This window comes from Impatiens glandulifera, chromosome 1 (genome assembly GCF_907164915.1).
Source record: "Impatiens glandulifera chromosome 1, dImpGla2.1, whole genome shotgun sequence".
NCBI classification, from domain to species: domain Eukaryota; kingdom Viridiplantae; phylum Streptophyta; class Magnoliopsida; order Ericales; family Balsaminaceae; genus Impatiens; species Impatiens glandulifera.
This window is the reverse complement of record NC_061862.1, coordinates 77,961,965-78,106,143: the sequence shown is the minus strand read 5'-3', so window position 1 is coordinate 78,106,143 and position 144,179 is coordinate 77,961,965. Positions and strand designations below refer to the sequence as shown.

The following is a 144,179-nucleotide window of genomic DNA, read 5'->3' as shown; positions in this document are numbered from 1 at the left end:
ATCATCTCCCCCATCAGAAGTTCGTCGACCCCGACGAAGAGAGTGTTGTCTTGTTTGCCTCCTTGTTGCTAGCATCTCTGAGCATTGAATACTTATAATTTCTGCATCTTCCCAAGTTTGGTCTTCTGTTTGGGCCCCATCCCAATTGATTAGCAGCTGTTTTTTCATTTTTCCTTGCACCATTATGTCTTGTTCACCAACAATTTTTCCGGTCCTGTTTGGTTGTGTGCTAAGTTGGGGAATATTTTCAACAGCAGCAGGGGTACCTTTGAATGATTTTAATTGCGAGACATGGAAGACATTGTGTATTCTGTTGTCGGCCCCGAGTTCCAGCTTGTAAGCAACTTCCCCAATCCTTTCCAACACTTCAAATGGCCCAAAATACTTTGGTGAGTGCTTGTGGAATAACTTCTGGACCGAACGTTGTCTATATGGCTGTAACTTCACCAATGCCCAGCTACCCACTTGCAACGTGACATCTTTTCTCTTCTTGTCCAGCTGCTTCATACGATCCTGGCCGTTAGCGATACATCCACCTCTTCCACTCTCGAGTCACCTGCTACATACGGTGTGTGGACTGGGGGGATATCCATATATGGCTTCAAAAGGAGTTGTTTGTATTGCTGTATGAAAATTAGTGTTATACCACCATTCAGCCAAAGGCAACCAGCGTACCCAATCTTTCGGTGTTTGGCCAGCCATGCAGCGTAGATAAGTGACCAAGCATTTGTTGACTATCTCGGTCTGGCCATCCGTCTGGGGGTGATAGGCTGAAGATAAAGCTTGTTTTACTCCGTGTATACTTAAAAATTCCTGCCAAAAGGTGCTTAAGAACACTTTGCCCCGATCACTAATAATGGTTGTTGGCATTCCGTGGAGCTTGGAAACGTTGTCCACAAATAACTCAGCTACTGTCCGGGCAGAAAAGGGGTGTTGCAGACTCATAAAGTGGGTCATCTTCGATAGTCTGTCAACTACCACAAATATAATACTTTTACCTTTTGACTTAGGCAAACTTTCAATGAAATCCATGGAGACCGATTCCCAGAATCGATTGGGAATTGCTAAGGGCTGAAGCACACCCCTATATGCTGAGTTATCAGATTTATTTTTTTGACAAACTTCACAGGTTCGGACAAATTCCCTAATGTCTTTAAGCATTTCTGGCCAATGGTAAACAAGTTGCATTTTCTTCTGGGTGACCAGAGTCCCCGAATGCCCCCCTTCTGCTTCCAAGTGCATGGCTGCAATTAAGGTATTTCTGAGGTCGTTATTCTTCCCCACCACCAGTCGGTCCCTTTTCCTCAATAACCCGTGGTCGTATGAGCATTCTGGGTGAGAATCAACATTAGCAAGAATTTCACAAATGACTTTGGTTAAGTTGGGATCTTCTTCATAGCTTTCCTGAATCTGTTTTTGGACAGTAGTGTGATAGACCGAAATTCCTGCACATTGAACACCTGATACCCGCCTAGACAAAGCATCGACCACCAAGTTTTCTTTTCCCCTTTTATATTGAACAATAAAGTCATATCCCACCAATTTATAGAGCCATTTCTCTTGAGCCGGGGTTTGAACTTTTTGTTCCAGCAAGTATTTAAGAGCTTCATGATCGGTCTTTACAATAAATTGCTTGTACCTAAGGTAAGATCGTCACTTCTCCACCGCAAAGGTTAAGGCCATGAGTTCTTTTTCATATGTGGATGATGGTAACTTTTCTGGTTCAATCCCCTTGCTTATGAATGAAATTGGTCGACCTTCTTGCATTAGAACTGCCCCTATACCAATTCTGCTTGCATCGGTCTCTACTACAAAGGGAATATCGAAATTTGGAAGCGCCAGGACCGGAGGGGAAAGCATACGCTGCTTCAATAATAGAAATGCATCTTCAACTTCTTTATTCCATTCAAACTGACCCTTTTTCAACAGGGCCGTGAGTGGTCGTGCTATGGAGCCGTAGCCTTTTATAAATCTTCTATAATATCCGGTCAGACCAAGAAACCCTTTCAATTGCTTAGGAGATTCTGGAACTGGCCATGTGCTCATTGCTTCTAACTTTGCTGGATCTGTGGCTACACCATTCTCGTCAAGGATATGGCCAAGATAGGAAATTTGCTTGCACCCAAAATTACATTTCCCCCTATTAAGGAATAACTCGTTATGTTGCAATATTGAAAGTACCTTATGTAGGTGCTGGATATATTCCTTCCAGCTCGGGCTGTATACTAGGATATCATCAAAAAATACTAGCACAAACTTCCTTAAAAATGGTTTCAGGGTCGCGTTCATTAAGCTTTGGAAGGAGGACGGTGCATTGGTTAGGCCGAAGGGCATCACCAAAAACTCATACAGGCTTTCGTGAGTACGGAATGTTGTTTTGTGGCAGTCACCTGGGTGCATCCTTATCTGGTGGAATCCTGAGCGCAAATCGAGTTTGGAAAAGAACCTGGACCCATGCAATTCTTCCATTAACTCTTCAATGACCGAGATAGGAAACTTATCCTTAATGGTTGCTGAGTTGAGCCGCCTATAATCAATACACATTCTCCATGATAAGTCTTTCTTTCGGACCAACACCACAGGGGCGGCAAAAGAGCTGTGGCTTCTTCTTATGACTCCCCTGTCCAGCATATCGTTGACCAAATGTTCAATTTCTGTCTTCTACAGGGCGGGATATCGGTAGGGACGCATGCATACAGCTTCCGTACCTTCCTTTAATGGGATGCGGTGATCTTGTTCCTTGGTGGGTGGTAAGTTCTCAGGTTGCTGGAATATTGGGCTGAAATCATTTAGCATTTGCTGAAGGTCTTCAGAAATATCATCTGGTGGCCTTGTAGAGAGCGAGAAAAATTGTGCTTCGTTTTCACTTCTTATTTGGATCATGGCAGCAACATTGCCTTTCTTTAATAACTTCTCTAGGTGGTCACCCTTCATTAAATGGATTTGTGTATGGGGTATGCCTTACAAGACCGTGGTTATCCCTTCCCTTTTAAAAGAGAGTGTTAATTTTTCAAAGTCCCATTTTGAAGGGCCTAGAGTAATCATCCATTCTATTCCCAGCACAATATCATACCATGTCATTGTCAATACCTTCATATTTGCTTGATAAAACTTGCCTTCCATAGACCATTTCAGATCTTGGCAGAAACTAGAGCATAGAATGTTAGAGTCGCCTGCCACTCGGACCGAGAGCAATTGGGTGGGAAGTATGTCATGGCTATTGTTCTTCATTATCCTGCTATTAATGAAATTATGAGTGCTGTCTGTATCAATTAAGATCACGACCGGTAGGTTCCCAACTTTACCAAGAATCTGGAGCGTTTGAAAGGTTTTAGAACCCGTCAATGCATGTAAGGATATGGTTAATTCTTCTACTGCGTCAGGCTGCAAAAGAGAATCATCAAGGTCTACCTCCGGAGCAGGTTCTTGGGGACTTGGGGTGACTTCTTGATCATTGGCCGAGACCATGAATAACTTTGATTTACACCTGTGATTTGGTTGCCATTTTTCGTCGCAAGTGTAGCATAAGTCCTTCCTTCTCTTTTCATCCATTGAGGCTGGGTCTAATTGCTTAACATGGCCCTGATTTGTACTCGAAGAAGACCCATATGATGAGCTCGGCTTGGTGTATGGGGTTCTGTTCGTGCTTTGCCAACTTGGTTTGACGATGCTTGGATTGGGCAGTAGTGGTGGCTCGACGCTGTACAAATTCCCATTGCTCATTAAGGACCGATACGTTGCTTCTTAGACTTTAGCCATGGCCATGGCTTCGTTTAGAGAATCCGGGAATCGCAACCTGATACAGTTTGCAATTTCCTCCCTTAGACCGGACAAGTAGCAATCTATGACATATTCCCTTGGCATGTTGTAGAGTTTTTGAGAGATCGACGTATATTGCAGATTATAATCTTGAACCGACCCAACCTGTTTCAGATTTATCAACTGTCTCATTGGAGTGTCGTGTATAGAGGGTCCGAATTGCGTCATAAGATCTCTCTTGAACACGTCCCAAGATAGGGCCTCCATATGGTCTCGATTCTATAGATAATATCCATACCATATTCTTGCTTCGCCAGAAAAGTGAATGGGTGCAATTTCTAGTTTCGTGGCATCCCTAGTTTTATTCACCCTGAAAAATTGCTCGGCAGATATTAGCCAGCCATTGACATCCGACCCATCAAACTGAGGAAAATCGACCTTGGTTAGCCGAGTAGAAGGAGCATAGTGTTGGTCGCGATTCTGGCCAGGGTGCTGGGGCCTAAAAGGGGAATGACCATGGCAAGAATTATCTTCATAGGGTCTGTGGCGGGGTTCTTGCACATTTCCAGATGCCCCGCTCTCAAAGGCTGTCATTCTTTCTTCAGCCGCATCAAATCTTCGGTCTATGGCAGCTTGCATTGCAGTTGTTTGTTGGGACAAGTTTTCAATGAGGGCCTTGAGCGCATCCATTTCCGATTGCTGGCGAGTTTCTACCATGTTGAGAATCGGCCAACTCTGATACCAAGAATGTTATGACTTGTTTCGTAAGGTGTGTTTTGGGTTCAAGAATCAAGTTCTTGATCTATAAGACCGGTGGAAATTCTACAATCAAAGGGCACCGGAAGGTTTTCGATAGAGAATTTGGGGGGGAGGGGATAGAAGAACCAAGGTGCGAAGAGAAATACCGTTGGTCTACACCAAACAGTCCATAGTAAATAATAATAGACGAATAGGGCTGAAGTTCATATCTTCATTATTCTATTCATGGGTCCTTGGGGAAGAAAGATCAGCATTATATAGGTGATGTCTTGCCCCATAATATTCGGTTACAACAAATACAAGAAAATAACATAATTCAGTTTGTAAAATAGAAAAGGAAAACAAAACAAAATATTAATACAACAAAATAGAAATTTGGCACATGTGCACACTAGGACCGAGACCGGGTGCCGAGAAAGGTTGCTGGAATTTATTCTAGGACCGACGCCTTGATTTTAGACCTTAACAGAATCATAGTGGCAGTTCAGACAAGTCACGGGGAACATCTAACTCGAGAAAAGAGATTACATGTTATCATTGTGGCAAACCAGGACACAAGAAGTATTAGTGTAGATCTTTGAAGCGGGAACAAAAGGAGAGAATAAGCAAGATAGAAGAAGTAAAGTTGCAGATGTGGGTGGTAACGACATCGATATTGTTTACGACAATGATAGTATGAACTTTGTTTCTCAAGATACACAATGAGTGGTAGACTCGGGTGCTTCTTATCATGTCACCACTTGTTGTGATATATTTTCTTTTTACACTAGTGGACAGTTTGGTTTAGTGACGTTGGGAAACCATGTTACGTATAAGATTGTTGAAAAGGAGATGTCTGTTTGGATACTAACACTTCGTGTAAGCTACTTTTGAAGAATGTTCGACATGTTCCCGATATTCTGATGAATTTGATCTTTACTGGTATTCTTGATCATGAGGGTTATCATAGTTACTTTGGTGATAGCTAAAGGAAAGAATGTCGGTTCTCTTTATGTGACAGAGACTAAGTCTTACGGGGAGAAGCAAATGCAGTAAATGATTATTCAGCACAACTTTGGCATAAGCGACTTGGTCACTTAAGTCAGAATGGCATGCGAGTTCTCTCCAAGACAATCGATCTTTAGGGCTTAAAGTCCACAGATTTGAAGACATGCACAGATTGCTTAGTTGGTAAGCAACATAGAGTTTCCTTCAAAAGTTTCTCTCCATCTAGGAAGCCCAATATCCTAGATATGGTTCACACAGACATATGTTCTATGGATTCCTTGACTTTAGGTGGTGCTCATTATTACATCACTTTTATTGATGGTTGCTTAAGGAAAGTGTGGGCCTATTGCTTGAAGACTAAAGATCAAGCATTGGATTACTTCAAGTTATTTCACGCTGAAGTGGAGAGAGAAACTGGGAAGAAATTGAAATGTGTTCGTTCAGATAATGGTGGCGAATATAGAGGACCATTTGTGGAATATTGTAAGAGTCATGGGGTCAAGCTTTTAAAGACTGTGTCAAAAACACCTCAACAGAATGGAGTCATAAAGAGGATGAACAGGTCTATCAATGAGAGAATTTTGTGTATGTTGTCTCATACTAAGTTGCCAAAATCCTTTTAGGGAGAGGCAATGAAGACAGCGGTTGATCTGATAAATCTTTCACCCTCAAGTCCTTTAGATGACGATGTTCCAGAAAGAGTTTGGAGATATAAAGACGTCACTTATAATCACTTGAGAATTTTTGGTTGTAAAGTGTTTGTTCATGTTCCTCGAGATGAGAGAGCTAAGCTTGATAGTAAGACGAGACAATGTATCTTTATTGGGTATGGCCACAGAGAATTTGGGTACCGATGTTAGGATCTGGTTAACAAGAAACTCATTAGAAGTAGAGATGTAGTATTCTTTGAAGATCAGACCATTGAAGACTTTGAGAAAATAGAAAAGTTGAAGTCTATAGAGAAAGAATTATCCGATAATGGTAGGATTCGTACATCACAATCACAGCCCAATGATGTGGAAAATGCCCAAGTTTAGGTTTATGAGACTCCTCTAGTTGATGTTGACCCAACAGAGGAAGTTGAACAAGATAATGATAGTTCTCTTGAGCCATCCGATGATCAACATATTAGAAGATCTAGTAGGCAACGTCAACCTTCTAGTAGGTATCCTTCCAATGAGTATGTGATATTGACTGACGGGGGAGAACCAGAAACCTATCAAGAAGTATTGTCTCATGAAAACAATAACAAGTGGTCGGTGGCAATGCAAGAAGAGATATATTCCTTGCAAGAGAACGAGACTTATGACTTGGTGAAACTTCCGAAAGAAAAGAAGACTTTGAAAAACAAGTGGGTATTCAAGCTGAAGCATCAAGAGAATAGCTCACAACCTTAATACAAAGCAAGACTGGTTGTGAAGGGCTTTGGACAGAAAAAGGGGATTGATTTTGAAGAGTTATTCTCACCGGTTGTGAAGAGGTCATCCATCAGAGTTGTGTTAGCATTGGCTGTTAGTCAAGATTTGGAAATTGAACAACTAGATGTGAAGGACTGCATTTCTCCATGGTGACTTGGAGGAAGAGATCTATATGGAACAACCCGAGGGTTTCAAAGTTAAAGGTAAAGAAGATCTTGTCTACAGGTTGAGGAAAAGCTTGTAAGGACTCAAGTAAGCGCCTAGACAATGGTACAGGAAATTTGACTCATTCATATAAGCAAATGGGTACAGTAAGACTACTTATGATTATTGTGTTTTCATCAAGAGATACAATGTTAATGATTATGTTATTCTTCTACTCTATGTTGATGATACTTAATTGCAAAAATTGAGAAGCTCAAAAGGGATTTGAACAAGTCTTTTGCAATGAAGGATTTGGATTCAGTGAAGTAGATCCTAGGCATGGAAATCACAAGTGACAGAAAGAACATAACACTTTGGTTATCACATGAGAAGTACATTGAGAAGGTATTTGAGAGGTTTGCAATGAAAAATGCAAAATTGGTTTCAGTTCCACTTGCAGGTCATTTCAAGTTGAGTTCTAAACAATGTCCTACAAGTGAGAAAGAGAAAGATGAAATGAAGAATGTACATTATGCCTCCACAGTTGATAGTCTTATGTATGTCATGGTATGTACAAGACCGGACATAGCACACGCAGTTAGTGTTGTTAGTCGGTATCTCTCCAACCCTGAAAAAGAACATTGGTTGGTTGTTAAGTGGATTCTCAGATATCTTTGAGGCTCTTCGAAAGCACGTGTATGCTTCAGAAGTGATACTCCTATTTTGGAAGGCCTTACAGATTCTAATATGGCGGATGATGTTGATTCAAGAAAATCCGTATCAGGTTTTTTGGTTACCTTTGCAGGCGGTGTTGTTTCGTGGCAGTCAAGGTTACAAAAGTGTGTTGCTTTGTCTACTATATAAGCTGAGTATATTGCAACTACTAAGGCATGTAAAGAGGTGTTATAGATGAAGAAGTTCCTACAAGAGTTGGGCCAAAAACAAGAGAAGTTTACTTTGTTTTGCAACAGTCAAAGTGTCATTCATCTCTCAAAGAATTCAGCTTTTCATTCGAGATCCAAACACATCAACGTGAGATATCATTGGATACGTGATGTGCTTGAGGCAAAAGAGCTGGACTTGGAGAAGATTCATACAAGTGAGAATGATGCCGATATGTTTACGAAGTCCTTGTCTAAGGACAAGTTTGAAGATTGTCGGGAGAGAGCGGGTTTATTGGAGCTTACGAAGTTGCGCTAACGGGGGATATTTGTTGGGTCAACTTATTTGGCAGTTGGGCCTGACAAATTAATAAAGCCCATTACGGCATATTTAATTAAAGAAAAAAAACACAGTAGTTGGGTTTTAGTTCTCTCTCCCTCTTCTTCCATTGAAGCAGCAATTACTCCATTGAAGCAACATGTTCTTCTTCTAATTTCCTTTATCCCTTCTCCATTTGGTTAGTCATCTTTAGTGATGATGATAATGATAATGTATGTGAATGACAAGTTAGGATGAGGTTAATTGATAACTTTTATTATATTACTTCTAGGCTTGTATTGAACAACACTGTATACCCATTTGATATAGTGGATGATTTAAGTGGCCGAAGTGTCCCGTAGTTTTGCCTAATTTGGGTTTTTCACGTAAAATTTTGGTGTTTTGCTCTCTATTTCTTTGATTGTTTGATGCTCAATTGAATTGACTTCCTATTTGATTATACAGGAGGGGGAAAATTGTTAGGCATTTGTTGTAGCTTGTCTATTTCTAGATTGCTAAACATGTGTTATTATTCTGGATTTCTCTATTACTATATTTTTATCTTTATTCCCGATTTATCGGGTACCCGATCCCCGACGGGTACCCATTATCCGATTAAAAAACTTACAAGATTATAAAGATTAAAGAAAAAAACATAACTTTAATCATTTTAAAATTAGTAATATAGAAATATTAAAAATACAAATAATATCATTACTTACCTATATACTTATTTTGTAGATCTTGAGAAAAATAATATAGAATAGATAAAAAATAGAATATAATTGAAAAAAATTATGAATGTGAAAAATGATAAGAGATAAGCAATAAATATATATATATATATATATATATATAAATATAAATATAAATATAATTATAAGTATAAATATAAATATATAAATAATGTTTAAAGTCAATAAGTGCATTATTCTCTTTTTTAATAATTATTTTTTCTCTCCTAATATATATATATAATAAATTCAATAATTTCAAGTGATTTAGCAATTAAAATGTTTACATTTTATGCTTAAAACTAGTGTTGGAATCTCAAAATATACAATTTTAAAGAATGAATTTTTGACTATAAATATATTTTATCTTATATTTTTTACTTTCCTAATTATTTTTTCTCTATTTTTTTATAAATATATATATAATATTTTCTTTATTAGTATAAATATTTTTTGATTAATAAAAAAATTAACTAATTATTAATAAATTTTAAATACTAAATATATACATACACAAAATAATAAAATTATTTCAACAGTCTCAAGTAGTCTAGCGGTTAAGGAGTTCACATTTCATGCTTAAGATCAGGGTTTAAATTTTCAAGAATGCATTATTGACTATAATATATGGTGATGCAACTTTTAAACAAATGATACAATGCATCTAAAAGAGTGAGGTCGAAATTATGGTTGGTTTGGCGAGTATTTGAAAATGTAAGGTCACGAGATTGAGGTCAGATGGTGGGTGATTTATTGAGTTTGAGGTAGGAATTTGTGGTTGGTTTAACAAGCATTTGAAAGTATGAGGTCATGAGATGAAAGTCGGGTGGTGGGTGGTTTGTCGAGTGTGAGGTCGGAATTAGTGGTTGGTTTAGCTAGCATTTGAAAGTGTGAGGTCGGGTGATGGGTGGTTTGTCGAGTGTGAGGTCAAAATTAGTGGTTGGTTTGGCGAACATTTGAAAATGTGAGGCAACAAAATGGAGGTCGAGTGGTAGGTGGTTTGTTGAGTGTGAGGTTGAAATTAATGGTTGGTTTGACGAGTATTTGAAAGTGTGAGGTCACGAGATGAATGTCGGGTGGTGGTTATTTGTTGGTTTGACATTAGATAAGAGGTTTGTGATCAAATTGTGATTGGTTGTTAATTTGTTGAAGTGGGAGTAAAAGAGAGATTGACTAAGATTGGTGAGTGTTTTGTCAAGGGATAGAGGCATATGAAAAAGTATGAGTCACAAGATTATGGTCAGTGGGTGGTTTGCCGAGAGAATAAAGAGACATATAAAAAAGTGTGAGTCACAAGATCAGGGGTCAATTGGAAGGTTAGTGGTTGAGTTTGACGAGATATAAGAGGCATATGAAAAAATGTGAGTTATAAAATGATGGTCAATTGAGAAATTAAGTGAGTGTCGATGTAATAAAATATATGTTAATATTAAGTTTAAGATTAAACTTTATTTTTACAAACTAAAATTAATTTTAAATTAATTAAATTTAAATAATATTAATTTTATTTAAAATATTTATAAATAAATATTATTTTATATATATTCTTGTATTCGTGGAAATGCATTGCTAGTTAAAATTATAAAATAATAACTGTAATAAAAAAAATGTATTCACCCATTCTCAAATAATTATTATTTAATAAAAATATTTTAATATAATATATAATAATTTTAATATTTAAGACAGTCAATTACAATTTAGTTAGAATTACTTAGATAATGCTAGTTCTATTTTATAATTGTTTTATTATAAACTTGAGGTTTTGTGTGAGAGTTAATTTAGTTTTTTTTTAACATTTATCATATCAATATAACGAATAAATCATCAATTGAAATAATAAAATATTTTTATTTTATTTTTTTATTATTTTATTTTTAAATACATAAACAAAATTACAAAACTCAATATCATACCATAACATTTTTTTTCTTTTGATTTCAATTTTTGAATCAAATTCTTTTTATTTTAATTTATCGTCAAATTCAGTATTCTATCAAAACATTAATTTTTTACTTATTACTAATAAAATAATATTTTATAATAAAAAAATTAACAATCACAATAATAGTGTAAGCCAATTAATATATATAGAAATTATTAAACATACAAAAAGAAGGAATAATTTGAGAATTAAAGAAAAAACTATTAATTATTCTATAGTAAAATACTCTTATTTAGTATTTTATGATATTTTAATAATATTAAAAATATTTTTATAATTTTATCCCAATAATATAAATAATGATCTAAGATAAAACAAATTCTAGTAGTTCTCGATAAGGTCATGAATGCATAACCATTCAAATCCTATCTTATACCCAAAATATTTTTTTAATATATTTTCTCTTTTTTTCCTAAGATATTATATACATTCCAATATTAATTATTGAAAATAAATATATATATATATATATATACTTCATTTTTAAAATATTAGGATTATCGGGTGATTAATTTGGATATATATGTGAAAGTAAATGGATATTTTGGTCGAATTTTCGGTGACCAACCCATAAACTTCAAACAGTTAAAAATAAAATTAAAAATATTATAGGTAAGTTTCTAACTTGCAACCTAACAAAAACAAATAACACTCTTTAAACAACTAGGCTAATAACACAATATATTTTAAATTCAACACCAAAGATGAACGTGGGACATTTTAACCATATAAGTTCAACTTTTTAAGTTAATTTGTTGAAGTGGGAGTAAAAAAGAGGTTACTAATATTTGTGTTTGTCAAGATATAAAGAGGCATATGAAAAAAAATATGAGTTACAAGATTAGAGTAAAGGGTGGTTAGTCAAGAGGATAAAGAGGTATATGAAAAAATGTGAATCACAAGATAAAAGTCAATTGGGGGTCAGTGGTTGAGTTTGACGAGGGATTAGAGGTGTGTCATTAAATGAGGTCGACTAAGATTGATTGGTGGTTTGCTAAGAGGATAAAAAAAACGTATGAAAAAATGTGAGTCACAAGATGAGTGTGAATTGAGGGATTAATTGGTGTCAAGAAAATAAAATATATGTTAACTTAAACTTAATTTTTATAAACTATTTATTTTAAATTAATAAAATTTACCTAATATTAATTTTATCTAAAATATTTATAAATAAAATAATATTCAAAACGGGATTAGCATATAAAATCTCAACTCAATTTCATTGTAATAAATAAAAATGAAATTATCATTCACCCTTCTATAATGGAAATTAGTTTTAAGAACCCCACAAGAAAAACATTGGATTTGAGAGAATATTCGAAAAATATTGTCTATATTATAAACTACAAAAAATATTTTAACTAAAATAATTTATAATATAAATAAATTAATAAATTAAATATTTATTTTAATTAATAATATGATTAGTTTGAAAACATAATTAGGATTTACCGTTGTGTTATTGAAAAATTAAGAAATAATATGAATAGTATTTGAAAATGTTTTTTATTTTTAAACTTTAGTTACTAATTTTTGTACAAAATAAAAATAAAAAAAAGTTCCTTACATTTTTATATATTATTTGTATGTGTTTTTTTATGTCTAATTTTTATCTATCTATTGATTAACTCATTTTCAAACTTAATCTTATATTTTTTTTTGTTAAAATTTAAAATAAAAAAAAATAATATTATTAATCTTCTAATTTATCTTAACTTCGTGATATTCTTAAGTCTCTAAATAAATGCACATCTCATTGTCTTTCAAGAACAAGTACCAATAGACTGTTCATCTAACAATTTTAGAGACTATTATATATATATATATATATATATATATATATATATATATATATATATATATATATATATATATATATATATATAATTTGTTTAATTTTTTTATTCTCTTATATTATATTATGTCCTCTAATCATTCATATATTATAAATGATCAACTAATTAAAAAATAAAAATCATGTATTTGTACATTTATATTTACTGCAAATGAGAAAGCTCCCCTTTTTTTTATAAATAACAAGTTATATGGAACAAAAGCTTGTAATGTTAAATGTTACTTCAAGTTTACATTTTTACTACATTTTAGTTTCTACTTCTACGAGTAATTGATTTACACAACCCCAAAAAAAAAAAGAAAGAAAAAAGGGGTAAAGAGAGGATGAAAGAAAGAATCGATTTTTACCGTTTAGTGTTTGTCGGAGTCATTTCTTGGCCAGTTTCTTTGCTATTCTCAATGGCGCCTCTTCTTTACCTCTCTTTCTTTTCCCACTTACAATTCTCTCCGGCGACTTCTTTCCTCCCTTTGACCCACTTTTCTTCTTCTCCTCCTCCACCTCTTTCTTCCGGCCCTTTGGTTTCTCCGGCGGACTCTTGCTTACTATCCTCTTCAGAAACTCAACAACCCCTTTCTTCTTATTACGATTATCGACGTCGCCGGATCTTTTCTTCTTTTCCAATATCGGTTTATCATTTTGGGTATTCATCCCTCTCTTCAAGCTCTTCACACTGCTAATGATATTAACTTGTTTGTTCTTCTCTTTTGTTATTATCGGAGCCGGAGTTGTAGATTTTCTTTTATCCTCCACGTTTTCTTTCTTGGCAAGAACCGAACTTCGTCTTCGACAAACGACCACAACCGGCGCAACAGAAGGTTCCTTCTTGGCTTCCGGTAAGGGAGGTTTAGGTACTGATGGGTTGTTGTTATCCTTGAGATGTTTTAAGACTAGATCGCGAAGTATGTAAGAAGCGGCGGATTCCGACGAGGTTTTCGGAAAAGATACGATTGCATTGGTGAAAAAGAGAAGAAGGTCGCGGTAGAATTTCTTCACGTTTGTTGAATAAGAACCGTCGTCAATCCTTGATCTAATACTCTCAAGATCCACGTGCTGCCGGACCACCTTGTCCCGACGACCACAAATATCAAAATTAAGAGATTATTTAAAATTGTTTTTTATAAGTTCAATAAAATAATTATAAGACTATAAAATTAATTAAAAAATAATAATAAATTATATTATTATAAAATTTATATTAACTAAATTAATTATATTTAAATAAATAATATTTTTTTAATTTATAAATATAAATTTGTTTTACTTAATTTGAAATGATATAAAATTGTAAAATTAAAAATATTTATAAACTCATAAATTATAAAATTTTATTATTATAAATTTAAAATCATAAAAAATTAACAATTTAATAATTTACTTAAAATCAAAACAGTTAAATTTCTTTAAAATCATAAAAATTAACTCTATATTTTAAAAAAAAAATACTAAATATCATACAAATAAAATAGTCCAAAAGCAGGTGAAAAGCCCGTTATATAGTAAAACTATTGGCCCAGTGGGCCATATAAAAATAAATAAGATGGGCCCTGAAATAAAGCCCGCCCATTTACAAACAAAAGATTGGATATAAAAATTTAGAATTAAAATAAATAAATATATTTATATAATAAAATATTTGTTTTTTCTTTAAATAAATAATGTCAAAGTAAACTTGTAACAGGCCATGAAAATAATCGAAATCAAACAAGGGTATAAAAGTAAAATGATTTTTTTGAAGTCAATCGGACGGTGGATATTAGTTGGACGCAAAGATCATGAAACGTACCTGACTCACCTGCCGGCGTTCTATCATACGAATCTGTTTATGCGACCTGATAACGTCTAATAACTCAACCAACGGCTGAGATCTAATCTCCATCTTCCCGTCGCTGGTCGCCGGAGATACTGTCGTCGTCGTCGTCGTCGTCACCGTTTTTCTTAACTCGAACTCAGTGGTTTGAATCGATAACTCAGCTGAGTTAACTCTCTTCTCATCTTCCTGATTCAATCTCCGTTTATTTCCATCATATTGTCCAATTGTCGCCGAACTATCATCGATAAAATCCGACGAATTCGAATGGCGGTTGTTAGCGGCGGCGACGGATACCTTTTGCGACGGCGACGGCGATTCTGTTTCAGTCAGATCTAGATTCTTCACGTCGTGATCTCCGCTTATATCGTTCTCATCTTCTTCCAATCTCTTCACCTCTAACTGCAATCTCCTAAGCAATTCACGGATCGGAATTTATCAGATCCAAACGTAATTTCATAACATCGTCAAAGTTTTACGTAGAGAATAATAGGTTGTAATATTAAAATTTGAATTCCATAAACAAATGATTACTGGATCGAAAGATCGGATTGATGAACTTGTTCCTTGAGCTCAAGAACTCTCAGTTTCCGAAGCTTCTCTAGCCAGGAAATGACAACAACGTCGTCTTCTTCTTCTTCTTCGTTAGAATCGTCCATAAACCGTCGATTGAGGTCATGGAATTTGGACTTACAGGCTTCAGATGATAGTAGATTGATAGGAAGAGAACTTCGAACCTGGATTTCCATGGCGACGGTTTTCCAATCTCTTCTTCCGTAGCGTTCTACCGCACATGCTAGTAGTAATTCCTCCCGCGTCGTCCAGTCAATTGATTTCTTTGCATCCTCCATCGATTTTGTATTTTCGTCAGTTAACTCCTTCCCTCCCTCGTCTGTCTGTAAGTTTTTCAAAATCTAGGGTTTCGATTTTTCAATTTCTCTCTCTATATCTATCTATATAATATATATACATACATATATATGTATCTGTATCTCTGGCCTAGTTGGTCTTCTTCTTGGGCTCGCTCGGGGAATCTTTACTCTTTATAGCTTTTTTTTTATTTTATTTTATAATTCTTCACTGAAAAAAATGTATTTTTGGGTTTAACTAATTTGAATCAAATAATATAAGGTCTATTTTACAATTTTACCCTTCTTTAACCCAGTTTTTACAATTTTACCCTTCTTTTTAACCCATTTATTTTCAGTTATTTATCTTTGCAGTTAATTTTAATTTTTTAGAACGTTGAGTTTCGTTTTTAATTCTGAACCAAAAACCTTTAAGAGATTAGGATATCTTTTTCTTGTTATCATTAGGCTAGAAGAATAATTAAAAAAAAATACGGGTTACTATTTTTTCCAAGCAAACTTAACTCCGGTCGAAGTTCTATAGGTTTCGGTATATTAGTATTGATATGATTACATCTTAATCACCCTCCTTAGTATTACAAATTTTTTTTTTCCACTTCAGTTGAGTAAAATTTTATAGGCATTTTTAGTAAGTTACTCCTAAATATTTATTTATATTAATCGTTTTTTAACTTATTATATATATGAGGTACTTATAAATAATTAATAATTAATATCAATTTGATTACCAAATTTAAAGAAACTATGGTTTGGTTTTGATTATCAATTTTTTAAAATTCGATAATTAAATAAGTGATATTGAATTTTTATTTATTTATTTATAAATGTCAATGTTTGAAACCGTTAATAAAAAAAATTAATTTAATCGATAAAAATTTTAAATTATAAGGTTCGAAAGAAAAAGTATTCAATTTTAGTTGGGCTCTCGAAAAATAAATTAATGATATTTCATACTTTTGATTTACTATTTAAATATAAACTATTGATGGTAGATTATTGAGATTAAAAACTATCTCTCCTGAGTTAATCATTTTCACATTGAATGCTGAAAGTATATTTATTTCAATGTTTACTTACAAAAACTTTTATTTACACTAAATATTGGCCCAAATTAGTTATTGTGGTGCCCTAAAATGTGAAATCGAATTTAAATATATATTTAAAAATGAACAAATCATATATTTGATTTTTATAAGAAGAAAATTAGTTAAGTTGAAATAAAGTGGTTTGATTATACATTTTCATGTTATTTTTTTTATTGAATAAACTCTAATTAAAAAATATTCATTATATATTGTGACGTATAAATTAAGTAAAAGTATTTTAATTTAAGTTTATCCTATATTAGAATTTTGATATTTATTGCAGCTCCCTATATGATATAGTGCTTAAAATATGGACATTTATTTCTTCACGCATCAATCAAAAGGGAAATTTTTATTTAACTCTTTCTAAATGAATCAAAACAATAATTTCTCATTTAATGAATCAAAAATATCATTCTTTCTTCGATCCAATATATGAATTAAGTTTTAATTTATTAAAAAATCTTTTAAAAAACTTTAAAACAATCAAATTAATCACAATTTAAAACTTTCATGGTGTTTATAAATATGGGGAAGAAAATGTTGGTTTAAGTTTAAATATTACAGGCCCAAATGAATTCTTTATTATTAGGCCCATGATCTGGTATTTTTATTTCCAAGATCCAATAACAATTGCTTGAGGGGCCCTACTTATGTATTTATAATTCAGATCCAATATAATTTAACTTCTGAAGCCCAATGAAAATAAATGAGTTCCAAAATACAACTAACACAAATAAATTACATTTTATCAAAAAAAAAAAAATATTAAATTCATCATATTAAAAAATTTATAAAAAAAATTCTTATGCATATCTATTTAGTTGTTGGGTTTAGTTACTTTGGTATATCATCATGATCATCTCTTAGGCTTTGTTTGAATTGTTCGAAGTTAAAAGGTCTTTTCAAATCGTGGTTGTTGTTAGTTGTGGTAGGGCTGGTTTGATATTTGGTTATTGGGATAAAACTCATTTTTATCTTAAAACTAAAACTTCATTTTAACAATCTAATCAATAATTTTATCCATTTAAATACCAAAATTATACACTAATTTATTTTTTCTCTAAACCACTATTTTTTCACCTAAACCATATCCTCTAAATTCAGAGAGTAAATTAATCTTCAAATTTCTTTTTAGTTTTTAACCAACAATAATTTTTAAGAAGAAAATTCAAGTAAAACTCAAAAACTTTTTTCCTCGAATAAGCCCCATTCCTCGAACAAGTCCCGTAGTTTGATGTTTTATTTAAATAACTTTATTTATATTGGGATTATGTAGTGAAAACATTTAGAATTATATAATTAAAAAAATAATTATTTTTGATAGTTTTATGTATTTGATTAATAAAAGAATAAGCGAAATAATATTTAGTTATTTAAATATTATCCAAATAACACCAACCAAGAATGACTTAACAAATAGTGGTCCAAACTTTTTTCCAAAGTCAAAAAGATTTCTTCTTATTTTTTCAAAATCTCACACCCTCTAAGACCTTGTTTGAAACAAATTTCAAACACAATTTTAATTGGATATGAATTCCGATTTTTATTTTATTTTTTCTGTTGAAGATCATTTAAACTTTCCTTAAAGTAACAATGCTAAAAGGAGATAAAGAGATCTAGAAAAAATGTAAAATGAAGATAAATAAATAAAATTCTAGACTAACTATCTATATTATACATTGTTTTTTAGTGTAAGAGGTTAGCATTACACACATAGGCATCACTTTCATTTCTCTTTATATTTTTCCGAGATAAATGCTTCGTTGAGATTGTGGGTTGAATTATGAAAAAATTAAACAACCATTTATACTAAACACAATAATTTGGATGTCTTGAAGACAAAAAAATCAATTCAATTAATTATATTTTATGTTCTACTAAATAAATATATTAAGTTTATATTAATTTTAATCAAAGTAGTATAATTTAGTTGGTTATAAATGTTTTGTAAACACATATAGTGACTCTTAGAGATCAACTCTTGTCGGTACTTTTATTTTTCTGATTTTGTGAGGAAACCTAGATGGCCGTCTAACTGGTTTTATCTTAGAGTCGGTCCTCACTATACATATTAGAAAATGATTAAAATTATCATTATAATACCTCTTAGAATACGTTTTATTTTGTTTATAATATGGAATAAATCATGTTTTTAATAAGGTGTTACAATTATTTTTGTAAATAAAATAGTGTGTATAAATTAAATCAAATATATATCACTGTTTATAAAATATATTGATAATATGAAACAAATAAGAAAGATAAACTATATATATAGAACATTAATAACATTATCAAATATTTTAGTATGTATTATTTTTTTTATGTCACCATGGTGGAAGCAGTCACACATTAATTTTAGATCTGTTCTACAGAGAAATGAATTTTTATTTTGTTAGATTTGTATCACAACTTAGCATCTAATCTTGTAAATATATAATAGACAAAGATGAAAAATAAATGGGATCATTTTATTACTCCACTAATATACTTTGATTTAAAATAAACTAGCCCCAATCTTGTAAATATATAATATACAAAGATGAAAAATAAATGGGAACGTTATATACTTTGATTTCAAACAATAAAATGAAAAATAATTAAAAAATATTATTTTAAAACAACCCATTAAAAATTTTGGTCTTTTCAACCTTCTAATTAGTAAAATTACTATTTACTATGTTTGTTGCATTCCCATTTAAATTAATTTCTCTCTCCCATTCCCGGAAAATCAATCTTGGATTCATTAATAATAATAATAATAATAATAATAAACTTTGACCATAAAATTAAATATAATGTCCCACTTTTGTTTTCCATAATTTGTGTGACTAATAAGATTGGATTCCTACCAACCGTTGTATGATTTTGAATGTATTATCTAATTAATTATAAACATTAATTAACACCTTTTGTGTAACTTTAACTTTAATTTAGTACAAGCTTTTTTTAGAAAATTATTTTCTATAACTTTACAAAAATAATTATAAAATATAATTGTTTCACTTAGAATAGTTCATGCGAAAGAATTTTGATTAATATTAAACAAATAAAAGAATAAAAAAATTAGATCTAGACCTTGTTCAGTTATGGATTTTTTTTTTAAATTAAGAGAGAGAGAAAAATTGATTGATGGGTGATAATTTTGAGAAGGTAATAATTATTTTTTGGTAAAAAGACTTAAAGGGTATTGATATATATAAATAAAATATAAAATAATAATTTAAATTAGAGAGTATTTTAGTATTTTAATTAATAAAATAAGTGACGTGATTGCTGAGAAAATGATTAATTGAAAAATTAATTTGGTTTGGATTTTTTAAATAACCCAAGAACAAGACCCTAGATTTAATTATTAGATCTTCAAAGTATTATATATATATATATATATATAATTTATAAAATAAAAACAAAAATATATTTTTTTGTTATGGACCAAGAAGACTGATATTTGATATTTAATGGTGAATAAAATAAATAATTCATCATTTGGTATAATTAGTCCGTTTTGGATACAAACTTTTTAAATTATGAATTGATTTAGAATGAATGTGTCCTCCGTCAAATCTAGCACTTTATATCTCATAATTATTGACATCTTTCTAGACCTATCAAATCTTTGACATTAAGTTATCAATTTGGTATATATATATATTATATAATAGTTTCATTTGAAAATATTTATCATTCTTTAATTTAAAGGATTCATTATCTAGAAGTAAATTTTTTTATTAATAAAAGCATGCCCAGAACCTATTAAAATAATTTAAATAAAATAGTTTTTGTCTAAGTAATTTTGTTTTCTACAAATTTAATCAAGTTAATGTAATGAATTATGATTGTGTAACTTGAATTTAAAAAAATTATAAACCTATTTGTCAATCAATCAAATATAGATTTGAAATAGATGAGTGCAAGTATAGTCATCATATTGATGCATAAATTAATTAGTCCACAAATGCAACCCAAATGTCTATCCAACATACTTGTTGATAAGATAATTAAAAAAAAGAAAAGATAGATAATGATGATGTAAACCATATTTAAATGTGTAGTCATTAATTGAACTACTTTTGGATGTTTATACAAAGATTGTTTAAGAAAAAATATATTTTATATTTAGAATGCTTAAGTTAATAGGAAAAATTATGACCACGTGTAAGGCATAAACAAAATTGAAAAAAAAGAATCAAATCTAACTGATCAATATAATTATAAATCGATACAAGTTGAATAGTTATTTTATTACATAAGTTATTAGATTTTTATTTAAAAGAACGCTTCTAAATTAGTTTTTTATCATTATATAGAGTAATGATAGAGAGTGAAAAAAAATTTGACAGAAATATATAAGGAATAAGGTGTCACTTTCTAAATGGATTGAAAATCTATATATCTATATATATATATAATGATACTTAAATTTTAAAGTGTCCGGATTGTCGGTAAAGAGCTGTGGTTAATTTGGATATATGTGAGAGTAAATGGATATTTAAGTCGTATTGTTGGTTAGGGTGTTCAATATTTGGTCTGAACCGAATATCTGACCGAATTTAAATTCACCGAATTCGAATAAACCGAATTCGAATTTCATTTTCGGTTTTCGAATCGAATTTCAAACCAATTCGAATTTAAATACGGTTTTCGAATTGGTTTTCGAGTTTGGGTTTCAACTCGAAAACCAAACTGAAAACCGAATTCATTTTTTATTATTTATTCTTCCAAACTTAACTTAAAAATAAGTTCAAAATAATCAAACTAGAATATTTTGAATTAAGATTTATAATAAAAGAAAAAAATGAAACAAAAACACTAGTGGTCTAGTGGTAGAATAGTACTCTATCATGGTATAGACCCCGGGTTCAATTCTTGGTTGGTACATTTTATTTTGAGTTTAAAATAAAAGAAAATTGAATTCGGTTTGAATTCGAATTATTCGAAGTTCAAACCGAATATAAAATTCGAATTTGGGTCGGTTTAATTAGAATTTATTCGAATTTGGTTCGGTTTTCGAATTGACAAAAAAAAAACAAAAAATCGAAGAAACCGAATTGAGGAACTCGAATAACCCAAAACCGAATCAATGAACACCCCTATTGTTGGTTGACCCGCCCAAAAACTTAAAACGGTTAAAAATAAAATTAAAAATGTTATAGGTATTATTCAAACTTGCAACCTAACAAAACAATTACAAACCTTTTAATCAACTAGACTAATAACACTTTATATTTTAAATTCAACCCAAAATTTGATAAACGCGTGACATTTTAACAATATAAGTTCAATGTTTTAACTGACTAATCTATATACATATATAATGATACTTAATTTTTAAAGTGTCTGGATTGGCGGATCGAGAGTTGTGGATAATTTAGATATATGTGAGAATAATGAATACTAGGGTCGGATTGTGGGTTGACCCGCCCATAAACTTAAAACGGTTAAAAATAAAATTAAAAATGTTATAGGTATGGTTCAAATTTGCAACCTAACAAAAATAAGTACAACCTTTTAACCAATTAGGCTAATAACACTTTATATTTTAAATTCAACTAAAAATTTGATAAACGCGTGACATTTTAACAATATAAGTTCAACTTTTTAACTAACTAATATATATATATATAATGATGCTTAATTTTTAAAGTGTCTGGATTGCTGGGTCGAGAGTTGTGGTTAATTTGGATATATGTGAGAGTAAATGTATACTTGGGTCGGATTGTGGGTTGACCCCGCCCATAAACTTAAAACGTTAAAAATGATATAGGTATGGTTTGCACTTGCAACCTAACAAATTAAGTACAACCTTTTAACCAACTAGACTAATAACACTTTATATTTTAAATTCAACCCAAATTTTGATAAACGCATGACATTTTAACAATATAAGTTCAACTTTTTAACTAACTAATCTATATATATATATATAATGATGCTTAATTTTTAAAGTGTCCGGATTACCGGGTGGAGAGCTGTGGTTAATTTAAATATATGTGATAGTAAATGGATACTTGGGTCGGATTGTGGGTTGACCCGCCCATAACTTTAAAACGGTTAAAAATAAAATTAAAATGCTATAGGTATGGTTACAATTTGCAACCTAACAAAACAAGTACAACCTTTTAACCAACTAGGCTAATAACACTTTATATTTTAAATTCAACCCAAAATTTGATAAACGCGTAACATTTTAACAATATAAGCTCAACTTTTTAACTAACTAATATATATATATATATAATGATGCTTAATTTTTAAAGTGTCCGGATTGCCGGGTCGAGAGCTGTGGTTAATTTGGATATATGTGAAAGTAAATGGATACTTGGGTCGGATTGTTGTTTGACCCTTCCATAAATTTAAAACGGTTAAAAATAAAATTAAAAATGTTATAGGTATGGTTTGAACTTGCAATCTAACAAAACAAGTACAACCTTTTTAACCAACTAAGCTAATAACACTTTATATTTTAAATTCAATCCAAAATTTGATAAACGCGTGACATTTTAACAATATAAATTCAACTTTTTAACTAATTAATCTATATATATATATAATGATGCCTAATTTTTAAAGTGTCCGGATTGTCGGGTCGAGAGCTGTGGTTAATTTGGATATATGTGAAAGTAATGGATACTTGAGTCGGATTGTGGGTTGACCCCGCCCATAAATTTAAAATGTTAAAAATAAAATTAAAAATGCTATAGGTATGGTTCGAACTTGCAACTTAACAAAACAAATACAACATTTTAACCAACTATGCTAACAACACTTTATATTTTAAATTTAACCCAAAATTTGATAAACGCGTGACATTTTAACAATATAAGTTCAACTTTTTAACTAACTAATCTATCTATATATATATAATGATGCTTAATTTTTAAAGTGTTCGGATTGCCGGGTCGAGAGCTGTGGTTAATTTGGATATATATGAGAGTAAATAGATACTTGGGTCGGATTGTGGGTTGACCCGCCCGTAGGTATGGTTCGAACTTGCAACATAACAAAGCAAATACAACATTTTAACCAACTAAGCTAATAACACTTTATATTTTAAATTTAACCCATAATTTGATAAACGCGTGACATTTTAACAATATAAGTTCAACTTTTTAACTAACTAATTTATATATATATATAATGATGTTTAATTTTTAAAGTGTCCGGATTGTCGGGTCGAGAGCTATGGTTAATTTGGATATATGTGAGAGTAAATTGATACTTGGGTCGGATTGTGGGTTGACCCGCCCATAAACTTAAAATGGTTAAAAATAAAATTAAAAATGCTATAAGTATGGTTCGAACTTGCAACCTAACAAAAACAAGTATAACTTTTTAACCAACTAGACTAATAACACTTTAGTTTTTAAATTCAACCCAAAATTTGATAAACGCGTGATATTTTAACAATATAAGTTCAACTTTTTAACTAACTAATCTATATATATAATGATGCTTAATTTTTAAAGTGTCCAGATTGTCGGGTCGAGATCTGTGGTTAATTTGGATATATGTGAGAGTAAATGGATAATTGGGTCGGATTGTGGGTTGACCCGCCCATAAAATTTTTACCGTAATATTTATTTCACGGTTTTTTATATTATTTCTCGTGCAAATGCACGGGATACATACTAGTTTAATAAAAGAGATAAATTTCAGATTTTCATTCCAATTAAAAAGTGACACCACATTCCCTGTACATTTTTGTCAAATTTTCTCCTTTATTATATTATATATATATATATATATATTATTTTTTCAATAATTAAACTGATAAACCGATAAAATTAAATCGACGTTTGACATCGACGGATGAATAATTTGAAAACAAACACCAACAGTTGGGATAATTTTTTTGTTGAAAAAATCGATATAACCAAACCGTTTACACTCTTTCAAGATCATGTTTCCTCATTTAAAAAATAATAATAATTTGTTGAGTTTAAATTTAATTTTTAAAAATATTGAAAAAGTATAACAAAATATATATGTAGTTAGTTAAAAGATTTATTTATTTATATTTTTTAAAAATCAAGAATTTAAACTTAGGGAAGATGATGAACTGTTTAATACAAACTGTTCTGAAATACAATTTAATCAATGAATACAAATATAATAACTAACTAATTAAAAATACATTATCATTTTATCCCCCAAATCAAATTATTAAATTAGGTGCATCCATTAATTGTATTAGATTACATAAACATTTGAATGCATCCATCCATTTTTTAGGCATCTTGATATTTATATTAATAAAGTTAATAGACTTCTAATAATACCAAAAATATATTATTTCCTATAAAAAAAAACCATTTTTACATTGTAATGATAGATCGCTTATCCTATGAAGAATATATTCGATCTAATTTATTAGTTAATCATTCATGTATATTCGATAATGTAGAGTTTATTTGTATCGCTATAATATAATTTTCTTTTAGTTTATTTAGCAAAATTGTTAGAGCTCTTTTTATAGTTATTTGTTACTATAATAATTTATGTCTAATAAGTTGAATATTTAACACAAAAATGTATTTTAATATTACAAAGTTAATATAATGATTATCAGGAAAAACAATTGACCACTCATCAATAAATTAATAAATTTACCTTAATAAACAAGAAACACAAGCCCACTACATGAAGTCAATCCGGTTCAACTAATATTAGAATAAGAAAATATATAAAAAAAAAAATTCAAATTAATAATATTGATTTCCTAAAACACCCTTTATTTTTATTTTATAATATTCATGGTCAAATAGAAGTCTTCAACGTGGGCCATCCATCAATGTACAAATATAAATGTCTAGTTTGATTAAATGTATTTAGTAAATTTGTTATTATTTAATTTATATAAATATATAGCTCATTTGAGTGTGTTTTATACATTGAATTGATCCAAATTATCATAAATACTTGTTCATTCATGTATTATAGTATGTTTAGTTTTGTTTATTTAAATAATTTATTTGTTTTACACTATTATAGCACCTTATTGCTTATTCAAAATTATAAGTGGAATTAAACTAATACAAGATCTATTTGAACATTATAGAGTTATAAGAATAAAATCATGGATTATTTTGATTAAGTTTAAACAAACTATTGTTACATAACTTTCTTTATAATTTTTTTTTAATTAAAGATAACTAGAATGACATTCCACAATCATTATCTCCCGTTTTCATTCAAAGTACTCTCAGTTCAAATCAAACTCGTGACAATTTGATATCTTAAGCCGACTATTATTACTGGTCTACTTTGGTGTGGTCTACCTTGGTGGAGAATATTTTCTAACTAAACCAATAATATGGATCATTAATTGAGACCATCAAGTAAATTAGAAATTATTGTTTATTCATCATAACCTCAATTCTATTACCCAAATATTTTCGATAAAATACAATAAAATTTCTCATATATTTTATAATTTCACAAATCAAAAGAAGATGTGATGTTTTGAATGTTCTTTGTTTGTTCGATCATAAGAAAGATCAAATTTCGAAGGGTTATATACAAGAGGCGTGTATTTCCCTCTTATCTCGTCTTTAAAATAGAATATTAAGTTAATTATAGAGTAAGATATAGAGATAGATTGTGATAATAAATAAATTAAAGGTGACATAAATCATTGGATGAAATAAAATAATGGTATAGTTGAAGGTGAACTTTCGAAATGGGTGATGTAATTAGTTTATGTTTGTTTTATTGTGATATTTTTAACTCTTAGAGGAGACATTTATTCTTATTTGGTGGGGACCTTGGTCGGTTTTATTTTCTATTGATCAAATTCCACATTTGTGTATCTTGCCTCTGCATATGCCTCATCTAAAATGGTAGAAATCATTACTTAAAACAAATTTGAAAGGAATGACCCCCACACATGCATTTGAATGACTAAGACAATTCATTGGAAATTTTGAAAATCTTTTTTTTTTTTTATTGAGGATTTGATTTTTACTAGAATATGTCAATAAAGTTATTTTCTAAAAAAAAACTAATATATATTTTTCTAAATTTGTATACTTTTAAAGTCTGGTTTGATATGATTTATTTTAACTTATTTGTAAGAAATTCACTATCAATATATCATCATTTTTTCATTAAAATCTTCTACTATAATATATAAACAAAAAAAAAAGCTTTATTATTTAAATATTTTCAAATATTATAAAATAAGAAAACTTTTATATTTATTCAATATAATTGATTTTTTTTTCTAAGTTTAGCATCATACGAGGCATAAATAATTAAATTAAAGTAGATACATCAAAAGTTGTGTAGCCATAAATAATACTTATAAATCAATTTAAGAACTTGTTTGATTTGATGTTATTTTAAATTAATTTGTTTAATAATTTAAATAAAATAAACATATCAAATTAACAAAGCCTCATTTCAATAAATATATATATATATATATTGGAATACACAACCCCATTTAATTGGATACCTTATTGCTTGTTTGATGTTTAGTTATTTGGGATTATCATTCATCTGATTAATACTTTTATCCATTTAAGTATTAAAACTATTATCAAATTTTATTATTTCTCTTTAAACTATTTTCTCTCACTTAAACCATATTGGCATATTCTTTAAATTCAAAAGATAAATTAATCTTTAAATTTTAAAAACTAGTTTTTTTTTTTACTTCCTCCTACAAGCTCCTCCTACAAGCCCTTGGCCCTTAGTGGATTAACCTATTTCATTTAACATGGTGAGTTGTTTTATTTTATAATCTGGAACTACCCATAAAAGTATCAAACATAATTAAATACTAGTAAATCAAACAAGCATTAAGATGTATTGAAACACACTCATAAGGGGCTCGTGACAAGTCACGTGCCACAGGGTGTGATACATATTCAATGATTTCATAATGAGGCTCTTTTGTACTTTAGAACCTCGTGTGCAGCTCATTATTGGTCCTGCCCCGAACGGTACCTATCTTTACCAGACACATATTCATCAAAATAATATTAATATTACTAATATTTTCATTTCATAAGCATGCCCCCCCAATTTAATTAAATTACAAAATAGTCAAACATATATTTCAAATAAAACCCAAAATTTAATTCATTTCCTATATTTTCATACCCTCGTCATAGAAACAAAACAATTAAAATCCCAAATTCATCTTAATATTTACAAAGACCATTCTCATCAAGATGCCAAAGAAGATGATTTCCCTTGTTGAGATGTGGACCGGGAACTAAATGGGAAGAACATTGGTCTTGTAACCGGTTTAATCACACCCCCACCTTTCTCGGTGCCGGCGCCGGCGCCGGAGGTGCTTGCCACGCGTTCACACGAAGGACACATGGTTAGGGTTGTGGCCGGAAGTTGCATTAGAAATGGGTTTGAATTTGAACTCTTTAATGCTCTTAGTTCTTGAAGCTCTTTATGAAGTCTTCTGTTTTCTTCTGTTAGGGTTTCACAACATCTCTTTAAATACTCACAATCTACTTCTGTTTGCTTCAGCTTTGTCCTGGCTCTTCTGTTCTGGAACCAGACCTCGACTTGACGAGGACGAAGTTGAAGCTGTTTAGCTAGGGCAAGTTTTTGTTTCTGCAATAAAAGTTGATTATTTTCAAATAAATCAAGATCCTATATCTTTTTCAAATAAAACATATATACATACTGGATTCAAGGTGTTATGTTCTTTGAAGCTTTCTTCTAGAAAAGCAGATTGTTCTTTAGACAGTCTAAGTTTCTTCCTCGCAAGTGCGTTTTCATTCTCTTCTTCTTCAGACGCTTCCCTAGCGCCGCCGGAGGGAAAACCACTTCTGAAAATACCGAAATCCATTTGAAAAGATGAAGCTGCACTGTTTGGAGAAGAAATTCCGACAAACCCATCTTCTGTTTCATCCTCTCTCCTGTTCATGTTAAGATTCATCCCACCACCTGATGAACAACCTCCATCAGAACTCCCTTGAAAAAATAGAGCACCGAGTAAGGTAAAATCTATTTTCTTTATTAAAATCAATGAAAGATGAAATAAAGTTACCATTTTCGGAGTGCCCATGAACAGGGGAGTGAGGAGGAAGGAGATTCAACTGGAGAGAGAGTAATTTATCCTTTTCAGAGTTGATTCCTAAGGCCATGCAGAGTCCAACTCCATGATTTCCGGTGGTGGGTAGGTTGGAATTTCGGTTTTCTGTGAATAAACAGGGAGGAATCGATGAATCTCCTAGGGTTAGACCAAGCTCCATTTTTGATAAAAAAAAATACCTGCAACTCTGGTAGAGAGAGAGAGAGAGTGGGGAAGAAGATGAAGAAGAAGGGGATTTGGAATTGGATCTGGTACATGTATAAAGAGACTTTATAGAGATTTATTTCTATGCACGTATAATAATTAAAGTTAAAAATAAATCATTCATTTTATAGCGCAGACTAATTTTACTTTACGCATGTCTTTAATTTAATAATCCTTTTTTAAACAAGTAGGCCTTGTTTGGTCTGTTTTTTTCTGATTTGAAATCTAGTTAGATATGATAAAATAATTTTTAGTGATTTGATTGAATTAATGATTAATGATATATATATTTAAAATTATATAGATTAAATTTAAGGTTTTATTATATTTGAGTTATTAAAATAATTTAAATATAAAAAAAATTGTTGATTGGGATGATTTTAACTAGGGTGTAATGTTTTATTTTTAGTAAATGACTTTATACATATTGATATATAAATAAAATAAAAAATAATAATTTAAAATAAATGATGTTTTAATATTTTGATAAATAAATTAATTAATTTAATCGATAAAAGAAAAAAAAAATATTTTTTTAATTTTTAAATAACCCAAAACCAAACCCTTAAAGTCTTATTCAATTTTAGGTTATTAAAATAACTAAAAAAATCAAATATTATTTAACTTTTTTTTTCATTCATTAAATCACAAAATTCATTAAATAAAATATTAAAATAGCGTTCTATTTAAAATTATTAATTTTATTTTATTTATATATATCAATATATTTTAAACTTTTTATCTTAAAATTATATTTACATTCTCAAAATAATGATTAATTTCTTTTTCCCACCAAACTTGTTATTATTTTAGTTTATTTTTTTTTAATAATTTTAACAAAATCAATTATTATTTTACTTATATATTACTAAATATATTATTTAAATTATTAATTTAAATATTAAATTATTCTCTACTTTTTTAAATATATATTTATAAAATTATATAATAATAACTTTTAAATTCTCTTAATAAAAAGTTACCAAATAAATTATTTAAATAATCATATGAATTATTCTAATAATATTTTAGTACACAAGCTCACTTAGGACTTGTTTGTATTGAAATCATTTAAATACTTTATTTGCTTTAAATTATAAAAAGTTGAATTATTTAATTGAAAAAATAAAGTTTATAACATTTAATTTTCATAGAAGGTATTTTAGTTTGATGTTAATTTTCTTATAATTTTTTATTCATTTTTGTTTGTATTGTGTTGTTTTTTCAATTATTTAATCATTAAATTTATCAATTAAATATTAAAATACTATTATTTTATTTTTATAAGATTTAAATTAAAAAATTACATTATAGGAATTCATTCAATTAAAAATTCAATTTTTTTTTTAATAATATTGTTTTTTTCAAATAAACACATTCAAAATCTCAAATAACCCAACATTTTATCTCTTTTTTTTTTTCAAATAAACCCAATCAAACCTAAAAAACCCAACGATAATCTTGTTTTTATTAAGAATTTTTAATTGAACTTTGTTGGAATAATAATTATATAATTATTTTTTTTTAAAAATTTATAAAGCAAACTAGCTAATTTTCTAGTAATATTCAGCGAAGAGATCCTAATTGTCATGGTTATGCGAGTTTAGAGAAATGAGAAAATTATCAGTATATATTTTATTTTCTGTACATTAAAAATATATATTGTAAAATACTAAATATATAGATTGTTTTAATATAACAGAAAAATAATATAAGGTATGTTATTGATCTTTAAATTATCTATAAATGTATGAGATTTACAAATTTTCATTATAGTATTTATGCAAATAATATTTATAAATTAATTTTTTAATAATATTTAGAAATTAATAAAAAAAATATTAAAAAAAATTATAAATAATTAAATTAAAGTTATTATTACAACTTTTCAACAACATTAAATTGATAACCAACTAATATTAATAAATTTATTTTCGCCTCTAAATAGAATTGAAGTAAACTTTTGTATATAAATTTTATTTTTCTAAAGATTTGTTTCTTCCAAACTAAAATTTAATGTTAATTTAATTATATAAATTAATTTTTTTAAATAAAATCAGAATTTAATTAAATCTTAATATTATTTTATATAATATAATTTCTAGGTATTTTATTTAAAAATATTTGAAACTAATTTAATTTCACTATAAAATGTGTTAAATTTTTTTTAGAATATATTAAATATAGTATAATTATGTTTTTATTGGTATGGGTATAATATCGATATCATATCGAAATCTCGGTATTCCGTCAATATTCAATATGATCGGTATGTTACTTGTATCCAAGGTCGGTCTTGGGGTAAGCCTGGCAAGCCCTCGGGTTAGGGCAGCCCACTCTCCAGGGCAGACCATTTGTTAAAAATATCAAACTATTTTATTAAATTTATTGTTTTTTTAAATATAAATAGTTGTGCCTTGGTGGTTTAATATAAATTACAATTCTTTAAACTAGACCTAGGGCAACAAAATATATATCGACTTTTTTCTAACATCCCAAACCTCGGGGCCGACTCTGCTTATATCATACCTAGATTTTAATGTACAATTTTTTTTTTTATACCGAAATATCGTTATAATATTGATATGATTTTTCTATGTCGAAATTTTAGACACAAAATATATACAAAATTATTTACCAACCCTAAAGGTACTTTATTATATTAAATTAATTTCTTTTGAGTTTGTTTTACAATAACTTTTGTATAGTAGTCTTGCTCATTAGTATATTTTACAAGTCTATCTAAATTTTTATCATCCTTTTAACAAATTTGTTTATAAAATGACATATTTTAAAATTAAAAACATATTCTACGTGGTTATTTGGAAATATTTTCAATTAATTTAACATATTATTCAAATCCCTAACTATTACTTTATTTTTATAATATTGTAAAACATAAATCTTATAGATTTGTTTTGATCATTTTATTCAAAAATAACTTTATAAAAAGTTTTTATTTTTATTTTAAATAACTCAAAGATTGGTGGTTCAAAAACCCAAAATCAATCAAGGCATTCATTTAATATATATATATATATATAAATATAAATGATTATAGGCAGAAACATTATAGGTTTTTAGCAATGTAATGTCATTTTCAAATCGTCTCAGAATATTTATATACGTTTTGACAAGTCTAGTTTTGTTTTTACTAATATACAAACATATCTTATTTATTTTAAAAGTTTTGACAAATAAAGGTTTGTTTGACTCGATTTAATTGCAAAACACTAGTATATGTATGATAATATTTACTTTATTCAAATTAACCATGGTATATTTTTTGATAAGCTTATTTATATTTAGTTTTATTTATATATAATTACTTATTCATTAAAACCACATTAATAACTTATTATATAATTGCAATTAAATCAAACTTTTCCATTTTATTTTGGCAATAAGTGTTTCTGAGTTTTTTTTTTTTTTTTTGTCTCTTTTCTATTTTTTTATATTAAAATCAAAATCTCTGTAGTAATTGAATTGTCACTTTCCATTATTAAATATAGGGACTGTTGGTCATGATTTCATTTTTTTTATTACAATTACAACGTATTGTTTGAATTGTTTTGAAAATTGTTTTAATTAAAATATATAGTTTATAATATAAATGTTTAATAAACTATAAGTTCATTATTTCAGTATATAAAATATAAAATATAATAGGAAATATATTAGTTTAAATATTTTCAAGAAAAAATGTGTTTATTTATATATATATATATATATATATATATATATATATATATATATATATATATGTGTGTGTTTTTTTTTTCAGGATATAATAAAAATTGAAATAGTATGATTGAATATAGAGTATATTTAAATAATTGAACAAATCTCATTTTTATACTAAATAAATTAATTAAAGTTATAAAATAGCAAAAATATTACTCATACTATATTGAATTTTTCATCTTTTGTATAATTAAACATTATTTGTTTTTATAGTTAATATAGTTTATTAATTATAAAAATAATTAAAAATAGTTTACCAATATTACAATATAAATGCTTGAATATATATATATATATATATATATATATATATATATATATATATATATATATATATATATATATATATATATAATAATGCACATCCCAAAATTTCTCAGCATTAATTATACAATCCTCTTATTTTTAGTCAAAATATATAAAAACCTTCCATTTTAATTAAGCTTTGGTTAAGTTATCATAGAAAAATAATGTACATCTAAAAAAATTTATACTATTCTATTTAATATTTCATTTTTTATAATTACAAATTAAATAATAAATATATTTTATGAGCCACTTGTTATTCACATTTTTATTGACATAATTTAGTACTATTCAAAATGATATTCCTTGAACGAAATCACACGTAGATTATCAATATCTTAATAAACTTTTATTTGAAATCGCGAATTTAAAAATCTTGTAAAATGTTAGGCTCAGTTTGATTCAAATTATGTATGAAATTAGCTTATTAATGTTAAACATTAACTATTTCATCCTTAAAAAAGATATCATTATATAAACTGCCTAAATACACTTGAATCCAATAAAGTAATATTACAAAAAATACAACTATTTAAAATAGAGAAATATGGGAGAATTCAGAATTGAGAGAAATAATGATTATGCAATTTTATTTACTGAAAAAAAAATATTTCTCTTTTCTTACTATTCACATATTTTTTTCCAGCTGATTTCTAATATTCTTTCAAAATTACATTTTGAGAATTTAAGAAATAATTGGGATAGAAAATTTGAAAGAGATAATTAAAGATAAATTGAAATAATAATAAAATTTATTTCTCTACTCTCTTTTTATTTTATTTTTTTTATTTTTCTACCTAATAACATGATGACACGTCATTCATTGTATCATTTCTTCTATAATTTCTCTCCCATATCACTCACTCATCGGTACATTTCTCTTATCATTCCTCATTAAAATATTTAACTTCATCAAATCTTAGGCTTTGTTTGGATTGAAGTTTTTTAAAAAATCTAGAGAAAAAAAAAATGGTTGTTGATGATTTTGAGAAAGTGATGATTATTTTTAACAAAAAGATTTAAATGGTGTTGATATATATAAATAAATTAAAAAATAATAATTTAAAATAAAAGTTATTTTAGAATTTTTGTTAATGAAATAAATAATATAATTACTGAAAAAATAATTTGATTAAAAAATTAATTTTGTTTGAATTTTTATAAAACCCAAAATAATACTAACTTAATTGAGTTTTGTTTCATATTTGGTTATTTGATAGTTTCTTATATCAAAACTTTTTCTTATCACATTTTATTTTTTTAATGAAATAAAATATATTTAATTTATTTTTATAAAATTTAAATTTATAATACAAAAATAATTTTTATATTTTAACTAATTAAAAAATTATATGACAATTTATTTTATCATCAAATATATATTTTTTCAAAATAATTAATTAAATCCTAAATAACCTTATATAAAAAAAGACTCCAATAGAAGCTTTTTTATATTTGATTTTAAAAAAATAGTTTTTTTGAAAAATGTTTGTTTGATAAAAATTGAGCTATTATATTTCTTAGTATAAATTATTAAAATAGTTTTTTATATTAAAATTAGAATTTAATAAAAATAAGCAATTTATAATTAAAATAATATGAATAACAATATTTAAAAAAAATGTTATACCAAACAAAATCCTCAGTTATCTCAAAATTAACACTTTAATGTTTTTTTATATAACCCAAAACTTATTTAAAAAAATGGAAGAGAGATGGAATATACAACTTATCATTTTTAATATGAATAATATATTGTCATAATATAATTAACAAAATAAAATAATATGTGTTTATAAATTCAAATCACTCATATTTTTTTTTTTGAATGGACAGTAAAAACAAAGGTTGACTAAAGCACTAGAAATTTGTTGCTTTTATTTATTTTCTTTTATTTTTTATTTTTATTTTTTCTCTTTAAACATTTTACAAGAATGGAAAATTCTTTTTAGTCAGCTATAAAGATTATACAAGCCGTAATTATAAAGTGGCCTATTAGGTCCGGTTTGATGTGAGTTATATGGATTACTTTTAAATAACTTTATACTATGTCAATTAATAACATAGTTAATAGTTTATGTTATTAATTAAATATAAGCATTTTTTTTTTATTATATATTCAGATCTATACAGAAACTAATTTAAAATAATATTTTAATAACGTTAATTAAAGTTAACAATAATTATGAATTATATATAATTAAGAATATATAAGTAATAATAATAAAAAAAATCAAATTAGGCACTCGTTTTAATCAATAGACGCTACTACTATTAATAGCTCATAACTAAATGCGCCTAACAACAATAATCTTCATGACTATCTAAATACCAAACTAAATATAATCAAAATATTAAGTTTCAATCCAATACTAAAAACATAATAATTAATTTTAAATTACTTTATTTGTATAATATACCAGCAATTAAAAGTGAGGTTATTTTATGAGATATACCCATAATTAAATATGTAACTTCATTTATACATAATTTCAAATATCATTAAACTAGCATTACACAGCTTATATATAATACTAAATAAATAGATAATTTCATTAAATTAATAGTTATTTGTAAATTAAATTATTATTATTATTTTTTTTTATAAATTTGGGATGATATTAAAAAAAAAATTGTTTCTATGCACATGTGAATCATTTAAATTAAATGATCAAAATATTCTTAATATTTAATATTAGTAATAGTTCAATTTGAGGCTTTAACTTAGATTATTTTCATTAAATGAAATTCAAATATCAAATTATATTATTTATCATAATTTTAATCTCTTAAAATTTTATCTCAAAATAACAAAATGATCTCCTTATTTATATATATATATATATATATATATATATATATATATATATATATATATATATATATATATATATATATATATATATATATATATATATAAAATTAATTTATCATGTTTGGTAAATGTAATTAAATTTACATATATTTTGGATGTATTTTATTTATTTATATGAACTTGTTTTTTAGAAGTCTACTCATTCAAGTTAGTTTTAATGGTTAAAAAATAAATAATTTATATTTAATATTTATTTTTCTTACCATTTTAGAATGACATAATTTTGTGTACTTATTTGTCCATTTATTTTTTAAATACAATATTTGTTCGAGATCTATACTATTTAAATTATCGAATGAGGTTTGTGACTTAAGAAATGTGTAACGTGTTAGTTAGTTTGAGATAAAACTTCAATTGAAATTGTGATATTTTGAGTAATAAAATTCAAAGTTCCGAACCCTATATTATAAAAACAAATCAAATTCAACTATAAAAATTAATTTGATTTGTTATCCGAGAAAGAAACAATTGGAAATTTAGAAAATAAATTTTGGTATCCTGTAGAGGCTATAATCCAAGTCAGTCCTATTAAAACACCTTATCTTGAGATTAATGTTCTTGAATCACCAGTTTTCATTCATCATGTGTCTGATGAGGATTCAGTGGATTCTGAATGATATTATGATGTCAATGAGAATATGTTAGGATCTAGGTCGTTGCTGGAGGACCGGGGTTGGGCCGGTTTAGCGGGTCTCACTCAAAGGGTGGTGATTAATCCGGTTAGAGATTAACACCGGGGTTTCAATACTACACAAACTGTCACAAACCCTTGAACTAAGTTCAAGCGCGGAAGAGGTTTGTTTCAGGTTGAAGCAGCACACTTGTATGATAGGCGGAACCGGTTTCGGATGATGAAGGTTTGAAGATTGATGGGTCGGTTTTTGTAACCTGGTGATCCGGTTTGGATAGAGTTAAGTAGGTTAGAGCGGTGTAGGTAAGTTAGTACAAGTCGGTTAGAAAATGGAACCGACAGAAAGTAGATAACAAGACAAATTTTATGGATGTTCGGAGATAAAACTCCTACGTCACCCCTTCCTCTCGAAACCGCGAGAAGGATATTCACTAAAGAATACAAATACAATTCGATCGAGACTTATTTCCTGCTCGATAATGCCCTTACAATTTACACCGAAATTGTAAAATACACACTTCAACTTCAGCACTTAGGCTTTCTCTTAGAGATAGAATACAATCTTATCACTTGTGAATTAAATGCTCGTTGTATCACTTATGTCTTGTTGTGTGTCCCTTGTTGTGCCGCATTTACTCTTCTTCAACTGCTCCTTTTATAGGTGAAATATGCCAACGGTCATATTTCACTTCCTTGAATCTGATTGGCTGAGCAGAGGTTCAGTGATTCAGTGATTCATACCCTACGGTCATCTTTTCAGATTTGACGGTCAATCTCACAGACTTGGCAGTCTGTTCTTCCGGTGTGTAAGACAAACCTGTTAGGTTTGTCTTTTACTCAATGTGGTGACTGTCTGTTAAACAGTTGTCTGTACTTGGAAGATCTCTATTCTGACTTATCCCGAAGTGGAAAGATCCTATAGGAGTGTCTTCTGCAGCCTGCAGACTTTCCTCAGACTTGTATGGATATGGAAGTGTTTAGTCTGTTCCTTTGGTATCATCTTCAACAGATACCCGAATTGTCTTCTTATATTGGTCGGTCATTTGACTTAACCGAATGGCTTCCAGTGTGATTGGTTTAACCGGACAGCTTTCGGTTATTCCTTTGCCTTGTGGCTGATCGGCTGTCTGGTGTTTCCGGTTTTTAGTTTTGGCCGATCCTTTCTTTGTGCGGTCATGTTCCGAATGTCCTGGTCGGTTTAATAGCTTGACCGGTTAGTCTTCTTATCCGGTTCATTTGTTTGACCGGTCCGGTTCCTTGTTCCTGCATGAAAGGTTTATGTTCAGTTTTGTGAACCGGTCTAATTTTATCTAACAGAATATATAAATAGAATTTTTAACACATAATATGATGATGGATGAAAACAAATCTCCCATGAAGAAGATTCTTGAATTAGAGATTAAAGTGTGGCCCAATGTGCGTGAGATTCCACCCCTCCCATATACTTTCCACCAAAGTTCTTCTTCATCGAAAAACTACCAACATTGTCAGTTGAAGAAGCTAAATAATCTACCATAGGGTTATATGCAAGTAGGAAAGTGTGTCTCGAAGCCAATAAATGGTTATCCCGACTAGATTTTATCAATGATTGAAAAATTATTGTTTGGAACGTTTATGGATTAAATGATGATGTGAAGAGATGTATCATTAAATCACTGATGGGAACCCTTGGTTGTGACATATACCGTTTTGGTGAGACAAAAATTCGGAAGATGGATCAGCAGATCGTTAGGGATTTATATAATTGAAGGTTGTGCGGTTGGAAGGCTCTTGATTCAATATGAGTGTCGAATAGAATTCTTGTTGCATGGAATGAAAATATGTATTAGAAAATGGATGTTAATTTTGGTAGATATTCGGTTAAAGCTCAATTAAGAAATCGGGAGTATAATTTCCGACGAGTAATTTCTATGGTCTATGGATTAGTTCTTACACAATTTAAAACTAAGTTCTTTAATGAGATGAAGAGCGTGGCTAGTCTATGGGACTTACCAATTATTTTTGCGGGCGACATGAATGAAGTGAGATTTCTTTCTAAAAGAAAAGGGGTCAATAGATATAATAGCATAATGCAGGAGTTTTTAAAGATAATTGAAGAACTTGAACTTATCGATTTGCCTTTAGAAGGTGGTCAATTCACTTTTAGGAGAAGTAATGAAAATGAGGGTCACGCTCATTATCATATTGACAGATTTTTAATTAGTGAATCAATCTTTCGATGATTTTTTAATATATATTTCAAAAGGTCATTCCATGGTATTGTTCAGATCACCGATCGATCTTGATAGAACGCCGAAAGATGGAGAGAGCATGTCGACCATTTAGATTCGAAAATAAATGGTTGATCAAAGAGAACTTTATACCGCGTGTGCATTCATGGTGGGTGAATTAATCATCGGTTTGTTCTCCATCGAGTAATCTCTTTGTAAATTTAAGGAATCTACGTAAGCTTATCAAAAGTTGGTTTGTGGGAGATCGTGCTTTATTTTTTATTAAAATAAATGACTTTTGTAATTAAATTAATGTCACTGAAGAGAATGAGGAGATTCATGAACTCTTTGCTGAGGATGTTAGTTCTTAGATTCACATTGTTAGCAATTTACTCGATATGTAGAAACTGAGGCACGCCAGCGAAGTAGAGCTACATTGTTAAGTGTCGGAGATAGAAACACCAAATTTTTCCATGAAATCTTTAACAAGCAAACAAAAATAATGTGATAAATTTATCTCGATCGAGGGGAAAGTTTATGATAGTGAACCTGAAATCTCTATGAGTATTATGAAATTCTATTAGGGTGTGTTTGGTAACCCTAGAATTGGCATTGGAATTGGAGGGTCCAATTCCAATTTTTATGTTTGTTAGACACTTTAATATTAATAATTATAATTGGAATTAGAATTCCAATGGAATTCAATATAGTAGTGTAATTTGATAGTTCTCAATTCCAATCTTTTTAGGTTGGAATTGTAATTCCAAATTAACAAGTTTTCACGTTTTTGACAGGTTTAACACGTTTTTCACACATTAAATATGTTTAACACATTTTAACACGTTTTAACATGTTTAACACGTTTTTTACACGTTTAACACATTTTCACACTTTCAATACGTTTTTCACGTCCTTGACACGTGTAACACATTTTTGACACGTTTAACACGATTTTCATGTTTTTAACACGTTTAACACATTTTTCACATTTTGGCACATTTTGTACGTTTTGGCACGTTTAAATTTTTTTTTCACATATTTAGCACGTTTAACACGTTTTTGACACATTTAACACGTTTTCACGTTTTTGACACATTTAACACGTTTATCATGTTTTTGGCACGTTTAACACGTTTTGACACGTTTAACACGCTTTTTTTTACTTTTTTGACACATTTACCACATTTTGACACGTTTAACATGTTTTTCACGTTTTGGCATGTTTTGACACGTTTAACAAATTTTTCACATATTTGGCACATTTAACACGTTTTTGACACGTTTAACACGTTTTCACGTTTTCGACACATCAAACATGTTTTTAACACATTAAACACGTTTATCATGTTATTGGCACGTTTACCATGTTTTTGACACGTTTACCACATTTTTGACACGTTTAACACATTTTTCATGTTTAACAAGTTTTTCACATCTTTGGCACATTTAACAAGTTTTTCACATCTTTGGCACATTTAACATGTTTTCATATTTTTAACCCGTTTAAAACGTTTTTAACACATTAAATACGTTTAACACGTTGTTGACACATTTCACATGTTTTTTTACGTTTTTGAAATGTTTGATACATTTTTCTTACATTTAACACGTTTTTGACATGTTCAACACGTTTAACACATTTTTACGTTTTGACACATTTAACAAGTTTTTCACTTATTTGACACGTTTAACACATTTTTGATACGTTTAACATGTTTTTACGTTTTTGACACGTTGAACACATTTTTAATACATTAAACATGTTTATCATGTTTTTGGCACGTTAAACATGTTTTTGGCATGTTTAACACATTTTTCACGTTTTGGCACGTTTAACACGTTTTGGTATGTTTAACACATTTTTGGCACGTTTAACACGTTTGATAAATGTTGGCATATTTACTACATTTTGACATTTTTAATAAGTTTTGACCCGTTTAACACACTTGTGACATGTTAAATATGCCAAAATGTGTTAAACATGTCAAAAACGTGAAAAATGTGTTAACATGCCAAAAATATGTTAAACTTGTTAAAATGTGTTAAACATACCAAATAATGTTAAACATGTTAAAAACATGTTAAACGTGTCAAAAATATGTAATACGTGCCAAAAACGTGTGAAAAATATGTTAGACGTGTTAAACATGTCAAAAACGTGTTAAACGTGCCAAAAATGTGAAAAACGTGTTAAATCTATCAAAATGTGTCAAAACATGTTAAAGATATTAAAAATATCAAAAACGTGTTAAATGTGCTAAAAATGTGAAAAACGTGTTAAACATGCCAAAACGTGTTAAACGTGTCCAAAAGTATAAAACGTGTGAAAAAATGTTAAACATGCCAAAAACGTGTTTAACTTATCAAAGCGTGTGAAAAACGTGCCAAAAACATGAAAAACATGTTAGATTTGTCAAAACGTGTGAAAAACATGTTAAACGTATTAAAAATGTCAAAACGCGTTAAATGTGCCAAAAACGTGTTAAATGTGCCAAAAACGTGAAAAACGTGTGAAAATGTGTTAAATGTGAAAAACGTGTTAAACATGTCAAAACGTGTTAAACATGATAAAAACGTGTTTAATGTGCCAAAAAAATGAAAAACATGTTAAACGTGTTAAACATTTCAAAAACGTGCCAAAAACGTGAAAAACGTGTTAAACTTGTCAAAACATGTGAAAAACATGTTAAACGTTTTAAAAATATCAAAAACGTGTTAAACATACCAAAAACGTGAAAAATATGTTAAACATGTGAAAATGTGTTTTTAGTGTGAAAATGTGTTAAACATATCAAAAACGTGTTTTAACGTGTCAAAAACGTGTTAAACGTGTTAAACATGTCAAAAACGTGTTAAATGTGTTAAACATGTCAAAAACGTGTTAAATGTGTTAAACATGTCAAAAACGTATTAAACGTGCCAAAAACGTGAAAATATATTTAAGATGTTAACATTTTGAACCGATATTTTATTTTACAAACATAAAAATTGGAATTGAATTACAATTCTATCATTTTCCCAAACATAGAAATTAAAATTGAATTAAAATTCTATAATTTTTCCAAACATATGAATTGAATTGTAATTAAATGTCAATTCTCATGGAATTGGAATTAGAATTTCAATGCCAATTTCAATGCCAATCCCCCCTCATCAAACATACCCTAAGGTTTGTTTAAGGAGCCATTTAAGGTCATGCATAAATTGAATGGTATAATTTTTGATTCAATTAGTGCAACGCAAAAAGATATGGTGGAGGCTCGTTTTACGTTGGAGGAGGTTGAGGAGGCCATTAAGGGGTGTGGAAGTGATAAAACACCAAGAATGGATTAGTTGGATTAGATTTTGTCTCCCGACGGTTAAGTTTTCTATCATTGTTAATGGAAGTTCTCAAGGATTTTGGAGAGCTCTAGAGGGATCAAACATAGTGATCCACTCTTTCATTTTTATTCGTCATTGTTATAGAAGCTCTCTAAAAAATGATGCTTTCGTAGAAAACTCGAGACTCATCCGAGGAGTGAGTTGTGGGTCAAGAAGATATCATTTCATTATATCACATTTACTTTTCGCTAATGACACGCTCTGCATGGTTCATGCTACTTATAGGAATTTTAAACACTTTCGAGATATTTTATGGTTATTCGGTGCATATTTTGGTTTTCAAGTTAATCTTAATAAATTATGCATCTTTTTTTTTCAAATATTGTTTCGAATAGAAAAAAGGATAAAGTTTGCAAATGTGTTGGGATTCAGAATTGGTGATCTTTCATCAACATATATTGGTATGCCATTAGGGCTAAATTGCGATCCAAGATCTCTTAGGACCCGATTATCACCAAAATGTAATGTAAATTGTCTAGATGAAAAAGTGAAATAATCTCGAAAGGGGGTCGGCTAATTCTCATTAAGAGTGTATTATTATCTATGCCCACATATATGATGTCGTTATTCATTCTCTATAAGAGTGGGGCGGTGAAAATGGAGATAATAATGTGTAAATTTTTATGCGTATCTTCTAACTCGTCTTTTTTTCATCTAGTTAGTTGGGATAAGGTTAAATGTTTTAAGAATTAAGGAGGTCTAAATATTTGAGATCTTATTTTTTAATAAAGCTTCTTCTATCAAAATAGTGTAGTAGATTTGCAATGGATCCGAATAGTCTTTGGGCATCGATAATTAGATGTAAGTATGATAATAATTGGTCTGGTTTGTTCACCAAAATGTCTAATTATCCAGCAGGGTGTAGCGTTTGGAGGGAAATTTATTCTATGTGGAAAAGTTTTCAGGAACAGTCTAGATTCATTGTGGGGGATGATTCTTTGATTAGATTTTTTGGGACGATATTTGATATAGTGTCAAAATGATAATAATTAAGAACATGTTTGATCCTTGGTCTAGTGGTTTCGCTATCCGAATTAGATATAAAAGGAGATTAAATATTATGAAGACTTCATCCCATAATAGAGTTTCACTTTTGGTAGGATGCAAACAAGTGTCACCGTCTGAACAAGACATTATGTGTTGGCAAGATATTGATAGTTTTCATGTAGGGCATTGTTACAAGTAGTTCGCTAAGATGATTCCATATAAGTTTTATTGGAAAAAACTTTGGGAGTCAAAGATTTCATCCAAGATCTCGTCATTTGAATCTAGCGTTATTCATGGTAGAATTCTAACTGATGATATGTGCATAAAAAAAAGTTTTATTATGGCTAGTGGTTGTCGTATGTGTCAAAAAGAGGTTGAACCGGTAAATCACTTAATTTTTTTTGTCGAGCGGTGAATAATATTTGAAGTCTTTTGTGAAATATTAATGATATTCACTAGGTGATACCCGAATCTTTAGGTAGTTGCTGAGAAGTTTAGATTGATGCGCCTGATATGACAACCTTCATATTTGGGTTTCCATCCAAATTATATTTTAGTGGACTATCTAGTTATAAAGAAATCGTCGAAATTTCAATAATCGTAGGCGTCCGATGCGTATAATTCATAATATTATTATTATAATTCTTTCTGAGATTCGTTTAGGAAAACTTGTAGAGTCTGTCGGAGAGGTAATCGTTCTCCTTCAGAATTTACAAGTTTAATAACTTTTTAAGTATTGTTTTTTTTTATTTTTTATTTGTTATCTTTTCGTCATACTTTGTCGTTACGTTTAAACGATTTTTTTCATTTTTAATATAAATGGACCTTTTTAAAAAATAATTATTTTAATTAGATCATAAATGAATTAATAAAATAACTAATAAATTTATTTTTACTAAAAAAGAATTAATTATTATTATTATTAAGTCAAATAAAAAGTTACATATAAAAAAAATCAATTTATAAAATAAAAAATTAAATTAAATTTTAAATAATATAAAGAGAGGTGATAGGAGAGAGAATTTAATGAGATAAAACGAGAATGAATGACTCTGTATCATTTCTTGTTAAAAAAAAAAAGAAAAAAGTGTGAAAAAACAAAAAAAATATTTAATTTTTTCAGTTAATCATTAAATCATTCACTTTTCCAATTATTTCCCTATTAATAAATTAACAATTATTAAAATTTTAATAAAGATTTTCAAACTCACTAACTTTTTTAATTTGATTTTTAAATATAATTTTTTTTTTTAAAATTTAGAAGAACTAACATTATACTCGAGTTATGCCCTCCTATATTCAAAACGCAATAATAATAATAATAATAATAATAATAATAATAATAATAATAATAAATAATGAAGTAAAGTAATTCAAACAAATATATTAAAAAAAAATTCTAACCCAGCAAAATAAAAGATCAAACAAGCTTTTATGGTATATTTGGCACTTATTATTTTGACGTGACATCACGTGTTAATTGACGTGTCTTTAAATTTGATATTATTATTATTATTGATTAAAAAAAAAAAGATAATAATTGTGATAACCACTGACTGGCTGCTGCGGATACTATAATGTAGGCAATATAAACTTTGGGCATTGTAATTTTACGTCGTTGGAAGTGGGTAAAGAAGAACCGGTCAGTTTCTGTCTGCCCACCATAAATGGTCACTTTGTCCATTCTCAAATTACGAATTTAACCCTAAGGTCTTGTTTGGTTAGACATCACCCAATTATTTGAACCAATAAAAACTTCATCATTATCAATTGCGCATGCAATCAATCATATTTCTTCTTCTTCTTTTTTTTTAATCTCTCAACATCATCATTTTACCAATTTCGCCTCTACTCACCAAATCCAACATTAGTAATTATTTTTTGTAGCCATGCCTATCTATTTATAGTTTAGCCTTTCTTTAGACCTTGTTTCATATTTGTAGTAGATAGGTTACTTCAAAATATTAATAATAATAATAATGTTTCTTATTTATGTCTAGTTTTATACACAACTATTATAAGTTGTAATAAAAACATTAAAGAATATAATAAGATCAATAAATAAAGGTACCTAGAAGCCTTATTAGTTTGGTGTATTCAAATAGTCGGATTATTTATAAAATAATAATTTGTGATAATTTTATGAATATAATAATTTTTGAGGGGTAAAAATGACCTATATTAATAATAAAATAAAAAATAATTTGATTTAAAATATATTTTAATATTTTTAATAATAAATCAAATGATGTGATATAAGAAGGAGAAATAATATGATATTTTTGAGTTATGATTATTTAATTAATCCTTACAATAAAAGCTTGGTCCAACAAATAAATTTGATTAAATATATTTTTAAATAATGACAATTTTTTAAACCTCAATTCAAACAACAAGACCTTAAAATTTTAGTTTTGATAACCTTAAATTAAACCAGATTAAATAATTCAATTTAACAAACAAAGTTTAAATAATAAATTTATTTAATAAAAAAACTTATTAATAAAAAAAATAGTTTATTTAGATTATGATTTTTTTTTTAATTTTTGTCTAAAAGACTTATTTAATAATAATAATAAATAAATAAATAAAAGTTATTAAAGTTTTTAATTGATTTAATTATTAAAATATTTTTTCACTTAAAGTGGAAATTTAATAAAAATAAAGTAATATTATTTTAATATATTAATAAATAGAATAATAATTTAATTATTATAAGAATAGTGATATCAAAGAAAGAAACTATATAAAATTAAAAAAACCCAGATTAAACAAACTCTAATGTAATATAAAATAACTTAAAATAGAATAATTTTAGGTTTGTTTGTTTGTTGTTGGTTATTTGGTGATTTTTATTGGGTTTAAAAAAAAAAGAATTATTATAAATAAATAATTAAATATATACAGGGGAGAGGTGATAGTAGCCGTAGCATTGATGAAAGAGCGTAAAATCTGCTGTTAGTTGGAACACGCGCCTCTCGTGTAGTCAATCATCACCTTTCTCTTCAACAATCATTAAATATGGAAAACATGAATTCAAGGCCTTGTTTGATCTTACCTTTTTTCTTTCTTTCTAAATTTAAGATATTAGGTTATTTCAGATTTTTTTTTTTTAATTCTATTTTAAAGTCTTGTTTGGTAAATGTTATTTAAATAATCCATTATTCTTTCATTTTTCTCTACGTTAACCAAATCAATTAATTTATCAACTAAAATATCTTATATTTATTCATTAAATTTTAATTCAACTTTTTATTACCTTATACTAAATCAAATTATTTATCAACTCAATACCTTATATTTATTTATTGTAAAAATTAATATAAATGAATGATTTAAGTATAATATGTTATAAAATATTTTGTTTTAATATTTTAATTAATTATTAGAGTTTAATGTAAAAAACTATCAATTTAATATGTAGTTCAAATGATAGTGATACGATCTTATGTTCCAAATATCTTTTACTGTCTCGAGGCAAAAGAGTCATTTTCCATCTCCATCTCGGAGGAACATGGAAATTTAGGAACATACAATCTTGGGTGATTTGTTCAATTTTTATTAAGAAGGTTCTTTTAATTATCACAAAAATAATTACTAATATTGATGAATTTTGTCATGTTATATTCATTTTTATCCGGATAATTTATAGCAAATTATATAGTAATAATATATTTTTGGATGAGTTTTCAATTTATATCAATTAAAGTTATAAATAAAATGACTTTTATGTTTTAAGAGAAAATTTCATGTTCAAAAGCCTGACAATTTCTCTAACGTTTTTTTTTTTTATTCATATGGATTAATTAAATGGAGTAGCATGTCGGCAGGTCATATTATAGTTGGGCTTTTCTTGGACATATATTACGGGCCAAAACCCATTTAAATTTAAAATCTTACTGTCCAATTTGATTTTGGACATTGTAAATGGCTAGTTCCTTACTTTCGGATATTAGTTATTTAAATATTTAGGTCTTTATTTGGTTTAAAATTATGAAAATTAAGTTATTAGAAATACATAAAAATATATTTTGATAAATTAATTAATTTGATTGATAAAAAGATATCTAAAAAAAATAGCTATGTCATTTAAAAATTATTCAAATAACTGAAAAATATTTAATAAATTCGTACTACTCAATTAATCGGTGAAGATGATTGCACTTCTTCTCTGGAAGTTCCATAATTGTTGAAAGTGACAATGACCATAAATAATTTGGTGGGATGAAGTTAGATTAATAGTGGATGTGGAGTTGGAAAAGACTAATAAAAAATTTAAAAATTGGAAAGCTAAGGTTAGTTTGATTCGGCTTATACTCCACCATCTTATTTGAAGGTAGGTTTGATTGAATTAAGCTTAATTAATAGTTAATTTAGGTAGGTTTGATTCAACTTATATACGTCTAGTTTATTTTTTTTTATTTTTTATATTTATAATATTATTTAATAATATATATATATATATATATTAATTTCATTTTAAATATTAATAAATTAATTAAATTTAAAAAATAATATATTTTAAAATAAATTATATGAATATATTAATTTTTATAAATTTTTATTAATATATAATTTTAAATATATTTAGTATCAATATGATATAAAATATACTTATAAATATATTAAATATTAGTATGTTCTTATTTAAAAATTATAAGGAACATTTGTCTGGTTTGATATTATTTCGTCTGTTTAAATTGTAAATCTAAAAAAAATAATGTATTTTAAAATATTAGCTTATATAAATTAATATATATTTGAATAAAATCTTAAAAAGAAAAAAATAATTTAATGAAGAAAGGTGGATATATATATATATTTAAATGTTTTATTATTATAATTTTATATAAATATGAATATATAAGATATTAGAAAGAAATAAAATAAATGAGAAATAATTATTTGAAATGAAGTTCTTGGACATTTAAGGGTTGATTTTGATTTTTTGGGATTTTATTAAAAAAAAAAACTGTTTTTATTTTGTTTAATAATAATAATAAAAAATAGGTTATTTGAGTTTTTAATTTATAAATTTATTAAGATATTTTATTTAAAATTTAAAAAAGTTAGAATAACATAATAAAATTAGTAATTTGACAGATATAATTTAAAACAACATTAAACAAACCATAGTGAAAAAATATTCATATATACAACTAAAAATAAAATAATCACAAACGAATAGGTAGGGGGTATTGAATCTTCCTCCTTTCTGCTTTGGTACCTTAAACTTAAATCTTTCTATTTCTATTGACGTGTAAAAGTGCCATATTATTATCTTAGACTTATAGTGTTTTTATTATATAAGTCTCAATTTTGATTTAAAATATATAGAGCTCAAATTGTTGACCTACTAAACGTCTGTCTATTTTGTTTCTTTTATTTCACGTGAAATTTGTATTTTTAAATTAGGCGACAAATATTTGAGACGAAGTTCTTGACATTTATTAGAACTTAAACTATATGTAAACAAAACTTAAATAGAATCATAGCAATTTCCTTAATGATGTCTAATTCCAGATTTATGCAGATAACAATGACAATGTTTTTATCCCATCTCTTCTATCTCATAACCATTCTTCAATAAAATCACAGAAGGATTGACTCAATATGGTTTTGTCGGCAAGGAGAGAAGATGAAAAATAACACACTTTTTTTGATAAAAATCAAAGCTCAAAAAATTCGAAAAACCTTCAAAATTTCGGACCCCAACTGGTAATTTAGCCATTAATTAAGAAAAATATAAACATATTACTTTATCTGGCCAAAAAAATGTAAAAGAGAAAACCTTAGAACTTGGATTTGTAGGGTTTTACCTTTTAAAGAAGATGCCATTTCAGAAATTCTTGACGGCTCAAGAAGACTCAAGCCGAAGAGGTTTTCGACCAGCAATTGACGCGCCTCAGTTAAAACCTCACTAGCTGCGTCATTGCCCCAAGCGCAAAGATGCCTTACTACTTCTCACTATCTCTCCTTTTATATTCGCTTCCACTTACCTCATTCTTCCAACTTTTCGATGTGGGATAAAGTAGATGATTTGATTTTACTAGTTAGTCGGGATTTAGGACTTAAAGTCAAAATCAAACTTATACGGTCTTCCTTTCTTTTTTATTTCAAAAATTCTATAGGGTCTTATTCGTCTAATTTTAAATATTCACATATTTTTGTGGCAAGTTATTTAATATATAACCTAGATTGAAATTACTGTATTTGATTAATTATGCTAAAATCATTGTGATCACTTTATAAAATGTGAAAATACAAATTTAATTCAACTCATAAAATTATCGTACGATGCACACAGATAAAAATATAAATAAATAAAATAATAATAATATGTATTCCATTTTCACGAATAATATATAAAAATAAAAATTAGAACACTCTCATTTTACATTTTATTCATTACGGTAAAACAATTTATTTTCTCATATCTCATCACGTATTTTTTTCGAATAAACTTCTTATCTCGTAACCTTACACTTTCACTTTGGTCAATCAAGTATTTGATTTATATTTTTTAACATTTAACATTGTGACTTTACACTTTGGTCAATCAAATATTTGATTCATATTTTTTAACCATTTTCAATAATAATAATATGTATTCCATGTTTTTGCGAATAATATATTAAAATAAAAAGTAGAACACTCTCATTCCACATTATATTCACTACGGTCAAAACAATTTATCTTGTCACATATCTCATCACATATTTTTCCGAATAAACTTCTTAACTCGTGACCGTACACTTTCATTTTGGTAAATCAAATATTTGATTTATATTTTTATATTATTTAGTATCTAACCTAACACTTTGGTCAATCAAATTTTTGATTCATATTTTTTAATCATTTTCAATTGATAATATCACACTTGGTTAAATGATTGTACTTATTTTGTTAGGTTGCAAGTTTGAATTATACATATATCATTTTTAATTTTATTTTTAACAATTTGAAGTTTATGAGCGGATCAACCCACAATCCGACCCAAATATTCATTTACTCTCTCATATATAGCTAATTAACTACAGCTTTCGACCCGGTAATCAGGACACTTTAAAAATTAAATATCATTATATATATAGATAAGTTAGTTAAAAAGTTAAACTTATATTGTTAAAATGTCCCACGTTCATCAAATTTGGTGTTGACTTTAAAATATAAAGTCTTATCGGCCTAGTTGGTTAAAGAGTTGTATTTGTTTTGTTAGTTTGCAATTTCGAAATATACATATATTATTTTTAATGTAATTTTTAGCCGTTTGAAAGTTATGAACGGGTCAACCCATAATCCGACCCAAATATCCATTTACTCTCACATATATATTCAAATTAACCACAACCTTTGACCCTACAATCAAGACATTTTAAAAATTAATCATCGTTATATATATTGTCAATTAGAGGCTTTTTACTAAACGTTCATCTATTTCGTTTATTTTATTTCACGTAACATTTGTTTTTTCAAATTAGGCGACAAATATTTGAAATGAAGTTCTTGTACATTTATAAGAACAAATCAGAGCAATTTGCTCAATATTGTCAAATTCCAGATCTATGCATATGACAATGTTTTCATCCCATCTCTTCTATCTCATAACCATTCTTTAATAAAATCACAGAATAAAGAAGAGGAGATAAAACCTTTAATACAAATCAAAGCTCAAAAATTCGAAAAAACGTCCAATAGTTCAAGCCTCAATTGGTTATTGAGCCATTAATTAAAAAAATATAAATATCTTATTTTGTCTCACAAAAAAAATGTAAAAGATAAAACCCTCAAGCAAAACTAAAGCCAAAGAGGGGATTTGGAAATAGTTTTCAACCAGCAATTGACGCGCCTCGGTTAGAACCTCACTAGCTGCGTCATTGCCCCAAGCGCAAAGATGCCTTACTACTTCCCACTATCTCTCCTTTTATACCCGCTTCCACTTTCCCCACTCTTTAACTTGCCAATGTGGGATAAAGTATATGATTTTATTTTACCAGTTGGTCGGGATTAATGACATCAAGTCAAAATAAAATTTATACCGTCTGATTATTCCAAAAATTATATTAGGTCTCATTCGTCTGATTTTTAGTATTCTCATATTACTGTGGCAAGTTATTTAACATGTAACCTATGTTGAAACCCATGTTGAAATTACTATATTTAATTATGCTACAATCATTGTGATCTCTTTATAAAATGTGAAAATACAAGTTAAATTCAACTAGGAACATTCTCGTGCGATGCACATAAATAAAAATATAAATAAATATAATAATAATAATATGTATTCCATATTTTTGCGAATAATATATTAAAATAAAAAGTAGAACACTCTCATTCCACATTATATTCACTACGGTCAAAACAATTTATCTTGTCACATATCTCATCACATATTTTTCCGAATAAACTTCTTAACTCGTGATCGTACACTTTCATTTTGGTAAATCAAATATTTGATTTATATTTTTATATTATTTAGTATTCTAACCTAACACTTTGGTCAATCAAATTTTTGATTCATATTTTTTAATCATTTTCAATTGATAATATCACACTTGGTTAAATGATTAAACTTATTTTGTTAGGTTGCAAGTTTGAATTATACATATATCATTTTTAATTTTATTTTTAACAATTTGAAGTTTATGAGCGGATCAACCCACAATCCGACCCAAATATTCATTTACTCTCTCATATATAGCTAATTAACTACAGCTTTCGACCCGGTAATCAGGACACTTTAAAAATTAAATATCATTATATATATAGATAAGTTAGTTAAAAAGTTAAACTTATATTGTTAAAATGTCCCACGTTCATCAAATTTAGTGTTGACTTTAAAATGTAAAGTCTTATTAGCATAGTTGGTTAAAAGATTATACTTATTTTGTTAGGTTGTAAGTTCGAAATATATATATAGCATTTTAAATTTTATTTTAAATCATTTGAAATTTTAAGGTCGGGTCAACCCACAATCCGACCAAATTATCCATTTACTCTCACATATATATTCAAATTGACTACAACTTTCGACTTGGTAATCCGTACACTTTGAAAATTAAGCATCATTATATATATGTAGAGCTCAAACTGTCAATCATAGACTTTTTACTAAACGTCCGTCTATTTAAATTATTATATTTCATGTGGATTTTTTTTTTAAATCAGGCGACAATTATTTGAAATGAAAGATCTTGGACAGTTATCAAAACTTAAATTATATGCAAACATAGCTTAAATAGAATCCGAACGATTTGCTCAATGATGCCAATTCCAGATATATGCAGACGACAATGTTTTTATCCCATCTCTTTAATCCCATAACCATTCTTTAATAAAATCATAGAAGAATTGACTCAATATGATTTCGTCGGCAAGAAGAGGATAAGAAACATAACCCACTTTGATACAAATCAAAGCACAAAAAAATCGAAAAAACATCCAAAAGTTCGAAGCCCAATTGGTAAATGAGACATTAATTAAGAAAAATATAAACATCTTATTTTATTTGACCTATAAAATGTAAAAGAGAAAACCTTAGATTTTGGATTTGTAGGGTTTTACTTCTTAAAGAAGATGCCCTTTCAGAAATTCTCAATGACTCAAGCAGAACTAAAGCCAAAAAAGGGGTTTGGAAATAGTTTTCAACCAGCAATTGACGCGCCTCGGTTAAAACCTCACTAGCTGCGTCATTGCCCCAAGCGCAAAGATGCCTTACTACTTCTCACTATCTGTTCTTTTATATTCGCTTCCACTTTCCTCACTCTTTAACTTTCCAATGTGGGATAAAGTAGATGATTTGATTATACTAGTTGGTCGGGATTGAGGACATCAAGTCAAAATCAAACTTATATGGTCTTCCTTTCCTTCTTATTCCAAAAATTATATTAGGTCTCATTCTCTGATTTTTAGTATTCACATATTACTGTGGCAAGTTATTTAACATGTAACCTATGTTCAAACCTATGTTGAAATTACTATATTTAATTATGCTACAATCATTTTGATCTCTTTATAAAATGTGAAAATACAAGTTTAATTCAACTAGGAACATTCTCGTGCGATGCACATAAATAAAAAATATAAATAAATAAAATAATAATAATATGTATTCCATGTTTTAACGAATAATATATTAAAATAAAAAAGTAGAACACTCTCATTCCACATTTTTTATTCACTACGGTAAAAAAATTTATCTTCTCACTTATCTCATTATATATTTTTCCGAATAAACTTCTTAACTCGTGACCGTACACTTTCATTTTGGTAAATCAAATATTTGATTTATATTTTTATATTATTTAGTATTCTAACCTAACACTTTGGTCAATCAAATTTTTGATTCATATTTTTTAATCATTTTCAATTGATAATATCACACTTGGTTAAATGATTGTACTTATTTTGTTAGGTTGCAAGTTTGAATTATACATATATCATTTTTAATTTTATTTTTAACAATTTGAAGTTTATGAGCGGATTAACCCACAATCCGACCCAAATATTCATTTACTCTCTCATATATAGCTAATTAACTACAGCTTTCGACCCGGTAATCAGGACATTTTAAAAATTAAATATCATTATATATATATATAGATAAGTTAGTTGAAAACTTAAACTTATATTGTTAAAATGTCCCACGTTCATCAAATTTAGTGTTGACTTTAAAATGTAAAGTCTTATTAGCATAGTTGGTTAAAAGATTATACTTATTTTGTTAGGTTGTAAGTTCGAAACATATATATAGCATTTTAAATTTTATTTTAAATCGTTTGAAATTTTAAGGTCGGGTAAACCCACAATCCGACCCAATTATCCATTTACTCTCACATATATATTCAAATTAACCACAACTTTCGACTCGGTAATCCGTACACTTTGAAAATTAAGCATCATTATATATATGTAGAGCTCAAACTGTTGATCATAGACTTTTTACTAAACGTCTGTCTATTTAAATTATTATATTTCACGTGGATTTTTTTTCAAATCAGGCGACACTTATTTGAAATGAAAGATCTTGGACATTTGTTAGAACTTAAACTATATGCAAACATAGCTTAAATAGAATCCGAACGATTTGCTCAATGATGTCAATTCTAGATATATATGCATACGACAATGTTTTTATCACATCTCTTCTATCCCATAACCATTCTTTAATAAAATCACAAAAGAATTGACTCAATATGATTTCGTCGGCAAGAAGAGGATAAGAAACATAACCCACTTTGATACAAATCAAAGCACAAAAAAATCGAAAAAACATCCAAAAGTTCGAAGCCCAATTGGTAAATGAGACATTAATTAAGAAAAATATAAACATCTTATTTTATTTGACCTATAAAATGTAAAAGAGAAAACCTTAGATTTTGGATTTGTAGGGTTTTACTTCTTAAAGAAGATGCCCTTTCAGAAATTCTCAATGGCTCAAGCAGAACTAAAGCCAAAGAGGGGGTTTGGAAATAGTTTTCAACCAGCAATTGACGCGCCTCGGTTAGAACCTCACTAGCTGCGTCATTGCCCCAAGCGCAAAGATGCCTTACTATTTCTTACTATCTCTCCTTTTATATTAGCTTCCACTTTCCCCACTCTTTAACTTTACAATGTGGGATAAAGTAGATGATTTGATTATACTAGTTGGTCGGGATTGAGGACGTCAAGTCAAAATCAAACTTATATGGTATTCCTTTCTTTCTTATTCTAAAAATTATATTGGGTCTCATTCGTCTGATTTTTAGTATTCACATATTATTGTGGCAAGTTATTTAATATGTAACCTATTTTGAAACATATTTTGAAATTACTATATTTAATTATGCTACAATCATTGTGATCTCTTTATAAAATGTGAAAATACAAGTTTAATTCAACTAGGGACATTCTCGTGCGATGCACATAAATAAAAATATAAATAAATAAAATAATAATAATATGTATTCTATATTTTCACGAATAATATATTAAAATAAAAAAGTAGAACACTCTCATTCCACATTTTATTTAACTACGATAAAATAATTTATCTTCTCACATATCTCATCATATATTTTTTCCGAATAAACTTCTCAACTCGTGACCGTACACTTTCATTTTGGTCAATCAAATATTTGATTTTTATTTTTATATTATTTAGTATTGTAACCTAACACTTTGGTCAATCAAAATTTTGATTCATATTTTTTAATCATTTTCAATTGATAATATCACACTTGGTTAAATGATTGTACTTATTTTGTTAGGTTGCAAGTTTGAAATATACATATAGCACTTTTAATTTTATTTTTAACAATTTGGAGTTTATGAGTGGATCAACCCACAATCCGACCCAAATATTCATTTAATCTCTCATATATAACTAATTAACTACAACTTTCGACCCGGTAATCAGGATACTTTAAAAATTAAACATCATTATATATATAGATAAGTTAGTTAAAAAGTTAAACTTATTTTGTTAAAATGTTCCACGTTCATCAAATTTAGTATTGACTTTAAAATGTAAAATCTTATTAGCATAGTTGGTTAAAATATTATACTTGTTTTGTTAGGTTGTATGTTCGAAACATACATATAGCATTTTGAATTTTATTTTAAACCGTTTGAAATTTTAAGGTCGGGTCAATCTACAATTCGACCCAATTATCCATTTACTCTCAAATATATATTCAAATTAACCACAAATTTCGACTCGGTAATCCGTACACTTTGAAAATTAAGCATCATTATATATATATGTAGAGCTCAAACTGTCGATCATAGACTTTTTACTAAACGTCTGTCTATTTAAATTATTATATTTCATGTGGATTTTTTTCAAATCAGGCGACACTTATTTGAAATGAAAGATCTTGGACATTTATTAGAACTTAAACTATATGCAAACATAGCTTAAATAGAATCCGCGTGATTTGCTCAATGATGCCAATTCCAGATATATACAGATGACAATGTTTTTATCCCATCTCTTCTATCCCATAACCATTCTTCAATAAAATCACAGAAGAATTGACTCAATATGGTTTCGTCGGTAAGAAGAGGATATAAACATAACCCACTTTGATACAAATCAAAGCTCAAAAAAATTGAAAAAACATCCAAAAGTTCGAAGCCCAATTGGTAAATGAGACATTAATTAAGAAAAATATAAACATCTTATTTTATTTGACCTATAAAATGTAAAAGAGAAAACCTTAGATTTTGGATTTGTAGGGTTTTACTTCTTAAAGAAGATGCCCTTTCAGAAATTCTCAATGGCTCAAGCAGAACTAAAGCCAAAGAGGGGGTTTGGAAATAGTTTTCAACCAGCAATTGACGCGCCTCGGTTAGAACCTCACTAGCTGCGTCATTGCCCCAAGCGCAAAGATGCCTTACTATTTCTTACTATCTCTCCTTTTATATTCGCTTCCACTTTCCCCACTCTTTAACTTTACAATGTGGGATAAAGTAGATGATTTGATTATACTAGTTGGTCGGGATTGAGGACGTCAAGTCAAAATCAAACTTATACGGTATTCCTTTCCTTCTTATTCTAAAAGTTATATTGGGTCTCATTCGTCTGATTTTTAGTATTCACATATTATTGTGGCAAGTTATTTAATATGTAACCTATTTTGAAACATATTTTGAAATTTCTATATTTAATTATGCTACAATCATTGTGATCTCTTTATAAAATGTGAAAATACAAGTTTAATTCAACTAGGGACATTCTCGTGCGATGCACATAAATAAAAATATAAATAAATAAAATAATAATAATATGTATTCTATATTTTCACGAATAATATATTAAAATAAAAAAGTAGAACACTCTCATTCCACATTTTATTTAACTACGATAAAATAATTTATCTTCTCACATATCTCATCATATTTTTTTCCGAATAAACTTCTCAACTCTTGACCGTACACTTTCATTTTGGTCAATCAAATATTTGATTTTTATTTTTATATTATTTACTATTGTAACCTAACACTTTGGTCAATCAAATTTTTGATTCATATTTTTTAATCATTTTCAATTGATAATATCACACTTGGTTAAATGATCGTACTTATTTTGTTAGGTTGCAAGTTTGAAATATACATATAGCACTTTTAATTTTATTTTTAACAATTTGGAGTTTATGAGTGGATCAACCCACAATCCGACCCAAATATTTATTTAATCTGTCATATATAACTAATTAACTACAACTTTCGACCCGATAATCAGGATACTTTAAAAATTAAACATCATTATATATATAGATAAGTTAGTTAAAAAGTTAAACTTATTTTGTTAAAATGTTCCACGTTCATCAAATTTAGTATTGACTTTAAAATGTAAAGTCTTATTAGCATAGTTGGTTAAAAGATTATACTTGTTTTGTTAGATTGTAAGTTCGAAACATACATATAGCATTTTGAATTTTATTTTAAATCGTTTGAAATTTTAAGGTCGGGTCAACCCACAATCCGACCCAATTATCCATTTACTTTCACATATATATTCAAATTAACCACAATTTTCAACTCGGTAATCCGTACACTTTGAAAATTAAGCATCATTATATATATGTAGAGCTCAAACTGTCGATCATAGACTTTTTACTAAACGTCCGTCTATTTAAATTATTATATTTCATGTGATTTTTTTTCCTTCAAATCAGGCGACAATTTTTTGAAATGAAAGATCTTGGACATTTATTAGAACTTAAACTATATGCAAACATAGCTTAAATAGAATCCGAGCGATTTGCTCAATGATGCCAATTCCAGATATATGTAGATGACAATGTTTTTATCCCATCTCTTCTATCCCATAACCATTCTTCAATAAATCACAGAAGAATTGACTCAATATGGTTTCGTCGATAAGAAGAGGATAGGAAACATAACCCACTTTGATACAAATCAAAGCTAAAAAAAATCGAAAAAATATCCAAAAGTTATCGGGTTTTACTTTTCAAAAATTCTCGACGGCTCAAGCAGAACTAAAGCCGAAGAGGGGGTTTGGAAATAGTTTTCAACCACCAATGGACTCGCCTCGGTTAGAACCTCACTAGATGCGTCATTTCCCCAAGCGCAAAGATGCCTTTCTACTTCCCACGATCTCTCATTTTTTATCCGCTTCCACTTTTCCCACTCTTTAACTTTCTAATGTGGAATAAAGTAGATGATTTGATTTTACTAGTTGGTTAGGATTGAGGACATCAAATCAAAATCAAACTTATACGATCTTCCTTTCCTTCTTATTCCAAAAATTCTATTGGTCTCATTCGTTTGATTTTTAATATTCACAAATTTTTGTGACAAGTTATTTAATATGTAACCTAGATTGAAATTACTATATTTAATTACGCTACAATCATTGTGATATCCTTATAAAATGTGAATATACAAGTTTATTTCAACTACAAAGATTCTCGTTCAATGTATATGAATAAAATTATAAATAAAATAATAATAATAATAATAATATGTTTTCCATGTTTTCACGAATAATATATTTAAATTAGAAAATAGAACACTCTCATTCTACATTTTATTCATTTCGGTAAAATAATTTAATTTCTCACATATCTCATTACATATTTTTTCCCCCAAATGTTTGTAAATAGTTTAGTTCAGATAAATGTCCAAGATCTTTCATTTCAAATAATTTCACTTAATTTTAAAAAAAATGTCACGTGAAATAAAATAAATAAATTAGACATATATTTAGTAAATATCTTATTTTATTTGAACCAAAAATGTAAAAGAGAAAACCTTAGATCTTAGATTTATAGGATTTTACCTCTTAAAGAATATGCCCTTTCAGAAATTCTCAACGGCTCAAGCAGAACTAAAGCCAAAGAGGGGTTTGGAAATAGTTTTCAACCAGAAATTGACGCGCCTTAGTTAGAACCTCACTAGCTGCGTCATTGCCCCAAGCGCAAAGATGCCTTACTACTTCCCACTATCTCTCCTTTTATATTCGCTTCCACTTTTCTTACTCTTCTAACTTTCCGATGTGGGAAAAAGTAGATATTTTTTACAAGTTTGTTGGGATTGAGGACATCAAGTCAAAATCAAACTTATACGGTCTTCTTTTCCTTCTTATTCCAAAAATTATATTGGGTCTCATTCGCCTAATTTTTAATATTCACATATTATTGTGGCAAGTTATTTAATATATATCCTAGATTGAAATTGATATATTTAATTATGCTACAATCATTGTGATTGCTTTATAAAATGTAAAAATACAAGTTTAATTCAACTAAGAAGATTCTCGTGCGATGCACACTGATAAAAATATAAATAAAATAATAATAATAATAATAATATGTATTCCATGTTTTCACAAATAATATATTAAAATAGAAATAGAATACTCTAATTCCACATTATTCATTTCGGTAAAATAATTTATCTTCTCACATATATCTCATCACATATTTTTTTCGAATGAACCTCTCATCTTGTGACTTTACTCTTTCAATTCGGTCAATCAAATATTTTATTTAAGCTTTTTAACATTTAATATTATGACCTTACACTTTGGTCAATCAAATATTTGATTCATATTTTTTAACCACTTTCAATTGATAATATCACACTTGGTTAAAGGGTTGTACTTGTTTTGTTAGGTTGAAAATTCAATAATACATATAACATTTTGAATTTTATTTTTAATAGTTTGATGTTTATGGGCGGGTCAAACCACAATCCTACTCAAGTATTCATTACTCTCACATATATATCAAAATTAACCACAATTCTTGACCCGACAATCCAGACACTTAGAAAATTAAGCATCATTATATATATATATATATATATATACATTAGTTAGTTAAAAAGTTAAACATATATTGTTAAAATGTCCACGTTCATAAAATTTGGTGTTGAATTTGATAGGATCGATTTTATCAATAAAGACGGGGGTCTGGCGATTGATGAAGGCTTATGAAAAATGGTTTGAAAGAAATCTTGTTAGGTATTTAATTCACTTTCTATTCTACGCAAACCATTGTAAACACTTGAAACAAAATCAAGTGCGGAAATGTTTACTTAGGTTTGAAGCTTAGGAACAAGAATGAGAAGATGACAAAAAGTAACAACATATTAGTTTCTTTATGGATGTTCGGAGCAAACTCTCCTACGTCACCCCTTCTTCCAACCACCGGAAGGATTTACTATAATATGTTTTAAATCAAATACAGTTTGCACAAATAGCTCACTGTTGAATAGAATAGACTCTGTTCAACTTACAATATGATGAATAATATCACTCAGCTAAAACGATGCTTTTGATTCTAACTCTCTCTTGATTAACACACAGTAAAACAAGAAAGCAGCTATCATTTTAAATATTCAAAGGCTAGATTTCTCAGTAATTCGGAGATTCTTCTTAGAATGAGAATGAGAAATCCAGAGATCGAGAGCCGAGAGATTGTCCGTTGTCCTTTAAATTCTTTAAGTAATGAACGGGTACCAACTGTCGAATCTTCATAATGACACGTGACGAGCTTCTATTGGAACGTCTCCATAGTACAAAACAGTCTCTGAATACAAGGATCGTGGCCGTACACAACAGGTAGTGCGCCGAATATTCTTCAGAAATGTACTTGCAAAACAAGTAATGTGAAGGATATTCGCTTACATGGCATTGGTTGATTGGTTGCAGCTGGCTGTCGTAATGATCTTCACTAGAAAGTGGAGCAAGAGTAGCGTACAACTACATCACGTGGGTAGGCGGGTGCTAGTTTCAAGCAACTGCTTAAGCATGACATTAGATGTATTTCAATTAGACGACCTCGTCTAATAAAATCAGACATCCCCGTCTAATAACAGAATCCATTAGACAACCTGGTCTAATGGGATTAGACTTCACGTCTAATTACAATCACTTCAGACTAATCTGAAGGAGTTAGAGTGCACGTCTAACTTTCACATTCCATTAGACTGCACGTCTAACTCCACGAGTTAGACTGCACGTCTAATTACGGTTCCACTTCAGACTAGCCTGAAAGAGTTAGACTACACGTCTAACTCTTTCCATTAAACTGTACGTCTAATTACGAATCCCTTCAGACTAATCTGAAGGAGTTAGACTACACGTCTAACCTTCACTAGTTAGACTACACGTCTAATTCTTTCCATTAGACTGCACGTCTAATTACGAATCCATTCAGACTAATCTGAAGGAGTTAGACTACACGTCTAACTTTCTCCTTTTATTAGACTGCACGTCTAACTCCACGAGTTAGACTGCACGTCTAATATACACTTTTCATTAGACTGCACGTCTAACTCCACGAGTTCGACTGCACGTCTAATTACACTAGTTAGACTGCACGTCTAACACCGCTTAATTAGACTACACATCTAACTCCGCTAGTTAGACTGCACGTCTAACTTTCTCTGATTAGACAGCATGTCTAACTCCGCTTAGTTAGACTGCACGTCTAACTCTCTCCAATTAGACTACACGTCTAACTCCGTGCATCTAAAGCCAAATTGGTTTAATGAACCTCATTAGAACCAAGTCTAATAAAGCCTGATTTTGATACCCCTACATCAAAATCAATTAGACTCATGGATAATCCATTCATCATCAAAATTACGATAGTCAAACTTATTTCAACACTTAGTCAAAATTATTTGACCCAACAATTTCCCCATTTTTGATGATGAGATTGAAATCCTGCATAGACAACAGATTAGCTTATCCATCATATAAATGTAAAGAAATCCCTGTTTACATATAAACTTTTTCAAACACACAGCATTTAGAATATAAAATTCATAAGCACATAAATAGGAGTGTTTTCAGGAGAAACACACAAAACATTCTTTCAAAAATAACCGAAATAGGTTCAAAACACAACAACATCAAAAGATCTTCCAAAAACTTCATATTAAATGAAAATCAAGTCTATTCTAATCTTCTTCTTCTTCTTAATCGTTTTCTGGAAAGGATAGTCTTCAACCTAAGAAGTCTCTAAGACTGCGGTTAGAGAGGGGTTGGAGACATCTCTTTTCCTTTTCTTAGACTTGAGCCTCTTCACCCTAAGAGCATATTCAACAACCTTCTGGTTGTTCAAAGTTTTAAAAGAGAGATGATACCCTTTACCATGTTCATCGATAAGAAAACAGAGGAGAGCGCCAAGTGGACCGTCAAAGCCAAAGATTCTCTTACGAGCGCAAATCATTCTGACCAGATTTTCGAAGAGAAAACTAGTCCAGTTGATAGGTACGTCCCTGGTGATAGCCACCATTATCTCAAAAACCTTCGTACAATACTTGTAGGAGGATTCTTTGGCGAGAATAGATTTAGAGATGATATCACTGAGAATAGAAAACTCATCTTTCAGGACGCTTTTCTTCCCATGAATATCCATAAGGGGTGAATCAGAGAAGACTTTCATCATTGTGAACATGATTTCATACGGGGAAGGTGAAAACTCATGAATACCTAAAGTGGGAAGTTGGAAGAACATACCGAACGAGCTTTCGGAGATACAGATCATCCTGGCCATAACGATCCCAGCAATGTACTTGTCCTGATAGAAATTAGTCGTTTCAAAGAACTCACGAATCAACTGTTCGTGATAGATAGGATGAGGGGTGAGGAATTTTCGCAGCCCGGAGGTTTTCAATGACTCAAAAATTTTCAACATTCCAGGAGATTTCAACGTGGATACAGATCTAAAATCCACTTGAAGAGATTTCAGAGAGAAGGATGACATTTCGACTAGGTGAACAAGAACTAGACGATTCAAATTCTAGAGAGAGACACGAATTTTGAAATACTTAACCATTTGAGTAATATCACTCATTAAATATTAAAAACCTATCGTGTAGTTAATATGCAATGATCATACCTACCGTCAAAAACTCAGAAATCTGTTCCCAATGGACGCAACATTTAATGTTAATCACGAAACGCACAGTTAATACTAAACGTACAAACTAAAATCATCAGAAATATTAGTCATTATTTATGTATTAAAAGACACGTGTCTTCAATCCTTTTGAGGAATGACTGATTTGATTTTTGGCGGGAATAAGTACATGAGCAGATACATAATCAAATGACAGCTGTCCAAATAGCCAGAAGATGAAAGGTCCAATTACATAAGTAGTTAGATGTTTATTCTACTTTTCACATTTTCAACTTCCACTTGAAAATCCATCTATTAGACGTATACGTCTAATTTTGCAAGAACAACACGTGCTACACGTGTGTCTGGTTAGACATTGAGCATCCACTTACTCTTAAACATAAAAACGTCTAACGTCTATTAGACGTATGCGTCTAACCACGCAGGTTAAATAACCAAGACAAATATTCCAAAAGAAGATTAAACTGCTAGAGTAGACATACGTCTAAGTAGTTGTGTTTCTCAAACCCCTAATCCTTAGGACGTATTAAGACCTCTGTCTTCATGTCTATTCAGTTACGTTTTGAACAATACGTTCTCCCTCAAATTATGCACGCAATCACATCAATCAAGATCAACAAGACCTAAAATATTTCTAAAATGAGAAAACTTAGCTTCGGGCAGATGCTTCATGAAGATATCTGTCGTTTGTTGATCTATAGGAACATATTCAAGACGAATCTGCTTCTGATTGACGTGTTCTTGGATAAAATGATGCCTGATTTCAATATGCTTTATCCGAGAATGCAGAACTGGATTGTAGGTGATTGCAATAACACTAGTGTTGTCGCAGAACATTGGAGATTCTTCAGCCTCAATCCCATAGTCCATGAGCTGTTGTTGAACCCACAAAAGCTGAGAGCAACAACTTCCAGCTGCGAGATACTCTACTTCTACTATAGACGTGGAAACTGACGTCTGCTTCTTGCTGAACCATGAGATTAGACGATCTCCAAGGAACTGTCAAGTTCCACTCGTGCTTTTTCTATCAATTTTGCACCCTACATAATCTACATCTAAGAAACTGATAAAATTGAAACTAGAATCCTTCGGATACCACAGTCTCACATTTTGAGTTCCTTTTAAGTATTTAAGAATACGTTTAGCATTAGTAAAGTGAGAAAGTTTAGGATTAGCCTGGAATCTTCCACAAACTCCAACGGCAAACTGAATGTCTGGCCTGCTAACAGTCACATATAACAAGGATCCGATAAGTTCTCTATATGCTGTTACATCAACAATTTGGCCGCCTTCATCTTTATCCAATTTACTAGAGGAGCTCATTGGTGTGACTGCGGCAAAGCAGTTCTCCATTCAAAACTTCTTTAGCAGTTCTTTGGTGTATTTGACCTAATTGATGAGGGTCCCTTTTTCTAACTAACGGACTTGAAGCCCAAGGAAGAACATTAATTCTCCCATCATGCTCATTTCAAATCTGTCATGCATCAACCTTACCCATGGTCTTGCCCTTCTTGTTGTCACCAAAGGTAATATTAGGTCCAGAGCAATCTGCTATATCAATAAGAAGCCGTCTGTTTCCTGTCACATGCCTGGAACAACCGCTATCAAGATACCATACAGATTCCTCCAGCCCATCGTTTATTTGTACCTACACAAAGGAGTATTTACAATCTTTTGGTATCCACTTTTAATTGGGTCATCGGTCAATTAGTCCCTTAGGAATCTATATTTGACATATTCTAATGGATTCCCCATTTTGTGTTGTGATTAATGCGTATGATTTTGACTTAGCAGACGACTTTCTGCTAGCCACTGATCCCTTAGCTTTTGAAGAAGACTTTCTTTTAAAACTCTTTGACTTTGTGTTAGGTTTTAGATTGCCTGTCTTGCTAGATGCTTCTAATTTATTCTTCAGCCAGCTAACAGTCGACGGAACATAAATGATTTCATTCTTAAAAACTACTTCTTCGTGAATAGGATCAGATTCACTATCAGTCACACTCCCTTTAACAAAACTTATTGGCTTAAGCTTGTCTTTTGCTGAGTTTGACTTTTTGTAGGACAGGTTAGGGTCATTGCCATCAAATCCTACACCGGATCTAGATCCAGCAGGTTTTAACATACTGATCTGATGTTTGACAGCATCTCCAGACCTTGTCCAAGCACTAACTACATAGTTTAGTCTTTTGTTTTCAGCCGAAAGTGTTTGAATATGTTCTTTGAGCATTTCATTTTCTAATAAAATCTCTACTTCTTTCTTTTTAAAAGCATTTGTTTCAGAAGCTTTATGAGATGAAGGGGTGTTTAACTCATATTTCACTTTCATCTCATAAAATGAATCTGATAACTTTTTGTACACAAGGGCCATTTCATTGAGTGCATTAGTTAACTCTTCGTTTGTAAATTCTGGTATAGAGACATCATTTACCTTGGATTGGTTGTCTGCCATCAATCATGTAACAACTTCAGTCTCTCTTTCAACAAGAGACTCCTCTGAGTCGCTATCAGCCCATTTAGATTTGTTTTCAACACACATGAAAACTTTCTGATCCTTCTTTACTTGAACGTTTCTACCATAGATCTGAGTAAGCTTATCCCATATCTCTTTAGTAGATGAACATGACTTGATTTTATAGAATACGTTCATGTTGATCGATTGATACAAAATGTTCCTAGCAACATTATCCAGGTTATTGGTCATCTTGTCTTCAGTAGTCCATTCACTTCTTGGCTTTGAAATCTTTATGGGACCATCAGTAATGATACTCCGCATATCCCAATCAAGAGCAACCAAGTGAGCTTGCATTCTTATCATCCAATATTCATAGTTGTCTCTTGATAGAATAGGGATCACGTTGATGATAGACATGATTCAGGTCCTTTAAGCTTGAGAATAGAAATAGAGCTCTAATACCAATTGATATGATCAGCTTTATCAATAGAGACGGGGTCTGGCGATTGATGAAGACTTATGAAAAACGGTTTGAAAGAAATCTTGTTAGGGATTTAATTCACTTTCTATTCTACGCAAACCCTTGTAAACACTTATAACAGAATCAAGTACGGAAATGTTTACTTAGGTTTGAATCTTAGGAACAAGAATGAGAAGATGACAAAAAGTAACAACACATCAGTTTGTTTATGGATGTTCGGAGTAAACTCTCCTACGTCACCCCCTTTTCCAACCACCGGAATGATTTACTATAATATGTTTTGAATCAAATACAGTTTGCACAAATAGCTCACTGTTGAACAGAACAGACTCTGTTCAACTTACAATATAATGAAGAATATCACTCAGCTAAAACGATGCTTTTGATTCTAATTCTCTCTTGATTAACACACAGTAAAGCAAGAAAGCAACTAACCGCTTGAATATTCAAAGACTTGATTTCTCAGTAATTCGGAGATTCTTCTTAGAATGAGAATAAGAAATTCAGAGACTGAGAGCCAAGAGATTGTCCGTTGTCCTTTAGATTCTTTAAGTAATAAACGGGTACCAACGGTCGAATCTTCATAATGACACGTGGCGAGCTTCTATTGGAACTCCTCCATAGTACACAACAGACTCTGAATACAAGGATTGTGGCCGTACACAACATGTAGTGCGCCGAATATTTTTCAGAAATGTACCTGCAAAACATGTAATGTGAAGGATATTCGCTTACGTGACATTGGTTATTGGTTACAGCTGGCTGTCGTACTGATCTTCACTAGAAAGTGGAACAGGAGTAGCGTACAGCTACAACACGTGGGTATGCGTGTGCTAGCTTCAAGCAACTACTTAAGCATGACATTAGATGTATTTCAATTAGATGACCTCGTCTAATGAAATCAGACATCCCCGTCTAATAACAGAATCCATTAGACCACCTGGTCTAATGGGATTAGACTTCACGTCTAATTACAATCACTTCAGACTAATCTGAAGGAGTTAGACTACACGTCTAACTTTTACATTCCATTAGACTGCACGTCTAACTCCATGAGTTAGACTGCACGTCTAACCTTCACCAGTTAGACTGCACGTCTAACTCTTTCCATTAGACTGCACGTCTAATTACGAATCCCTTCAGACTAATCTGAAGGAGTTAGACTGCACGTCTAACTCTTTCCATTAGACTGCACGGTCTAATTACGAATCCCTTCAGACTAATCTGAAAGAGTTAGACTGCACGTCTAATTACGAATCCCTTCAGACTAATCTGAAGGAGTTAGACTGCACGTCTAACTTTCTCCTTCTATCAGACTGCACGTTTAATTACACTAGTTAGACTACACGTCTAACACCGCTTAGTTAGACTACACGTCTAACTCCGCTAGTTAGACTGCACGTATAACTTTCTCCAGTTAGACTGCACGTTTAACTCCGCTTAGTTAGACCTAAACCCTAAACCTTCACTAGTTAGACTGCACGTCTAACTCTTTCCATTAGACTGCACGTCTAATTACGAATCCCTTCAGACTAATCTGAAAGAGTTAGACTGCACGTCTAATTACGAATACCTTCAGACTAATCTGAAGGAGTTAGACTGCACGTCTAACTTTCTCCTTTTATCAGACTGCACGTTTAATTACACTAGTTAGACTACACGTCTAACACCGCTTAGTTAGACTACACGTCTAACTCCGCTAGTTAGACTGCACGTATAACTTTCTCCAGTTAGACTGCACGTTTAACTCCGCTTAGTTAGACTGCACGTATAACTCTCTCCAATTAGACTGCACGTCTAACTCCGTGCATCTAAAGCCAAATCGGTCTAATAAACCTCATTAGAACAAAATCTAATAAAGCCTGATTTCGATACCCCTGCATCAAAATCAAATAGACGCATGGATAATCCATTCATCATCAAAATTACGATAGTCAAACTTATTTCAACACTTAGTCAAAATAATTTGACCCAATAGAATTTAATATATAAAGTTTTATTAGCCTAGTTGGTTAAAATGTTGTACTTATTTGGTAAGGTTCAAGTTCAAAACATACATATATAATTTTTAATTTTATATTTAACCGTTAGAAGTTTATAGTCGGGTCAACCCACAATTCGACCCAAGTATACATTTACTCTCACATATATATCCAAGTTAATCACAGTTCTCGACCCGACAATCCGGACACTTTGAAAATTAAGCATCATTATATATATATATAGTAAACATAATAATAATATTAACAATAATAGTAACAATTTCATGACGACCAAACAATAAAACTAGATATACATTAAATATTCACATTTAGGATATTAATCCTTTTATTCAATAATCATAGTACAACTTAATCGGTCGGGTCATTTCAACCGGTAACCTTAGTAAAATATTCTGAGCATGCAAATGCAACTATATCTTCAAAATATTTATCACGTACTAAGTATAACTTGATTTGTAACCGACAACAATATCTTTTTTTTGTATTTTACCTTACATTTTGTGTTGTGAAGGACCGTGCTTTAAAGGTTGAGCTTCAAAGATGATCACTTAGAGAAAATATATATTGTCATGACAATTTACCTAACAATGTAAGGCATGAAGAGATTTTTATTGCAACGCGATCTAATGTAGACACATGACATCATCGTTTGAGTCATTCCACTTTAGCAACATCTTTTATCATTTCTCGTTTTAAAATACCTATATTTTGTAAAAAACAATCTCTAATTTTGTGAATCGTGTAATATTGAAAACGCTCACAAACTTTCATTTTCAATTTCTTATCCAAAACTTCTTGATTTGGTACATTCAAATATTTCAGAACCCGCCCCAATTACTGTTTCAGATGATTATTTAAACTTTGTTTTGTTTCACTAAAAAAAATTGAAATTGCAACTTATTCTTACAACAAAAATAAAAATAATGAAAAAGTTTTAGCTATGCAACTTAATAAACAATATAAAACAAAATGTTATAAAATCTTACGACAAATTTATCAACAAATATTATGTAGTTCGTAAAATCAAGACATTTTAGACCAAATGTTGTTAATAAGGTTACAATAATCCAGAAATTAATTTTGTGAGGTTTCTGAATTTAAAATTTTTGTTGGAATAAAAATAACAACAAAACAGAAAATTAAAATATACTATTAATGCAAATAAAGTTTAATCACTGGGTGTTGAAAATAGTGCTAAACATAAGAAAAAGAAGGGTATTCGAATTGTCCCAATCACTTGCAAACAAATACAAAAATAAAGGTAAAATAAAAGTTGAACAGTAAGGAAAAATTGACATTGATACTAAGAAATAATATATTCACAAAAGAAAGAGGAAATTACATAAAAGAAAATGAATAACAACGTTTGAAGGTAATGAAGTTTAGTTAAAGATGAAATTTATCATTTGAATGAGACTATTAATGTTGTAGGTTTTACTCATTTAGTTTAATTAAAATTAGAATTTGTCTAGCTTTGATCTTGATTCATTTTGGATTCTATCCCATTTTTAAGTTTCTTTAATGAAATAACATTAAACCATTTTTTTTTTCAAAAATAAAAATCACAAAATAATTTTTAAGTAATAAATTGTCAAAATTTTTAACACTCTCTTAATTTTCGATTATTTTTTCTAACATAATCATTTTAAAAGTTACTAAATACAATGTAACTGTATAATAATTTCGATAATATTTTTTTAAAATATAAAAAACTCAGGATAAAATTGGTTGCAAATGTTAATTGAAAAATAAGTAGCATATCATTTTAAGTAACTATCTATGTCGTCAGAATATGCAACTTATTTTATATATAAAGTAATGGATTATGTATTTATATGATTTAAATTTAAAAATAATTTTATTTAAATTATTTATATGTAAAAAAATTAACTGAATATATTATATAAATTTGGACTTTCCTTAATCAAAAAAAAATATACTAAAATTAATTTATAAAAAACTTCACATAAATCAACCATAAAAGGAAACAAAACTCATAATATATAATATATAATTAAGTATGAGTATTTGTTACACAGGGATTTCACAAGTGGCTAAGCATTTTAGGGTTTTAAAGACAATAGGCGTGATTTGTGAGGTTGTAAGTTGTAGTTTACGCTCTCTCCTACCCTCGACTCAAAGTAGTCAAGTTTTTACACGAGCTTATTTTGCGACAATGGTTCATTTCTTTTCTTTTCTCTTCTCCACATCTATTTACTCTATCTGCATATTATACTTTTGATTTTCCTAAAGTAAGCATGATTATCGATTTTTAGTCGAGTTTTGGCACGACAGAGGTGAATTAGCTGAAGTTGTATTCTTACCGATGAAACTCCAACTCTTTTCGTGTTCGAATCGCTCTCAACTTGAAAGGTTTTTTTTCTACCATTGTTTGATTTTCTTTATGCCTAGAGTAACTTAAGGGTATGTTTGAATGCGTAGAAGTGGAATTGGCTAATTCTCATGGCTAAAGTAACTTGATATTAAATTATAATTCAATTTTTATGTTTGAAAAAACTATAAAATTGTAATTCAATCTTAATTCCTATGTTTGAATAAAAAAATATAATAAAAATAATATTAATATATATTATCTATTTTATTATAATATTGATTTGACATAAGACTAACTAAGATAAGTCAAGTGTTAAATTTTTTTTTTTAAGTTTTGATTTTTATTAAAATATTATCTGTTTAATATGTTAACTTCAAAGATTTAAAAAAAATATTGGTTCGAATCGGTTCGGATCGGTTCAACATTTTAATTTTCTTAAATTAAAAAATATATATATGCATTTCAAAATGTTAACATACTAAACTAAAAAAGAAAAAAAATCATCGATTTGATATTTTAATATTTTAAATTCAAAAAAATAAATTATCGATTGAAAACTTTAATCATATTTTAAATGACAAAATAATAAATTGTTTTGTTTGAAAAAACATAAAAAAATTAAATTTAAAATTATAATTCCGAAATAAAAAGAGTGAAATTGAGAACGGCAAAATTACACTAAATTGAATTCTATTAAAATTTTAATTTCAATTCTAATTCCAAACTTAAGAATTAGAATTAGACCCCCCAATTCCAATTTCAATGTCAATTCCAAAGTTACCAAACACACCTTTCTTCACACTAGTAAAATATGCACAATTATCGAGAATTATCGCCGAGAGCGAAAAAATGCTCTCGGTGATATTACTATCACATGCTACCGCTCTCGATAAAAATATTATATTTTTCCCTAAACTTGCTCTCTACCACCTAGCTCTTTCTTCCTTTTTTCTTTCTCTCTCTATTCTTCCTCTTCATTTAAGATCATAGTGCAAATCCACATATTAGATTATTATCAAACCAATGCAAGATATTGATAGACGAGGAGTCATTATCTTTCAAGTATTTTCTTAGAAGATTACATGTATAAGAGACAATTGAATTTTCCGGTGACTTACCCAGCTTTTTGCCAAAATACCTCCCAAAATCGGCGAAATCTGATGAACTCGACATGATGTCCAAACAAAATAGCTAGTGAGATCCTCGTTTTCATGGAGGATGAAAGAAATATGAAGAATCTAAGAAGAGGAAGAGAAGATCAGTGATGAGGTCTTAGCCACGAGTAGAAGATCAGATCTATTCATGTACCTCCGTCGGCATTATTACAGATCCCAATAGTTGCGAAGATCAGATTTAGAGGTTTCGTTAGAAGTAAAACTGTCGTTAGGATGTGGATCCGATGAACATATCGTTTGTTGATTAAGTTAGTATAGATCCAGAATCCTAGGAAAATAAAATAGTAAGTAAGTATAGATCCAGAATCGTTTATTGATTAAGAAAGTATTTTATATTTGAATATGTTTATGGAATATACATTTGGGATTTTCTATTTGGACGTATTTGCTGTAATTGTTCTTGATTTTATGTTTGTACATATTTGTTGGACGTATTTGTTGTAATTGTTCTTGATATTCTCAACTCGTTGCTGGATCTCAATTGTTCTTGATATTTGTTTGTAATTGTTCTTGATATCATCTATAGATAAATCGAATAGAAAATAGTAGCAAAACCATAGAGATTGGTGTTGGCATTGTAACTGATGTGCAGACACCTTTACCACTTCAGATAATAGGAAGAAAAATGATTAGGGATCTCGAGACGGTGAGAGAGGGATGGAGAAGAAGGTGAGGTCGAAGCTAAAGAATTAAGCAATTGCATTATTTAATATTATCATCAAGAGCATTGACTCTACTCTCGGTAAAAAAATTATAATTAACTCCAAGGGTGGTAAATGCTCTCAGTGATATTAATTTTTCCTTCACCGACAGTCAAATTATCGAGACCGTCCGAGAGAATTAGTTGCCTTCGGTGATAACTATCACCGAGATCAAATAGGTTTTCATCGAGAGTTTTTACCTTCGTTAAAAACTACTTTTTTTACTAGTGTCATCTTTGAAGTAGAAGATTATTTTTTATTGTTGATTTTGATAATCTAATTCTTATCTATAGAGTTCAAGAAAATTAAATATATTGGTTACGTGTCTGATCTGATTGATAGTGATATATACATTGCAGACAATTGTGCAACAATACTGGTGAATCTTTGTTATTTGAAAATAAAACACTCACTTTACATATCCATTTCATTTGTAAATTTTATTTCCATAATTTTGAAACTCACTTACAAATTCTAGTTACAGGAAGCTCAATTTTGTATATCATTATAATGTCACAACTGTTCTGAAGGTATTACATTAACATGAAGGAAAATATGCAAATAGAAATGAAGTTTGCTTGGTTTGTTTCTTCCATCACCCATTTAACTAATAACAAATTTTGACTTATAATTGTGCTTTTTACATTCTGAAATATGTTTTTCTAGCTCCTCATATATATTGTTAAAAATTTTGTCTTGAAATAAAATAAATATATCAAAATACAATGTTACAAATAAATAAAAATAAAACAAGATATACGAAGAAAAATATCACCGAATTTGATGGTTGATTCGAGGCATGTGTTAAACACATTTCCTTTAAAACGGTTCCATCGACTCCCATTTGTGCTAGAGTTTATCGTAGATGTCTGTCTTCCAAGGTAAAACGAATATAATAATGATTTTTGCACTGGAATCACTATGCATTGAACTTGATCAATGTACCTGAACTATCACAGGGTTTCAACGAAAATATCGAGCAAAGAATTCAAAGAACATTCACAAATTAAGAAGAGAGTTTTTGGAATTCTAGAGTGAGAAAATATAAGTGGATGAAGTGATTTGAGATTAGAGATGATGAATTTTATATTGTTGAAAAGATAAACTTTCACAAAATAAAATCAACCATTAATCTTTGATCCAACGACTAACCTTGACTGCCTCTTCATTGCCCTTTGCATTTTCTCTTCATTAAAAAATACATGTTACATGATTTTCTAAATTGCTAATAAATTGATAAAATAATATCATAAAGGTTACAATGACAATTAATAAATTAAATATATTTAATTTGATAATTGTTCTTTAAGCCATTAAATGTTAATTACATAATTAACAAATAAATTATAATAATTTAATTATTTGGATCAAATTTCATTTTAATTTACGTTTAAATTTCGTATGAATTTTGTTTGAATTTCATTTGAATTTATTTACCTAAATTCTCATTTCCTTTCATTAATGGAATTTATGAATTAGTTTAAAATTCCAACAATCCTCCACATTAATGGAAATTGAAAGATTAACTTGGTGGAAGGTTCAATAGTTGAATTCTACATAGGATAGGTAGGTATGTGTAACATTTTAAACATTTTATTATGAAAATATAACTTTACTAGCCGATTAGTAGACTCGATGTCTTTGAACTATTCTGCCATTTGTATAAACGATTACACATTTTCACATAAAATTATCCTTGATACATGTCAAGATCTCATGATTGTGTGTGTTTTGGCTATGAAACATGACATGCCTAGTTCTGTGAGAGGGTCTAGAATTTAGTCGTTCAATTCTTTCGAATCAACCCCACTTCTATCTCACATAGATGATCTCTTTGCTCACAAAGAATCATTAAAAGCGATATGTTTATCATCGTCAAAATATATATTGTTTCATTATATGATTAATCTTCAACAATAACTTTCCAAGTCAGTACAATTAGGTTATCCCATTGAACCTAGTTCTTGAGATCTCTAGTCTGCATAGGTTGAGTTTTCCCTCATACCATGTTATAGTAGGCTGATGTCTTAAAATAATTTCAAACTAACTCACTATTAAATAATTTGATTAGTGGATCCACAATGCTACCTTTGACTTATACAGTCAAATTTGATAACTCTATTAGAGAATATAGTCTAATGACATTATATCTAAGACGTTTATGTCTAGAATTGTCATTGACTCTAAGATTGTCCAATTTCAAATTACTATCTCAATAATTAGAAATATTCGTTGGTACATTCTTTAGATAAGCTTGGAACATCTTCTAATAAGAAGAATAATCATTCGTACATGCTTACTATTTATTATTTTTTTTATGAAAATATTGTTTACTTGGCTAACTAGTAGACAAAATATCTTTGAACTATTCTGACTTCGGGTAAACAATTACATATTTTCATAAAATGTTTTATTTTTTGACATAAGTCACAAATATAGATTATAAAGTTTAATCTATCAATCATAATATTTTAGAAGATTTCCATACATAGATTGCACTTCTAAGTGTAAACATATTCACTTTTAGACGTAAAGTATTTCATTTAATAATATTAATATATCATTTAATAAAAATATGATATTTTGTGTAGTACAATTCACATCCTTAATGAATTTAATCATTTTTATCGTAATTTTCAACGATAAAAATATCGTACAAAAGACACTTTTATTGTCTTCATGATATATATATAATTGTCACATTTACTTTTTAATCAAAGTATGATCAAATTTTCATATCATTATTATAAAATTTGTTATAAGTCATATCAAAACTTTATAAATTTCCTTTTTTATTTATTTCATAAAATCCTTTTGAAGAAATTGATTATTCAATTTTTTATGAAAGTAATGTCAAAATATGACACGTTTCTTGATTTCAAAATTCTCAAATTTAAATTATCGATTTGAGCCCTAACTCTGCAAATATAAACAAGACATTTTCTTGTTATTTTATTTCTTTTTGTAAAGTTGCGCAACTTTATATTTTGTAGAGAACATATTTCTCTAACAATAAATTATCTTCTTACATAATATACACAATTATTTTTGTGTTATTATCAATAAAAATATTTGTCCACACATTCATGTTGATACCCTTTTTAACTCACACACATTTATATGATTTAAATCAATAATTTTCTAATCAAGAAATTGTCATACAATTATTTTACAAGTTTCTTTTGTTATACTTATCATGAATAAGATAACTATATTATAAATATGTAATTGAATAAAACATAATTTCTATATAAATCATTCTTTACATAATCTCTACATAAGAAATTAAAATATTTATTTCAACACTTAATTTCTATAAAAGAAATTATGATATTTAATCAAATAAATATTCATCATATCACATGATTTTTACAAAAAAAAAAAAAATCATAATGTTTCAAACATCTTTAACCAAAGTCTCTTAAACATTTTTTTCAGTTGCACGTTTGTATTCCATAATCTCGACACGTTTTCCACATTATTTCTCAAATCAAACAAGACCTTTTCTTATAATTATTGATTTCAAAAATATCAAATTAAGTAAGTCTTTATTTAATATATTCATATATTATAACTATTTCATATATCATTAAACAATACTTTTATAAAATACATCGATAACTAATTATTATAATTAATTAGAATATTATTTTTAACAATTAATTAGACTATTGACAATTTATTTTTAATCAAATAAAAAACTAACTATTTATTATAAATAATTATTCATGTCATCAATTCGTTCGTTTCTTAATTAGATGACTTTTAACTTTTCATAAAAGTTTTTTTTTTTCCAAAAGACACATAATTTTATGATTTTTTTCTAGAATTTTCTATTAAAATGAAATAGATATACAATAGTCTTTATCCACGCATATATACAAATACTAGTTAATCATGCTTATTATGAATTAACACAAGTTATCATATTATATATATATATATATATATATATATATATATATATATATATATATATATATATATATATATATATATATATATATATATATATAAGCAATCACTTAGAAACATAATATATAACTACAAATGTACTTTCATGTTTTGATTGAAGTAATTATATTATCTTGCTTTGACCGATAATGCACGTGAAGCGACAATGTTCAAACTAAATCCGGGTGGATTGTTCTCACCGAGATAAATTTTACAAAGATAATTTGGACTCACATAGTTGTCTTTTTGAACGCATTAATATAATGAACTCTAACACAAATAACATTTATTTTATGTCATCAAATGATTAATCACACAAGTTCTATAAAAGAAATTAAAATGCTTCAAAATATAAATGACAAAGTCAATTTAGTAAATTAAATTTTTACATAAGAAATCGTTAAATACCCCAATTCATTTCATAATTTCTACACAAGAAATTATAATGATTCTAACATCCATTGTTAAAATTATTTTGACAAATCAACGAGTCTGATTTCTATAAAAAAATCATTACTACCCCATTCATCTCATAATTTCTACACAAGAAATTGGAATGGTTTCAACATCAATTACTAAAGTCATTTTAACTAGTTTGATTTCTACCAAAAAATCATTGACTATCCATTCATCTTATAATTTCTATCCAAGAAATTTGAATGATTTCAACATGAATGACTAAAGTCATTTTATCACACATCAAATTTCTACCAAAAATCATCGACTGAACTAAGATTCAAACAAGGAACCTTGTTTTCACCTCACACCCATGCATCTGAACTTTGAACCACTACGTCAATGCGCATTTTTGTTGTTGTATAGTTGTTTACGACCTTCTATCATTTTTTGGAGAAACTTATTATTCTCCTACTTTATCGTAACTCTGTCAACAAAAATATAACTTAGTATCATAATCAAAAGGTAAATATACGAGACAATCTATATATACATATATATATATATATATATATATTTATAAATAGACTATATTTCCTTAGTTAACATATTCTTATTAATTATCACGTTTAATTAATTTAAAAATGTATATATTTATAATTAATTATCTTACAACTGAAACTAAGTTTCAATTATAATTAATTGTAAATAACACCATTAATTAATTTTATTAATTTAAACTATTTATTTGTCCATTTTCTTATCTAATATATATAAAATAAAATAGACGATATTGTCCTTTTTAAGTTTAGCGTTATAAAACAATAACCATTGACAACTCTTTTTAAAGGATTTAGAATCGACTTCATCCTTCAAGCAATATTCATCATCTCTTTTGTAACATCACAACTCGTATTTTTGAAATATCAAAGACAACATATTTCGATAGAGCAAACTACTAAATAGTTTAGCACAATAAGATTGTTTTAAGAATGTTAGAAATTTTGTCTTGAAATAATATAAATATATAAAAATACAATGTTACAAATAAATAAAAATAAAATAAGATATGGGAAGAACAATATCACCGAATATGATGGTTGATTTGAGACATGTGTTAGACATATTTCCCTTAAAATAGTTCAATCGTCTCCCGTTTGTGCTAGAGCTTATCGCAGATGGCTGTCTCACAGAGTACAACAAATCTAGTAGTGATTATGCACTAGAATCACTACGTATCGAACTTGATCAATGTATCTGAACTATCATCGAAATTCAACGAAAAATATCGAGCAAAAAAATTTAAAGAACAATCACAAAACAAGAAGAGGGCTTTTGGAATTCTAGAGTGATAAAATATAAGAGGACGAAGTGGTTTGAGATTAGAGATGGGGTTTTATATTATTGAAAAGATAAAAATTCATAAAATAAAATCAATCATTAATCTTTGATCCAACGGCTGACCTTGATTGTCTCTTCATTTCCCTTTGTATTTTCTCTTCATTAGAAAATACACGTTACATAATTTTTCAAATTGCTAATAAATTAATAGCAATAATATCATGAAGGTTACAATAAAAATTAACAAAATTAAATATATTTAATTTGATAATTCTTCTTCAAGCCATTAAATGTTAATTATATAATTAACAAATTAATTATAATAATTTAATTGTTTGGATCAAATTTTACTTTAATTCACGTTTGAATTTCATGTGAATTTCGTTTGATTTTATCTACCTAAATTCTCATTTTCATTCATTAATGGAATTTATGAATTAGTTTAAAATTTCAACATATATAACCGGTGACAACAAATTACACGTGGTTATGATCTCAATCAAAATATACTTTGTAGAGTTTAGAATTTCATGATGTGTTTCATCCAGAGTACTAACAAACAGACCAAGTTCCCCTTTCTATCTAACTTAAACTCACATTAATATCTATAGGTGTATGAAGTCATTCAACACGACCTTGTGGTGCACGACCTGGTGGGTGGAAGGTTCCTTTTATCTATAGTTGTACGAAGTTATACATGCACAATTGTGAGAGAAATATTATGAAAATATATAAATTTACATCTTTTGGAAAGTGTTTTGAAGTAAAGTATTTTTGGTATATGTTACTTAATTGGATATTTGTGATTATAATGGGATGTGAATATTGGTGTAAGGACAATAGAATATTGTAAAATTTGTTAAAATTATTTTGGTTTGTATTATCTTTTTTTTGTTACATTAAAATATGTAAAATAGTTGTTAATTATGTTGGTAATATATATAGAAAAAAAAGTAGAAACACAAATTAAATGACATAGAAATTATAAATAAAGTTGCAAAATTTTACACTAATTAGAGTTTAACTTAGAAAAAAATATTTGTGTTGTTTTGTTACAACATAAATTGCTAATTTTAGTTGTAAACTTTAATGTAAAATATGTTACTATTTGAGTTGTAAATTTAACAGCTTCAAAATTGCATCTGATTTTTGCAAAGTTGCAAATTTCGGTACAAGAGACTATAGTGTTGCAAGAATGGTTAGAAATCAATTTTATTTTTAATGTAATTAAGTTGCAATTTTATTTTTTTTTAGCGTTTGTTAAGGATAATAATCGATTTACGTGATTATATTCACTTATATAAAAATCAGATGTCTCGAATGTTTTTACCAATTAATAAATTTAGTTAAAAAAACAATTTAACAAGAAAACTAAAATTCCACAAATAGACTGAGAGGAGAATATCACAATCTTACAACAGTTACAGATCTATATAGTATATGTTAGAAGAGAGAAAAAAAGTATAATATTATGCATATATATTTAAGATGATATAGATATTTATACCTGAGTTATATTAGTAAATATAATAAAAATATAATAAGTATCGAATCATATATAATATAATAATATACTCAGAGATAGTATCTCATGAATTAGAATCATTAGGAAGAAAAAGTAAAGCACGTTCTTTAGAAAGCTTACAAAAACACAATTAAAAGTTTCAGGCTTGTAGGGCCTAAAAAATCACTCAAAATTAAAGAACTCAAACGATTTGTAGAATGAACTAATTGAGAGTGCCAAATTTGAGAAGTGATAGCTCCAACAAAAAAAATGTGATGGAAGAGATAGAGAAGTGAGTTCAAACAATTGTTTAACCCTATGTCATGCTCCAATGATTTTGTTTGTTTGAGGATCTTACACAACACAACCATTACTCGAAAAAGTTAAGTTAAAATAGAGATCACATAGTTGTCCAACATAAATAAAATTTAACGAAAATTTTGGAACAAAAAGTGTTTCATGTAAGGACAATATAGAAATATGAGCGGTACCAATAGTTTGAACATTCAAAGTTGTATTATGAGCATTATGCGGAATAATAAGCCTTCTAGTGAATGTGAGAAATCAACATCCCGATTCAAAAGTCATATGATTACAACATCCTAAATATAAAAAAAAACACAAACTAGATTTCCGATCAGTTCAATGTTTATTTCTTGGTTATAGCTCTTCTCATAAAAGGATATAAATGTTTACATATTTCAACAAGTCAAATCTTCATATCTCGACATGTCACTTTCAATGAAACGATCTTCCCAATGTCACTCCCCACATCAACATCAACACATAATGTGATTAATACACCAATAATGATTCCAAACTCCGTTGAGTTACAAACGGATCCCCCTTTTACTAAAATCTCGAAACAATCACCATCTATTTCTTATACAAAAGTTAAATCCTACAACTATTCCTCATGTTGAGCCCATTGAGCATATAAATACTTAGCCCGAGTTTATAGAAGATGTTGTCAGAACCTCATCACCACAAGAAATGCCTCAATGTTCAACTCATCCTCATACTCGATCTTGATCTAATGTTCACACTACTAACCCTACTAATATTATTTTCTCTTTAAAACCAACATGTTATACTAATTCCCATAAAGATTTAAAATGGTGTTATGATGTGTCTTCTGAATTCAATGCACTTATCCATAATCAAACATGGTCACTTATTACTCGTTCGTCACAACAAAACAATCTCCTTTCATCGTCAAAGGAAGAGGAATAGGAAGAGAAATGGGAAGAAAGTCTCTCAATGAAAATGGATGGCATGCAAAAATTTCAGGTTGGGATAGTTAAGTTTGAATGTAGTCTTTTCTGTTTGTAATCTCTATTTTTTTAGAATGTATAATTGCTACTAATCAACTTTTTTAGGGTCTTTTTTATTGTCATCCTTAATCATAGTTAGGGTTTGTCTAAATTTTTAACCCTCTCACTTTTGAGATTTTAATGAAATAGTTGTAGACGTTTCCCCCCCAAAAAATATTGTCAATGTAAATGAGCTTTTAAAATCATACACAAAGCTAACGGTTCCATTGAACGACACAAAGCACTACTTGTTGCTAAAGGATTTCATCGACAACCTGATATTGATTATATAGAAATATTCAGTCCAGTGGTCAAACTAACAATGATTCACATCATTTTAACTCTTGTAGTCACTCGTGGGTGGCCGATTCATCAATTAGATGTGGGTAATGCATTTTTTACATAGTACACTTGATGAAGAGGTTTATGTGGCACAACCTCCAGACTTTATTAATCAAGAATTTCATGATCATGTATGCCGTCTTCATAAAGCTATTTATGGTCTCAAACAAGCCCATCAGGCTTGGTTTGCTACATTTCGATCTACATTACTTTCTCAAGTCTTCATTGAAACCAAGTTAGATATGTCTTTATTCCTATTTCACTCCGGTGATATTATTTCATATATTCTCGTATATGTCGATGATATTGTCTTCACATTTAAATCTACAACTCACATATCTAGGTGAAGCATTTCCAATAAAAGATTTTGGTCAGATAGAACACTTTTTAGGGATGAAAGCAACACACACTACCTCAAGATTATTTCTATCTTAGACAAAGTATATTAACGATATTCTTACACAAGATGATATGCTTAATGTCAAGCCCCTCCACACCCCTATGGCTTCAGGTTCATCTCTCTCTCAACATGATGATGATCCGCTTTCTAATCCTATAATTTACGGAAGTATTGTTAGAGATCTTCAATATTTGACACTAACTCGTCTTGATCTAGCATTTGTTGTTAATAGAGAGCATTTCAGTTTATGCAAACTCCCACCACATCTCATTAGATAACTGTCAAATGAATAATGTGAAACTTAAAACATACTCCCAATCATAGATTATTCATAGGATGCGCATCAAATTTGAACTTGACAGCTTATTATAATTCAGATTGGGATAGATGTCTAGATAATAGAAGATCGACAATTGATTATTGCATTTTTCTCGGCGATAATCTTATTTCTTGGAATTCAAAGAAACAACAAGTCGTGGCTCGATCTTGTACTGAATCTGAATATCATGTACTTGCCTAGGGATGGCAACGGGTACCCTACCCGACAGGTAGTGAAGTACCCATCCCCGAACCCAATTTTCATATCACTACCCGACCCCGACCCCGAACCCGACGGGTATCTCTACTTCTATACCCATCCCCGACGGGTACCCCATTACCCGATTAAATTACTTATAAGATTATAAAGTTTGAAAAAAAAGAAACACAACTTTAATAAATAATTTTAACATTAGTAATATCAAAATATTAAAAATAAAAATAAAACCATTACTTACCTATCTCATAATTTTTGTAAATCTTGAAGAAGATAAACTAGAGTGGAAAAAAAAAGTAGAATGTAAATTAAAAAAAAAAACTAGAGATTGAATATGAATAATTATAAGAGAGAGTAATATTTTGTTATTAAAATAAAAATTGAAGTTATATAGAGAAATATTGTTTTGGGAATATAAAATAATTAAAGTTGGAGTGGAGTGTATTTATGACTATGGTTGGAGTGAAGTGTGGATAAGATCAAATTAAATGATGCATATTTATGATACATTTGCAATGATGAAGCATTTTTGAAAAGTCACACATTAAACTTTAATAAAAAAATCAATAATATTAATATAACCGGGTATCGGGTATTGGGTTTGGGTTTAGCACACTCCCCATCCCCGACCCCGTACCCGACCGGGTACCTTCTCCCTCTCCCCATGCCTGACCCCGACCCCGAACCCGATTTAAAATACCCGAACCCGACTATCGGGTACCCACGGGTATCGGGCATACGGGTACCCATTGCCATCTCTACACTTGCCCATGCAACAACAAAATTATGTTTTGGCTTCAATCGTCATTTAGTGAATTGAGAGTTAATTTACCAACTCCTCTTACTCTATGATTTGACAATATCGATGTTATCTGCTAACCTAGTGTTTAATGCTTGCATAAACATATATAAATTGATTTTCATTTTGTTCGCGAACAAGTGATAAAAACATTGCTTCAAATAAAATATATTCCTACTAAAGATCAAATTACTGATACTCTCACAAAAGATCTCTCATCTCACGGTGTGGCGCTTTACGGTTTCGCTTGTGAGACTAAAATCATGTGTTCCTATTTTTACTTCTATTGATTTAAGACTTTTATTTTTTTTCTATTTTTATTTATTCCTTTTATTTTTGATATTTAATTTCTTTAATTTAGTTATAAATTATACATAATTCAATTATATTGTAATCTATTCAATTTATTAATAAAATTTATAATATTAATTAATAATATTAAAAAAATATAGAGACGCAGTTGCTTTATGTTTTTTTTTTTAATCTATTTTAATTCTTTTTCTTAAACCTGTATTATATATGATTTTTTTTTCATGGGGATTTAATATATGTATATCGGCAAGTCATATTCTAGTTGGGCTTTTCTTGGACACATATTACGGCCAAGTTTAAAATCTTATTGTCCAATTTCATTTTGGACATGTACATGTTTGGGCCCTTCTTCAATAATGAGTTATTTAAATATTAGCCTTTATGTGGTTTAAAATTATGAAAATTAAGTTTTTACGAAAAAAAGATTATATTAATATTTAATAAAATATAAAAAGTAGTTTTGATAAATAAATTAATTTAATTGATGAGCGGATATGTCAAAAATGGTGTTAATTAAAAATTATTCAAATAACCTTTAGCCAACAAATTTGCATGAAAAATATTTAATAAACCATACTGAACTTGAACTTTGAGAATTTCTTTCTCATTGTTTGGATTGATAAGATAAAACATCTTATACTTTTTATCCTTTATAAGTTTTTTTTTTTAATGATATTTCCAAAAGATTTTCTGTCAGTTCTATCCTTATACTTAATATATTTAATGAGACTTAATATATTTAATGAGTAAGGGTGAACATTAAACAGATTAATCAGAATTCGAATTATTTCGGATTAATTATCTCAGATTGAATTGAGTTCGAATTGGATCAAAATACAGATTATTATTCAAATATCTAAATAAAATATATTTTCCATATTATTTTACTTATTTCACCGCAATATAAATATTTATTTATTTTTGCAACGTTTAGGCAATCATTTTTTCATATATTATATTTTTACACATTTTTTTGTTTTAAGTAATATTTTTTTTGATTGAATAGATAAAATATTATTATAAATATAAAAAATATATTATTAAAAAAATTAACTATAATTTTGTTAATAAGAGAGTGATTTATATATAAAAATCAAATATATATATATATTATATATATATATATATATATTAAAAATTAATAAAAAAAAAATTAAACAATTAAAAAAAACAAAAAGGTTAAATCAAATTACTGTACCATACACAATCCAACCCAAATTCAATCTGTATTAGGTGATTGTGGATTTAATCATTTACTTGTTAGGTGATTTTCTTTTACTAAGCTATATCTTAAAAAATGTCCACTGATTATATTTTTTTCTTTTTCTTTTATCTTCAATACATGTAAGTGTGAAACCGTTTGTGAGATTTCAAATACAAACTTTACTGAGTTTGCTGGTTTTTGTTTGAGATCTAATTCATTAACGGTAATAATTTGGTTTAGATAGTCGCATATTCTACATTTAAAAGTTTTTTAATTAATATTTCGGCTACTTCAAATTAATAATCAATAGTTTTTCATTTTTTCTCTATCAATTGTTTTTTTTCAATCCATTTTTTTAATTGGCTATAACTCAGTAATTTAAATGATCTATGCTTAGTAGTGTTTGTTTTTAAGTGTAATAAGTATTTTACTTCCTAGATATTGAAGAATATTTGAAATATCTCATTTTACATCATATTTTATTTGAGGTAGGAACTTGTACATTTATTTTGTTTGATTTTGTTCTATATCCAATAAATTAGTATGATAGTTATAATTTGTCAATATCATATCATTTTCAACTACTTTTTTTAAAAAAAATTACATATAATTTCTTTTTCAATAAAAGAATAAACAAAAACTTTTAAATTTTTATTTAGTTTTGAACGAGAAGTTTTATACATGCACTTGACTGCGATTACAAATAATTCGCTGGACATGCAACTACAAATAATTCGCTGGACATGCAACTGGATGAATAAAGGAGGTGGAGCCGAAAAAGACTAAAAACCGATTGAACGATCAAAGTGGATAACTACCGATAGAGCGCACTGTCGGAAAAGTAAAAAATGTTGGTTAAAAGATATGTAAACGATAAATATAACCATAAATTAAATATAACACAATTTAATTAATGCAATATAGACTAGACAAATCCAATATTATTTACTAAGAAACTAATGATCCTCAAGATTAATAAATTGTCTATTTTAAAGTTGTTTACGTTTGTCCAATACAATTGAGCTGCATTCTCAATATTTTATACTTCATTATGTAATTTTATCAATTTTTAAGATTATTATTCTCCAACTTTTAATTTTATTCACTATTTCTTTTACTAGGAAATAAATGATTAATAATATTATTTTTAAGGAGATATTTTAAATGTTTTGCAGGAAGCAAAATTCTCATCATTACCCCCTTCTTTTTATACTAATCTTATCATTTAAAAAAGATTTGAATATTTAATATTTTGCATTGTTTGACATTCAAATATTTTTTTAATAAAGTATGCTTTCAAACATCCTCTAAGATATCATGATTTGAAAAAAAAACCATGATTTGAAAAAAAAAATCATGATCAGGTGAGGCATGTGGGAGAAGATCCTCTTCATGTTGTAATGTCAGAACAGTGATTTCAATGTTCTTTACCCAAATTAATATATTAATTATAAACATTTTAATATAAAATAACATATTAATGTTACTTTAATTCACTTTAGTATTAGTTTAATTCTACTCATAAACTTTAATAAATTATAATTACCTAAGTGAACTAAAATAATTTTAATGAATAAATTATCGTGTATAGATAAATTTAAAACATATATCAGCGTTATCAAGTTAGATTTAGAGTTAATATATGTGTTTGAGCTTGGTAAACTATATTTTATTATAGAAAGAAATTAAATATTTGCCCTTTTATCATATTGAGAATATATAGTTAACATTTTAAATCTTAACTAAGAAAGTCATTTAGTAGCTAAATACTCAATATTTTATTGTAATTTTTTTTAAATCAAACAATCCAAAGAAGTTATCTTTTTTTTCTTATTGAGATAATTATGCTTTTTATTTTTTTTTATTGAGGTAACTATATAATTTTCTAAATAAGATCAATACAAGAATTGATTTATAAATTTGACTATATTTTGATTTATGGTAAGAACGTTTTAAGTTGTTAAGTTACACAACTGACACGAATATAAGTCTAATATTTACTTTGAAATTTTGAATGAGATAATTTAATATCTTACAAGTTTTAAATACAACTAAAAAAAATTAAAAACTTTGTTTGACTGCCGGCTGCCGGTACAAAACGGCAAATTTGATCAATTTCACTTGCCTATTAAAATAAATAAATAAAATAACATCAACAATGTATTATTGTGAAATACTAATATAGACAAAGAACTATTTTTTTTTTAAATAATTGAGTATCATCATGTAAAAATTTGTCTATTTTAATAAAAACGGTTAACATATATATTTTTTATATACATAAAGTAATTTCTATAAATTAAATATTAAAAAAAATAAAAATGTAAAAGACGTTTTAGGAGCTTGGTTGATTTTGTTTTGTTTTTTTTGTACAAGTTATTTAGAATTTTAATTTACTTAATTACTAAAATATGTATGTTATCAAATAGAATTTTTAATTAATGTTTATCAATTCAAATTATTAAGTATCAATGATATCGTTCACACAATATTATTGTCTACAATGAACAAATTAGGTCAACAGAAAACCTACTGTGACAAGTATTTTGATATACAACGTAAATTGAAATTAATATATCTAATCATACTACAATTGATCAACATTTTATAAAATGGGAAAGTATAAGTTTAATTCAATTTTTAATAAAGCATTATGGGATATTTTCACTAATTGTGATACACGGTGTTCTCATAAACGGTGTTCGATGATGTAATAAAAAAGGACATAAAAGACATAATTCACGATGTTCTCAGCATCGTCATTAATATTTAGTGTCTAAAAATAACAAAAGGAGACAAAATTAGAACATAAAGATATAGATTGAGAAAAAAAAAATTAAAAAATTCAAAATGAAAATACTTCCCCAAAAAAGGATAGTTTATCCACTATGCACACAAAAAAAGTATAGACACACTTCATTATTTCCTTAACATAGTAGTTAATATTTAATGTCTAAAAATAATCAACCAAACATAATTAAAATATAAAGATATAAATTGATAAAAGAAAAATTCAAATACAACTCAAAATGTGGATTTTATACCTTTCCATGTTCACATAAATACATATATATTATTGAAACAAATTGTTAAAAAATCCAATGCAACCGAGTAAACATATAACAATAATAATAATAATAATAATTCCACTGCGGCCAAACAGTAAAACTAGATATAGATTAATTATTCTCACTTAGAATATTAATCATTTTATTCATTAATCATAATAAAACTTAACCCTTCGGGTCATTTCACCCGGTAACTTAACCGGGTCGGGTCATCCTCAGGGCTGCCAACTGGTTAGCTAAAAAGATTTGCAGCAAAATCTCCACCATCTATACCGCCGCCGCCGCCCACTAGATTTTGCAACAACTGCTGACCGGCTGTCTGAGAGGCCCCATCGACAATTCCATGAAATAAATTACTCACAATTCCATTACCCATCATTCTATTCTGTCTATTATTAGTAACCCCATATCCATAATTCTGCATAAGATTAGGATTAGGAGGAGGAGGAAGAGGAGCAGCCATTATCGGATTCATCGAATTATAAGGTCGAAACAGAGGAGTAGCAATCCCCATGGGTTGAATCTGAACCATCCGTGTCTGAGCCTGAACCATCGGAACAGTTCTCATCTGTTGAATAGAAACCTGAGCCGAACTATTCGAACAATCCAAATGACAATCGAATTCGCAAAACCCACATCTATAAAGCCAAGTTTTAGAACTGGGTTTCTTACAAACATCGCATGAAAACGCTGCGTTTTCGTAAGGCGGCGAGAATAAGAGGTTGAGTTTGTGATGATGAGAAGAATTAGTAAGAGATAAAGGCATGGAAGCACAAAGAACGTGAAGATCAACGTTACAGATTTGACAATGATAGGAGAAACCATCTCCATTTTTACCACAAGCATCACAATTGAAAGATCCTTCTGGGTAAATAGGAACTGGAAGGAGAGTTAAGATATGGTTTGGATGAAATTGGTGTTTGATTTGTTTGGGTTTTTGAGAGCATTTGAGATGAAGGAAGAATTTGCAGAAGTGACATGAGTAGATTTGACCAGAAACGATTGTGAGTTTGCAGCCGGAGCAGATTGATGATGGGTTGTTGTTGTTGTTGTAGTAGTTTGTTGTTAGATTTAAGGGATGAGGATGGCTGAAATGGTTGATTGTTTGGTCTGGTTGGTTTTGGGTATTCAATTTCCCCATTAATCTCTATCTTTCTTTTATGAGAATTGGGAAGATAATAATATAAAGAGGAAGAGGAGGAAGAAGACATGAAATAAGCATGTCATGTCAACTAAGAATTTGGAAGAATCAACTGAGCAAATCAATAGCAGGATTAGTTGACTTTTTGTCAATAATATATATTCATACTTTGTTTGTTTGAATTTGTGTTAATTAAATAAACTTGTTTTAAAAGTGTTACAGAATTATTTGGTAAAAGAAACTTAAATGTTTTTATTAGAAAGAATAAAAATAGTTTGGTTGATAATTTGATTAATTGGATAAGTGAAAACAATCAAACTTATGGATTTAGAGTTTATTTGGTGTTATTATTAAAAATCTTGTATAATAAAATAGTTGGTTATTTGGATTTTAAATTGGTTGAATTATTATATAATATTTTTTTATTTAAAATTTAAATTTTATAATGTAAAATAAGAATATTTGAAATTTTTAATTGATCTATTGAATGGTTTGATTGTTAATATTATAATAGAATGGATGGCTGAAGTAAAAAAAATTAACTATCTCTTAGGATTTGTTTGATGTTGGTTATTAGAATTTTTATTATTTTAAAAAATATATGATTTGGTAATAATCAGTTATTTGGGTTTAGGGTTGGTTGTAATGTTTGTTTTAAAATATAAATTATATAAAAGTAAAATAAGAGTATTTTAATATGATGAATTAAGGGATTGAATAATTAAAATTAAATAAAATATAATATATGAGTTTTGTGTAAATTTAAAAAAATAATAACAATAAAACTCTATTTTCTTAAAATCATTACAAATCTTTTTCCAACTTTTTAAATAACCAACTAAATATTTAATTCATCTAGAGCTGGTTTAATAATCAGTTATTTGAAATTTTTATTGGATTAAAAATAAAAATGTTAATTGATTGAATTATTATAATAATTCTTTTTTAAAATAATTTAATTGAATAGATGAAAAACATGACCTGATAAATGAATTTTTGGTAAAAAAAACCTAACATCTTTATTTTATTTTTATTAAATATAAATATAAATTTAAAATGTAAAAGATATTTTAATAATTTATCTAAAATTTTCTAAATAACACTTTATTTTTATCAAAAAAAAACATAAAAATTGAAGATCAAATTTAAGTCTTGTTTGGTGGGGTTTTTCATAAAATCGGGCTGGTTTGATTCTCATAAAATCAGTTATGATTAGTTTGCTTGATTGTTGGGTTTAATCATAAATTCTGGTTATGTTTTTTTTATCACTCATAAAATCGGATTATATTTTAAAATATTTGTTTAATAAAAAATTGTTATAAGGGAGCTAGCTAGAAAACCCAAACACTCAAACCCCAAAACAAACAAGCCTTGAGTCTGATACTCAAATCATGTAGTGTTTTGTTTTGGTGCGTTGACATGAGCTGGCATGGGCAGGGTCTTTCTATATAGGTATGAACTAAGGGTAGTATAAGGGTCTACATCCCTTCTTTCCTAAATCAATTCATAATGTCATTCATCATCATGATCTTTAGTGGTAGTTTGAAGCTAAAATCACTAATATTCTTAACATATTCTCCATGATTTTGTTTCAATTATTTTATTATTATTAATATGATTTATGGGTATACATACAGTCACATCAAACAAGTCTCAAATTATAGCACACACAAAGAAAAAACTAGAAGCAATTAATTCTAACTCACATAAATAAATAAATAAATAAACTTTCAATAGATGCACCAATTTTCATCTAAATATTAATCACATAGTTTAATCCCATTTCCATATATACACATAAAAAGTAAAAATAACATACAAGGCTAGGAATTTTACTTACTCCTTGTTGTTGTTTGATTTGTCTTTCTTATGCCCTCCCAGAATACGAGAAATCTGTAAACCTCTGCTAAACGCCTGGTTGAACAACATTCTTGTCTGAAATTCCGAAACAAACGGAAACCAAGCCAAGAATGCTACCGGAGTGAATAACAGCAATCCCATTACTACTTCGTAAGCTCGAGCTAGTGTTCTCACCGATCCCCATATCCCCATTCGTACAACAACGGGCTTCAATGCCTGTGCAATCTTTTTATTCCCCAAAAAAATAAAATAATAAATATTAATAATAGTCGGTGGTGTGTAAGTAAGTCGATCAGACATGAAAAAAGATTTATTGCGATTACTAACCAGAAGTAATCCCCATCCAGTTGGCATGAAGGCGAGAAAGCATACAATTATATCCCTGAATGTCATATGTAGAAGAGTTAATAGTAAAATCAGAGTTGCAACAGCTGTTAAGAAAATTAGCCCTTCGATCAAACGGAACACAAGCTGGAAGTTGGCACTAAATCTTCTTCTTCCAACAGATATAATCTGCAAAATTGGATTATGTTCTGATTATTAATTTTCCTTTATAAAATATGAAGAAGAAAGCTAAAAACACATCTTCAAAAGCATATCTATATGGGATCAATTAGGAAACATGTTTTAGAACTTATTGAAAGTTTCACTATAAATTCCCAATCCAGATTGAGAAACCCAACGGTTTCCAAATGGATTATATGACGAAATTCGCCTTGCCGCTTTATATATATCTTTTCTTAGACTCACTAGATGAAGCTAGCAAACTGGTAATTTTTAAAATAATCACTTGGTTATTCAAATAACCGCATTCAACCACCAAGAGAAAAACATCCAATTGGAATAGTGATATGCATGTCCTCCAACTGTGACTTTCTTCTACTTCTCAAACTTTAGGATAATTTTCATTTTTCTTCAAGGTGACAAGCAAGTGAACAAATTTTAATCAGAAAATAAATACAAAAGATTCCGGGTCTCAAGAAAAAACTATACCCCATTTGAAAACACTTATAATAATTTTTTCTGTATTAAAAAATGCGGGGAGAAAACAATCCATAATTTAATTATTTGTCTCAAACTAAGTTTAGTTAAAAACTTATCTCTATTTGGATCCAGATACAATAATAATAATAATAATAATAATAAAAATTGTTTCCAAATGGGGTATGTATACAATGAAGAAGTTATAATGATACTGACCTTCATCACAGATAGTACAACAGCAATCACAAGCCACGAAATTCCATAAACCTGAACAGAGAAAAGTAAAATCAGATTATTACCCAAAAATGTGAAGAACTTGATAAATCCGGAACTCATGACTAAGAATATTACCAAAATGCTTTGATTTGCTTTTGTAACCTTCAGGTGATAAACAAGTCCATATTGATACAAGAAGAATCGAACCGACAACAAAAGCTCAGCTAAAATACCAAGTTTCCCAGAATATCTCAAATGTTCCTGTTCCGTCTCCCACCAAGATTCCCAACTTCTCTTAGCCGAAACACCAATTCCTCCACGGTTATTAATCCACTTATTCCAATCATTCCAATCATCCACAATCTTTTGCCACTCAAAACCCGAAGGATTGAAAAGAAACGGAGCAAATAGCCACGTTCCCACCATAAACCACATCGAAACAGTTATCAATATATACGGAACTACCCCTCTATACGACTTACCAAATATCTCATACACTATAAGTAGCATCAATAATTCGATCCCCTTTACAAAGTGACTTCGTGAATACATCCTATAATTATCAGCAAACTTGGCATGAAACACGACAAAGCCACGACCTGTACCTCTGTATTGTGAACCCCCATGAAGCAATGTTCTTCCGTAATAGTGAGTTTTCGTTCCTAAAGAAAACGTGAAGAATACAGGTGCCAATTGAAGCTGCATTAGAATAAAATCAGTGAAAGCATTTCGGAAACCCTTCTCGAGGCCTATTTCCATCATCATAGGTAATGCCATAAGGTATCCAATCTGTACAAAGGATTGGGAAGCGAGAGCTATTTCTAGAGCCTTATTATTACGAATACCAGGTCGGCTGCTCAAGGCCTCCTCAAGCCCACTGAGAACCAGATAAAGACGACCATAAAGGAACACATACACCGTAAGTACAGTTAGCTGCCAGCCAAAAAAAAAAGAATTGTGAATAGGACATTAAACCATGGATGATAAAAAAAAAGGTGAATGAAATTACCATAGTACTGAAATAGAACCCAACAGTAGTGAAGTAACATGATAGCATTCGGAAGAAATCAAACCGGTGACCAAGTCTATATATATCGCGACTCATTGTCTGTTCTCCATTTCCGTTGGCTACCTTAGCTTCAAACAATGAGATCTGGTTAAGGCCCACATCACGTCCTTTCCCAACTTGTATGTATTCATGATGTGTGACATTGCCACCACGGAGTGTCGAGTTGAAACCTGCAATTTAGGAGATAGACATGAGACCAGGGTTTTTTCCACCGGAGAAGGCTAGTACACCATCCAACTGTCATAACCTCCCACTTCAATCATTGTGCTTTCAGTGAGAATTGAACATGAGACCTCAGCCTCGTAGTTCAAAAGATACCACTTGAGCTACCCTTGGAGCTTGTTTGATGTGGGGTTATTTGAAGGCTATGAAATTAAAATCTTGTTTGATGAAAAAGTGGGGTTTGGGGGATTATTTGGATTAAATTACTAGAATGTTCTTTTGTATTTAAAATTTTAATTTTATAAAAAGGAAGTAAGGATATTTTGATAATTTTAGTGGATGAATTAAGTGATTTGCTAGTTGAAAAGAAAGGTGATGTGATAGATTTTTTTATATATATGTAACCCCAAATAACCCAAGATCAAACAAGCTAACATAGGATAAACTTTCTAGGATTAAAGAATAAAGAAAATTTTGTAGAATGTATTTGCCTGCAAATATGTCTTCACTCAAGTTGATGACTTTGGAAGCCTTGCTAACCCCTCCTCTAGTCAGGTGAAATAGTCTATCGAACACGTCAGGGTGGCCATAGTGGAACCGAACCCTTGAGAACAATAAGAGAGAGAAAATTTAACAAAAGATGAATATAGCATACCCCACGAACAACGTAAATAGACACAGTGCACCAAAGACAATTTCAAGTGGATATTTTGTGTGTGACTAAAATACCTTGAAAAGAAGTGATAATATTTATTGGTATTGGAGTTGATGATTTAAGATTTGTTTATGGAAAGGGTAAATTGTAAATCAAGGTAGCTTAAAAATCGTATTGTTATCAAGTGAAGAGAGGCTCATTTGAGAATAATAGCTCGTAAAATGGGATGGATTACAAAACTATGACTTTCACAATAATGCCAAATGTATCAATTCAAATCCAATGCCATATTTGATCTAATTCCCTGTTATCTTGTATCCTTATTTCTTATCCTAGCTTGAGACATAATGACTTTATATTTTCATGAATTTGTAATTGTAATTTATAGTTCCAATGCCAGTTTCTTAAGTAGGTTCTAAGACCCATGGGTAAACCTTTTGAGATGCAAAACACATGCTTTTGCAAGGACTAATAACATGATTCTAACCTGTCAATCATTCAAAACCTAGATATAATCTCACACAATGCATGATTCACACCAAAACAGTATGTATAAATAGAACCATGAAACTTACTTCAATGGGTTTGCCAATAATCTCTGTCCAATTGTGACAAAACTATTCTCTTGATTCGACATGAACCACGCGAGAGAAGAAACACTGCATATAAACAAGGAACTTAGTTCACAGCTTATGAAATACTTTGTTTGAATTACACCCTTTACCAGATACCCATTGAACTTCAATGAAGTTATTTCTTAGAAACTAAAATACCTTCCAGTGAATATATGTTCCCTGAGACCCAGTATAGTAGGCTTTGTCGCACCATGTTTTATAAGAAATTCTTGTAGCAGGTTTCTCATCTTGAAGGCTTCTTCCATATAATTGTCCTGTTGATGCAGATTTAACATTCTTTTACTATGATTCATAAATATAATACACTAAGAACAAATGAACCACTTTACACATACCTGGTTCATATCTATTGTCTGCAAACCTTCCCCTCTTGTGAAAATTATAGCATGATTTTGATTTTCTGGCTTCCCTTCACCTAATATTGGCTGCCCAGGCAACCTTATCTTATAAATAACCTGAATATAAGAAGTTGAAATATAAGTGCATATTCATCAAAGGAAATATAAAAACCATGGTGACAGATATTGGTCCCAGTTTGGAAACACTTTAAAATTTTGTGATACAAATAAATCTTGAATCTGGATATAGAAACTAAAAAAAAATGTTTCGAAATGGGTTAAGTGAGTCCATGTAAGTTTGGAAAACTTAGCACATCTATTAGGCAGGCCCGGCTCTCAGGTAAAGCGAGCTCGGCCCAAAATTAGGGAAGCCCCCCAAGAAAAGAAATTAGAAAAACATCTTGTCCAATTCGGACCCAAGGGGGAGAAGAAAAGGCATGAAGGATAACCCAATCCTTGGGCCAGCCCTGCTACTAGGCAATGACATCAACGAGAAAATGATTCCCCCAAAATCAATTTACTGAAGTTAAAGGTACGTGAAAGCATACGGTAATCTATGAGCACAACCTAGTCATTTTTGACATGGAATTCACAAATAATAAATCAAGAATAACATGCAAATAAACAACACAAACAATCAAAACTCTTATAATAAACCCATGAGTTAAATGTTAAACAAAAGAGGGAGATACTAAGCACAAGAGTTATACCTGATCTAGGCTTTGATCTGACTCAGAAGAATCAGCCGACTTTGGCAGAGCCTTCACTAGAACGGAATAATAGTTCTTCTCTGCTTTTTTCGATGCAATTTCCTCCTCCTCAACATATGCAATACGAAGAGAGGGATACCTATTTAATGACAAGATAAACAGAAGATCAATGGCTCTTTTTTCCTTACCAATACAGTAAAGAAGCAATAACAAGGCAAGCGGCCAGCCAATAAATTCAAGGAGCATACGTTGTCATGAGTTTCAAAATATCTTTTGCACGAGGATCTCCAGCTCGTTTCTGAATGCCATATTGCTGGCAAGCAACAACATAAGTGAACTTCATATCAGCAACAGCTTGACACTGTGCCAACAGTGACCTATCATTCTTTAGGTGTTCATTGGTGTTTGATTCAGCAGCCTTATATCCTTTCATCAGTTCTGCAGGAAAAAAAATATCATTAGGTAAAAAATCTAGTTATTACTTTGCCTGTTTTCAATACCTAATAAGTTAAAAGTGTATACCTTCATCCTTTGCCATATCAAGGAAAGCTTGGAGCTCTAAAGCTTGGCGGTAATACATCATACCTCGTACTTAGGTCCACACAAGGGGTTAGCACAAGCAACATAAACAGACCAGGAAAAGCCTTCAAGTAACTGAATTAAGTAATTCCGTACCAGTTCTGGTCAATGTCTGGCCTCTGTATGATGCCCACAGACGAAGTTGTTCTTGTAACTCAGCTGTGGATTTCAATTCATCTTCAGTACTACATTGAACCCGTTCAAGAAAATTTGTCCATTCGTCTGCATATCAGAAGCACATTAAAAGTAGAGGTTAGAATCCAGAGAAATAAGAAAGTAACACAATATTCAATAGAAGACAACCAACCAGGAAAAATCTTCTGTAAGTAGAATAGTATTGAAACACCGTCTTCATTTGGTTCTTCCAAATGATCCATGGAGAAAAGAACATCCTCTGTGAAGTATGGAGTGAGGACACTACAAAAGATACAGATAGCCACCAGCTGTTAATCAAGTACTATTTGCTAGGTATCCCTAACAATGAACATGAGACCAAGATCCAAAGGTTGCTAACAATGATAACTGCTGAAACCTAATAGTGATTTCACCACAAATGATCTAGTTCCAGCTTCAGACATTTCTAGGATGAAGGAAGAGTTCAATGTCCTAAAAAAGTTGTACGCTACAGAAGCTAACTTCACTATCCCTGGTCCAGTAGCCTGCCTAATGCATGGCATTGATGTGACATGAAACTGTAAGAAAGGGAAAGTACAACTATACCCCAAACACACACATCGACACTTACGAGAACGAAAGCATGTTGCGAACTTTTGGTGCCATGGGCATGTCCATAAACAATGAATTGGAAAAGAATGTAAGTCGCCTTCTAGCCTCGAGATTTGATGGTACATCCATAGCAGATTCCTTCACTGTAAGCAATAGATGAAGCCTTCTGATCTGAAAGATAAAAGGTTTTAAGTATTAGCAAAGTGCTATAGGAAATCCTAGTAGTAACATACACTCATATTGGCTGTCACTGCAGGGACTACATTTTTTTAAGGGATCTATTCATGTTTTGAAATGTCTCCGCAGTTGGACCATGGAAGACAATGTTTAAAAGCATGTGAAGAATTTATTATCCAGGTACAGAGAAAATAAGTTTTCTTTTATAAACTGTCATAGTTGGTACTTACTTTTTCTTTCCAAGCATCTGTTTCTTCAGTAACTGGGAAGTTTAGATGATCAAAAAACTTATATTGCTTATCCAGAGGTGTCATTCCCACTTGCCCCCCATAAGTTCCATGGGTAGATTCTTGTAAACTATTTGCAGATTAATAAAAACATTGTAAGAGATCAGTTAATTAACTCAATTAAAAGAATTTCAAAGTTTGGGGAAGTAATTGATTTAGCAAGATTACCCAGGCACTGTGTCCTCCATAATGTCACGGGTCACAACTTCTACCATGTTAAGCAACACAATTACAACTTCATTTTTATCCTCGGCCCTATTTTCTCTCTGCAGAATTTAAGCAGATTTGAGTTTACTATGTAACCTAGTCCTCAAGTTAACAAGTCTAATAAAGTTCACACTTACCAGATATTTAATGAGTTGCACAAATTGATCATAGAGGTTAGGCAAATGACTCATTTTCAATTCCGTAATCAGGTCATCGGTTAATATATGACCATCAACTTTGGAAAAGATCTCCTCTAAGACACTACACATTAAAAAAATGTTAGTGCAAGCACAGAAAAAAAAAAAGAGAAGTTTATTATGCATGGATTTTCGGGAAGAGAGACAATATATGTGCACAAAAAATGAACATAAATGAGTCCTAGCTCACAATGCAAATGTGAGAGGTTCTTTCAAATGGAAATATCTTTTGGGTAAAAGGAAACTATTCTATTATATCCAGCAAAATTGTAAAAGAATTGCTTATTCAACTACATTATCAAGTAGCTTTCAACTTACAGTTTCTCAGGTTCCCCCAAAACTAAAGAATTCAAGATACTTTTGCATGAAGCATAACACTCCTGAACAGCACAGAGCATATAATTGTCTTGATTCAATCTCTTTGTCAGCTGGTTATCTCTTGCATTACCACTATCTTTAGCCATGTCCAACGCTATAGGAAGCTACAAAAGGAATAAAATAGATATCCTTTCTCTCATATCAGGAAAATAAAAGATTAACAACATATATACATCAAACCTTGCTAGCAAGTAAAAAGGGTGGCCATTGGATGAGATCTAAATCACGATTAGCCGAATGTGGAACAAGCAACAGGTTCATTTCACTAGAAACAAACAAAACAGAATAGAACAAAATTAGAAGTCAAATGAAAAAAGAGGATACCAAGCTCAAATTAAACAATTTTCAGTTACCTATTATTTATGAGATCCTCATCTTTGAAGCCAGTAATTATTTTGTTCCACAGCTGTGCAAATCTAGCAGCCTCTTTTGCTTGATTAGAAGGGACCTAAGATAGACATCCAATTTCAGGCAACAAAATAAAGATGGTAATAACATAATAATTATAAAAAGCCTATTACTGAACCTCATAAACTTTTCCAGTAAGTGTAGCTTTCAATCCCTTCTTAGGCTGCTCAATCTTTTCTGTGGGAATCAAGCAAGCATTGATCGCACCAGGCAGAGATTGAAATCGAGACCTCAACAGAACCAGTGTTCGTATCTGAAGGCAGTGCACAAATACAGTTCGACTTTCAGTATACCAATGAGATTGAAATTATGTCTACGAGAAATCATTTGAGCATGAGATCTTGGAAAAAACGAAAACTGTAAATGTAATTTGAGAACACAAAAATGACTCCATATTTTCCATTAATATTATATATATATATAGCAATACATTCATTAACACCCCCACTGATTTTTCTACAATAAATTTTACATTATTGATCTATCCTGTACAAATATTAAATTATGTATTTTTTTCATTCCTTGCAGAATTTGGCAGTTCCCTTAAATAGACATACACGAGTTCCTATTTTAGATGAGTCTTACTCCCTAAAACATGGAGTAGTTATACTTTTTAGAGTGGATAATTAATAACTTAACTAGGAAAACTAATTATTTTCCTACTCCGAGTAACATAATTCTAATATAATCCTATTCCCATTCGGATATGTACGTTATAACATAATATCCTACATTCCTTAATAACGGTCCCCTAATGTTGAAGTAAATATGTCAATCATGCCTATTTGGATATGTACTTTTTATTCTGTTTCTTGGTAGGGACTTATAAGCACATTAGAGAATTCTTCAGTTTGAATGTCTTGTACAGGTAATTCACTTTTGAAGCTTTCCTAGAATGAAGTGGCAATATGTTAGTAGTTTCACCACATTTATTCTGTCCCTTGCGCATAAATGTTGGATTAATGAAATTGTTGCATCCTTTAAAAAAAATACATGCTAGTCATAGCGGTTATACGTTGTCTTATTTAAAGCATTAGGATGCAAGCTCAAGTATGTTGTATATTGATTAAGGACTTCTCTTCCAAGGAATTTCTTCTTCTTCCTAAGGGGTTTCTTCTCTTCTCTTGTTCTTTCTAAAGGGACTCTCCTTCACTTTCTATTCTTCTCAAAACATTGGATAATACACTATTCCTCTCCTCCACAAAAGAATCCCAACAGCTACACTGGGCATTCACACGACACCTTTAAGCACAATGTTCCAATGACCATGTTGGTCGGGGACAAATAAGAGGAAATGTAAGCGATTTGCGAACATCGACCTCTTCTGTGGCAGCCACCACAAATAGTGACTTGGTATCCTACTATGAAACAACTGAGGTTGCTAGCAACACCAAATAAGGGTGGATCCACCTTGTAGAAAAACAAAGAAATGTTTATAACTGAAAATAGTATTTATTACATAATAGAGATTATCTATTTATAGGATATAATACCTACAATACAATAATATCCTAATAAAATCTAACTATTTTCAGCTACATCATATTACAAGATATTATAATCTCATAATATAATATATTTGAGCACTCTCCCTCAAATTCAAGTTAGTAAGTTTTATGACTAACTCTCCACATCATTCTTACATGTGTCAAAAGTTTACCTCAATGACTCATCCTCCATTGTATCGAGGATCAGAGATAATCTGTTGAATAACATGAACCTTAATAGATTTGGATTTACTATACAACATAGATTTAAGGCAAGAGAGGATGAGATGCAAAGAGAAATGGGGATGAGAGGCCAAGATTCAAAAATTTATCATAATGTTATTAATATACTATTTAATAGTCTTAAAGGGTCATAGCCTTAGAGTTCCCCTCCGAATTGTAACAACCAAATATTCCTTTTAACATCATTGGACACATTGCATCTTTCATTGCTTCATCTCAACCGTTGATGAGCCACCCTTATTATTTTCATTGTACCACTGTGATACTATGTAAACCTAATAGAGAACTAAAAATAACTGTTTGTTTTCCATTATAAGTCTAAACATATTCTTATTAAAGCAAATATAAAAAATCTACATATTAATATAGCAATACAAGAATAAAAAAGTGAAAATACAATACTAAGTCTATACTATTTCACTGATTTACAAGGTTACATTCTTTAACAAAAACACACAAAAAGAGAGTAATGAACTAGAAAACAGACCTCGCCAAGGCGGCGAAATGCACCATATAAGCCTCCAAATATTGTGGAGAAAATGGCATACCATATCTGAGTGTCCATGAAATATACCTGAAGAACTTGGGCATTTAGAAGTGTATTGTGGGGGATTGATAATTCACAAGCCATTAAAATATATACAAGTACTTACAAGAATAACAGGAGCCCACAATGCAATAACAACACCAATGTTGCTTTTTGCTGTAAAAGGAAAAGTAGTTACTTCAAAACTTGGGAACATAAGTTAGGAATCTGTTGTGGGAAGGAATATAGTTGTTACCTTGCGGGAAGAACTCGTGCCATCGATAACTAGTTATGTGAACTTTCATAACAGCTTTTGTGGGAGAAACAAGAGGCTTTATCTGCAAAGAAACAACGACAACAAATCATATAATGAATGAGAGGATAAAGAGTGATGTTTTCATCTGGAGTTCCATTAATAGAACCTTCATGCAACTAGAAAACAAAATATTAATTCACTGGAAAGGCATAGGAGATTGCCAGAAAGGTAGGTCATGTTTCTTTTTGGTTTTCTTTCAACCAGGGTTAATTCCCGTGAGGAAGCTAGCTCGACCCCTCACTGTCATAGAGGTTTGCTTGATGTCTCCCCAAAAATCACTTTTATATATGCAATTCGACCACAAAATTGATTTATTATGAAACTAGAGATTCAATAACACTTTTATCTCCTAACAGATCAAAGGTCTTCGATTCCCACTAAGAATGTCTTCTTGGAAGTGGGGTCGTGCTAGCTCGGCCACTCACTGTCATAGAGGTTTGCTTGATGTCTCCCCAAAAATCACTTTTATATATGCAATTCGACCACAAAATTGATTTATTATGAAACTAGAGATTCAATAACACTTTTATCTCCTAACAGATCAAAGATCTTCGATTCCCACTAAGAATGTCTTCTTGGAAGTGGGGTCGTGCTAGCTTATGGCTGAAGCTGAAGCAGCTACTTTCGAAGAATAAATCCTGGTTTTATAAAAATAAATAACACTTGTTATCTATACATGATGATTATTATTAATTTTGCAAATTTACTTGATATTTTATCATTTTTAATCACAAATAGTTTCTCAACGACAGCAAAAAAATCTCTTAAGACATTTTCAACCAATGTGTAAAGACTTCAGAAATTCCCTTTCTATTCAAGATGCAGCTTAAGCACTTAGTGACACTTTCTGTTGATTTTTTTTCCCATAAATTAAAAAGAAGATTTAAACTTCCGTACCCAAAAGGAGAACTCTTGCAAGTAATATCATACAAAAAAGTAGTACTAAAATCAATCCAAACTACCGTAAACAAAGTTAAATTGAAACAAAGACTCTCATCTGACTAGTAGCAATTGCAAGATAGAAAGCAACCAAGATGAAATGAGTAAAGAACCTCTCCATAGTAACTGAATGCTAGTTTTGCCATAATGAGAAGAATCCAATACATTGTGTACCTGGGAGACAAAAGAGAGAGGCAAAGTAAATCATTTGCATCTTATTTAAGTTGAACCTACAAGAAAAAGGGTATCCTTACTTGAAAAGAGAAAATGCATCCTCGTGCATCCCCCTTCCAACATAGAGTCGAGGCTGCAAGATAGAGGATCGTGCTCATAAGCAATGATATGACAGTGTAATAACTGGATTCAACAATCAAGTAGAAGGTTTGAACACTAAAATGTCACAGTTTATATATCAAGATGAAAAGCATAAAAGGGACACTAGCAATATAATTTTCAATAAAAAAAAAATGAAAAGTTAGAAGATCAGAGCAGATATTCTAAATACCTGTGACCACCACATGATAAGCCTTATAATCTTGTAATCGGATCTTTCAAGGTACCCACGGATGAAGGGAAATAGAAATAACAGCCCAGAGAGCATGTTTGGAGATAAGTAAATTAGAACTGACAAAACAAACCAAGAAAGTGAACTTTGACCATTTCCAAACCAACTCCTGATTGTCTGTGCAAATCCAGTGGGACTATTCCAACTATATGCATAAGCTATGGGCATAATTATCACCCAGGTTGCAGCTGCAATGGCTTTCAATAAATATCTTAGTTGTACATGTAGTGACATGGTATGCCTTGTCTTCCAGCTCATGACAAGATCAACAACAGCTGCATGAAAACTCAAACATTCAATCTCACTATTAACCAAACAGAGTTTATCATACATATTTTGAATATTGAATACAATCAACACATAGAAGTTTGTGCCCTTATGATATAAAACAGAAAACTCCTTCAATTACATAAAAAATAAAGCAACACTTATTTAAGCCTTAATCATCACTAATTCTTTGTCATTCAAAACTTACTTGATATATTGTATTTTTTGAAACCGCATAGCTTCTTAAAAAAAAGCTAGACTTGAAACAATAAGTGTCAATGAAACGGCATTGTCAACGTAAACATATAAAATTACATATAGTTTATTTAATACAAGTTTAGCTTCTTATTTAAATTTTAATACAAGTTTAGCTTCTTAAAAAAAGCAATGTAAACATATAAAATTATTTAAAACGAACAACCATAAGATAGCAAAATTATTTTCATTGATACAACAAATCTTTATTGCTAGCTATCTTGCCTTTATTCAATTCTATTAAGTCATTTATTTTTATTTTTTTGAATTAAGGAGAACTAGCATGACACCCCACAGCCATGACCCCCCCTTTCAACTCAAAGAACTTCCAGATGGAATCGAACTCGTGACATTTTGGTCTCTTAAGCTGACTCTAACCATTGGGCTACCTTGGTGGGTTTTTCTATTTATGACTCATTAACTCTAATCTTTAGGCCTCTCCTAATATTACAGTTGACTGATATAATAAATTGTTCTAACTTCTTGAGTGATGTGTCTTCTATTGCCTGGTTTTCTATATTTTTTACACCAAATTTCCTATTTATTTATAGAATCTAGAAAAAGTAACTTGTGACTGTTGAAATTGTTTGATTTGTGGTTTAGAGTCAATGACTGGAGAAAGCTTGCGCATAATTCCAGTGTAATAAGATTATAGACAGGGATGATAAGAGAGAAAGTGGATGAGGAAGACTCCCTATTCTCCCCGCCGTTAAACCTAGCAGGCGTGCCTCTAAGATTTCGCAATTCTGACTTGTGTTGTTTCATCTCCAAGATTGCCAGCTACCTATAGTCAAGGATGTAGAAGAAGGAACGGCGATGGGAGAAAAAGACGATTTCGTTCAGGCCTATTGTGTTTGAATCTTTTCCGACAATGGAGGTGAGGTTTTCTCCGGCGATAGGTGGAGCGTCCTGTGGTGACAAACTGGGTTGAAGCATGGACAAAAGGCAGCCGAGAAATACTACTTCGACCCTAAACAGTGAACGGTTTCACAGATAGAAGGGCACCAAGGGAAGCTCCCGAAAACGAATGTGGCAAGAAGTGCACAACTTCCTTCCATAAGTTTTTGGTGAATTTTTGGGACCGGTAAGCAAATGGGATGGAAGAGCTTCATCCTACCAACATCCGGAAAACGAGGGATGGAAGAGCTTCATCCTACCAACATCCGATAACTGGAGAATTGAGATGTTCTAACCGATCTTTGACCAACAATAACATCTTCACGGCTAAAAACAATTTTCAATGGTTTCAAACTTGAATGTGTTTGTGGTGGAGGACCGTAAGAATGTGTCTAGGTGGCAGATTGAACTTACCGAAAAATAACTTCTTCGAGGGTTTGAGATGATGCTTAAGGCTCACTACTACTCCGACCTATTTGGTAAGTTTTCCCATTCAATGACTTGCATTGTTGGTGTAACTTTAAAGGTCAATATTGTTCCATGGGAAAATGGTGGGGGCAAAGGAACTGAACTGAGGTTTTAACAAATGGTCATGCTCATTGAGAAAACTATTGACTTTTCCACTTGGCTTCTTTTCTCATTTAACTTCCTTTTCCACTTTGCTCATTGAGAAGCGACAATTGTCACTAATTAGGAACACGTGTAGGACGACACATTGGAATCCATGCGTGAGTCACATTGAGATTTCATGATCACCACAAGGGCGACTCTTCCCCTCAAGGTGAGATCAAGGGGAGGGGAATTGGAATCCATGCGTGAGTCACAATGAGATTTCATGATCACCACAAAGGAGATACTTCCTCTCAAGGTGAGATCAGGGGAGGGAACTTTGGGTGGTGAGGATAACAGGGGCATCTGAAGCTCCATTAGATTTCACAGGAACCATCCTTGAGGATGGAGTTTGCATAAATCCTCTTGTGTTCCCAACGTCGCCACCTGAGATTGGTGGAGTGTTGGAGGAGCCTTTGTCCTATATTGATCCCTCCATTTGCATTGTTGGCGAGGAAGAATCGGATGATGATGTTGATATTCATCACGTGAGAGAGAGAACATCATCCCAGATGCGAAGTTGAGCTTGTTAATGAAGTTGAGACGACAATAGCCAATCTTGATATCACCAAGGTTGCAACAACGCTCCCATGTGAGGAGGATGCTCCAACATAAAAAATTGTTGTCCCTCCCCTTGTCTCAAAGAAGGGCTTATTCACCATGCGAGATCACTTCTTATGAAGATTGGCATGGTTACAAGTGAGGATGATCTTATCTGTTTTGAGAAAGTTGTCGAAATAGCGAACTATAGCAGTTAGAAAAAGCAAAGAAAAGAGGCAAAATCTAGGCTCAGGCGGGAAACATACAAAATTATAATGGAGTGAACTATAATGGCTAGAAGGAGCAAGGCCCGACTCAGGGGCCACAAGAAGAGATGTGATCCATTTGGAACTGAATTCATATGACCTCGAGCATAGATCTTTTGACTTTTAGTGACGGTTTATGTTGCTTTGTATTTTGATGTATTACTTTTCTGTGTCTTTGATTAATTTGTGACAAACGATGTCATGATTTTGGGCTGTAATGGTTTTCCAGGTTTTACCCGAGGTAAAAGTGATTTTCACACTTATCGTGGATCAATGAAAAAGAATCTTACTTTATAAAAAATGTAAGATTATAGACGCCATTTGTGATCATAGATGATCATCCAGTTCATAGTTGGGTAGGGTATGTACGAGAATCCTTTGCTACTACTTAGAGCCACTTGAAGTTTGAGCTTAATCTTTACAACTAGGGCTTGAGATAAGAGTTTTGAAGATGTTAATTTAGGGTTAAAAGTGCCTTTATGTTAGGTTTATGCCAAACACCAATTTAGTCCATTTTCTCTTGTCTATGTAATACATATGAGGTTTGTATCGTAATCGCTTGCTATCAATAACATAACACAAGTCTTCTATATTTTAATACATTAATTTATGGTTCACTTACTTAGAATGTGATATAACAAAGGTAGCACCAAGAGCAAATGATATAACAAACTCATCCTATTCTAGTCTAATGAATCTGAGGACAAGAGGGGGGAAAAGAAGCAAATGTATTGAATATCTATGAGAACAGAAAAAACAGCAAGGAAACCAAAAATATTGTTGATAATAAAATTTAAATCTTATGTTCTTTTACCTTGTGCAAATTTTAAAACTGCGGCAGTTATGAAGATGCTCAAAACACTTTTGAAGACATCACCCTGAAATATAGCACCCAGTTCCCCATTTCCCATCCAAGCGATGATGATCATTGCCTTGCATGGATAATTACATAAAATAAATTACTGAAACAAGAAGACAAGTTAATACTGCCTCTATCTCAATTTTATTGTGTTAGGTTTTTATGCATTTTAACGAAAATAGAGTTTTCTGGAATCGAAAGGACAAAAAGAAAATTCTAGACAAGTCACCCTTACATATGGGTATTGGGTGGCAATGTCATTTAAAAGGAAAAGTAAACAATTAATCATGTGTACATGTTTTTTCTTTTGGTAATTGTAAAATTTGAACCTTTTTTGTGCAGAAATATTCTAACAAATATTTAATATATCTAACTGAAATGAAAGTAAGCAATCATTTGTGTTATTCTTGATTTTCGTTTTTTCAAGTTAATACTTTTATAAATAAATATAGCAAAATGAGATATCAAAATACAAACTAGAGTAATCAAACGTTTTTATAAAGGGAAAGGGGAAAAAATATTTGTGAAATTATAAAGTCCTGGCAATTAGTTATGGAATTTTTTATTTAAAAGACTCCTAAACATGGTAGTTTTATTAATTTTTCATAATTTAGTTACCATATTAATTGAATGAAGAAAATTATTATCAAGTTAAATAGTTCGGAATAGTAAGTGAAATATGGCTTTAACAAAGACTCTTCTAGGAAAACAAAGGAAGAAGAAGAAAACAAAGAATTGTACTAGGTAGTTACAGTATGTGATAAATATTATATTTTTTTGTATAAATAATAACTAAATGGTCTTAAAATTAACATGATGTATAAAACTAATCTTTTAATTTGAATTAAGATATACACATTTTAACAAAAATGAAAATAAATAGATATATATATAACATGTAAGGATATATACACATAATATCTTTAAAAAACTAAATATAAATATGCATCTAAATGTCAATAAATTTATATATATTTATATATATTTATATATATATATATATATATATATATATATATATATATATATATATATATATATATATATATATATATATATATATATATATATATATATATATATATATATATATATATATACGTGTCCACCTCTTCGTCTACTTTTTAGTAAAATAATTTATGTAGACAATAAAACGATTCAATATATAATCAACTCAACTTGAGATTTAACTAGCGTGTTCAAGACTTGGTATGGAAATAGTTTGTATTATCAAAAGTTGCCCTTGGCAATTTTATTTATATAAATTTTACATTTTAAAAAAACGATTTAACAAACAGTAATTAATTATTTTATAAATATTGTAACATTGAATGTAGAATTAATTTAATTAGTTTAAAAGTAAGTTTATAAGAAAACGGTTATGTTTAGGATTCTAAGTTTCTTGGTGGAGGAAAGGGGATAGAGAGAGAGAGAGAGAAAAGGTGTTGATGGTGGGGTTAGGAAAGGGGCTGATTAGGGGAAGAAGGTTTAACGGGGCCCTCGAGTAGCAAAGAAAGGTTTAACAGGGACCTCGTGTAGCAAAAGAAAAATAATGGATGTTTAGGATTTGAGCAACTAAAGGGTATAAATGAACATACTGCACAAGTTTGAGGGTAGTAACATTATAGCATATAAGTTGAAGGGTATACATAGTAGGTTTTGAATTTGAAGGTATATTTGAATATCTCATTCAAGTACAAAGAGAGTGTATTACCTGCAAACACAAGATATAGAAGCTCCACATCCTATCGAAACTCCTAAACACATGCCAAAATGAGCGTGTCTCAACAAAGTTGATTTTGCCAGTCCATTTATCACCAGAAACTTGTTTGATCTCCTGACGAAAAAAAAATAGCTACTAAGAGTTTGGTAGATAATGCAGATTCAGATGTGAAGCTAAACTGGCTTAATGTGCCCATTGGTTATAAAGTGACAGTGCATTCAAACATAGACAGGTGAAATGATGAGGAGTTGCAATGCTTAACAATATTATGCAAGGAAGAACTTCACAAACAAAGTATATATTAGACCCAAGGTTTCATAGTAGACGGTCAACATTCACAAACATGATAGAATGCATCATAGAATTTTCTATTTGCGTAAAATAATTTCTTTCTTCCTAACCTGTTTTGATTCACGAGGTACATGAAAAAAATCAGCATCGGCTCGCATGGGCCAACCTAAGCGGAAACAGTTGATGGACCTATCAATGAGACAAGCTTGATCAACTTCCACATAATAAACCCAAAATAAGAACAAATATTAAAGAAAATCAATGGTACCAGAAATATTCATTTAAATCATCATAGTTCCTCCATTGTGAATGTTTCAAATTTCCTCCATCACATCTCCTTGTTTCCTGAGAGAGAAATGCACAAGACAAATTGTTGAGACAACCAACAAAAGTTCATAGTTAGGATCAATCTAGGTTAAAGGTTATTTCTTTATTGCCTCCACCCCTAGACAGAGAAGACAACTTCCAAAGACAATCTACTAAATTTACTTGAAGATATTTAGCTTTAGGGTTAAAATCATCATTACTTTAAATCTAGGTTAAAGGTTCATTCATTTCTTGCCTCCCTAGCAGTTGCCACCACTACTGGGCTGGGACTTGCTACCTTATTTATATTTTTTCTGCTTGTTCTTCAATTTTGGTTGTCCCTCATCTTTACACTGATAGTGACACACCAAGCTTTTCAATGAAAAAATACACTCATGTTTGGCTTTCATTAGAATTGCTCTTGGTGGCATAATCTTTGCAGGTTTGGCCTAGCTTTTGCTATGTTACTGGAAATTTGTTGATAAAAAAATCACAGCTATATTCTTCTATATTTGGTCTAGTTTTATTATCATCCATCTTTATTTTTAAAAAAGATTATCATCTATCTTTCATTTATTAATCTTTCTGGTTTGTCCAATTTATATTCAATTCTATCTAATTCTTTAGTATCTAGTTTATCTTAATTTTCATATCACTCTCACTGTTCTCATTATTTGCTATTTTGTTTGATTGGTTCTGAAACAACTTTCCCTTTACCCAATTTGATATCTATCTAATCCAAATATTTTTTCGGAACATCTACCTTTAGTTCATAACCAACAATTTGTCATTTCTCTGATGGTTCATAGCCAGCAACCCAAAGGGTTATTCCCACTTATTGGCATGGCTATGTGTTTGCTCTCTTAGACTTAATTTGCTAACATTTAAGTTGAAAATAGCAACATATGGCAAACTAATTTGTTTTGGAGCCTTTACCAACTTGATTTTGAGATGGTGTTAAGAAGATATATTATGTTTAGAGTTAAAAGTACTATATTAAACATTATTAGCCTTTTTCATCCTATCTTGTAGCATATACAAGTTATAGTTAGGATTCTATATAATCACTTCTGCTATCAACAAGTTAAGCAAATGAAAGTTCAACTAGCTATAGAAATCAGTAATGGAATCTAACCTTTGCAATTACGTTATATATGGGAGTAACTAATTTATTCAAGAAAGCCTCCTCTTCATCTCCATATGCAGGCTTGATATTCTCACCTGTCATGGGACTCACATTTCCGGCAAGCATACCATACAATTCGAATGCCATCTGAAAAAAAAAGGCAGAAGCATGTGCAGTTTCGATGAAACAAAATCTAATGTTAGACGAATAATAGAATTAAATCCATCTGACTTTTTTGTATCTAGACACAGTATAATTTAATTTTGTTCAGAATTGCCATTAAACATACAAGAAAGAAAAACAGCTGAGGAAGAAGATATGAAACTTAGATCTAGGGAAGAAAATGACAGATGATTTCCTACCATATTAGGTTTCAAATAAGAGTGTTATCCCATATAAAATATAAAGTGTGCATCTAGAATAATGTTTTTCAGAAATATTTAGGCACAAAATAAAAGAATATTGCTAGTCTTTTTTTTGCTAAGGGATATTGCTAACCAAAAGGATGAAGAAATAGCAGCATCTAGATTCATACATGATGATATATATAGCACAGACATTCTGGCATAAATCTCAAGTTTGCAGCTTCACCCCAAATGAGAAGATACAGGCCCATGTATAGTAATTTTCTCTGTTGCACTTCCTGTTGTATATTTGGTAACCTAAAAAGGACAAAAAATTCTCATTGCTAAGATAAATTATCAGCTAAGAAGAAAAGCATTCACTGAACAAGAATCATCACTGACCAAAGACTACTTCTACGACCCAAGTACTTGCACCATTTTTTGTAATTCTTGAAAAGTTTCTTCATGACCTCTGAAAGTGCACGGTCATCCAACTACACAAGGAGGATAAAATGCCAAGCTTTAGTGACTTTTTCAAGAAATCAAAGCAACAATATGACAGACGATGTAAACCAAAACACAATACCCTTGGTTGCTGATCAGTCTTTGGAAATTGTCGAATGTGTACATTTGCCAACAAAAGAATTAAATGTTCCCTTTGGTTTGCCACATTATGTTTCTGCAATTGCAATATTTATGGGACCACGTGTCAAATAAAAGTAAAAAGAACAAGTTATGAAGACTAGCAAGCAAGCCACCTGAAACTTAAACATAGTCTGAAGCCAATCTAAAATGTCTTCGTCTACTTTCTTCTTGTGATCCTTCGGCCAGGGCAGACCTCTTGTGTTACGGAGTGCAGCAACAGAAGCTTGGATCTTCAATTTAAGTTGTAAAGGTACTTAGTGAATGGAATATTGCAATAACTAATCTATATTACAAAAAAATGCATCAAACCTCGGGGTATCTCATAATTGCTTGATTAGAACTATCAGGATCAAGAGGAAGTATATTGTAGTGAACATATATTTCTGTCTTTTCTGCAACCTTAGTGTGTGCTTCCAGGATCTGGATATGCATTAAAACAATGATTAAGGAAGAGAACACAAGTAACTGAAATAGTGAAATGCAATCAGACAACTAGAAGGGTACAGAATCAGAGCCTAGCTATCCTATATAGCATATCCCAAGAGATTAAATGTTACAACCATACGAAACTAATACAGATAATGGAATTTCACCTCATCAGCTACTTCAACAGATTCAGTCAAGTTAACAGCCTTCAAAACTTCAAACAGTACAGCAGCAGTTTGGTACGCTTTGGTAAGTCTAGCACTGTATTACAAAAAAACATATAAACTAAATCATGCAGATCATAATAAGTAAACACACATGTGTTCAGGTAATCATGTGATGCTACAGGTATCTTACCGATCTTCTTTCTCAGCAGCATTCTGCAAAGCTTGGATATATTTTCTGTAGTAATGCTGATAGAAACTCTGCATTTCACGAGCATCACTTTTTGTTCTTCCAGCTAACGTGATCACATTTTCCTGAATTGAAAAGGTTACATGATAAGGTCATGATGACTGACCAAGGTCACATTTAATTGGAAGTTTGTCTAAGAGTCTAATCCAATTTGTGAAGTTAGGTACCAGAATGTTTAGAATGACACTGCCTCTACAGAAATCAGTTTCTATGTTTATATCTATTATATTATTACATAAGAGGGAAATAAGCAGGTGGTGCATGCTACTTCTATCTCCTCTCCGCTATCTATCACCTACCACATCAAAATAAATTAACAAACCAAAAGGCTATCTTCTAAGGTGTTTCATTTTTCAGGACCTAGGTTTTTTTTTTAGAACACTAGGTACCGCTTCTCCTTCGGAAAGCGACTAATCCCCGCGGGTTAAGCACATAGCCCGCAAACACACTCAACCAATTAACCAGGAGCGGAACTTGCCGCCTGACAGGCTCGAACCCAGGACCTCCAGGGAGGCTAGGGATATCCACCTCTTATTGCCGCTAGGCTAGAAGAGGGGATAGGACCTAGGTTTACAGTAAAAATGGCAGATCTGATATTACAGTAGCATATAAGTCCTCGTGTAAACTAAATTATGATGACCGCTTTACATATAGGCAAAAACTAAGAACAATGCTGCTTCAAAGGGAAAATCTATTTAGCATCTTTTATATTTCCTAAACAGGTATTGTTTCTTGTGTAACCATTTTAGACTCTAAGAGGGGAAAGTAAGTAGACAAATAGGAGGTACTAATTACTGTCATGTTTCCCCTACCCTGCTTATTGAAATAATATCAGAACTAAGTGTCCTAGTCACCTCAGATTGTTTAGATCGAAATAGAAAGAAGAAGAAAAAACGAGTCTCGTGAGACAAAATATACAAAAACTTGAAGAATAATCATGTTTGGGGTCAATGTAAAGCATGAGGTACCCTTTCCAAACGTTGAAGAAGGGCTGTTTTGAATTGACGGACTCCACGTCCACTTGACTTTGGATCCAACTTGTGGGCTTTCTCAAAGGCGTAGAATCGACCTGATCATAGGAGGAAATGACACAAAAGTTATGGAGCAATTAAGTGTAGGAATAAATTCTGCAAAAGACGACAATGTTTCAGAGGGAACCAATATTTCAATTCTTAAGTACATCATGTATTGATACATTAGTTATTTGCAGAATCAGGAATGAAGGAAATATCATGCAGGTTCAAAGAATGGTCAGACACAGATTATCCTTTTATATCAATGAATTGTGGACATTAAAGTGCTTGACTTTTGAATAACAGCGTAGATTCTAGAGTTACAATGCAAAGCTACTTCACCATGCTAATTTAATATTGTCACTATCAAAAGCATTTGAATAGCAGTAGTGAAGACTTGCACTATCACTAATTACATAGTGAAAGCTTTCTGGGTTTTTTTGTACATGATTGTAAATGGAATTATACTCATTTTGGCTAGCTAAGGAACATGCAAACCATTGAGAGACAAAATTATCCAATGCGCGGGTAACAAATGCTGTGTGTATCGGATATAAAATACGTACAAAGATAAGCCACCCTGGGATTGATGGGCTCGACTTCATTGGCAACACGAAGGATTGGAGCAATTTCAACAAGTGATGATGGAACAACCTCACTATCCATCATAGTCTCTCCCAGGTTTCCAACAGTCTGAGACCGCAGAATCCGCCTCTGCGGCTGCTGATCTGGCCCTCTTCTACTGGAAGACATTTCTTGTTCAACTTCTTCACTAACTTTGCTTCTAATGTACCTGCATTCTATTTCAGTTAAGAAAATACAGATAGCGTATGCATCATAATAGTTTAGAATTTCATGTGAAATATAGTCAGATAAAAAGGTTTGTAGACTATAAAAATGTTCCCTAATATAAATAATTCTTCAAAATGTTCCATGAAGCAGCAATTTATTGAAGAAAATAACTAAAATTCCTAAACCACTCAGAACCAAAATTATAAGCTAGCATTTGTATTCTACAAGAGCTCCAGTCTTGACATGTCCATGAAACTCAATCTGTGTCTTTTGAATAAATTTGATGCTGCCAGCATATATATATATGAAATGGAATAAAAAATAACCAAAGCAGCATAAATTCATAGCAATCCACAAGATTCCACTATTTTTAGTTCTCAAAACCTTAACCTTTATTGAAGCACTGGATTCACCAAATAACAATCCAATCAACAAAGATATGTGTAATTCTCAAGTTCTCCCAACTCATTCATAAAGTAACTTAAACTTTCAGATATATTTCCATTCAGAAACAACACAAGTATCTAAGGAATATAATCGAAAAACAAATAATCAGAAACCAAAAAAACACTCAAAACCAGCACCAAACACTTCAACTCCACTGATGAGTCGATAACTGAACCAAAACAATAAAGTGTAGGAGAAACAAGGTAGCGTAAAAAGAACGGACAAAATCTCAGGCCAGATCTTAAGTTATCATTACTTATCCGAAGTCATGCAAGCAACTGGACAGCAGAAAATTCAAATCGGATAATTTATAGAGCGCGTAGTTAGTTACCGCTTAGGATAGTAGAATTCTCTACCACCTCAATACTAAACCATGGACAGTCGCTCCCAAGCAGCTACTCAAAGATGAAGAAGAAAGTAAATGCGCTGCAATAAAAAGTTATGCATTAAAGTTCAGAAAACCTAAAGCAGCAAATCATTAATCAACAAATTTGTTCAAAAAGTTACAGATTCCTTACTTATACAAGTACATAACTGTAGAGTTCAATGAGAGATAGCTTGAAGAAGAGAGAAGATGATGATGATGAAGAGGCGGTGGTAGTGATTGTGCGCCGTGGAAATGGAGTAGCTATTGGAGACTCTGCGTAAAACTGCAGCTTAGCAAAAATACACTACATTTATTGACTCATTTCTTATATATATATATATATAATATTTTAACCATCATTTTCTTAATTAAATATTTTAAATATTAAAGTGAAAATAATCTTACTTAATTTTTTTTAAATTTAAAAAGTTAACCCAAGTCTCTATGACTGTTTCTTTTTTTCAAATTCAAATCTCTTAATAAACTAGGTCATATATAAATAAAATAATGATATAATTTAGGTTGTATGTATGGAATTTTTATATCTGTATTTATAATTCATATAAAAATCAGAAAAAAAACAAAATGAATTTATTTCTCTACTAAGTAACTTTATCTTAGAAAATAAAAGTGTTTTCAAATGAGTCATTCTTTTGGAAAGTTGGGTTTTGAATTAATTGATTCACTTTTACTAATTAAACTAAATTAGTACAGAAGTTATAGTTAGACATTCTGAATATCAATTTTAATCTTAGAGATATAAAATAATATTTTTTTAGTTTAATAATTTCAAGTTTTGCAGACGCATTACCTATAATTAAACATTATTATATGATTGCAATATATAATGCTTAATTGTTTTTTTATTTAAAAAAGTTTCTATTGGAACCTATTCACAATTTATCTAATTCATTTTTATTTGATATCATTCGATTTATAATACTTAAGTTGTTTATTTATAATTGAGATTTATTAGAGAATAAATTGAATGAAAGATAACTTTATCAAACAAAGCCTAATAATAAACTTTTTCTTTAATCCCTTTAACAGAATAAGACTTGACCTAAAAGAAGAAGACACGCAATTTCATGGGGTTGGACTGCTTTAATTTGTTTATTGGTTTATTTAATTCTAATTGGTTTGAATATAGAATATGTCTAAACAAAATTAATAATTTAATTCTATATGTTTGAACAAAAATACATATAAAGTGAGGTTAACAAAGACTCTAAATTAAAGTGAGGTTAATGACTGAGATTGTGATAATTTTTTATATTAAAGTTAATAAAATAATTATTTATATTTATGCAATGATTATAGTCAACATTAATTATTAGTGAAATGTCTATACGTTAAGTGTATTTTAACCAAGACTATAATCGATATTAACAAGGATTTAATATTACAAGCAACCTTAGATGATGGGTGTTTTTTAACTATTAAAATTGCATCATATCAACAACCATAGAACCGATTCTATTATATATATATATATATATATATATATATATATATATATATATATAAATTAGTGGATATGAAAAGGTTCAAACCATTTGGATAATATCAAACTAGTTGACAGATTTGTCATAAGTTAATCCAAAAAAACAAACTTAAAATGCCACACAAATTTTAAGTGAGGATAATCTAAATTACAGGCTCTTTAAACCCTCTACTAGTTAATATTAACTAGCATTGATTCTCTAGTTTAATGTTAACCTATATTTGTAAATATCAAAATTTAAAGTTATATTTTAATTTTTTTGGTATGAGTTTGTTATTTAAGTTTTGTTTATTTGAAAAACTATGATGTGTTTGGTAACTCTATAATTGACAATAAAATTTGAAGATACCATTCTAATTTTTAAGTTTGGTAGGACCTTTAATATTAAGAATTAGAATTGAAAAATTCCAATAAAATTTAATCTAGTATAATTTTATAATTCTCAATTCCACTTTTTTTAGGTTGAAATTATAATTTTTTATTTTTATGTTTTTTCAAACAAAATAACTTATTATTTTATAATTTAAAACACTATTAAAGTTTTCAATCGATAATATTATTTTTAGAATTTAGGATATTAATATATTGAACCGATATTTTTTTTTTAATTTAGTAAGTTAACATTTTGAACTAAATATTTAAGAAGTTAACATTTTAAACCGATATTTTGTTTTTTTAATTTATGAAGTTAAAATGTCGAACCGATATTTGTATTTTAATAAATAAAGTTAACATGTTGAACCGATGTTGAACCGATATGTATTTAATGAAAATTGAAACTTTAAAAAAATCTCTTAACCCTTTAGCTATCCTAATTTGTTGTGTCAAACTACTATTTTAATAAAATAAATAATATATATTAAAATTATTTTTATTATATTCTTTTTTATAAACATAAGATCTGGAATTTAATTACAATTTTATAGTTTTTATAATCATAAGAATAATTATAATTTAATGTTAATTCTTATGAAATTGGAACCAATGCAGATTTCAATTATAATTCCACTAATTTAAGTGTACTATGAAATAAAAGATAAATATATACATTAGGCCTCTTTGAGAGATTTTAGGATCAAGGCTGTTAGCGACAAATTTTGCGTTTAACTAAATGGTTAAGTGTGTTTACCAACTATGTGTTTAACCCTATTGTAGTCACATTTTTTTTTCAAAATATATACACCGCACGTCTACCAATCACATAAGGTGACAACATTCGTTAGGCGGGAAAGAAAGTAATTTCAACAAAAATATATTCAAACATTGAATTTTAGATTAAATTATCAATTAAATTATATAAAATTATACGCGGGTCTAATATTATTATTTTGATATACTTATTTATTATTTAGATAGACAATATAGCCCACTATTTTAAACTAAAATGAATAATTAAATCTATTTACTAAATCTCTTTATTAGAAAAATATTCAAATTCTGCAACCAAATGATGTTATTGATTAGTGGGATAAATGAAAAATGAAATTTAATCAAAAATATATATATTTTTTTTTATCTAAGTCAAGAAATAAACCTCATTTATGTCCTAATAATTATAAAATAATATTATGATCTTGCAATCTTAATATCTCAATAATATTTTGAAGATACTTAAAAAAGAAGAAGTTAAATGACCTAATTTAATGTTACTTAGACTATATATAATATCAAAAATACAACATTAATGGACAATCATCAATCAAAAGAAATTTCCTAAATATAGTAGAGGGGTGAAAAAATTATCAAAAATATCATATGCAGAATATTGAAAATATTATTTTGTTTGATATACCTAAAAAAAAATTAGTATAGTATATTGATACCGAAATTATTAGTACAATATTAGAATAAATATTTAATTTCGGTATTTCAGCCTATATCAATATAGAGATATAATATATATATATATATATATATAATTATATATATATATATATATATATATATACAATATTTATAATTAATGAATAATGAAATTGATTGAGTATGTATTTTTATATCTCAAATATTCGATAGGATCGGTATGTTATTTATATAATATTAAGATTTTGGTATGACATTTATATAATGTTTCCTGTATTGAAAAATGCGATTTTGAATAAATACCGATTCATCGCTAATTCATATATCAACATAAGAATATAATATATATATATATACACTAATAGAGGAGTGGTATGTGATGAAATTTGAGAGAGAAAATAATAGAGAGAAAACGTGTGTTTTATTTTTTCAATCATTTAGATTGTACCACGTTATTTCTTCTTTGACTCTCTTTCCAATCATTTTTTTATATTAACTAGCATGTATCCCGTGCATTTGCACGAGTAATAATATAAAAAACCGTGAAAAAATATTACGGTAAAAATGTGATAGCATTTTTAATTTTATTTTTAATCGTTTTAAATTTATGGGCGGGTCAACCCACAATCCGACTCAAGTATCCATTTACCCTCACATTGCAGTGCGATCTCTAAAACAATTGATACAGTTTGATTACTCAACTCAATTAGTTTGACCTTTAGAGTCCACTTTTTCCCCATATTATGAGTGAAATGGAAAATGTAAAAACTATCATTAAAGTAGCTCATACGAGACTTACTATATTCATATGAAGTATGTCCCCTATCTCTATATATATAACGGAATTCTTCCATTATTGTTCACTAATACTAGTAAATCTATAGCGCAGAATCAAAAAGAGAATTATGACGGATTAAAAACTATTGATGAACCATCGCGTTCATCAAATTTGGTGTTCAATTTAAAATATAAAGTGTTATTAGCCTAGTTTGTTAAAATGTTATACTTGTTTTTGTTATGTTACAAGTTCGAACCATACCTATAGCATTTTTAATTTTATTTTTAACCGTTTTAAGTTTATGGGCGGGTCAACCTACAATCCGACCAAAGTATCCATTACTCTCACACATATATATCCAAATTAACCACAACTTTCGACCCGGCAATCCGAACACTTTAAAAATTAAGCATCATTATATATATATATATATTTATCCAGACATCTTTTGGCTAGTATTTATATAGAGTTCATGAAAACTAAATAAAAAAAACAAACATGAACTATATAAGAGCAAATTAAAAAAAGGACAATAAGACTGCAATAAAAAATATTTTAAAGATGTATAAGTTGACTATTAATACCAAGAGTAAATAGCCCAAAATAAACTTAATTATTGGTTTCACTATAAACCCAATAACAAATCCAATAAAAATATCATCAACACAAACATTTTGATAGTCGAAGTAATATTGTCTTTCAAAGAATTTGTAACCTCATCAAATAAAAGATAAAATCAACATAAGTAAAAATATATATTTTAAGACCCTCACAAACTTAAGCCATGTTATCACTTAATTAAATATATTAAGGACTTATTTAAAATAAGTATATTTAATAACACATATTTATAATCACTTATTATCATAGATTTAAGTGAAAACATGTTAAAAATAATAAACTAAAATATAAAACTTATTTTAAAAGCTAAACTTGCTCCCAAAAAAATCATCAAAAAATTACTTTATCCTTTTAATTTTAATAAAATTAATGCTATATATGTAAACTCATATTATTTTTCATTATTTTAAACTTTCTTTTTTTCTTTAATTCATCTAATTATTTTTAATGATATATATAAAATCGTATTATTTTTCTCTTTATATTAGAAGTACAACAAACTTTTCTTTTATTTGATCATAATTTCTTTAACTAAATAAAATAAAAAAACAGAGAAAAATATAAATATATATTTTATTATCTCTTATATATATTCATTATATATATATATATATATATATATATATATATATATATATATATATATATATATATATATATATATATATTTACTATTAACAAATTATAATTTAACATACTCATTAACAAAATATAATATTTATTTTAATTATTTTTTATTTAATATATTAAGTTTATTAACTAATATAAGTAATATATAAGACTATAATAGTCTTGAGGTATTTGTCCAAACTAATTAAAATATTGAATACTTAAATTTTAAATGTTCCTGTTTATTAATTTAACTTTTTATCTCTTTATATTTAAGTCAATAAATACTTAGAATTCAAATATATATTTTTTTTTCAATTTTATCAAACATAGCCTTAATATTATTATATTTTAAAAAAAGTGTTACAAAGCCAAAATGAAAATGATAGATATAATTGTTGTTTGTTTACTTAGAAACCGAGAAGCTCAATAAATTATATGAATTTCTTCCCATACAATAACTCGTTTGGGTTGTAGAATTTAAGTGTATTCCTTTATGATAATTATACATTAAAATTTCAAAATTTTCATAATACATTAATTACTTATATGCATATTAGGGTTGCTAACTACATATTATTGATCACAATATACCTCATTTTGCACCATGTACCATGATATTAGATTCCGCTTCTCTTTTTGAAGTTATGTGCTTCAAACTCTAGACCTCGTAGTATTTTTCCTTTGTTAGTTTTATACTTGGGTATAACGGATAAAGTCTACATTTTTGTTTTTACGTTTAACAACCACACTTTTGTTCTTATGTTTAACGCAAAAAAGATTGACAACTTCTTATAGGGTCTAGATCAGTACTTTAAAGAACTCAGCCTAGTGGAAGAGGCGAGAAAGATATATACTACCACGACATACCTAAAAGACACTACAATGTTGTGGTGGAGGTGAAGGAGTAGTGACATAGAAAGAGGTATATGTTCTATCAATACATGGGGATAATTCAAGGAAGAACTCAAGAGACAGTTTTATCCTGAAAACGTCATTCGAGAAGCAAATTCCAAGTTACGACGACTCTCATAAAGGGGAAGTATCAAGGAGTATGTCAAGGAGTTCATAGCTACTTTTTTTGAGATCCCTAACTACTCAGACGACGAAGCCTTGTTCACTTTCACTGACGGTCTACAAATATGGGCAAAACTAGAGTTAGAATGGTGTGATGTCCAAGATCTAAACACCACTATTGTCGTGGATGAATCTCTTATTGAAATGAAAAGGTAAGACAAACCAAAGTCGGCCCACGGGATGAGTGACAAGGGGGGAATGGTTGAGATCATTTCTACAACAAGGAAGACTCGATTAAGTTTACCAAGCCCAATGGTAGAGGAGATCTTCACTTTTCTCGTCCTGATCTTCTCTACCATCGGGCTTGATAAACTTAATCGAGTCTTCCTTGTTGTAGAAATGATCTCAACCATTCCCCCTTAGCTGAATCTTTTGTGGAAATGAAAAGGCAAGACAAACCAAAGTCAACCCACGAGATGAGTGATAAGGGGAATGGTTGATATCATTTCTAGAACAAGAAAGACTCGATTAAGTTTACCAAACCCAATGGTAGAGGAGATCGGGACGAGAAAAGTGAAGAGAAACCCGAATAAAGTATTTCTTTTTCCAAGGGCCACACAAAACAAGAGAGTGCCCTATGAAGACGAAACTATTCACATTAATGGAGGAGAAATGCCTTCATGATGAGGCTTGATTGGGGTCATTACACCTCCTTAATGTCGTTAAAGCAAAGTTTGAGAAGCCAAATTCTGCGAAGAAATGACGACTGTTCGTGGAAACAAAATTAAGAAACCACATGGTTAAAGTTTTATTGAACATGAGAGTCAACAACAACTTTCTAGAGGTAAATGAGGCGGGAAGAGTAAGGATCAGGTACACAAAGGAGTAGGGGTGACTTAAATTAGTCAATTCGGCACCAAGTGCAACTTATGGAGTTGCTCGTAATGTAAAGTTCAACTTGGGGAGTGGACTGACCTCCTAGTTTCCATCGTTTACATGGACGGCTACAACTTGGTCATCGACATATAGTTCATAGACAAGGTAAATGTCTTCCTACTCCCTTCTGTCAATACTATTACATTCTAGAGAAAGATAATATTTGTACGATACCTTTAACAAGGGAGAGAAAGATATGAGTTAGACAACTCTTTGAGATGAAACTCTCAAAAGGTATGAAGAAGGCCCACCCAACATCCTTTGTTACCTTGAAAGAAGACGAGAAAACTACGTCCCAAGAGAAGACACCTCTAGAAGTTACAAATGTCATAGAGAAATTTTTGAATGTAATGCCTACTGAATTACCAAAGAATCTCCACCCTAAGAGAGAAATGAATCACATAATAGAGTTAGTCAAATGTATTAAACCATTGACGATGATCCTTTATCGCATGGAACCTCCAAAATTGGAGGAGCTGAAGAGGCAACCAAATAAGTTACTCTTCAAGAAAAAGAAGTGTGAAATTGCCAAGACCACCAAAAGAATGAAGAAATGAGAGGACAAGAAGAGAAGACACTTGGAGTTTGGAGGAGACCGAGTGATGGTAAAACTCATCCTCCATCAAGGGAGATGATTTTCCAAAGTTCACAAAGGGCTTGTGAGGCGATACGAATGTCATTTCTTTGGGAAGAAATGGGTTGGAAAATTATCCCATCGCTTAAAACTTCCATCGCATTTGTAGACGCACTACAGTCCCCATATTCCACGTGAGTTTATTAAAGACATTATCTGAATCTATAAGAAGGTCATCGCCGGAATAAGTGAGGGAGAATGTCACGATGCCTCAACCTTCCTAGCCCAAGGGGAGGCCCAATCGTTTAAATAGGCCCAACCCAAGGAATATTCTAGTTGGAAGACATGTGTTATATTAGTGTGATATTTGAAAGATATGGCCTAAATACACTTACAAATCAAGAAAGATTGTTTTAATTTAGTGCGTCATTAATGTGATGGTTATAATAAGTTTTATAAATATCTCATAGTTATTACATTTTAATCATCATAAGTATTCAATTCAAGTAATATAATACTATTTTATTTTATTTTGTAAGAGTTTGATTTCTCTCTCTAGAATTTGTATGTTTATTGAAACAAACCCTTGTTTTAAATAGACTGACTAGTTACTCATTCTTTCGAAGATCGAAACTAGTGCTGTACAGATCGTTGATGGAAAAACCGAACCCGTGACACTCCTCATTAGCCTTGATCAACTCTCGGATCTTCCCTTTGAGTGTCATACAAAAATTAGTGTACGTGCTCCAAAGTTTGGTGATACTTACAAAAACTCATTTGGGAATCTCCCTGAGATCAGTTTCCCGCTCTTCATTGTTAATGATTTGATCAGTCATTCAATAGAGCCATCATCTTACTCAAAGATATTCCTAACTCATTCTGGATTCGCAGCTGTCTGGGGTCGAGGTTGACTGTGAGCCCTACTGACCGGTATTTCTATTTAGAAACCCCGTCTGCACCTCTTCGTACCTTGCCCTTCTCTTTGGGTTAGCCCTTTCTTCCTCTATATCTTTAAGATCCCTCTCCCGTGAGTAGATCACTTATGAAATGTAATTTCTCTCTTTGCTAGAGTCTCATTTATCCTTCCTCTCACATCCATCGAATCCCCGAAGAGAAGGTAGTGTAGTAACTGTCAAAAGGAACAGATAGGTATCATTTAGTGACTTTAGAATCATTGCGATTTGATCCTCTTCACTCGGCAATTTATCCATGTCGACCGAGGTCGAATACTTCCCGCAGTTCATGAATGCTTAAACTCCTTTTTACCCCTTGTCTCAATTTTCCCAGTTTCACAATATTGGGAAAGTCGTTTTCTACGTGGTCTTGTCCCCCAAGTTGTATGAGCATAATTAAAAACTCTTTCATTTCTTTGCAGGTCATTTCATTAAGTCTCGCTTGTTTACTAGTCATTATTTGTCCGATTTTATGATAACTAAACAAATAAGGTTGGTAATAACACAACGAATCAATAATGTGAATGTGAATGTTAAATATGAATGCACATGCAAACTCAAGTAAAAGAAAGGGTTTGTCGAAATTCTGCACCGTGATAATTTTCAAATAGTATCACTCACGTTAGATAAAAGAATATGTTTTTATCATCATCTCGTACCCAAGTTACTTGGGGATGTCATCTTCTACCTTATAACTAAGGTTCTCAATTTTTATACTATGCATATTTGGTTTTTATTTGATTATTTTATTGTAAGATTTTTCAAACAAGAACAAATGTCTAGTTATCCGCATTTATAGTACATAGAGGCCAATGTGAAATGAGTATTACTACGAGCTCCTCTTATTGGTTTAGCTTGTTGGTGGTGGAAGAGAGCTTCTTTGCACAATAACTCTATGTAACATAGAGAACACCAAATAACTTATTTATTTATTTTTGTATGAAAATATTATAAATAATTATATAAATATATTATAAATAATTATAACTCCAACATTATGAATATATATATTGCGATGACATTGACAGGAAAATTTGATCCAAACCCTCAAAAGAGAGGCATTCTCATTTTTAACCTCAATAATATCAATTTTTATTTTTAATCTTTTTTATAAAAAAATTCCTTTTTTACCCTTAATAACCTTTTTCCTTTTTTATTTATTTTTTCTTTTTTTCCTTCTTTTCCCTCTCACAGGTTCACCTCACATTTCCCCCAATCACTTTCTCTCTTCCTTTCCACCGCGACCCCACCATCCCCTCCCCCAACAGCCAGCCACCGACCCCCACCGACGACGGTCTTTAACTGCCATAGTCGCCACTGCCGACGACACAGCTGAGACCCAGTGTACCTGAGACCCAACTGAGGCCCGCGACGAGACCAACCGTTTGATTAAGCAATGGGTACGTTCTTTTCTTTCATTCCCATCTCATTCAGTTTGAAATGCTGTCGAAATGGTAGGTTTGAAATGATGTCGAAATGGTAGGTTTGAAATGCTGTCAAAATGGTACGTTTGAAATGCTGTCGAAATGTGTACCCACGCCTCATGCCCCACGCCCCACGCCCAGCCCACGCCCCAAGCCCACGCCCAGCCCACGCCCAACCCACGCCCAAGCCCTAGCCCCATATAATATGATATTTTGTTTTGGATAGTTATGAAGTTTTTGGTGGTTGTATTTTAGGGAGTGAGTCTCCTTCGGACAATTTGTGGAACTCCTAACTATGTAGCACCAGAGGTAATTGAATACCCACATATAATTATATTTGATAAACAGGTGTTTAGGGAATTGAAGTGTTATATATATTTTTTTGTTTAGGGTATTGGGTCACAAAGGGTACAATGGTGCTGTTGCGGATGTTTGGTCTTGTGGAGTTGTTCTATATGTTCTAATGGCAGGATATCTTCCGTTTGACGAAATTGATCTCACTAGTTTGTATAGTAAGGTAAGAACTGTTTTTATTATCACCATGTTTTGTTTTGTTTTGTTTTGTTTTGTTTTGTTTTGTTTTGTTTTGTTTTGTTCTGTTCTGTCCTGTCCTGTGTTTAAAGACGTTCTTGATGATGCAGATAGATAAAGCTGAGTTTTCATGTCCTACATGGTTTCCAGTTGGAGCAAGATCTTTAATTCATCGGATCTTGGATCCAAATCCTGAAACTGTGAGATTTAGGGTTTAGTTTGTTCTTGTTCTTATTCTTCACTGAGTTGTTTTTGTTGTCCTGATTTTAAAAAAACAAATTTGTGTGCAGCGAATTGTAATTGAGGAGATAAGAAATGATGAATGGTTCAAGAGGGATTATATTCCTGTCAAACGTACAGAATATGAAGATGTTACTCTTGATGACATAAATGCTGCTTTTGATGAACATGAGGTTTGTTCAGTCATTGTGCAAGCAAATGCTGATTGTTTTCTTCGGCTTCTTTTAAGATCTACATCGTTTGCAGGAAGAAGGTAATATTGTTGATCAATACAGGAGGAGTGAGGAAGAAGAGAGTTCTTTAACACTCAATGCATTTGATCTTATAATTCTTTCACAAGGCTTGAACCTTTCACATTGATTTAAAAAGTAATTTGATCATAACTCATAAAATAATATGATTGAATATACATCATTTGGATCATGGTATATAAAAATTTTATACCAAGCCAAAAAATTCAAATTCTGTTTTAGTTTTGACGATTTTTCATTGAGATTGTGATTATGACACAAATCGTGACAAAACACTAGTTTTCAAATAGGCTCATTACGTATTCTCTCTTGCAGGAGGGCTCTTTGAAGCATCAAACGCGTTTTGTTTCACGAAAACCTCCTAAAGTAGTTTTATCTACAATGGAAGTTGTCGCACAATCTATGGGATACAAAACCCACATCCGAAATTTCAAGGAAAATATATATATTTTTAACTTCTTGCAGTTAATTTTCATCGAATGACATAAAAATGTGTTTTTTTTTATTTCCTGTCGTTGTAGATGAGAGTGGAAGGCTTGTCAGCAAATAAGACTTCATATTTCTCAGTCATCTTGGAAGCAAGTTCTACACCCTAAAATCCTTTTTTTCTCTTCTTAAAAAAAAATTCTGATTAAAACTTTTTTTTTAATCAGGTCTTTAAAGTTGCTCCCACGTTTTTAATGGTCGATATTCAGCAAGCAGTTGGCGATGGAAGTGAATACCTTTAAGTAAGTATATTAATTTATTCTCAGTTATTCTGTTAACCATTTTTCATCAAGATATATATTTTGTGACAGTTTTATAAAAGTTTCTGCAACAATCTTGACGATATCATCTGGAATCCACCAAATAGTGATATTTCCAAGTCTCGGGTCGCCAAAACAAGGTCCAAAAGGCGTTGACCAAAAGCCTCATTCACAATCCACGTCAACTGGCCTATCTATGCAACATGTATCATTTGGTTTGGCCAAGAAGAACAAGGGGATTTCAATAGTCTTATCTTGGATATATATTGTTGGTTGGATTAGGGTCAAGTTTTGAGCCTGATTTCTTCATTCTTTAAGAAACTTGACCCTAATTCTGACTTCAAGTTGTTGGTTCATTAGTGATTTGCCCTAGACCATGGTTTAGGAGCCCCATCCCCCATTTCTTTTGGTCTTGTTCAATTGTTATAATATAATGTCCCCAAGATTCTATGTAATAAACAATTCACTCTTTTCCATATATGTCATGGATCATCCCTTTTATTTATATACTTCTGAAACAATTCCACTGTTGTTGATGTGTAATAGTAAAATTAGGCCTTTCATTATTATAAGAATAAGTTGGGTGAGATATTTAAGAGGTTTTGATTAATCTTAATTAAGAATTAAAAAACATTTTATCAACCAAAATTAGTTCAACTAATGAGCATTGGAGAACAAATACAAAAGAAAATCAACATAAACATATAAGATGTTCATAATTGAATAACTTGAGTATACCAAATATAATTTTCAAATCGAATACAAATACCACTTTATAAATTCTATGTTTAGAAAATACAAACATTTTAATTATTTTTTTTCTTATTTTTTCTGTAACCAAATCCTAAAACAACATTACCAAATGGAAAGTCTTAATGTGATAAGAAAAATATAAAAGTCTTGCAATCAGGAGTGGAGGAACTTATAAGATTCAGAACCCATATGTGGAGACATAGAGAGATGCCTGTTAGAGAAAATGAGATGACTACCAATGTATGTATTTAAAGAACAAAATTGTGTTACATTAAAACTTGCAGCAACTTGTTTAATATTTCGCACTTCACTGTATACCACGCCCAAGACCCACGCTCAACGCCTCACGCTCAAGACCCACGCCCACCCCCACGCCCAAGACCCACGCCCAAGAACGACGCTCAACCCCCCACGCCCAAGAACCACGCTCAACCCCCCACGCCCCATAGCTGTAGCAAAACTTACATTGAGCGGATAAACAAATTGATGATCCTAGTCTTCAACTGGATTGTCGCTGCTTCACAAAACTAGAGGTCGGCCGCCTGGAGCTTGAACAAAGAATTGGAGAATATAGAGATTTGGTTTTCAATCAAAAGAGAATATAGAGCTTGGTTCGTCTCCCTTTCTTCAAGTGCCTATATTAGCCCTAGCAGCGGGGTATTCTTCACTAATGGGCTTCAGTTTCAAAAGTCCAAGCGTAGCCCTAGCAGCGGGGTGTTCTTCGAAGGGGGGAAGGCGGCGTGGGGTCTGTGTCGGCGGGAAGAGATCGGGAGAGAAAAGGGAAATGAAAAAAAAAAAAAAAAAAAAATAAATAAAAAGGTTATTAAGGGTAAAATTGGAAAAAAATTAAAAAAAAGGTTAAAAATAAAAATGAAAATTTCTAAGGTTAAATATGGGAAATGGGGGTATTTTGAGGGTCATGTTATCAAATTTCCCCATTGACATCTATTAAAATAAAAATGTTAAGTTCTTTAATTTTTTTTTTTTATAGTATTTTTAATTTTTTTAAGTCATAATATTTTTTTAATAAATTTTCTAAAAATTAAAATTTTATTTACAGAAATATATTATGTTGGTTTTTGTAAATCGTAATAAAAAACATATAAATCAAATGCGGATTTTGTAAACATATAAATCAAATGACTGGTTTAAATTTCAAAAACTTTACTTTTCTCATACATGTACCGTTAAAAGAATCCGTTTAAATCCCTTGACCCCTTCATTCATTCTCGGTTGATTGAAGAATCGAACCGAGTAAACGCCTTCTACCCAAATTCCCCTCTACTAGATTTTTGTCTCTGATGACGCTGTCTTTGTTGATTCTGACCCCGGTCGTCCGCAGATGGAAGCGGAAAGATTAACGAAAACGGTAATGATCGGGTTCCAACCTTAACTGTTGATATTGATGACATCTGTTTTGTTTTTCAGTTTAACTTCATATTTTGATCATTTATAGATGATGAGTTGTGTTAATGTTTCAGTCTTTTCTGGGTTTGCTTATAACACAAGATCTATTAAGGAACAGAGGATCAATCGTTTACTGCCCTTAATCTGATATCAATTATTAGGTGTTTTATCGTTAATAATTGTTATTTCAAATAGACAAAGAGATCCATTGTTTAATCAAATTGTATATCTGTTATTCAAATTATTGTCAACACGGTAACTATCATTGTTCAAGCTAATTTTATATTGTAAATGCTTTGTTATTCCCTCCTTCTAAAGGACTTCACGAATTGCTGGAACTGTTAGGAATAAATGCAGATGCCATTGCTAGGACAGGCGACGCCCTAGCTTTGTCTGAGATGACACTAAAATCCCTCAATCCACTAAGAGTAAGAACTATGATGTTTTTTTTTTTTGAAAATTGAATAGTAATCTGAATGACCCTCAATCAATATGTTATCTATAGTACTGGAGACAGGTTTGTTGTGAAGGTGAGAATATCGGATTCATCAGCAGCCCGATTCTACTTTGAACACTCCATCTTCAAGTTGCCAGATAATGAGGTTTAATTTCTTCAATGCATGTTTGTTGATTAACATCTTTTGTTCAGTAACATGAATCATGCTTAATTTGTTTCTTTTCTTGTAAAACAAAGCCTATTCTTGAAGCGAGAGCGACTGCAGTTTGGCTTGACAAGAACTATCTCCCTGTCCGAATACCAGCAGATATGAGGTCTAAATTTGTCAAGTTTATTCGACAAGAGGATCAATCCAACTAAAGCTAACAGATGCATACAGAGGTATGCTATTCTATTGTACTAGGACTGAAAGATTTCAAAATAACATCATCTTCATTAGGATTATAAAGAGAATTAACCCTAAGTAGAAGAGATACTTAATCCTAAACAATAGGATTACAAAAGATATGTGATATTTATCTGGATATTGAGAATCTGGAGATATTACCTTGATTTAATTCTCTAATATGTACCTGTTTGTTTTTATAATGTTGTGTTAATGTTTCAGTCTTTCTCGTTTTTTTTATTAGGTATTAAATAACACACAATGTCTCAATAGCATACATCAAGCTACCAACCGCTGAGGCATATGTAACCTTATCCATATCTTCAATATCCTCTTTTGAAGTAGGACAATCTTTACCTGTTATCTTAAAGTTGGTAGTAAGAGGAGAACTAACCACTTTAGTTTTGTCCATGTTGAACCTACAAAGCACCTTCTCAATGTATCGCTCTTATGACATATGCAACTTCTTGGCAGCTCTATCTCGAGTAATCCGTACCCCAAAAATCTGTTTCACCGGCCCCAAGTCTTTCATTGCAAAAGACTTGCTCAACTGCTGTTTTAACTTAGCCATTATTCCTACATTCTTGTCAACGATAAGCATGTCATCAACATAAAACAATAAAATGATGAAATTATCATCACCAAACCTTTGAAAGAAAACGCAATGATCTGAAATAGTCTTTCGGTAGCCTTGCTCCCCCATAACAGACTCAAACTTCTTATACCACTATCTCGGTGACTACTTCAGCCTATATAGACTGTTCTGAAGTCTACACACATAGTATTCTTTACCTTCTACCTGAAACCCTTCAGGCTGCTCCATATAGATTTTTTTATCCAATTCACCATGAAGGAATGCAGTCTTGACATCCATCTGATCAACCTCAAGATTAAGACTGACCGCTAAACCGAGAACCACCCGAATAGAACCCATCTTCACAACCGGAGAGAAAATTCAATCGAAATCAATACCTTTTTTCTGGATGAATCTTTTGACCACCAATCTAGCTTTGTATCTGGGTTGTGAGGTGAACTCATCAGTCTTCACCTTATAAACCCACTTGTTCTTCAATGCTCTCTTGCCTTTAGACAACTTCACCAACTCATAAGTATTGTTCTATACAAGGAATCCATCTCATCTTGCATAGCTTCAGCCCATTCTTTTTGTGCTCATCTTCTATAGATTCTGCATAACACTCAGGCTCCCCCTCATCAGTGAGAAAAACATACTCATTTGCAGAATAACGTACAGAAGGATGACGATCTCTCGTAGACCGTCTGAGTGGAACACATTGTGGCATGTCTGGAACTGGTAACTCTGGATGAACAACTTCATCTACATCTTGCTCTCGAGTATCAACATCATCAGCACCATGGTCATCAATAGGAACATCATCTCCAACCTGAGTGTCAACATGTTGTAGAGGAACTGAACCCAAATCAATAAGATCATCACTAGAATTGTCTATGTCTTCTCAACATCCTTCAAAATCTGATCTTCAATAAACACAACATCTCTGCTTCGAACAAGCTTCTTTTGAACTGGATCATAAAGCCTATACCCAAAGTCATCATCTCCATAGGCAAGGAACGCGCAAAACTTATACTTCACAACAAACTTTGACCTTTCATCTTTGGGAATATGCATAAATGCCTTGCATCCAAGGACTCGCAAGTGACTATAAGAAACATCTTTTTCGCTCCAAACCCTGTTAGGAACATCAAACTGCAAAGGAACACGAGGGGTTAGATTAATAACATGTACCGCCGTGTTCAACGCTTCACTCCAAAAGGAACGTGGCAACCCTGAATGTGAAAACAAACATCTGACTCTCTCAGCCAATGTTCTGTTCATCCGCTCTGCTAAGTCATTCAACTGCGGTGTCTTTGGAGGAGTCTTTTGATGTCGAATATCATGCTCTCTGCAGTAAGCATCAAATGGCTCAATGTATTCACCTCCATTGTCTGTCCGAATACACTTGAGATTTTTTCCAGTCTCTCTCTCAACTGAGGCATTAAACTGCTTAAACACATCTAAAACTTGATCTTTAAACTTCAAAGTATAAACCATACCTTCCGGGAGTGGTCATCAATGAATGTGACAAAATATGAGCAACCACCAAGTGTTTTTGTCTTCATAGGATCACAAACATTGGAATGAACAAGATCAAGTATGTTCTCTCTTCTGTAGGGAGGGTGACTCTTGAAGGAAACTCTATTTTGTTTACCTGCAAGACAATGAGAAAACCTCTTCAACTGGACATCATTTACACCTGATAACACTTTCTTCTTTGACAATAAAGTCATGCATTTTTCACTCATATGGCCAAGTCTCTTATGCCATATCTCAGTCATGTCAGCATTCTCCACAGCATTAACAATGCTCTTGTAGATTTTCGGTTGTACCACATAAAACTTTGAGCACCTTTTACCTCTTTCCACAATCAAAGAACCACGAGTGAGTTTCCACAAACCATTACCAAAGTAGTTATTGTACCCATCATCATCAAGTAAACCTATAGAAATCAAATTTAATCTCATATCCGGGACATGTTTTACATTTTGTAAAACCAACTACATCCCAGTAGCAAATTTCAAACAGACTTCTCCAATGCCAACAACCTTTGTTACTCACTATTACCCATCTTGACATCCCCAAAATCACATAGAGTGTAAGATGAATAAAAATCTCTTCGTGATGTAACATGACACGAAGCTCCACTGTCAATAACCTAACTCGACTTATCATGTGCAAAGTTCACCAAATTATCATCACAACAAACAAAGAAATCATTAGTGATAGTATTCACTTCAACCTTGTCACCGCCATCATCATCTTTCCTTTGATTGTTGTTTTAGTTGTTGTAGTTTTTCTTCTTGTTCTCTTTTTTGCATGTCTGCAGAACTTTACTGTGTGTCCCTTTTTACCACAATAGTAACACTCAATATTAGCATACTTCCCTTTACCGGAGCTACTAGTACCACGCTGATTTCCTTTGTTTCCCGGACCTCTACTCTAACTTCTCCCCCCGCTTTTCAAAGACCAAGACATCTGATTGTGAAGAGGAACTCTGTGACTTTCTTCTCATCTCTTCATTCATAACACTTCCATGGTGATAATACCATTCGGTGCAGAGTTGGACAAGGATGCCCTAAAAGTCTCCCAAGAATCCGGTAATATACCAAGTAACCATAGACCTTGAATCTCATCATCAAACTTGATACCCATTCCTGAAATTTGATTTACAATGCCCTGAAATGCATTTAAGTGATCTGTAACAGGAGTGCCATCTTTGTACTGTAACTTGATCAATTGCTTAATCAAGAATAATTTATTGTTCCCAGTCTTCCGAGCATACAACTGTTCAAGCTTGTTCCACAAAGTACGAGCATGTGTCTCCCCAATAATATGATTCAGCACATTATCCTCCACCCATTGCCGAATATATCCACAAACCTGTCTATGCAAAATAGTCCATTCTGCATCAGTTTTATTCTCAGGTTTATCAGTAGCAAAAAGAGGTAAGTAATAATCTTTCACATATAAGAGATCTTCCATTTTTGCCTTCCAAACATGATAATTAGAACCATTCAAATTAATCATCCTACTTGTATTAATTTTCATCGTTCAAACAGTTCAATTCACAAATAAGCAACCAAGGCTCTGATACCACTTTGAAGGAAATGCACCACAACGGTAAACAACAAACTGCAGAATTTATCTTTCGTTTGACAACACTTTCCCAAACTGTTTAAACTTGTGAGAAAGCTAAGAAACAGGTATGAAAAATGCAATCAACATAGCCCTAAAACAGTGAGTAACACACCAAACAAGCACACACAAACAATACAGAATTTTAGCGTGGAAAACCCTTCAATGGGTAAAACCACGGGACACCTAGTGCCGCTTAAAATTCACTATCATCAGCAAGAGAGCAATACAAAAGTCTTCTCTAGACAATACTAGAGACATACAAATTCATAAAACCCTTGGAAACATGCACATCAAGAATATAGAAACAATCAAAGAACAATAAAGGAAGAATATCACCAAAAATAACTGCTACTGTTCCGGCAACGAAACCCCGACCTCCAGACCTCAAAATCCGATCTCCACCGTCCAGAATGTTGGACCAGAAGTTGTGAAGCTGCTGTCCAAAAATTAGGACGATCCAACGGTGCAAACTCCGGCGATCATCAAAACACTAATACTACTGGATTTGAAGTTTTTCCCTCTATTCTTTCTTGATTTTCTCTCTTTTTCTTTTGCTCTTATTTCTTGCAAAAGAAGTTTTCTCCTTCTATATTGCTCCCAAATAAGTGAATTAAGTGGGGTCCAAAATGGGCTTATTTGCTGGGTTTTTCCTCGTAGACTAAGGAAAACAAAAACATAACAATTGGTAGTGGTGAGTTGAAAATGGAATTTCTGTTCATCGAAAGTAACATGTCGTGAGATATAGATACAAATAATAATAGAAATATGTAGACACTAATATCATTTGTGATCAGATCTATAACCCATGAACGATGCAATGAATGGATTTAAAGTCTATTTCTTATTGATTGTATGACCTGGTTAGAGGATAATGGTTAGAGGATAACATGCACATCCAATATGCATTGGGTACATTTGAAATTAGTGAATATTTTGAAGGATCAAACAAACTATGTTGTGAGGGACACTGATGAATAATAGTGAAAGAGCTGCTAGCTGAGGGATTTACCATGATTTCACTCGCTCTGAAAGACGAAATGAAAATAGGGTTTAGAATAATCCTAGGGCAATCGCTGAAATGTCTTCTGATGGTTACTAGGCGGAGTTGAATCGAAAGGGCAGCAGCCGGCGGCCACTGTAGCTGCTCCGATGCCGCGCGACGGCGACGGGGACGGTGACGGCGACGACAGAGGGAAGTAATTGAAAAAGGCTTGCTTCAATTTTCACCTTGGATACAATTTTGCCTTTTGCAGTCAATTTTTTTTTATTAATACTATTTAAATTAAGACTGATTCATAAATAATTAATCATTTTACATGATAAACCGATCCAATCAAATCGAATTGGTCAAACACATTTCGAGTCGTTTTTAATAAAATGTACGTCAAAAGTCACTAATTACGTTCAAATCATTTAAACCGACTAAATATTTAAATCATGACTCTCGAAGTCATATTCGGTAGTAATACCAAACCAAATACGACAAGTAATATTTAAATAAGACGGGAACAAAAATTGAATATTAAACCGATGAAAGTCAGAGATTGAGTTAATTATGTATTTAATCATAACACAAATCTATATATATAATGATGTTTAATTTTTAAAGTGTCTAGAGGGTCGAGAGTTGTGGCTAATTTGGATACTTGGGTCGGATTGTGGGTTGACCCGCCTTAAATTTAAAACGGTTAAAAATAAAATAAAAAATGCTAGAGGTATGTTTGTAACTTTCAACCTAACAAAAAAAATACAACCATTTACCAACTAGGCTACTAAGACTTTATATTTTAAATTCAACACTAAATTTGATGAATGCGGGACGTTTTAACATTAATATAAATTCTATTTTTTAACTAATTAATATATATATATATATATATAATGATGTTGAGTAAATGGATACTTGGGTCGGATTGTGGGTTGACCCAACCATAAACTTAAAACGGTTAAAAATAAAATTAAAAATGTTATCCGTAATTTTTTTTCACGGTTTTTTATATTATTAATCGTGCAAATGCACGGGCTAAATGCTAGTTTAAACTAATAATAATTTGAGAATATCATAAATTTAAAAACTTGTTAATGTAAAAAATTTAATTTTATAATTGTTAACTAATTTTAATAAAAAAATTCTTAGTAGTGTATTTGTGTTTTGAAAATTATATCAATTATTCATGAATTATGTTATTAGAGTATTTATAGTTAAATCGATGGTTAACTATTTGAAATTTAGTAGACTAACGTGTTTGAGTATGCAATCTCGGTCAAATTGAACCGCCTTAATTTATTAATCAATAAATTTATTGTTCATAATATTTTTTTTATTAAATACTAATTGATGTAATTTTTTTCAAACAAAATTATTTAAATATTTAAAATTAAAAAAAATAATAATAAATCCGGGACCTCAATTATATTATTATTATTGAAGAAATAATAATAATATAGAATGAGATGAGACGTTTGTTGTTTAATTTAGCAAGTAGGTTGGACAAGTTAAATAAAATAAGTAAATGGGCTCATAACCAACCCAATATTGAATAAGAACCTGAAATGATGGCCCGATTTGACACTCTTGAAGAAAAGTAGTGGGCCATAAGCCTTTTAATGACAGCCAGTACTTTACATAAGTTTATATGCTTTTACTTTTGGAAAGTTATATAAAAATGGTTGAGAAACAAACAAAATTATCTCAGCCCAAAAAATCAAGAGAAACAACATATTCATTTTTTTCCCTTTATATTTTGGTGAACATTTTTTATTATTATTAGATATTTTTCAGTGCAGTAGGTGGTATTTTCTTTTGTGTATTGTTTAACTTAAAAAAAATTTCAATCATATTTAATAAGAACCTTTTTTTAAAAAAAAAATACTAATATTTTTCCTATCAACTAAAATAAAAGTATAAAAGAACTTTTTTAAATTATGATTAGATTTAAAATAAGAGATTTTCATCTTGAATGTCTATCCTCTTCACTATCTTAACAATACCCATAGATGATTCTATTTTAGGGCGGCCCCACATTTTTCTTAACAAAACAAGGTTAAATATTCTCTAATTTTTTAACGAGGAATGATAAACTAAACGAAAGATTCAACGAAAGCATGTCTACGAATTCGATGTGGCCTGACAGGTTGTCCCCACGTTCCGAAAACGCTCATTTCGGATCATAAAACCACTCATTTCGGGTTCTGAAACCACTCATTTCTGGTTCCGAAATCACTCATTTCAAAAAAAAAAAAAATGTCTCGAAGTGGCCATTTCGTGACCTGAAATAAGCGTTTCGGGACATTTTGAAAAATTTCTCTCTCCTACCCACATTTAATGCCACGTTGATTCTTGGACTTACTTTCGTTGAATTTATTATTTTTTTTAATTTTCAAATTTAATTCATTATTCGATAAAATATTTACTTAGTTTTCCTTTTATTTTTTAAGCTCACTTAATTTTTTTTTAAATCAACTTAATTTTAAATCCTAGATTCGTCTTGACGATACACAGGTCTCTGACGTTACAAATGCTATAAAAGACAACAAAGGATCACTTCTTGAATATGCAAAAACATTATGTGTCATTTCTAGAGGTGTAACCATGAGCAAATTTGAATCTACAAATGAAAGACGACAAAGTGGTGTCCATATTGAAAAATTGCATAAAATCACGAGATACCTATAAGTTGAGAGAGTGTGACACATTGAGAAGTCACATAAAATTGAGAACTCGGTATAACTTTGAGGCTAAGGAATATAAATATTTTCTACCATCTTTTATAGGTGGGTTATATAGTTTAGTTTATTCTCCTAAAGAACGTATAAATACACTTGTTTATGTTTAGATACCTATTTTCACAAACTTATCTCAAAAACACGAGATAAATTTGTGGAATTATATAAATAAGTAATGTATCTCCCGAATTTCCTTAACTCATAGGTTGTTGGTTTCTTTCCATTGAAATAGATTTCATAGTTTTTTTTACTCTCAATCATTGAAATATTACATCCATCATACTATGTTCACAAAGCCGGCTCTGGGGTAAGGCAACCAATGCACTTGCATAGAGCCGCATAGAGCCCCCACTTTTATAGGGCCCCCATTTTTTTATATTTAATAATATTATATTATTAATATTATTTTTCTTCTTTTTTTTCCTTTAATATTAAATATATATTATAAAAATAACTTTTTTTATCTCTTTTTAGTCTCGTATTATAATATATTAATTATTTATATTTTATTTTATTAATTAAAATTATTATTATTTTTTATTTTACTATTTTAAGTACTCAAAATTTAAATTTAGATATAGCCCCCAAAATCTTCATGTATATTCATATACATTATTTTATTAAGGTAATAAGTAAAAGATATATATAAAATGCAAGTTGCATGAATAATTATGTCTTGTCAATCAAACAAAAAGCTTGAATAGATATTGCCTTTGGATACTTTTCTTTTGTAAAGTAGATGACAATGACAACATTTATTAGTTATTGAATTTTGAATTTATTATTTTAATTTTAGAAAGATAGCCTTACAAATAAAGTGAAAATTATTTGTAATCAATTATCACTTTAAGTAGAAGTGTAAAACTCAAAATTTGATGTACATACAAATTATAACTACTCACAAAAATATTAAATTTATATACATAAAATTATGAATCTATACTCCATAATATGATTCAAAACTATTTTTTATGTTAAAATTGAAGTTCAAATATTAAAATTATTTTTTTATGTGTCATTTGGGTCATCATTGAAAGAAATGGGCACTAACGAATTGTTGTATTTTTTAAGTCGGCGAACATAGGAGTGTTCAATATTTGGTCTGAACTGAATATCCGACCAAAGAATTCACCGAATTCGAATTTATTTTCGGTTTTTAAATCGAATTTCAAACTAATCCACAATCAAATACGATTTTCGAATTTGTTTCAACTCGAAAATCAAACCGAAAACCGAATTCATTTTTTATTATTTATTTTATTATGTATTATATATAATAAATAATTACTCCATCAACTCATCTATATTCTTTAAACTTCATTCTGAGTCGCACACCTTATCTATATTCTCTAAATTTAATCTCTCATCTCTCTAACATTCCTCATCTCTATTCTCTTAACATAATCCTTCCGTTGTTACTTTCCTCTTTTATCTCTATTCTCATATGAAAGAGCCTTCAACTGCTCACCTCTCATCCAACCGCCCACCTCAGAAATGAGACTATTGATATAATTTCACCGTCTCTGCCCTCTAGAGCTTATCTCACTGTCTTTAGAGCTTCTTCTTTGTCAAGACTCTTAAGTCTTGATCTATCCCTGACGTTTAACATCTTAATTCAAATTTTGTTTTGAATTAGAATAATTCAATATTTGATAATAAAAGGAAATTGAATGAAAGAGCCATCAGTCGTCACTTCCTTCTTTCATCTCTATTCTCATATGAATAAGCCTTCAGCTGCACACCTCTCGTCCAACCTCCCACTTCAGAAATGAGACTATTGATATAATTTCGTCGTCTCTGCCCTTTGAAGCTTATCTCACTGTCTCTAGAACTTATTCTTTGTCAAGACTCTTAAGTCTTGATTTATCCCTTCCGTTCAACATCTTATTTCAAATTTTGTTTTGAATTAAAATAATTCGAATTCAATAATTGACAAAAAAAAAAAGAAAATCGAATTTGGTTCGAATTAAAATTATTCTAAATCTGAACCGAATACCAAATTCGAATATGTTCGGTTTTATTAGAATTTATTCGAATTCAGTTTGTTTTCAAATTGACTACAAAAATCAAAAAAATCGAATTAAGGAACTCGAATACCCAAAAATCGAACCGATAAACACCATAAGGAACACAGGCTGGTTTCGCAAATTGAAGGCTCAATGTAAACAAAATTTTGGGCCTATTAAATTAAAATAAATATATTAATTATAAATTTTATAAAAAATAAAATATATACACAAATTAAATATATAACTACTTTTTATTTGTATGAATTATGGATAACTAATCTACACTCACTTATGCTTTCAATTCAAATTAAATAATATATTATATAAAATATCAATTTATAGAAAAGGAGTGCCATAGATATGATGCACCATTTGAGTTGATTAAAAAAAAGGAGATTCAAGTTTTTGATTTTGAATTTTCTAAAAAAAATTCGGACTCAATGACGGTTGAGGTTGAGTCGACTCGTTTAAAAGGAAGTTACTAAAAGAAAGTAAAAGGAACGAATGGAATTAAAAGCAAAAACAAAACAAAAGAAGTAAAATAATATTTTTTTTTATAATTATCAGCGTGCCCTTCAATCAATTATAATCAATTATATGAAAGGGATTCAGAGTTGAGTTCACCGGATCCGGTTTTTCAGTTCAGTCCAGAGATAGGGGGAGAGAGAGAAAAGTTCCGTTGGGGGAGTTTGAAAGAACTTGATCGCCGGTACTCGGATTCTTCCCCAAGAGCTATTTCTCAAAGTTTCTGTTGCATCCAATTGTCTTCCACTCTATCTTTAAGGTAATATTCTTCCTCGATCCATTTTAATCTAAATCGTTTTCATTCGATTTTTCAAGTTTAATGTAAAGTTCTTGCGAGTCATGTGATAGGAATAGGATTATTGTATATGATTCTTGGTTATCCTTTAGTCAGTAGAGTAGAGTAGAGTAGAGGTAGGTTTGAACATTAACCTAACAATCCTAAATGAGAACGGAATTAGTTTAGGACGCTTCTTTCTATACTTATTAATTGATATATAATTACAAGATTAATTAACAAAAATTAACATTATCGCTGTCATAAACTTTCTAAGAGAGTATCTTATGTCAATAAATAACTTTACCTTAACAAGATAAAGTAAGAATTGTACGTGAAAGTGACAATTTTGTTTAGACTTCCCAATTAATTAAAGAAATCTTGGATAGAGAATCTTCTATAGAATGTTGCTTTTTTTAATTTTTTTTTTAAGAAACCAATTAATTTAGTTTAAATGAAAAAAGTTTATTCTAAGTTTTACTTCTTAGTAAAAACTCATTTAAGTTAACTGTGATCATAACTGAAGATCGTACTAACTTTAGGCATACAAAACTTAGTTTGATGTTCAAATATGATAAAATTAAGAGATTAGATTTATTAAAATTTGATAGGACATAAATTAAAATTTTCAAATGAATCATTTGATCTTAGGAGTGTTAATTATGGATTTGAAATGGAATATTTCCCCACCTAAATAATCAAACTCTAAATTAATCAGGATAAAACCTAAAACTCCAAATAATTTTAAAGAAAAAAATCTCATGAGATTCTAAAATAAAAACCTGTAAATATTTTAAGTAATAAAAAAAGGCCAATCATTAGTTATTAGAAACAAATGGAAATATAGGTTGAGCTGCAATTATTGAAACTAGCATTTAGCCCGTGCATTTGCACTAGTAATAATATTAAAAACCGTAAAAAAAAATTACGGATAACATTTTTAATTTTATTTTTAACCGTTTTAAGTTTATTGGTGGGTCAACCCACAATCCGACCCAAATATTCATTTACTCAACATCATTATATATTAGTTAGTTAAAAAGTTGAACTTATATTAATATTAAAATGCCCCGCGTTTATCAAATTTGGTATTGAATTTAAAATATAAAGTCTTTGTAGCCTAGTTGGTTAAAGAGTTGTACTTGTTTTGTTATGTTGCAAGTTCGAAACATACCTTTAGCATTTTTAATTTTATTTTTAACCGTTTTAAATTTAAAAGCGGGTCAACCCACAATCCGACCTAAATATCCAAATTAACCACAGCTCTCGACCCGGCAATCCGGACACTTTAAAAATTAAGCATCATTATATATATATAGATTAGTTAGTTAAAAAGTTGAACTTATATTAATATTAAAACATCCCGCGTTTATCAAATTTGGTGTTGAATTTAAAATAAAAAGTCTTTGTAGCCTAGTTGGTTAAAGAGTTGTACTTGTTTTGTTAGGTTGCAAGTTCGAAACATACCTCTAGCATTTTTAATTTTATTTTTAACCGTTTTAAATTTAAAAACGAGTCAACCCACAATCCAACCCAAGTATCCAAATTAACCACAACTCTCGACCCGGCAATCCGGACACTTTAAAAATTAAGCATCATTATATATATATATAGATTAGTTAGTTAAAAAGTTGAACTTATATTAATATTAAAACGTCCCGCGTTTATCAAATTTGGTGTTCAATTTAAAGTAAAAACTCTTTGTAGCAAAGTTGGTTAAAGAGTTGTATTTGTTTTGTTAGGTTGCAAGTTCGAAACATACCTCTAGCATTTTTATTTTTAACCGTTTTAAATTTAAAAGCGGGTCAACCCACAATCCAACCCAAATATCCAAATTAACCACAGCTCTCGACCCGGCAATCCGGACACTTTAAAAATTAAGCATCATTATATATATATAGATTTTAAAAATACTATTATGAAAAACAATCATTTAATATTCTAATAATTATATCATGTCATTTGTTATAATTTTATTTTATTTTCTTATACAAGGTCATTAATGCATAAATTATCTATTTTCTAAATATTGTTTTTTTCTTCTATTGCAACTATATATCTTCGTTTCAACAAATTATTTTAAAAATATCTAATAATTTGAATTGAAAGTCATGTGTATAGTCGTTTTAACTTTATAAATTATAAAAATAAAATATGTCCAATTATGGACAATCTCGGCATTATTGTTGGACAACATGTTTGTATTTTATTTTTTATTTTAATGTTTTGTCTTTTATTTTCTCGGTCGGGAGTTAATTGCCATTCTCAATGATCTACGAATTCGATAATTTGTTCGACAACATGTTTGTATTTTATTTTTTATTTTAATGTTTTGTCTTTTATTTTCTTATATATTCTTTTTTGTTGTTTTATTTAAACGATCCTTATCATTCTCTAATATATATGAAAAATTTAAATATATATATATATATATATATATAATAATAATAATAATAATAATAATAATAATAATAATAATAATAAAAATAATGTCGAGATTGCCCATAATTGGACATATTTTATTTTTATTTATTTATGAAGTTAAAACGATTACAAAATCATGACTTTCAATTCAAATTATTAGATATTTTAAAAAATGAAATGAAGATATATAGTTGCAATTGAAGAAAAAATACAATATTTAGAAAATAGATAATTTATGCATTAATAACCTTGTATAAGAAAATAAAATAAAATTATAATAAATATAAAGACATGATATAATTACTAGATCCTTGGTCGATTTTAAATGTTTGATTTCTTTGTCATAATACTAATTTTTGAAATTTCTGTAATTGCAGCCTAACCTATATTTGGTCCATTTGTTTCTAAATCTCTAATTGTTGGTTTTCACTTTCAATCTTCTTTATTGTCTAAAATATTTAGAGGTTTTTATTTTGGAATTACGTGAGATTTTTAGAGTTTGATTATTTAGGTGGAGAAATTGTCTATATTCCAATAATTAACACTCCTAAGATCAAATGATTCATTTAAAAATTTCAATTTATATCCTATCAAATTTTATATAAATCTCCTCTATTAATTTTATCATATTTGAACATCAAATCAAATCAAATATGGTATGCCTAAAGTTAGTATGATATTCAATTATGATAACAGTTAACTTAAATGAGTTTTTACTTCTAGAATCGAAGACTTTTTCATTTAAACTAATTGAATCGGTTTCTTATTTCCTAGTCTTGTAAGTGTTGTCAACCGAAAAGAAAAGAAAAGAAAAGGCAAGATTCTATATATTTTGTCTTTCTCTACCCAAGATTTTTTTAATTAATTGGGAAGTTCAAATAAAATTGTCACTTCACACAATTCTTATTTTATTTTTTGAGGGAAAGTTGATTATTGACATAGGATCCTAAAAAGTTTATGACAATGATAATGTTAATTTTTTTTTAATTAATCTTGCAATTTTTTCTTTACCAAGAGAAGGAATATTTATTTGTAATCAGTTATATATCAATTAATTCAAGTATATGTTAAGTCGATATAATTCAGCCTAAATAAATCTGATATAAAATAAAAGTATATAGAATTACCCATGAAATTCATTTTAATTAGAACTCATTACACTAAATAATCTTTTTCCGAGGAGTAATATAGTGGCTACAAAAGGGTCGAATTTTTTTTTAATGATTAATAAATTAGCGTCGATAAAGATAAATTAAACTCCGGTAATATATTTAATTTACTTTCTTAGTTTTCTAGCTAGTTTTTATTGTTTTATTTGGTGCAATTGTTTTTGTTATTTTTTTTTAATAATATTATCTAAATGTACATAAAAATTAGAACTTTGGATATTAAAAAAAAATACATTAAATATAATTCACATTATTGTATAAATAATTGTTTGAACAACGACAAAGAGCAAAAATTATGTCTCCAAATACATAATAGCTTTTACATTTCATGTGAAAAAATCACTTGGAGAAGATTTGTGTTTATTGGAATATAATTGTAAAAAAAAATTAAAAAACAATGGTGCATCTTGAGAAGACTTGAAGCTTAACCAGAAATGTACACACCAATATTATTTCCAACTTGGATTAGAACCTATTCCATGTATAGTCTATGATTGATAAATGATAATTTTAGTGCTTTTAGGGGGAATTTGCGTGTTGTTAATGTTTCTCTTTATTTTTTAGTTAATGTTTTATTTTTTTTCTTTTGTCATTTTTGTCGTTTTATTTAACACTAGTAGAAAAAGAGGCTTTGGTAACGAATTTTAGTAACGGTAACGCCCTTACTTTTTATCAGTAACAAATATATTAAACCGTTACTATTATCAAGATATCAGTAACGACCATATAAAATAGTTACAGATGAAAATGTTCAGTAACGAGTATATAGAAGATCCGTTACAGTACTAGTGTTTTTAATCGTCTTTTTTAAAGTAAGGGTATTAGTAACGGTTCTACTTTAAAACTGTTACTGATACGCCATCAGTCGATTCTTTTGTCAAGGGATATCAGTAACGGTTATTCTTCAAAACCGTTACTGATACAAGCATTGGTAATGGTTATTCTCAAAATTGTTTCTAATACGTAGTCTACCGTTTCGTTTCTTCAAGGGGTATTAGTAACGATTATCCTTAAAATCGTTACTAATATGTCTTCGTTCTTATTTCACACAAGACGTATCAATACCAATTTCCCTTCAAACTGTTACTGATACTACATCGGTAACGGTTATTCTCAAAACCGTTACTGATACATAGTCTAGCATTTTGTTTCTATAAGGGGTATTAGTAACGGTTATCCTTAAAACCGTTCTTGATATGATTTCGTTTTTTATTTCACACAAGACGTATCAGTAACAGTTTCTTTTCAAAATGTTACTGATACTAGCAATGGTAACGGTTATTCTCAAAATTGTTACTGATACGTAGTCTGTCGGTTCGTTTCTACAAGGGATATTAGTAACGGTTATCCTTAAAATCGTTATTGATGTCGATTAAACATTTGTAACAGTTTTTCTAAACCTTTACTGATACCCTAATAAAACCTGAGAGCGCCATTTTCTATCTTTTTTCCTTCTTTCTTTCTTCTCTTCTCTGTTCACTGCTCCCGTTCTCTTCTTCTCTTCTCCGCCGCTTGTTCAAGTTGCCGCCGGTTGAAGAAGTCATCTCCGCTCTCCACCGCCTATTCAAGCCGCCGCCGGTTGAAGAAGTCATCTCCGCTCTCCGTCGTCGGTTCCTCTACAGTCAGGTTAGTTCAATCTCTTTCAATGTTCCAAATACTCTTCAGTCTTTTTCAATCTCTTTCCAATACTCTTCTTTCATTCTCTTTCTGCACTTCGCCGCCGTTTGAAGTTGCCCTACCCCTACTGTCGCTAATTGAAGTTGCATGCCGCCGCTGCCCTTTAAAATC

At 30.1% G+C, this 144,179-nt stretch overlaps 5 protein-coding genes, 1 long non-coding RNA gene, 5 other non-coding genes and 2 pseudogenes across 16 annotated transcripts; 2 read left to right on the top strand and 11 right to left on the bottom strand.

Moving 5' to 3' along the window:
* Positions 1-12,990: 12,990 nt before the first annotated feature.
* LOC124918996 lies at positions 12,991-15,636 on the bottom strand. Of its 4 annotated transcripts, none has more exons than XM_047459089.1 (3): positions 15,143-15,636; positions 14,594-15,020; positions 12,991-13,869 (listed from the first exon to the last, which is right to left on the bottom strand). In XM_047459089.1, the coding sequence occupies exons 1-3, from the start codon at positions 15,457-15,459 to the stop codon at positions 13,168-13,170; spliced, it is 1,446 nt and encodes a 481-aa protein (XP_047315045.1). In that variant the 5' UTR covers positions 15,460-15,636; the 3' UTR covers positions 12,991-13,167. The 4 variants fall into 4 exon arrangements, with proteins under 4 accessions (XP_047315045.1, XP_047315046.1, XP_047315047.1 ...); XM_047459090.1 differs by having other exon boundaries at positions 12,991-13,863; XM_047459091.1 differs by having other exon boundaries at positions 14,585-15,010; positions 15,346-15,636.
* Positions 15,637-27,679: 12,043 nt separating this feature from the next.
* On the bottom strand, positions 27,680-28,853 carry LOC124921724 (homeobox-leucine zipper protein HAT14-like). Of its 2 annotated transcripts, none has more exons than XM_047462415.1 (3): positions 28,585-28,853; positions 28,219-28,508; positions 27,680-28,145 (listed from the first exon to the last, which is right to left on the bottom strand). In XM_047462415.1, exons 1-3 carry the CDS (start codon positions 28,787-28,789, stop codon positions 27,741-27,743), a joined length of 900 nt encoding a protein of 299 aa, XP_047318371.1. In that variant the 5' UTR covers positions 28,790-28,853; the 3' UTR covers positions 27,680-27,740. The 2 variants fall into 2 exon arrangements, with proteins under 2 accessions (XP_047318371.1, XP_047318372.1); XM_047462416.1 differs by having other exon boundaries at positions 28,219-28,481.
* A 19,940-nt stretch (positions 28,854-48,793) lies between these two features.
* LOC124922827 lies at positions 48,794-48,918 on the bottom strand (annotated as a pseudogene).
* A 1,773-nt stretch (positions 48,919-50,691) lies between these two features.
* LOC124922825 lies at positions 50,692-50,863 on the bottom strand (annotated as a pseudogene).
* A 1,678-nt stretch (positions 50,864-52,541) lies between these two features.
* LOC124922822 lies at positions 52,542-52,681 on the bottom strand. The gene has a single exon (XR_007097877.1). It is a non-coding gene; the product is annotated as a U4 spliceosomal RNA (small nuclear RNA).
* Positions 52,682-54,375: 1,694 nt separating this feature from the next.
* LOC124922821 lies at positions 54,376-54,515 on the bottom strand. The gene has a single exon (XR_007097876.1). It is a non-coding gene; the product is annotated as a U4 spliceosomal RNA (small nuclear RNA).
* A 1,688-nt stretch (positions 54,516-56,203) lies between these two features.
* Positions 56,204-56,343, bottom strand: LOC124922820. Its single transcript, XR_007097875.1, has one exon. It is a non-coding gene; the product is annotated as a U4 spliceosomal RNA (small nuclear RNA).
* Positions 56,344-57,908: 1,565 nt separating this feature from the next.
* On the bottom strand, positions 57,909-58,053 carry LOC124922824. The gene has a single exon (XR_007097879.1). It is a non-coding gene; the product is annotated as a U4 spliceosomal RNA (small nuclear RNA).
* Positions 58,054-58,764: 711 nt separating this feature from the next.
* Positions 58,765-58,903, bottom strand: LOC124922823. Its single transcript, XR_007097878.1, has one exon. It is a non-coding gene; the product is annotated as a U4 spliceosomal RNA (small nuclear RNA).
* Positions 58,904-87,129: 28,226 nt separating this feature from the next.
* Positions 87,130-88,473, bottom strand: LOC124922019. Its single transcript, XM_047462738.1, has one exon. The coding sequence runs from the start codon at positions 88,307-88,309 to the stop codon at positions 87,401-87,403; it is 909 nt and encodes a 302-aa protein (XP_047318694.1). The 5' UTR covers positions 88,310-88,473; the 3' UTR covers positions 87,130-87,400.
* Positions 88,474-90,020: 1,547 nt separating this feature from the next.
* LOC124918994 (callose synthase 2) lies at positions 90,021-113,855 on the bottom strand. Its single transcript, XM_047459087.1, has 44 exons — positions 113,712-113,855; positions 113,525-113,619; positions 112,521-112,747; positions 111,910-112,010; positions 110,885-111,006; positions 110,695-110,788; positions 110,411-110,521; positions 110,215-110,331; positions 110,043-110,135; positions 109,859-109,950; positions 109,648-109,774; positions 109,122-109,259; positions 107,949-108,025; positions 107,791-107,869; positions 107,381-107,503; positions 105,622-105,739; positions 101,914-102,248; positions 101,663-101,715; positions 101,522-101,582; positions 100,410-100,491; positions 100,281-100,330; positions 100,115-100,201; positions 98,016-98,150; positions 97,843-97,937; positions 97,670-97,754; positions 97,430-97,593; positions 97,052-97,175; positions 96,876-96,973; positions 96,651-96,777; positions 96,263-96,414; positions 95,825-95,934; positions 95,614-95,739; positions 95,461-95,529; positions 95,187-95,376; positions 94,939-95,077; positions 94,226-94,345; positions 94,029-94,144; positions 93,831-93,914; positions 93,092-93,204; positions 92,379-92,608; positions 91,505-92,302; positions 91,370-91,420; positions 90,497-90,682; positions 90,021-90,394 (listed from the first exon to the last, which is right to left on the bottom strand). Exons 3-44 carry the CDS (start codon positions 112,705-112,707, stop codon positions 90,146-90,148), a joined length of 5,808 nt encoding a protein of 1,935 aa, XP_047315043.1. The 5' UTR covers positions 112,708-112,747; positions 113,525-113,619; positions 113,712-113,855; the 3' UTR covers positions 90,021-90,145.
* Positions 113,740-125,375, top strand: LOC124933413 (CBL-interacting serine/threonine-protein kinase 8-like). The gene is made up of 8 exons (XM_047473838.1): positions 113,740-113,837; positions 123,550-123,649; positions 123,720-123,755; positions 124,035-124,088; positions 124,171-124,296; positions 124,421-124,510; positions 124,601-124,803; positions 125,117-125,375. The coding sequence occupies exons 1-8, from the start codon at positions 113,740-113,742 to the stop codon at positions 125,127-125,129; spliced, it is 720 nt and encodes a 239-aa protein (XP_047329794.1). The 3' UTR covers positions 125,130-125,375.
* A 2,520-nt stretch (positions 125,376-127,895) lies between these two features.
* On the top strand, positions 127,896-128,747 carry LOC124922505. Of its 2 annotated transcripts, XR_007097824.1 has the most exons (3): positions 127,896-128,135; positions 128,225-128,309; positions 128,402-128,747. It is a non-coding gene; the product is annotated as an uncharacterized LOC124922505 (long non-coding RNA). The 2 variants fall into 2 exon arrangements; XR_007097825.1 differs by lacking the exon at positions 127,896-128,135 and having other exon boundaries at positions 128,179-128,309.
* The last annotated feature ends 15,432 nt before the right edge of the window (positions 128,748-144,179 follow it).

Excerpts from the sequence above, each read along its gene's own strand:
- LOC124918996 (XM_047459088.1), bottom strand. The coding sequence starts at position 15,459 with ATGGAGGATGCAAAGAAATCAATTGACTGGACGACGCGGGAGGAATTA. Across the intron at positions 15,021-15,142 it reads CAATCCGATCTTTCGATCCA|GAGATTGCAGTTAGAGGTGA; the intron begins GTAATCATTTGT and ends TGAATTGCTTAG. Across the intron at positions 13,870-14,584 it reads AACGCCGGCAGGTGAGTCAG|GACAAGGTGGTCCGGCAGCA; the intron begins GTACGTTTCATG and ends TGTGGTCGTCGG.
- LOC124921724 (XM_047462415.1), bottom strand. The coding sequence starts at position 28,789 with ATGGAGCTTGGTCTAACCCTAGGAGATTCATCGATTCCTCCCTGTTTA. Across the intron at positions 28,509-28,584 it reads TCATGGGCACTCCGAAAATG|GGAGTTCTGATGGAGGTTGT; the intron begins GTAACTTTATTT and ends TATTTTTTCAAG. Across the intron at positions 28,146-28,218 it reads AACATAACACCTTGAATCCA|AAACAAAAACTTGCCCTAGC; the intron begins GTATGTATATAT and ends CTTTTATTGCAG.
- LOC124922019 (XM_047462738.1), bottom strand. The coding sequence starts at position 88,309 with ATGGGGAAATTGAATACCCAAAACCAACCAGACCAAACAATCAACCAT.
- LOC124918994 (XM_047459087.1), bottom strand. The coding sequence starts at position 112,707 with ATGTCTTCCAGTAGAAGAGGGCCAGATCAGCAGCCGCAGAGGCGGATT. Across the intron at positions 110,332-110,410 it reads CAATTATGAGATACCCCGAG|ATCCAAGCTTCTGTTGCTGC; the intron begins GTTTGATGCATT and ends CTTAAATTGAAG. Across the intron at positions 96,415-96,650 it reads CAGATGCTTGGAAAGAAAAA|ATCAGAAGGCTTCATCTATT; the intron begins GTAAGTACCAAC and ends TTTATCTTTCAG.
- LOC124933413 (XM_047473838.1), top strand. The coding sequence starts at position 113,740 with ATGAGAGATAGCTTGAAGAAGAGAGAAGATGATGATGATGAAGAGGCG. Across the intron at positions 124,089-124,170 it reads CTAACTATGTAGCACCAGAG|GTATTGGGTCACAAAGGGTA; the intron begins GTAATTGAATAC and ends TTTTTGTTTAGG. Across the intron at positions 124,297-124,420 it reads TCACTAGTTTGTATAGTAAG|ATAGATAAAGCTGAGTTTTC; the intron begins GTAAGAACTGTT and ends TTGATGATGCAG.